The sequence below is a fragment of the Ricinus communis genome, chromosome 4 (genome assembly GCF_019578655.1).
Source record: "Ricinus communis isolate WT05 ecotype wild-type chromosome 4, ASM1957865v1, whole genome shotgun sequence".
Taxonomy (NCBI): domain Eukaryota; kingdom Viridiplantae; phylum Streptophyta; class Magnoliopsida; order Malpighiales; family Euphorbiaceae; genus Ricinus; species Ricinus communis.
In genome coordinates, this window is record NC_063259.1 from 23,211,173 (window position 1) to 23,346,850 (window position 135,678).

The window sequence follows — 135,678 nt, forward strand, 5'->3', positions numbered from 1 at the left end:
GATCTTGTTTTCTCTAGTTTGAATTAGTTCAGCTGTTCTTACATACTTTGAGTTAGATATTTTTGCTTATAGTCCTTGGGGATCTAATTCGATTTTTCGTTCAGGATATCGCTCTTGCTTTGGGGCAACCCTCAAGTGCTTAAATGCTTAAAAGACACCCAGGAGAAGGTACCTTGGTTTGTTTACTGGGAGCTCATTCACTCACAAACATACATGATATGATGTTTTCCTGAAAAAGACATGCACTTGTATAGAAATTTTGATCCTTCCCATTCGTTTGAGAAAATTTTCTCGATTCATTTTTTATTTGTTTGTGGCTTCTTTCTTTGAGAATAGTTTCTGGGAATTTTTGCATATTGAACATGTGTTTTCTATTGGCTATTATTATGCAATCTAGTTGTGCTTTAACAAGAAAATGTTCTAGCAAATTCACTCTAGGCTAAGCATTTGAAGTACCATCTCAACAATTGACCTTTCCCCTCTTCTAAACATGTGTGCATGGGCATGCGCTGCCATTTGGTTTTTGTTCAATTTGATCTTTTTGTAAAAAGTATCTAGTCTTGCATATATCCATCTTCTGATGATTTTCTATACATCTGATCCATGGACTATCATTCTGGTGGAAAATGCTCCTGAGATGTGCTGCTTCAACATTGAAGTGAAATCATGTGTTTGTAAGTATTCATTTTTTTCTTCCCAGTGGATTTCCCTTCTGTTTGAAGGCTAGAGAGAAGTGGGTGGCATTCTGTCGGAAGTACTAATGTATTAATGTCTTTTCTTGTCCTTTTAGGTAATTCTTGACATCTTCTTGCAATCTCTGTAAGTATCTCGAATCTTCTGGGTAAAAGAGCTTTGAGCTCTGATATGGTAATGGTTTTTTGTTAATTCTTTTGATGTCTTCTGTTGTTTTATTATAGTGTTTAAGTGGGAGTCAAAAAAGATCATAATGTCTATGCTATTTTGTGTTTCCTTGCCTAAAATATAAAATCGAGTGATGACACAGAACTCTATGCCATAAAGCATGAGCAAGGACCTGGGGAGCCCAGGGGGATGAAAAACCATTCTTTAGCATATAAGATGTACTTTAAGAACTTTATTAGAGCCGGTGCTTGAAGATGCATGGTTGTTGAGAAGCCTAATTTATCTATTTAAGCATCATTTGGTTAAGATTGTTTTGGGCTACTTTGATATTGTTGTTGCAAGCTGCTGAGGGTCTATTTACTGGGGAAGGGATACTTAAAGAATGAGCGGAGGATTATGAGTTCAGAGGTGGCAAGTTTGGCCTTGATCTCAATCTTTTAACAAAATTGGTTGAAAACCTATTAAGAACCTTGCATATCTTGAAAGTTGAGTGTCAACTCTATGTATGGTGAATGGAACATTAGGTTTTGAAGAACTTTAACTGGTGAAAACATTTTGCAAAACCTGACAACAATCATGCAATCATTCTTGTTTCATTCACATTTCACAAGCAGGTTTTTCATTTTATTTCTGTTTAGTTTGATTGTTTGTATCATTTAAAAAAAAAAAATATTGATCTCATACTGCAAAATAACTTCATGTTAAGCCAAATTACCAAATGTTTGAATCCGTTTTTCGTTTGAGCCTAGTAGAAGAAATTATATATGTTAACTTGATAGTTTTCACTTCCAGTTCTATAAACATTTCTGGAGAAGTTTGTTAGCTCGAGTGAGTGGCACTTGGTCATTGTGGCTGTCACATGGATGTTGTTAATCTTCATTCTTGTTCATTTTTTGTGACATTGTATAAAATATTATCTTGATAACACTAGCTAAGTGAATAACAAAATTACAATTACGAGCACCACAAGAATCAGAATGATATTTTTAAATGTAAGAACTGTTTGAGCTATTCCATGGCCTATCTGGTGAAGGCTTCTGGCAACATTATCTGAACCGGGTGTTTGAGCAATGCCCTTGTCTACTTTAAAGTTGTATTGAAGCTAGCCAGATTTCTCCCTCTGTTGGGATAGTTGTTGGTTTCATTTGTTATTTGTTTCTTTTAAATTTTGTATCTTATTGGATAAAGTACAATTGATTGCATGCCACAATAAGATATATTTGATTCGAAACAGTTTCCAGTACATGTCAGATCCGATAGATACTCGGTGGTGTTTGGCTCTAGGTCAATGTTTGCTAAACATTTGATGGATTTTGGGAACAAGGTCCAAGTATAGAGCTGTAGCTCTGTCAGGTTTTTCGCCAATGAATAAAAAGAGAGTTGGAAGCTTCTTCTTTGGTTTTACTGGTATTTGGGTCATGGCTTCCTGTTTAGGTTTCTTGTAAGATTCAAATTCAAATAGAGGAGCCATTCATTTTCTTGCTCAGATGATGACTTGAAGATTGGAAAAGAAAACTCCAGTGATAAAAATTGAAAAGATGTATGTAGATATGATTATTTGTTTAGGATGTGTCTATGAGGTCACCTTCTACTTAACTGTAATCATTTCAAACGTGATGAATAAAAAATGAAATCAAAAGTATTATCATTAGTGTGTATAGCCTGAGATTTGAAAATGTTCGATTAACAACATTGACACGTGTCTACTGAAATTTTAATTCTATTCTATTGATGTATGATCATTTTGCTGATGTGGTTGTAAAGATATTATTTGTTAATATATAATACTTAATTGATAAATATTTTTAAAAATATATTTAATAATATAGCAGTAATATATTCATGACTTTTTATTTGGTTATAAATTAAAGTCTTTAAATCTGAATTTGGAATGGCAGAATGATTAAAAATGAAACTGTGTATTGTATGAAATCAAGATTATTGACCTACACAGCGTCAGGGGCTGTGGTTGGAGTGGCGTGATCTATCGATCATAGAATGGAAACAAGGAATGTTCTGAATACGGTACCCTCTGCTGCAATTCTCACTTCAGCGCTAACTTATTTCCTCGAAATTGACTGAAAGAAAACTTCTCCCAAAACCGCGTTTTCAGAAGCCCAATTCTCGTAAGAGCCCCTCTTTCCCACCTTCAATACAAAGTCTTACCTACTAAGTAAACTCGAACACGCATCCAATCCTATACTGCCTCCAGAGTCGTCAAAAGGGCCCCAACAAACAGAAAACCCCTTCTGCTCTCTTTCGTCATCACATAAAAGCACCAAACGAGCTTTTGCTTGTTTGTTCTCTTCTGCTCCTCAAATCTCTCCCTCTCTTTTCTTTTCTTTTCTTTTCTTTTCTTCCTGTTAACGTGTGCTTACTTCCTGTTGCCCTTCTTCTTCCTTTTTTTCTTTAAATCACTAAAAGAAAGGAAAAAAGAGAAAGCGGGCATGGGAAAGAAGCTTGATGCTATTTTTGGAAGAACTTTCAAGGCCTCAAAATTCAAGGCACTTGCTAATCTTGCTATCTCTCGTCTTGCTGTTTTCAAGAACCAGCGTCAAGTCAGGTGTAATCAAGCTCACTCTGATGTTCTCCAGCTCCTTCAACAAGGTCACCATGAACGTGCTCTTCTTCGTGTATGTTTTTCTTTTCCTCTTCTTATAACTTCTTTAGTATTCATTTGATTTCTTCTGTGTATTACTGAACTTTTGTTATACTGATCTTTTTTATCATAAACTTCGCTTCTGCTCTATGAACAGGTCGATCAGGTTATCAAGGAACAGAATATGTTAGATACTTATGTAATGATGGAAGGATACTGCAATCTCGTGGTGGAAAGGGTCCACCTCATGGAGCAGGACAGGTTGGTTGGTTTGTTTTATTATTTTCCAATTACGATATGCTAACGTTAAGTTTCTTTCATGTTGCAATTTATAGCTTTTGTTAATGCTTTTGGCTTTATCATGATGGCTTTTTATTTTGGCTTCAGAATTTGTCCCGATGAACTGAAGGAGGCTGTGTCAAGTTTACTTTATGCGTCTTCTAGATGCGGGGATTTCCCTGAGCTTCAAGAAATTCGCACCGTTTTCACTTCTCGGTTCGGCAAGGAATTTGCTGCTCGTGCTATTGAATTGCGCAATCACTGTGGAGTGGATCCTAAGGTATATATATTTCCATCTCTAGAATCTGTAAATATAGTTCACTGACTTGGTCTTTGTCACGCGTTACAATTGACTTCCATACTTCCATTGGTTAATTTTCGTACGAACATGATTAAGATATATCTGAACCATCACAGGAATTGAATTTGCATTCTGTATTGAATATTTCTGTCCAAATAAAAAGGACGATGATGGCATAGATATATAAGATGTGTTTAGATCATGTTTTACTATTTTTCAAATTTATAGAATTTCCGCATAATCTAATTTTCTTGGTTTCATGCAGATGATACAGAAGCTGTCAACCAGGCAGCCGAGCTTGGATAGCAGAATGAAGCTGCTCAAAGAAATTGCTTCAGAGAACAACATCGTTTTGCAACTCGAAGTAACCTCTATTAAAACTGAGGTAAGTAGTGTTAATCAAGAATATTAAGAGCAGCGACATTATTATGTATAATATGCACTAAATGGGTGAACATTGCAGGAAAAACTGGACTCAAGCAAGAAGCACAACCAGCACCTGCCAGAGACATCAAATAATTCGGGTAGCCCAAAGCCTGTTGATAATCTCCTAATTTCACCTGAAGGGATAAAAAGTGATGGGTTCACTGATTCAGTAAAGGGAAGGAAAAAATATACGGATGTAGCTGATGCAGCCCAAGCTGCTTTTGAGTCGGCTGCCTATGCTGCAGCAGCTGCAAGAGCAGCTGTGGAACTCTCTCGATCCTATTCCCATGATCCTGACAATCAGAACAGTCCCAATAACAGAGGAATAACGGTTTCTGTTGAAGATGAGACTGTGAAACCTGAATCCGAGCCTTGCGATCATGAAAGTCGGAGTGAAAATAAAGCCACAGAATTAAACGATAACAATGCAGTGGAGCAGAAGAACTCGGTACCCACTTCTTCTACAAATTCCGATATAGAGGAAAGCGATTTGAGGGTGACATCAATGACCCTGGATCCGGAGGAATTACTCAGGCGCTTAGAGAAGGACATAGTTTTTTATGACAGTGACAACGAAAGTCATGGTTCTGGTTCTGAAATAAGGTCTAGCAACACTACAGAAGAGGTGCTGGAAGATGAGAAGAAAGTTCCTTCAGTCATTCAAGCTGGCCGAAAGGTAGATTCAGTTAATGGAAATTACACAGCTCATACTACAGAAGGACCTGGGATTCAAAGTTCACAGCATCTAAACAGAGGGAAGGAACCATTTTCGTTCAGGACAAGAGGGGTGCGTGGATACTGAGAAGCATGAACATATTAAGATTGAGTTTTGTGAGATTTGCCGATATAATACCTTGATTTCTTTACCGTAAAATTTGTTCATTGTAATCTTATCTTTTGCTTTTTTCCCTTTCTTTCCTTCCCTTTGTTAATGAAATTTTTGTGAGGTTAGAAAATGCAATACAAATTATTGAAGTGTGTTTGAGTTTGTATAACTATTTGAAAAACAGATGCTTAAAGTAAATAGATCAATACACAAATCCTCCATCTGCAGAAATATAAGATTCCCTAAAACCAACTCTATATATACTTCTAATATGACCAGCATTAATACTAAAAACAAGTGGGAAAATTCTGTCCTTAAAGATTTCGTGAGAAATGTGATTCCCAGATGCAAGAGAGACAAATGTGATCTACATATGCAAATAACGTTACACCGTTGCTAGAATCATGGCTAAAAGATTCTGGAAAGCTATTTAAATGTGATCTACATTACATATCTTGTCTTACTCTGAAATCCTTTAAGCTAAACAACTGTTAGAAAGCACATCGTTTGCAGAACAAAGATTTGGCAAGTAAAACTTGTGGCAACTGAATTAAAATTACCTAGACTAAGCTACCTGGGATTATAAGGCACAACTCTATTTCTTACAAGGATGCAGAATTTACATATTTAGCAACAAGTTTACATCCAGAAAAGTGGGAACTAGTATATATGCCTAAATACTTGATCGAACATGTAACCCATTTCTCCTCATAGAAAGTCGCTAGCCTCTAGCCCGCTTCTTACCACGTTGAAGCAAGTCACTGAATGACTGCAAACTCACACCAACATCTTCGTCGTACTCGATTCCAAGTTCCTCCTGCAGAAACATCAGCACTGGTTAAGGACAAGTTGATCAAGGCCAAAAGCAATGCTGCAAAAAATGACTTATATATCAATAACCTTAAATTCCTTTAGATCCTTGGGTGAGTTTTCAGTAATAGAGTCCCACAGATCCTTGAACATCCTTTTTCGTTTTCTCCACTGACTTATTAGCTCTGAGTACATTTTCTCAACAGCGTGTCGCTCTTCTGGGCTTACCAGGGTAACTCCCCCACGCAATTTTACCAATTTGTCCTCCAATTCCTTTACCTAGAAGAGAAACAGAAGGTCCTCAGCTTTGAAAATTCTTTGCAAAACATCTAAGAAAGATACATAGTTGTAAAAGGTGTAAGGTGTATTGAGGAACAGAGTGTGCGCACAAGTCCCAAGAGACTAAAGTGCAAGGAAATCAAATGCGCGTTCAGGATTTAGAAAAAGAGAAACCATTTACAAAGCATGGTTCAAACTTCAAATCACATACAAACCCATGCTTCTTCCTTTTCATCCATTTACCACAAAATAATCATTTCCTCAGGTATAAAAATTGTCAAAGATATTACAATCCAAAGCTTAGATGCAAATCACTGAGATATCAAGTGAAAAACATCCAACAAAACAAGCTAATAAAGAGTTCAATAAAGAAGCATACTCCCTCAGACCCCTAATGTGCAAGCCAGGCACATGCTTTAGGGACGGAGCATTGCCTGAGGCCACTAGAGGCGCTTGAACTTGAGCCTCAGAGATGCTGGAGGCTGGAGGCTAGGCATGCCATGGTGGGCCTTTGACAACTATATTTTGAACAGATATAATAATGAAATACTTGGAAAGCATCAAAATGATGTACCTCATTTCTCAATTTGGCTTCTTTTTCATGTATCTGTTCCAGAGTCAAATTTGATTGCAAAGCCTTAATTTCTGCAAAAATTTGCACATTGATCCTCAGGTTAGACAATTTATTGAACCAGTGACTATAGTCTTTTTCGCCTTTTTATTTTGTTGCATTTTGTGTGTGTGTGACCAATCACATGATTATGGAACTAACAGAACTTATTTTCACAATTCATATGTTGAATTACTCAACAGATCCAATATGAAAACGCTAATTTTAACTTACACGAAGCAGGCGCATATATAAAATTGTGTAGAAGAAATACCTCCCTCAACAGCATTAATTGCTTTCTTCTGATCTTGAAGCTGTTGTTGAAGTTTAGAATTTTCATCTTTCATACAATTAAGCTCTTCACTGTTGGGGATATCAAACTGATCTTGGCGAGCGAGATATATCTTTTGCTTCCCATACTCCTTGAACGAAATCTTGCCACCATCTGCGAGAGTGTCGAGTGCTTTTTGTATAGCTGTCTTTTTAAGATTGTACTTTTGCAATGAATCAGCCACACTTTGTGAATTCAGTGGTCTATTTTGCTGAACCAAAGGCAGATTATGAGAGAGAGGGCCAATATCACAAAATATAGAAACAAACACATGAAAGCTTGTCTACTCTATAACTGTTATGCTTTCCATTAATAGTACTCTTTTAACATACAGCGATATTTTCAAATTCTTTTTAAGAAAAGAAAATAATATATGAGTACTAAAAATATAATTTTCAAATTTAGTTTAGCTTAAATATAAACGACTAGATTAAACCTTGGAGCAAAGATTTTAAGCAAAATCGGGACTCAAGGAGCCGAGTCTTTACCTCGTTAACGAAGTTCAACACGATCGCTGCAAGAATACACCGGAAAAGAAAAGAGGATATTAATTAAGCACAATGAGACGAAGATTAATACCAATTAAAGAGCAAATTAGAACGATTTAAACCTAAATTAACGTAAAGAACCCACAAAATATTAGAGACGCATAAAACAAGCAATTAGTGAGATCGTATTGTAAAAGGAAAAGAGAGAGAGAGAGAGAGATTGAGTTGCGTTTGTGTTACCTTCGGCGCTATCAGATTTCGGAGCCATTTGCCGATCCTAAAGCAGAGGGAAAATGCGCGGGAAAACGCTCTGAAGTCTGCCAAATTGAGTGATGCTTGCTCGGATATAATAGCAGCGGCGAATTAAAATAAATATTAACATTAGTGAGTTTATTTTAGTTTCATACGCCGTCGTTTTGTTGTGTTGAAAATCTTACCTCTTTGTTGTTCAAAGCTGAGCCAAGTCTATAAACCTGCCCACTAGGCATTGGCTGGTGAAAACAGAAATGGCAGCAGCTCCTCAAGCTCTGCTCTGCTACTCCTCCTCCAATTCCAAATCCTTGTTTGCCTTTTACCCAAAACCATCAATCTCTCACCAACTCCACAACAAAAGTAAACCAAAAAATTGTTGGCTTGCACCAAGACCTCTTCTCTTAGATAAGAGAAATGCCTTGAATTTTAATTGCCACGCGGCTCGCCGCAAACGCAACATCTACAACACTGCCGTTTCCTCTGATATTAAGGGCAATGCAACAAAATTGCTTCAAATAATACTATGGTCTTTTGAAGGTGTTTACATTTTATGGCTCTTTCTGCTTCCTTATGCCCCTGTGAGTAATCATAATAATAATAAATAATGATATACTCCCATAATTTTGAAGGATGGTTTGGTTTTGTCAGTCATATTTGATAATCTTTTGTGTATGAACAGGGAGATCCAGTGTGGGCTATTAGTAATGACACTATTAATTCTCTCGTTGGACTTTCTCTCAATTTCTTCTTCATCTTGCCTTTCATCAATTCTGGTATTTTTGTATAAGCTACTTGTCATAACTTCGATATTATCTGTGCTTGTCATTTTTTACTATATTTATGATGATTTCACAATGGAACTTTCTGGCAGAGTAGTTGGCATACATGCTGTTGATGCCCCCGTACTTCATCCTGTAAGAATTTTGATTGGCTGTCCGTTTTTTTCCCAATCAATTTTTGCTTTTTAATAACTGACATGGCATGGGCAATGTTTCTTTCTTTGTTTCCTCAGATGTCTGAAGGATTATTCAACTTTGTTATTGGATGGACCTTCATGTTTGCCCCTTTGCTCTTCACTGATTCTAGGAAGGATAGGTACAAAGGGTCTCTAGACGTTTTATGGGGCCTCCAGATGTTCCTCACTAACAGTATGCTTCCTTCACTCTCTTGTGTTTAATATGTATTCAGCAGATAGGCTAGTTCCTGGTATGTATGTTAGCTAGTTTAGTAGGATTCCACTGGGAATTTTGTGGTAATTGAAATATCATTATTCTTTATGCAACACCAGCGTTTTTAATACCTTATATGGCTATCCGGCTAAATGAGGCTGATTCAGAGTCCGTTCCACAAAAACGCTCCCAACTCGGCACCGTGATGACAGATGGTGCACCCATTGTAGGACTGATTGGTGGATTTGCATGTCTGGTATCTATATTGTGGGCTCTTTATGGCAGAATGGATGGTAATTTTGGGAGCTTAACAGAAAGAGGGGAATTCTTGATTAGTTACCTTGGATCAGAGAGGCTCGCTTATGCTTTCATTTGGGATATATGTTTTTACATTCTCTTCCAGCCTTGGCTCATAGGTGATAATTTACACAACATTCAGAAAACTAAGATCAATATTGTGAACTATCTTAGATTTGTTCCGGTTGTTGGTTTGGTGTCCTATCTCCTCTGTTTGGATCTTGACGAGGTGCAATAGCTATCTATATATAGTTCTGTAATGTATGCAAGTACATTCTGCAGGCTTTGAGCCAGTTAAATAAAGATTTTCCATCTGTGTGTCTTTACTAGAAAGAAAATGTACTGAATTTTGTAGCATATTTGTTGTACTTGAACAAATGGTGCTGCTCCAGTTCTATGCATTAGTGACTTCTCTTTATGTTTACAGCATCTTACTTTTTCTGTTCTCTCAAACGTTAAATACAAAAATCATTGCCAGAAGTCTGGGATCTCAATCAGAAGGTTTGGGTTAAATCCTGCTAGTTGGGATGGGGAGTTGAAGAAAGGAGAGAGTTTACACTTAGTTTAGTGCTCATTTCAGTTTTGATCTATATACATATTAAAAAAAATAAATGTTTGGACTAAAGCTACCTTGATGGAAGAACACCTCTAGAATTGGATCAAATTAACAGGTTTAATCCAAGATAATGTTCTTCACTGGTTGACACTGGGTTTCTTGATACTTCGCCAGTTCTAACCGAACAGGCATGCCCAACCGTACCTCTGGCTATCAGTTTAACATCAGTTAAGGTGAAGAATGAGCACTGCTTCCTTTAAAAGTAAAACTCACAGTAGTTTCTTGATACTGACTCTTAAACCAATGATACCTGTCTGAATATTCGAGCATATGATCAATCTATGGAACATTAATGTTGCAGAAAAAGGCACAGATTCATAAGGCGGATTTCCAGTAAAAACTTTGATTTAAAAGATTTAAAGGGAAAGTTGACAGTTTTCCAAGAATTAATGCTTCGTGAATTCAAGTGGAAAAGAAGTTTTCATGAAGTTCTCTGTGTGCGTTGTTGTTCCTTTTACACTCTCTGTGGCTTTTCCTATTCATAGAGAAGTTAAAGCAAATGATAAGCCAATATTTCAGACAATGCTGAACTTCCATATAGACAGGACAAATTCCTTGATCAAGTTCAGAACATGAGACAGAATATCAATTGAGCATTTATAATGAAATGTGGCAGAATTACAGAAAAAGCAAGGCAAATACAAATAACATAGCCGTGAACATAATTCATCCTTCAACTATATTAGAACCAAAGATACAACAGGATGTAAGCAATTAGCCAACTCAACATCAAAATAATTGACAACAAAATAAACCTGAATGTATTACTTCATTTAAGTAGTAAGATTGCCACCACTTTGCTGCCACAAATTGATGATATCAGTAGCCTGATTAAGAAGTATAATCATCTTCTTCTGGGATATCCATGGCTTACTCTCTAGAGTAGTCTTGAGCTCTTCCCATGCATCTTTTCTTGGCCAAAAGAAGTAAGGACTCAAAGGAATAGTGCCATGTCCAGGGATTACCTGATCAAGGGCCAACCCAATGTTCTTTTCCATCCATATAAACTTCAACACCAGTCTTGGTTTCTCCACTTGCTTCACAGCCACTTCAACTTTCTGCAGAAATTTCAAGAAACACATTAACCTGAACAATCTACAAATACCTATGAGTACTAGCTAAAGAGGGAAAAGAAGAAGAAGAAGAAGAAGAAGAATTTGAACCTCAATTATGTCATCTGAAATGGGTTCTTCAGTTTCTGAGGTCTTGTCTTCTACAGTGAGAGCTTCTGGTGATGCAAAAGTAGTTAGTCTTTCGTTTCTCGAAATGGGTCTCATTTTTGGGTCAAGAATTGTTGATGAGTATAGAAGACTGATTTTCGGATTAGCAAAAATGCTTGTCTTGATTGATTTGCAGAAGGGTGTCCGATGAGGAACTGGTGAGTATGTCAAAATAGAACTTACACCAGATTGAATTGCCATAGATAACATTTTCTTTTGGGTATTTAGAAAGACAGAGAAAGACTTGTTAAGGATAGAGAAAGATAGCTATAATGTTACAATGAAGAAGAACATTAGACCATGGTGTCTCTCTCTTCTTCACTGATGAGAAGGACCTGGGTTTTGGATAAGGGATTTGGGGTTTGTTTTCAGAGAGATGCAATATTTTTCAGCAAAGAAGAGTGGGGTTTCGTTATGGGTAGGCTTGCATTAAGACCAAAATTTCTGTAGGGCCCAGGCCCATAAAATTAGATTCAACAGTTTTTTTTTCTTTTACTTTCATTTATTTATTTCTTCATTTGGCTTTATAAATATTGGCAGGACACACTCCATTATAGAGCTACTATGTCTGCAAAAAGAAGAAAAAGAAAAGCATGCATTGCTTCAGATGCCTGAGGAATACAAGAGTGAGTTGTTGCAAAAGGAAACATGCATTTTTACGAACTCTCAAAGATTCGCCATCTGTTACAAGGATTTGGAATGAGATGCTTGGTAAGCCTGATATTGTTGCACATGATACTTATGCTAGGAGGAGTAAGCAAAGGTCTGGTGCAATTGAGTTGTTTATGATAATGAAGGCCAAGGGCTCCTCACCTAGCTGGACAATTTAACGCGGTATTTATGCAAGTAATCAACGACGAAAGAGGCAGTAAAATATTTTGAGGAGATGGTTGATTCTGGGTGCAAGCCAGATGCTGCAGTTGATACGTGTTTGATCCAGGGTGAGATTCATTTCCATACATCATTGATCAATTAAAGGAATCTTGATTAGACTTTCCTAAATAGAAAATGGAAACAAGAATACAAATAAAGTTGCCTTCCTTATAGCAACACAAATATAATTTCTTCTTCTTGTTCTTCTTTTTTTTTTTTTTCATTAAATCGCTTTCGCTTCAGTTCTCTCATAGACAACAGAGAGAAATGTTTTCGTTTTTTCTTGACCTCTATAATTTTATATTCTTCTTTCACAGGTGAAGAAGAGTTTTTTATGTGTTAGTCTCTTATCATCACAACTAGAAGATCCAATGAAGCTCATCTCACTCGTAGTGTCACGGCCTCTTTTCATATTCTTCCTTTTGGTATTTTTATGTATTAAACATTTTCTGTTCTATATATGTATATTTTTTCTAATAGGTAATAACTGGTTCGTTTATTTTCATGTTTTTTTTTTTTGTTTTAACCCTTTTCACAAAATTCTTAATGTAGTCAATTGGAGTGTTGCTACTTCCAAGTGTAGTGGTCCCATGGTGGTACAAGATCATTCAACAAATGAAAAATGAGGTTGATTTGAACGCTCGCATGTTTGGCTCTGGAATGCTCTCTGAAATTGAAAACACTGCTAAATTGTTGCATCCAATAAACTCTACTGCAACAAATTTAGTAAGAATTCTGAGTTCGTCTCTGAATGGAAATAATCTCTCTCAATTTGAAATTGAGAGCAAGGTTAGCTTGCATTTATTTCTTTCATTACTACTACAGGTTAGATGAATGACTTAATTGCCATTACGCAAAGAACTCAGTTGTTGAGTAGTATTTATGGGTTCTAATCTATCAGATATATGCCTTTTAAGCATTTTGGACATTAGCAGAACAGGGAGTAATGTGCTTTTTTTTTTTGGTTCTCCGCTGTGCAGGTGGCTCCAATGTTATTTCAAACATTCTCAGTAACTCCTCTCATATCACAGATTTCATATTTTGGATTGGAAGGTCCCTTTTTCGCCTACTATCGTGATGGCAACAAGACTTATGCATTATACTCTAACTCATCTGCATATTCTTCAAGTTCAAGTGCCTTAAAGCTGCCAATAAAATACACCTGGTATAAGCAGGCTGTAGACCCTGACACAGGAAAATTATATGGTAATGCGAATGAATCCCAGGTTAGCTTTTTGGCTAATGCAAGTTGGATTCAAGAAGCCTTAGCTAGTGGTAATGGGTATGCCTCTATAGGAAATGGATGGAATAGTGCTCAAGATCTCATGTTTCTTAATTCTGTTACTATGCTTGGCCAAGGGGTTATCTCCTTATGGTTTCCAGTTAATGCATTGATTAATTTCTTCAATGCAATAGATCTTTATGGTGGATGCTTGTACTTGGCTACTTTAAGTGGAAATGTGCTTGCAAATGGGCTGCCTAACACTCAAATGGTGGTGACAGGAAAATCAGTTTCCTTCAGCTTGATGAATTTGAATGGTGATCAAATAGAGCATTTAGGAAGTTTTTCATGCATGCCTGATAATGGCATGCTAAGACCTTCAATTCTGAAGATTGGAGATACAGAGTATATGGCTTACTGTTCTCAACTAGAAATTGTGGGAGTGCAGTCGGTATGCTCTAATTCATTACAAATAACTTTTATTAATTCAACGAATTAACTATATCAGCAGTATTACCCCGAGGGAACAAAGTTTAAACATAAACTATCATGTTCTCATAATTCCATATACCAATTAAGAATTAGTAGCAATGATTAAAGCAAATCAAAGGAGAGATTGTTGAACAGGATTAGCATATGTCTCGGGTCTCTAACATGCATGTGAGAGAGTTGGTACATATATTGGTCCTATCTAATAATTTCTCAAACCTAAGCATACCATGGAAATTGTTGCATGTCTAATATTACTATATTTGGATTTCAGGTGTATGCGTTGGCTTTCCCATACCATAAACTAGTGAGTTCTGTTGATAGAAGTACCAAAGTGGCTCTCATTTTATTGATGGTAATGATAGCTGCAGTCTTTTTCTCAATTCTTAGTTTTGTATTATTAATGGTTAGGGCTGCAACTAGAGAGATACACCTATGTTCGGCATTAATAAAACAAATGGAAGCAACTCAACAAGCAGAAAGAAAGAGTATGAATAAGAGTCTTGCCTTTGCTAGTGCTACCCATGATATTCGTGCTGCCCTAGCTGGCATTACTGGGTTGATAGAGATAAGCTATGGAGAAGTGTCTCCTTATCAATTACAGACAAATTTACAACAAATGGATGATTGTGTAAAAGACCTAGTAGGTAATTACTATTATGCTTACTTAACAGCTTGATATGTGAATTCTTCTTTTTTTAACAATATTAAAAAACTTGTTCAGGTTTGCTGAATTCTGTTCTTGACACGAGCAAAATTGAAGCTGGAAAGATGCAGGTTGAATTAGAGGAATTTGATTTAGCCAACCTGCTTGAAGATGTTGTTGATTTGTTTCATGCTGTAGGTATGAAGAAAGGATTAGATATTATATTGGATCCTTGTGATGGATCTATTCTTAAATTCTCCAATGTAAAAGGCGACAGGGGAAAACTGAAACAAGTCCTCTGTAATTTACTGGGCAATGCTGTTAAATTTACTTCTGAGGGGCATGTATCAGTTCGAGTATGGGCACAAAAGGCCAGTATGGAGAACATGATTATTGCTTCCAATCCAAAGGAATTATGGAAACTTTGCTCGTGCTGGTTTATGAACCATAAAGAGGATCATGATGTAGAAATAATGAATTCAATGAAGCAAAATCCCAACTGTATAGAATTTATGTTTGAAGTGGATGATACAGGTATAGGAATTCCAAAAGAAAAGCAAAAATCAGTATTTGAAAATTTTGTTCAAGTCAAGGAGACAGCTTTTGGGCAAGGAGGCACTGGCTTAGGACTTGGAATTGTTCAATCTTTGGTATATAGCTATAACTTTGGCAGCATTTGTATTTTTAAGCTTATGGAATTTCTTTAGATAGATTTTTTCCTTCTTAATTTTTATTTTGCATATATTCAATACGAGATGCACGTTGATCTAACATCTCATTTTTCCTCAGGTACGTTTAATGGATGGAGAAATAGGTATTGTTGATAAAGAGCTTAGTGAGAAGGGAACATGCTTCAGGTTTAATATTTTCCTCATTACATCTGAGATTCCTTCAACTGGTACTAAGAGAGATGACATTGAAATGGGAAGAGATGCTGTATCCAATACACATCAATATCCAATGCTGACTGTTAGAGCTCCTACTCCTAGCCTTGGTAGCTGTACTGCCAGTCCCGGGTTGTCTATACTAGGTTCTAGTCTCAAGGTTGATGGATCCCATGTTGTTCTCTTGATTCAGAATATACAGCGGCAAAAGATTGTTCAGAAGTTTATAGAGAGATTGGGGATAAAAATATCAGTTGTGAGCAAATGGGAGCGCCTTTCTTCTACGCTAACAAAGATTATATCTAAGCAGAATGTTTCACCTTCCAGCTCTTCGGGAAAATCAGGTTTCAGTTCAAGGAATGAAATGTCTAGCAGTAGAGCAAATAAGGATGTCCCTTTTAAGTGCCTTGGATGGTACAGAACGAAAATCACCTTCTTACAGAAGTAGCAGCATTCTTAAAGGTGCTCCAGGCTTTATTTTGCTTGTGATTGATACTGGTACTGGACCGTTTGAAGAACTCTACGAAGCTGTAACTGAAATTAGAAAAAGCCTTCACCGTGCTTGTTGCAAGGTTATTTGGTTGGACAAACCAACATCCCATAGCATCATTCGTAGAGGCCTTGAAGATGACACAATTGGTTCAGATGACGAGATTTTGTTAAAACCATTTCATGGTTCTCGTTTGTATCATGTAATGAGATTTCTACCAGAACTTGGGGGTACCTTGCACCATGGAGTTTCATCATCCGAACCCAAGAAAGAAAGTACAGTTCAATCAATAAAAACGATTAAAGATCCTGGATCATCATCATCTGCAATTCATTTGCAAAGGGACTTGGGACTAAAAGGCACCTCAAGCAGGGAGCAACACAAGACAACTAGAGAATATTCAGCTAGAAGATACTCAGTTGGATCTTCAGAAGTACATGATAGAGAATGTAGTAATAAAAGCAATGAAAAACCCTTGAGCGGGATGAGATTCTTGGTTGCTGATGATAATCAAGCCTTGCAAATGGTAGCCAAAGCTAACCTTTCAAACCTCGGTGCATCTTCTGTTAAACTTTGCCCAAGTGGAGCGGAAGCTCTACAATTAGTTCGTTTTGGTCTACAAGAACAAAAGAAAAATGGAGGGTATATTGTGGCTCCTTATGATTACATTCTAATGGACTGTGAGGTAAAGACTTCCAACTTTTATCTCTTTTATGTCATCATAAATAATATTGCTGGCTAAAATGCTTAATTTACCTATGTACAAGAGTGCTGAAATCAAACAAAATAGTTATATGAAAAGAGAACAATACAAATCATGAAACTTGATTCAGTGTGGTTACTTTTACATGCACACAAGCGAGCGACACATGGAATAGATATTGCTTTATTGTTTGGAATCAAGAAATAAATATCTTAACAGCATAGATACATTGCATAAACTAGCTACACCATAGTTTCTTGTGAAGAATTCATTTTATAACCTCTTGTTTGCTATTCTAACAGATGCCAATTATGAATGGATATGAAGCAACAAGACTGATAAGAATAGAGGAGAGATCTTATGGCATTCACATACCCATTATAGCATTAACAGCAGATGATGATAAAGGCGAGGAGACGAAGGAGGCAGGAATGGATGACCATCTGTGCAAACCACTAAATAGAGATAAATTGCTGAAAGCCATCGGAATTGAATCCATGTAGTGCATCTTAGATCTCATTTGTCTTTTATAGTTTAGTAGCCTCTTTTTAGAAGTTCTACCTTGTGCTTTTGTTGAGTTGGTATGCTTAAGAGTTGTTTCTTTTGTTTGCTCAACATCCAAACATATCAGTTTTCTTCTTATTATTAAGTTTCAAGGGTTTACATATGATTTTATTATGCCTGTTTATGTTTATGTTCATGTGGCTTATTTATTTATCCTGTGATTCTTGTTTTGAATTTTTCATTATTGTTAGCTCCATGCATTCCAGATTTTAGATTCTGACCTAGAAATTCTTTGCCAATCTGCTAGAAAGTGGAATTGCAGTACACGAGGCAGTAACCTAATTAAAACCACATCTTGGTACAAAAAGTAAAAGCTAGAAGGGATATGTAGCAAATGATGAATCAAGGTAATGCCTATGGCTACAATAACAAAAACGCATAAAATAACAGGTAATTTCAGGAGCTATTGCATCCAGGAAAACTTTCAGGCACAACCACATTATAGGATACTATAAATAAGACTTTAGGTTGACCAATATGCGAAACAAAATTTGGGCAAAACTTCAACAGATTAACAAAAAAGAAAAGAACACTAAACCTCCAGTGATTAAGAGAAGTGAATGCCAGCCATATTGAATCGGGAGAGTAAATATAAGAACTCCTCTTGTGTGAATTTAGATGATCTCCTTTCATAAAAATTCCTCTCTTTTAACACTGCTAGAACTTTCTCTTTAAACTCAGACATCCCAGAATCCGCATCACCATCCTCAACCTCCATTTCATCACCGCTTCCATCATCCAATTCCATACTCTGATCCTCCTTACAATCTCCCAATCCCGAAATATCCATATCAGCAGCTTCGTAAGAAGCATTTTGAGAAGAATGCAACGCCTGCAGAGTCTTGTAGTTCTTTTCAAGCAAAGACAATACATTTTTAATCCTAAAAATAGAGCCAAGAGTCTTGTTCTTTCGAATGAAACATATTCTTATAAATCCATCCCATTCCTTAGCATTAACTTGCGGACGGGGTTTCCTGGGCTCAATTCGTACCACAGAAGAATCCACCTTAGGCGGAGGCCTGAAATTGTTCTTTCCAACTTTAAGGAGGTGGGAAACTCTGGCATAGAGTTGAGTGTTCACAGACAAACGACAATAGAGAGTATCACCTGGTTGGGCTACAAGTCTCATTGCAAATTCCCTCTGAAACATTATGATAGCACATCGGAAAGAAGGTTGGTGATTCAGTAATTTGAATGTGAGGGGGGAAGATATTTGATAAGGGATGTTGGCTACACATATATCGAAATAGGGAAGATCAGTCTTGAGAACATCACCCTGAATAACCTGTCAAGACAGAGAATATATATTAGTTTCAATATGATTTGAAAAAATCTTGGTATAATTATTACCTTCATGACAGTCTAAGCAGAAGTTGAAAAGAAACAGAGACATAACCAGTAATACTACAAAAATAAACAATTGCTAGAAACTATAAATGCCAAATGCAAGACTTTTCTTTTGCTTTTTCCTTTTTATGAATGGCACAAGATCCATATCACAAAAAGTAAGCAAATAAAAGCATAGAATTTGTACTGAACTTGATAAAGAGATTAAAAGGTAGGTTGCACCTTTAATCGATTGGACATAGGGGTTCCCTGAAAGCGGCGCTGGAGCTCAAGAACCATACGGGGATCGAGTTCAACAGCAATAACCATCTTTCCAGCTTCTAGAAGCTTCTTAGTGAGATTTCCGGTACCAGGACCAATCTCAAGAATAACATCAGTGCTCTTAATCCCTGACTTTTCGACTATGGTGTCAACTAGTAAGGGGTTTTTGAGGATGTGTTGTCCCTTTGATTTGTGGAAGGATATGCCTCCTTGGTAGTGGTTTGATGGTGCCCGTGACTGCTTCACCTTCTCTTTCTTGATCTTGCCGCCTGCCATTAATTTTTGGTTCTCACGATCCACAATATGAAGCAGTTGCTTTTAGTATTAAAAGTTTTATGTTCAGTTTCAGAAATGTTCTGTAATTCCTGAGGAATACAGAGTGTATGCAAAAGAGATATTAGTAATTTCAAGTAATATATTAGGAACACATATAAAATAACATCATGGAAACTAAAGCAACAGCTAAAGGAAATAAGCAACTACGCAACTAAAGCAACATGGCAGCAAAACTTGAGAAACAAAAAGATGAGAATGGTTAACAATAATTTACTCCCCCCTCACCGACTCCTCATTCCCAATAGAAGCATAAATAAGCAAAGCCATAAAAATAGAGAATAATAAAAGAAACCCGTATTGCCACTCTCCAAGCAGGAAAGACAGCATTAAAGTTTCCCAATACCAAATAAAAGGAAAGGATTGTAATATTCTGCGAATAGATGAACTAACAGCAACCAATTCTCATTAATTTCACAGGTTTTATGCTAGACTATAGCTTTTTTCACGGATAGCCTTTTCAAAGCCGGACCTAATTTGCTCTTTCAAGCTCAAAATTAAATTAAGAGATAGCGACTGAGAGAGAGAACATATAGAGAATACCTCGGCGAGTTCCTATCCTATCGTGTGGCGGCACCGGTGGTTCTTTGGCGGCGGCTGGCTCTAAGTGTCTAAAGAGACGAAGAAGAAGACACGAATAGGAGAAGGAAACGATTCGTTTTGAATTACTAGTGACATTTATTTCTAGGCCTTGTTGCTAATTAATTTCTGTGCTTTATATTTTTCAATAATTTTATTTTATAATTACATAAAAATTTGAAAATAAATATTTATATATTTTTAATTTTATTGTCAGAAAAACTTCTAAAAAAATAGTTTTTATAATTTTAGGAGTCTCCGAAGCTTAATGCTGAGTGATATTTCCTTAATGTATGAGTAGATTGAGAATTTTTCTAATACATTAATATTAAGTTTTTCTATAAGAGATGTGGAATAATGATACACATGGAAAAAGCACCAAACTGCCACTCAACTTATTTTATTTGTTTTAGTAATTATATTTTTAGTAAAATTTATTTATTTATGTATAAATATTTATATTAATTTATTAATATTTACTGCTCTGATCATTTTTATCAATTTATCTTTTAAGTGAATCTAATTTATTCCATAAGATTATAAATTGCATTACAATTATTAATCATGTATTATCTTTTTATTATATATTACTTTTATGTTATTTGATTTCTAATCATGGTTAGTCAATACGATTTACATATCAACTAATGTAAATACATGAAAACATGAGAAAGAATTGTCTGACCTCTTAAAAATTAAGAATATGAAACTAACTTAGAGAGAAAAGGAAAAGGGTAATAAAAAGAAAAAGGCATGGAAAAAGAGAGAAGCTATGTATGTTTAAACAGAAGTCTGTGTCTACACGAAATTGAAAGTCTTTTTAGAGTATTATTGTGGTATTCTGCCATCATAAAATTGATTATGATGGTTTATAGAGTTGAAGAGCTATGTTTTGTAGAAATCATGGAGAAATCGCTCGGAAATGAGAAAATTGTATTGATTAGGTTCACGAAAAAATAGAAGTAGCGGTAGTAAAGGAGGGATGGAAGTGGATTAATACCAAGAGCAAGAACAAGAAATCCAAAATGTGACATTTCATAGAATTTGACCATGGACCCATGAAAGCAAGCTAAACAGGAAGTATAGGGTTGGGAGCCAACTTAATTGATGGGAACAACACCCAGGAAGAGTAAGTGATTTGTTATTATTGTTCATAATGGAGGATAGATTCTAATATTATTGCAATCGTTTTGTTTTTGTAGACATGAATTGGGTCAACATTTTTATACGCTCTCGTTCACACTGGCCGAACTAAGGGGGCTGGTATCCGCCATTGTCCCTCTAGCAATATAGTTAATCAATTTGGCAATTGATTTCGTGTATCATGTGATCACTCGTATTATTTATATTTTAAACTATTAAATTTAGTTATAATTGTTGGATGATAGAATAATTGATTACTTTTTCAATGAATATATTTACTAAACTATTAATTAAAACACTGTCAAAATAATTATCAAATTCATTATTAGCTCAAATTTTATTATGTTGTCTCTCTATTTTTTAAATTATTCTATCCCCCTCTTTAAATTATTATCTCATATCAATTCAGATCTAATCGGAGAAATTTCAAATTTGAAACCCTCTCACTTCTTTCGGAGTTAATTCTTCGTGAAATAAAAATTAAAAAGAAATATAAGATTCATAATAGAAATATTTCAAATTCAAAACTTCTTTTCACTTTTGATGGAGTTAATTCTCCATAAAATAAAAATTAGAAAAATTATGACCTACTGAAATATCTTTTAATCCTTCTGACACTATTAATTAACATATACTAATTATATATTTCTGTTAAAAAAAATTATGGTGCCCCTAACTTCATTTTCTGAGTCCGCAATTGCTTGTTGATTTGGCAATTTACATACATGCGAATGATATGTCTAAATAGTTACCAGAAACAAACAAAGTGTTCCAATGGTCCGATACTCCTTGCACTAAAATGACAAAATAGCAACGGTTGTTGTTGATTTCGAAATTAACGTTCACCCGATAAGTATAGATACTGCCATAAATCGACGGATAGCTATAACAACAAATTGTACGTAGTAGCACTACTCTTTGCACTAAAATCTCAAAACAGTAGCGATACGCAGCAGTTAAGTGGGTAGCTCCCAGAATAGGGCAATATGAATTGACATGAACCTGAGGCGTGAGTAACAAAGCTGCCGATTACATTGAAGTAATTGCTATTTATCTTCTGATTTCTTTTGGTATTAAAACCAATTGTTATTTTCCAATTTCAAAATCAATAATGAAGTTCTGTCTTTATCAAAAAAATCAACAAAAATTAAATTAATAAATAAAATTATAATTTAATCTTTTTAAATTTCTTATAGCTATTATACTTGTCTAAAACTATTTTTTAACTAAATAAAACTCCGAAATAATTTCAATTTCGATCTTGCGTCTCGTGGTCTCATGGTCACCATTTTCTAATTTTGGGTTTATAACGTATGAATTGTGCTAAATACATGTGATAACCCATCCAAAATGTGTATTTCGATTATGTTTTCATTGTTTTGGTATTATTTGATATTAAAAATAGATACATGTTTTTTTAAATAAAAATATTTAATTTGAATGTTATATTATATAATTTAAACAATAGCAAAAGCAGTCCAATATATTAATATGTGTAAACATTTAGCCATCAAAACGTATTGTCTATTTTAGTTATTAAGACATTTTTAATGGTATTTTTTATTTTAAAAAATTTTATATCTAATAAAAAGTATTTTTATTTTTATTTAAATAAAATCAAAAAAATTATGAGCTTAATAGCTTTTGATTTTTATTTTATTTAATAAGTACTAATATTTTAGTATCTTTAAAAAAATATTATTTAAAAAGTTAAAAATAGTAAATATCAATTAATAAAATATAAAAAATTATAATTATTAATTAATAAAAATAAAAATAAATTATAAATCTAAGTATAGAGAATTAAATACATCATCTATTTTATATATAAGAAATAAAAAAATATTAAAATTTTAGAATTTAATTCTAGAGATGCTCTAAGCATGCGCCAACGTGTGTATCGTGATCTGAAAGTTATTGCAATTTCAAACGATTGGACAATCTTTCGGTATTCCTTGTTTTAATATGTTACGTAACTCTTGTAAATTATAATTTATTTTCTTAATTTTCTTTTGAACAATTTATTTTCTTAATTTAAAAAGTTAACAATTTATATTTGTTTAAAATTTTATATATATATAATATATAAGATTTTATTTTCTTAATTTAAAAAGTTAACAATTTATATTTGTTTAAAATTTTTATATATATAATATATAAGATCTTATTTAAATCTTATAAAAATTTGACTGTACAAATAATAAAAGTTTTAAAAATACAGTTTAAATATAATATTTTAAGATTCTTTTTAATATGTTTCTAGTAAAATAAGGATTTTTATTTTTAATACTATTAGTTAATATATTAATTATATTTATAAATTAGTAATCAAAATATAATTGATATATGATTTTTAGGATTGAAATTATTATTTAATTAAAAAATTAATTATTAATTTATATATAAATAATACTAGCATAGATTTATATTCAGAATATTATATAAAAATTACATATAGTATATTATGTCATAAATTTTTAAAATTCGACTCTTACATATACTAATCGTCTACTCAACTATTACATGGTCTTAGCTATTATTTTAATTATAAATCTCATTTCGATTTAAATATTTGAAAATATAACTTTTACATAAAAAAATTTATATGAATGATCTTTAACTAATAATAAATTAAATCCATATAACATACTAAAGGAGTAACATAATTGAAAATATAAGATTAATTCAATTTACATATTATTTAAATTTATAAATTAATAAGTAATTATACTATTTTTTAAATTTAGAATTATTGTCAAAATTATGTATCATGTTAATTAGAGGAAAAGTTTTTAAAATATGAGTTTAGTTTCACATATTTTTAATTTTAAATATGTAATTTTTTGTGATAAATTTTAATATATAAACTAATGCATGTTAATAAAATATAATATTTTAATAGAATACCGTAACATTCGGCTGACGTGGCTTCATTTATCAAACGTGACACTCATATTATAATTTAATAGAATTTAGACATTAATATTTATAAATTTTCATATTTAACTTTAAGTGTGTATTTTTAAATTATTGTAAATCAATTATATATTTTGTTCTTTTATTTCAATATATAACCAAATAGTACTAGTCTACGAGCGCCACATCAGATAATATAAATTACTTCAGCATATCATGAAAATATCACATCCTTGAAATTGAAAATACTAATATAGTGTAAAATTTCCAAGAAAGAAATGGTTGAAAGCCATAGCAGCTATTTGTCAATAGGTACTGTTACTCTCTTTTTTTGTTGGTAAGGCATGTTACTTGTTTTTGGAATTTGAACAGAGGGTTTGTATTTTGTGGCCGAAGTTTGACAAAATATTCGAGCTATGGAAGTGTATAATCTCTTCTTTTGATTGGAAGGAAATAAACTGAACGCGAAAGTTGTACCTGAAGCATTGTTTTCTTCTGCAATTCCAACTCAAACTATCAGTTTCTGCTGCTATACAAGAGTGTTGAAAATGGTGAACAGCAAAGAAAGGCAGCCTCTTCTGGGAAGTTTTATGGGAGATGTTGATGAAACAAGCATACCCACATGTCTCGTTTCAAGTGAAAAAGACAAGAAGTCTTTGAATAAGTGGAAATATTTTGCTGAGAAAGCGTGGGAGATGGGTTGGTCTGATCCTCGGAAGGTCATATTTGCAATCAAAATGGGACTGGCACTGTCAATAGTATATTTTCTCATTTTCAGCAAAGCAAACAGGGATATCTCTCAGTACTCTGTCTGGGCAATACTAATAGTCATTCTTATGTTCGAATACACCATAGGTATCATATAACCTTTAAACAACCCATCAGTATAAGCTGTTAGTCGTTTTAATATCTCTAACAGTAACAAGTATTCACCACTTTTGCAGGAGTAACGTTTATAAAAAGCTTTAATCAGCTATTGGGTACTCTATGTGCTGGAATACTTGCTTTTGGGTTCGCTGAGCTTTCTTTGATGGTCGGTAAAAGGGAAGAAATTGTAATTCTTTGCGGTATTTTCATTACAGGTTTGTATTTCTACGTGCTTTCAGGAGAGCTTTCTGCTTTCTGTTTCTGCTTCTTAATGTACTTTTTCCTTGTGTGAACCAGGATTATTTGCATCACATTTGAAGCTTTACCCGACCATGAAGCCTTACGAATATGGATTTCGAGTATTCGTGTTAACTTACTGCATCCTTATGGTAGCTGGGAACAGAACTAGTGAGTCCACTGAGAGAATTGTAACTAGACTGGTGCCAATTGCACTTGGTGCTTGTGTGTGTTTGGTTGTAAATGTGAGTGTATACATCATTTGGTCAGGTAACGTGTTACACAGTTTATTGGTGAAGCAACTTAAGGATGTAGCAAGTTCATTAGAAGGTTAGCTTCATTTACTTTATCCACTGCTAAACTACATCATGCGATTGAGAGATATATTGTAGGTTTTGATACACTTCTGCATATAAATTTCTAATCCTTTCTTCTTCAGGTTGTGTTAATGGGTACTTGAAATTTGTCGAATATGAGAAGTTTACCTCCAAGAATCTAACTTGCCAAGCTCATGATGATCCGCTTTACAATGGCTACCGTTCAGTAGTGGACCCTACAAGCAAAGAAGAAGATCTGGTATTCTTATACCAGATAATGCTTCTATTTAGCTCATTTAATTTACCAGATCTACTACTAATTGTATCTTTAATCTTCTTTGTTTGCAGTTAGGCTTTGCTAATTGGGAACCAGCATATGGTCGTTTCAAGATGTTTAATTATCCTTGGAGAAACTATGTTGAAGTATGTGATGCATTGAGGCACTGTGCGTTTATTGTCATGGCACTTCATGGGTGCATTCTCTCAGAAATACAGGTGATTTTTGACAGATTTTCATCTTTTTTGGTACATCGGAAGATTAAAGGAGCTACAGAATAGGGGTCTGGCGAAACTCTTCCCTTCCCACTTAGCTTGGTTTTATTTTAAGATTCAGGATATTCCGAGCTTCTACTTCCATTGCAAATACTATTGCATATCTTGGTCACAGTACTAGGTCCTTGTCCAAATGTATTTATGAAAATTCAAGTTTCACTTGTAGTTTCCTATAAACTGCACATAACCAGAACTTCTGAGATATCATACCAGGATCTGAATCATCAGAATTATTCTGAAAGTTATAACTTGTGCATGTAGGCCCCGGCAGCAACGCGGCAAGTGTTTCAAAGTGAGCTACATAGAGTTGGAGCAGAGGCTGCTAAAGTCTTGCGAGAGCTCGGATGCAAAGTAGAAAAAATGGAAAAATTAGGACCTGAAAATGTACTAAAAGAGGTGCATGAAGCAGCAGAGAAATTACAGAGAAAGATAGATGAAAGGTCATACCTGCTAACTGCAGGACAGCCTGTGGACCTGTATGGCCCTGATCAAAATCTTCATACTGCAAGAGAGAGTGAAGATAATGTGCAAATGGGACTCAAGTCCTCAAGTGAAACTGTGCTCGACTTAAGGCAAGTTGCTGCTTTGACACCTTCATCGCCTACAACATATTCCTCAAGCAATTTGTTCAAGAAACAAGTACCAAGGCCTTCGACTCTTGCTTCAAATGCGAGCGGAGGTGAGTGCAGAATATATGAAAGTGCAAGTGCCTTATCTCTAGCAACATTCGTTTCGCTTTTGATTGAATGTGTTGCAAGGCTTCAAAGTCTTGTTGAAGCCTTCCAAGAACTAAGTGAGAAAGCAGGATTTTTGGAGCCTAATCTAGTCTCTGCAATTGACAAAAGGAAGACCAGATTTAGATGCTTTAGGTTCTCAAAGTGAGATGTGGATTTTGCTTAGCAGACTTATCATGAATCGTTCGTAATAAAGATAATGTTGTAGACTCAACCTTGGCACCTACCCTTTATTCCTCATCGCTTAGGACTCTGCACATCCAAGGCTTCTTTCCACGATAGATATAAGCCTAGTTTGACAGAGAAGTGCATAAAACTAAAGTTCTTCCTTCCATAATCGTTGCATTTCTTATTTCTCCCATTTAAATATAATGAAAGTTGGCTTTTACTTTCTGGAAACATTTTCTCTTTTAACAAGAAATCATAATAAGAAGATCAAAATTCATTACTTTTTGAACAACAATTTGTAACAGCTAAAATATTTTATCAACTTTCAACTTTTTTTCTCAACTATATGTCCACTATATCTAGAATTTGATCTCTATTAAAGAGACAAAATGATGGAGGAATTTTTGTAGAAGAAAATAAATCTGATAGAGCAAAATCACAGCTAATAATTTGAAAAAATAAAGATAAAGAAAAATAAAATACACAATAGAACACATAGATTTACATGAAAAACTCCTAAATAAATTAGGGTAAAAACTACGGGCAAAGATAGAAGAATTTCACTATAAGAAAATAATAGGAGTTATAATCTCTCTATTTATAAAGGAAAAAACATTAAAATTCTCTCTTTATAACATGAGAAAAATAATTGCTTAACTCTCTAATATTTTTCTCTTATTTTTGGAATGAATGAATAACAAAGTGAGGCCTCTATTATATAGGCTTGGAAGGTACCTCAAGATTGTTAACTTAGCAATAAGGGAGAAATACTCCTCAAAATTAATAACTTAGCAATGTGGGCGAGATACAAACTTCTTAAATATCAACAATCTCCCACTTGAAGATTTGATTGAGGATCAGTCAGATCTTCACACCGTTCTTTCTTCCTTGCCTTTCCATGCTGCTTATGCTTTTGTCAGGCCACTAGAGGATTGACACCAAATAAATTTATCAGTGTTAACTGCCTTCGTCAAAAAATTTGCTAGATTGTCTTTAGTATGAATTTTTTGCATATCCACAGTGCCCTCTTCCACTTTTTCACGAACGAAGTGATACTGGACTCGTATGTGCTTTGACTTTGAATGAAAAGCTGGATTCCTTACGAGATGCAAGGCACTCTGACTGTCACAGAATAGAAGAATATGCTTCTGTTCGTGCCCGAGCTCCTCCATCATCATTTTCAACCATATTGCTTCCTTACTAGGTTGTATAGCTGCTATATATTCTGCTTTTATTGTTGATGTCGCCACAACTGACTGCAGTTTTGGTACCCAGCTCACAGCTCCGCCAGTAAGTGTGAATACATACCCTGTAGTAGATTTGCTTTTATTAAGATCACCTGCATAATCTGAGTCAACATATCCTCTGATAATAAAGTCTGATCCTCTATAACACAATGCAATATTTGAGGTTCCCCTGACATATCTTAGGATCCTCTTTATAGCATTCCAATGCTTTCTGCTAGGATTCGCCATGTACCGACTTACTACTCCCACTGCATGTGCAATGTCTGATCGTGTACAAATCATCGCGAAGATTAATCTCCCCACTACTGATGCATATGGTACTCGAGACATTTCTATCCTTTCTTCTTCACTACTAGGACTCATACTATAGGATAATTTGAAACTAAGAGGAAGTGGGGTAGAAATTGACTTACAATCTTGCATATTGAAGCGTTGTAAGACCTTTTTCAAATAATTTTTCTGAGAAAGCCAAATCTTCCTATTGTTTCAGTCTCGGTGAATTTGCATCCCTAGAATCTTGTTTGCTGGTCCCAAGTCCTTCATTTCAAATTCCCTAACCAACTGTGCCTTTAGTTCTTTAATATGATCTTTGTTGGGGCCTGCTACCAACATGTCATCTATATACAACAGTAAGATAATAAAATTACTTTTATCAAACCTCTTGAAATATGCACAAGGGTCTGCATTAAGTGTGTTATATCCAAGGCTCATGATGAAGGAATCAAATCTCTTATAGCAACACTTTGGTGCCTGCTTTAGACCTTATAGAGATTTGTTCAACCTATAAACCAAGTTCCACTTTCCTTTTTCTTCAAAACCTTCTAGCTGGAGCATATAAATTTCTTCCTCAAGATCTCCATGAAGAAAAGCTGTTTTCACATCTAGCTGCTCTAGATGTAAGTCAAATGTAGCACACATCACCAAGACTACTCGAACAGTTGTTAATTCAACCACAGGGGAAAATATTTCGTTGAAGTCAATCCCCTCCTTTTGAGCATATCCTTTCACTACCATTCTTGCACGAAACCGCTCCACTTGATCATCACTATTTCCTTTGATCTTAAAAACTCATTTGTTGCCAATGGCTTTTCTTCCTTGTGGTAGTGGCATAAGCTCCTAAGTCTTGTTCTTATGCAGAGCTTCCATCTCTTCTTGCATTGCTGCTATCTATTGAGATGCATCTGAACTGCTCATTGCTTCTTGGAGAGTTGATGGCTCCCCTTCCTCAGTTAGAAAACAGCGTGCAACATTGTTGCCTATATCATAATCTTTCTGCCAGATTGGTGTAAATTTTGTACGTTTTTCCTTTTCAAGTTCTAACTCTTCAGACTCGGCTGGCTCTTTAAACTCAACTGGTTCTTCCTCTTTGTGCTCTGGTGCTGCTTCAAAAGAATTTTCTTTTGTAGACTTTCTTTCCACCTGTACAGTTATAGTCTTTGAATTTTCTTTTGAAGTGCTAACATCTTCTCCCTTCAATTTATCTTCTAAGAAGATTACATCCCTGCTGATTATAACCTTGTGGGCAGTGGGATCCTACAGGCGATAGCCTTTCACACCATCAGCATATCCCAAGAACAAACATTTTCTGAATTTTGGATCCAGCTTTATAGTTTCTTAGGTATTATACATCACATACACAAGACTTCCAAATATATGGAGGTTTGAATAATCAATTGGTTTTCCAGTCCACATCTCCATCGATGTCTTTTGATCAATTGCTGTAGATGGAGACCGGTTAATCACATAACAGGCGGTGTTAACTGCCTCAGCCCAGAATGCCTTATTCAGGCTTGTAGCTCCCAACATTGCTCTAGTTCTTTCTAACAAAGTTCTGTTCATCCGCTCTGCCACTCCATTTTGTTAAGGAGTGTATGCCGTAGTGAACTGTCTCTTGATGTCTTTTTTCTTGCAAAAGCTATCAAGTTCATTACCTGTGTATTCTCCTCCATTATCTGTCCTCAAACACTTGATCTTATTGCCTGAATCAAGTTCAACCTGCGCTCTGTAAGTTTTGAAAACTACAAATACATCACCCTTGCTCTTGATAGGATACACCCAACATCTCCTGGAGTAGACATCGATTAAGGACACAAAGTACTTAGCTCCTCCTAGTGATGAAACCGGTGCTTGCCATACATCAGAGTGAACTAATTCTAGAACATTCTTGCTTCTAGAATTGGATGTATTGAACTGTAGTCGATGCTGCTTGCTTGTTATGCAATGCTCACAAAAGGGTAATGACACATTTGTGAGACTAGGAAGTAGATTTCTTCTCAGCAAGAACCTTCATGCCTTGTTCAGACATATGTCCAAGCTTCTGATGCCACACCATTGCAGATCTCTCGCTCGAACTACTTAAAGCAACATATGCTTCTGCTTCATGCATGGTCTCTCCCAAAAACATATATAAATTAACAGAAACTTTTTCTCTTTTCATAATTACAAGCGCTCCTCAGCTAATCTTCATTATTCCTTTCTAAACTTTGATGATGCAATTAAGATCATCCAGCTATCCTAGAGATAACAAATTCTTCTTCAGACCTTCCACATGTTGCACTCCTTGAATAGTGCGAACTGTACCGTCGTGCATCTTCAACCTGATGGTTCCAATGCCTATGCTCTTTAAGGCATTATCTTCACAACTATACACAGATCCTCCTAAGATAGGTTCATAATGATGGAACTATTCTCTTCGAGAGGTCATGTGATAAGTTGCTCCTATTTTAAGAAGCCATATATCAACAAATCTCTTCCTGCTCTCAGTTGATATTGCTGCTTCACAGCACAATACATTTCCATCATCCGAAGTGCATGCCACATTCCCTTGAGGATTGGAATTCTTCAGACTCCAACAATCCTTCTTCAGGTGACTTTTTTTACCATAATGGTAGTATTTATAATTCTTCTTACTTTTTGATTTTGATCTACCATGATTGTGACTCCCATTTGGGCCACGTTCTGTTGATCTCCCTCTCATCACTATCAAGGCTTCCACCTGTTGTGAACCTGCCTGCTTGTCTTCCTAAATTGTAAGTGTTCTTACTACTCCACACAAGCTCTTTTGTACCAAAGAAACCTAAAAATCCCTTTCTGATGTGAAAGATTAGACTGAGCTGCAACTACAGAATTTTAAAGAATTTATTGCCAACCAAGCTCTGATACCAATTGTAGAAGAAAATGAACCTGATAGAGTAAAATCACAGCTAATAATTTGAGAAAATAAAGATAAAGAAAAATAAAATACACAATAGAACACACAAATTTACGTGGAAAACTCCTAAATAAATTAGGATAAAAACCACGGGCAATGATAGAAGAATTTCAGTATAAGAAAATAATTGGAATTACAATCTCTCTATTTATAAAAGAGAAAACATTAAAATTCTCTCTTTATAATAGGAGAAAATAATTGCTTAACTCTCTAATATTTTTCTCTTATTTTTGGAATGAATGAATAACAAAGTGAGGCCTCTATTATATAGGCTTGGAAAGTACCTCAAGATTGTTAACTTAGTAATGTGGGAGAAATACTCCTCAAAATTAATAACTTAGCAATGTGAGAGAGATACAAACTCCTTAAAATCAACAACTTCGTCTGCCCACTTCGATCTAAACACTATGTAACATGGTCCTGCAATCTATCCAAAATACACCTAATCTTTTACAGGTTTTCAATATCTTTTTAATACATTTGGAAAATTGAATTTATGGAATTGAAAAAATTATGAGTCACCAAATTTTACACTTTATAATAAAAATGTACAAAGTTTTTGACTTACAACTAAATGGTTGCTAAATTTTAATTTTAATAATACCATTGAATTTTTCTAACATACTTAGAGGGTAAATTACATAGATAGTCACCAAATTTTATATTTTGTAATAAAAAGATACCAAACATCTAATTTATTATAAAAAAATATTGCGCATGTATTTTTTAAAATTTTAATTTTAATATTTTTTTATTATAAAGTATCAAGTTTAATGAACGCCTATATAATTTATCTTTACGTTTGCCAAAAAAATTCATGTGTTATTAAACTTAAAGTTCAGTGACCATTTAGTTACAAATTAAAAATTTTGTATGTTTTTATTATAAAATATAAAATTTGATGACGGCAAATGCAATTTACCCTCAACATTTAGATTTGAATTTAATAATATTTAGGGTATTCAAGCTTTTACCATTTGACAATATCGTTTTATTTTTTGGTCAGAATACTAGATCTTGTATCTAAATACAGTAGTATGCATGTAAGTTCTATCATGGTATTCAATGAAATGCACATAACTATTAATGTTTTCTTGGTTAACTAGAATCTGATTGAAATTCTTACTTGAATTTATACATCAGGAAGATGGTTCGGGTACCTTTACGTTGAAACTCATCAGGATATAGAATTATTAATTGGAATATTAGAGTTATTAATTGAAATATCACAGCAAGAAATGAAATATCAGAAACTTAAATTGTTGTTTGTGGTCAGGATAGTTGGATTAAAGACTGCAAAAAATCCACCATGAACTTTGGAAGTAGACCAAATGGAAAAATCAGGAACTCAAGACATACTAAACACTACAAGAGTGAGGTACTTTAGCCATGCTTGATTTTTTTTTTTTAATAAATATAGCATCCCTAATATGCGGGGTTAAAAAATGCCCAACACAAATAAAAATGTGGCCGTATGCGCGGCTAAATGTAGCATCGGGAGCAAAGCAGCCACACTTTTAACCTGCGTTGGGATCCCTTTTTATGACACTAACTGGCTACAATTTTTTTAACATGGCAACTATTTCCCTTTCCTACGCTAAACAGTGTGGAAACCAGATGAATCAAGTGAGGTAGACAGCATGTGCACTGAGTTTGCGAACAAAACAAAATTTACGTGACACATATTTCTAACCATGCTACTAGCTTCAACCCCATATTATCTACTTAACTAACCACACATGATAAAGATATATACGGAAGGGGATAACTAATAAATAATCAGAGGGTCGGGAAATTGCAAGACATCCTATGTAATTGCAAGACCATGGTCAAAATCTTGAATATGTAAAGGATCATGAAAACAATATGAACTGTAATCTTCTTGCCAAGCATTAGTCCAGTTAGAAGTTACAGTTGTGAATTGTTATCCTACCAGTAAAAGCCCTAAAATGCTCTTCACATAGCTTTGCATATCTGCAAATTCAAGTGATCTCCAAACTTCTTGCCAAGCATTAGTCCAGTTAGAAGTTACAGTTGTGAATTGTTATCCTACCAGTAAAAGCCCTAAAATGCTCTTCACATAGCTTTGCATATCTGCAAATTCAAGTGATTTCCAAATCTCAGCTTTAACTGGAGGCCCAATTCCAATTTCTAAAGGTGTTCCCAGTTTAGAAACAGAAGGGATGTAAATTTCATCAAAAATCAAGGGGGGTTACAGTAATTTGCTCTAAGGTGAATTGAGAAGCTCATCTAATTAGACAAGGACAAATAGTACGAGACTGTAAAAGAGATGCACTAGGAAATTTCCTTCAGAGAAGTTTCCGTGGGAGGCTGTAAGAACCTTTATTGATGCTGTGCAGAAAGAAGAAGGTTCCTAGAAATGATCTGTGCTTTTGGTTGATCGATCTAACTAGTCGAAAACAATCAAATTACTTGTATTATAACTATTCACATATAAAAAAAATTGCAAATTCTTTTTCTTTTTTTCTACAGAAAAAGTTGCGAAATTTTGAAAATGAACCCATTTATTAATCTGAATTTTGCTTGGGATAAACGAACTCCCAAGTTATCCAATTTACTGATGTAACATGGGATGGTTCCTTTGAAGATAGGACCCTCTTGGCTCTTGTATATTTGGCAACTTTTTAAGACCTTTGATACAATGATTACCTTTTCTGTATGTACAATTGTATACGATAACAAAGAAGTTGCAGACGAAGCATATATCCCCGTAGATATTTAACATACATCAACACTTCGCTATAACAGATAAGTGTACCAATAATCTTTGCACAACAAATGCAAAAAACAGCTGCCGTAAAAGAAGAGATGATTCTGGTGTAAGTATAATAGCTTGTTGTTATTCTAGAATTGGATGATAGTGACATCAAATTTGAAGCTGCGAGTTAAAGTTTTTATGATAATTAGTACTATTAACGCGTCGTCCAGGAAAGTAGCGAGAGGTGATGTAGAAGTTTAAAGAAAGGTGTTGCCTTTAGAAGCAAAGGCCACTAAATTTCCAAGAAGATAAATGGCATGAAAAATATAAGTGTCACTGTTGTCTGCCAATAGGTAATGTGACATGTTTTCAGGAATTTGGATAAAGAGTTTGCGTTGTGTGGACTTAGTTTTCCAAAATCTTGGAACTAAGTGCATGTCCTCTGTTATTGGAAAGAAAAAGTAAACTGCAAGCAACATTTTAACTGAAGCATTTGTTCTTCAATTCCAATTTTCGTATGGAGAAACATTTAATTTTAGCTAGCTACTTCTTTTCTTCTTACTTTTTTTGCATAGTAGTATCCGGTTTGTCACAAATTTTTCTGTTTATCTACATTTGTTTCCACAACTTCTTTATCTTTTCTATTTTCAGTGTAACTTACCACTGTTCAGTCAATTTTACAGTAAAGAAGGGAAGGCAGTGAAGAAGTGGTGAAAATGGACAATAGGCATTTTCTTCTGGGGAGTTTTAATGGAGAAGTTGATGAAACAAGTAAATCCACATGCCTTAGTTTGTTAAGTGGAAAAGTCAGGAGATCCTTGAATGAGTTGCAAGATTTTGCCAAGAAAGCATGGGATATGGGTCGGTCCGATCCTCGGAAGATCATATTTGCAATAAAAATGGGAATGGCATTGTCAATCGTATCATTGCTCATATTCTGTAAAGCAGTTGAGGATATTTCTCAGTACTCTATTTGGGCAATATTAACAGTCATTGTTATGTTCGAGTATACAATAGGTACTACTATATATCGAAAATGCTCTTTTAACTTTGTTGTAGAATTCCTGAGTATTCTTCTACATATCAGCATTAACCATTATTTGCAGGAGCAACCTTTATAAAAGGTTTTAATCGGCTACTGGGCACTCTGTGTGCTGGAATGCTTGCCTTTGGCTTTGCGGAGCTATCTTTGCTGGTTGGTAAATGGGAGGAAGTTGTAATTGTTATCAGTATTTTCATTACAGGTTTGTGTTTCTACAAATTTTTTGTCAAGCAAAGTTTCTGCTTTCCATTTTCTGCTTTTTGAAAGTACTGTTCCTTATGTATATTAGGATTTTTCGCATCCTATCTGAAGCTGTATCCAACCATGAAGCCTTATGAATATGGATTTCGGGTGTTCGTATTGACTTACTGTATCCTTATGGTAGCTGGGAATAGAACCAGGGAATACACCGAGGCAGTTGTAACTAGATTAGTGCTAATTGCACTTGGTGCTTGTGTGTGTTTGGTAGTAAATGTTTGTGTGTACCCCATCTGGTCAGGTGATGCTTTACACAGTATGGTGGTGAAAAATTTCAAGGATGTTGCGAATTCTGTAGAAGGTTAGCTTCAAGGGCTCTCTCAACTGTTAACCTACATCATGCGATTGAGAGATAATTTGTTGGTTGACTAATTCACTTCTGCATAAAAATTTCCAATTCCCTTCTGCAGGTTGTGTTAATGGGTACTTGAAATTTGTCGAATATGAGAGGTTCCCCTCGAGGATTCTAACTTACCAATCTTATGATGATCCACTTTACAATGGCTATCGATCAGTAGTGGAATCCACAAGCAAAGAAGAAAATTTGGTATTTGTATACCAACAGATAATGCTGCTACTTAACTCATCTAGTTTTTACCAAATGTACTACTAACAGTTAACATGAACTTCATTTATGCAGTTAGGATTTGCTATCTGGGAACCACCTCATGGTCGTTTCAAAATGTTTAATTATCCTTGGAGAAACTATGTTGAAGTATGTGGTGCACTGAGGCATTGTGCATTTATGGTGATGGCACTCCATGGGTGCATTCTCTCAGAAATACAGGTTATCTCCAATATCTTTTTATTGGTATATCAGAAGATTAAATGCTCTACACAGAATAGGGGTCTGTCGTCCTTTTCTGAAACTCTTTCTTCCCCATCCTGCAAGGTTAAGTTTCAGGATATCTCAACCTTTTACCATTTGATAATATTATACTGCATTTCTCTATCAGAGATTCACAATATTAGACATCATTTTTCACTTGGAACGTTTACTTGGAACTGAAAGTATTAAAAAGTTAGACTTTTGTGCATGTAGGCCCCGGCAGCAAGGCGGCAAGTTTTTCAAAGTGAGCTCCGGAGAGTTGGAGCAGAGACTGCTAAAGTTTTGCGTGAGCTTGGAAGCAAATTTGACAAAATGGAAAAATTATGCCATGAAGACATACTAAAAGAGGTGCATGAAGCAGCAGAGCAATTGCAGAGAAAGATAGATGAAAGGTCATACCTACTAATTGCAAGACAGCCTAGGGAACTGCATGATCCTGAACAAAATCCTGAAAATAAAAAGGAGAACAAAGATAATATGCAATTGGGATCTAAGTCCTTAAGTGAAACCGTGCTGGACTTAAGGTCAGTTGCTGTTTGGACACCTATCTCACCTACAAGATACTCCTCAGGTAACTTGTTCAGGAAACAAGCACCGTGGCCTTCAAGTCTTGCTTTGGATGCCGGCGAAAATGAGTGCAGAACATATGAAAGTGCAAGTGCCTTATCTTTAGCAACTTTTGCTTCCCTTTTGATTGAATGCGTTGCAAGGCTCCAAAGTCTTGTTGAAGCCTTTGAAGAACTAAGTGAGAAAGCAGAGTTTATGGAGCCCATTGTAGACTATGCAATTGCCAAAAAGAAGGCTAGATTTTGTGGCAGACTCTTTGGATGCTTAAAGTTCTCAAACTGAGATGTGAATTTTCTTTTAGCAGAATATCATGAACTTTCACTGTAAGCATATATGTTGTTGACTCAACCTTGACACTCTTCTTTCAAAAAATAACCATAATAATCATAATAATAATAAAAAAAAACCTTGCAGTTTAAACCTTTTTCCTTCATTTCTGAGAACCCTGCTCTTACAAATGGTTCTAAAGGCCTGTTTCATATCAGTGGGCTTGGATTATAGAAAAAGAACATACAGGAACCTTCCCTCGTCCCATCCTAGAGTAGATCCCCCTCTAGTTCTATGCCCGTTGTATTCCTAAATCAAGCACCGTTAGATCAAGTTTGAAAGCCAGGCTTTCTTATTATGTTTTCATCTTGATTTGGGCACCTAATCTCTTTCTCCTTTTGTTTCAAAGAAAAATATTCTGATCATGTTGAGTTTGGCAACGTATGGAATGAGGGCGCGGGAGTAAATTATATTTATAGCCTCTAAAATTTGCATTTTATAATAAAAATATCATAAATTTTCAATTTACAACTAAATAGTTACTGAATTTTATTTTTAATAACATTTATAAATTTTTCCGGCAAATATAAGAAAATATTACATTTTGTGACACAAAGATACTAAAATCTTAATTTTAAATGATATATAGGTAATAGGGTTACCTTTTTGTAACAAATCAAAAATTTTGATATTTTTTTATTATAAAGTAAAAATTTGGTGAACATATATATAATTTATCTTCTAAATATATTTAAAATATTCACCGTGTTGTTAAAATTAAAATTTAGTAATCATTTAATCATAAATTAAAAATTCGATACCTTTTTATTACAAATTAGAAAATTTAAACATCATCAATCTATTTTATCCGAAATCCTAGTTTAGACAATTTTTCTAAACATCACTTTATTAATCTCAGGAGAATGGATTTGTTTTATTCCCTAAAGATCTAGTTGTTACTTGAACGTGAACCTTGGGAAGTGTTCTTTGACTTTGTTGCTTTCCAGCCAATTCTCTTGCCTTATGATAATTATTATTCTTATTATTATTATGATGGTACCACATATCATTTTCTAGCACTAAATCTCTAACTTAATCATTGGATAAGCTTGAAACTATTTTTACCTTTATAAAAGCTTCCAAAAGGACTATCTGTTTCCTGCTGTCTCTCCCTCTCACATTTCCCTTGCTTTATTTCGAAGACAATGTACGCTCTCCTATTCAAGCCACACTGGACTTATTTTTCTCTGAAGTCTACTAAATGTTACTTCTAGTAGAACAGTGTGTCCGAGTCTCAACCTATGTTTGCATCCAAAATCTCTTGCAAGAAGTCAACAATTAGGAAAGACTGGATGTATTTTGGTCTGGCCGTGAAGATGTCACAGGAAAACTTTGAGAGAATAACAGGGGATATTCACGTAAAGTTTGTGAAAAGATCCCCAAAGCAGATTTCTCACTTGATGCCCTCGCCAACTAGTTAAGTTCGTGATTGATTGAGTTATCAGTTGTACCGATGGGGTTTGACTTGGTGCTATCAGGGTCATCTCCCAAGTTCAAGTTCCTCCAACCCCTAATTGGGGCCCCACAAAAGTAGTAGTTCCTTTTTTCTTTTTTGGACCTGTGCTTGCTACTCGATCGCTCACAGGGTCCACGGTGTTTCTTCATCACTAAAAAGCACGCTTTTGCAAGTAGTACTGCAGTCTGTAATCCATTTACTAGAATTTTATGATGAGCAATACATAGTTGACAACTTTTGTGCACTCAATAAACCTCGTAATGGTTAGAACATGCTGGGATTTATGACTAACACTAATTTTTTCGTAGCAAACGGGTAAAGGACCCCTTTGAGTGTGGAAACTTTTTAAAAGTAAAAATACGAGTTTATATGAGTAGATGGTACAGGGATTCGTCAGAACTGTATCGCTCAAGGTTCAATTTCTTTGGTCAGAGTATTTCCTGACAAAAGCATGGGTGCCTCTCTGGCTTCTCCAAGTAATTTTTTCATGTAAAAACTCGACACTGCTTTTCCTTTTTAAATAATAGAAACATTTGTAGGTGCAGAATATCCAGGAGTACACGTATGTGCTGATATGTCTGGCTGGCTATAATATGAGTGGTGCCAAAGTTAATCAGAGGAACTGATGTAATAGGATATGCGTCCAAACCCTGGACTATGCGTCACTCCATAAGGCGTAGACCTACCAATAAGTCCCTTTGACACTTTGCTACCAGTCTTTCCAACAAACTTTCAAAACTTGTCATGATCTTCATTACACATTAAAATACACCGGATGTTCTCTTCCCTTATAGACCACTTCTTCAAGCAAATAACTACGCTTGCATAACATAATCATCATTTAAATGATTATGGCTGTCAATAGCTACACCTGCTTGCCATTATCATTGATTGTTTTCCCTTTCTAATGTCATTCCTTATGTGCCTTTGAGTTTCACTTCTGTTAAAAAGAGATTCATGGCTGCAAAGACTGGTTCTTTTAGGCATAGTTTTGCTGAGAGGAGCAAGGAAAGGTTACTTTCGAGGAAAGGATATTCAGATTTTGATCTAAACAGCTCCTATGGTGGCGGTGAAGGAGGAGTAATCAAATGCAGGTGCTTTCGTCTGCTTTGCGATCAGATCAACAACTCTCGGAATGCTATACATGATGCTGTAGTTGAGTTATATAATATGGGTCGGACGGATCCAAGAAAAGTTTTTTTCGCTGTCAAGATGGGACTATCTCTTGCCCTTGTTTCTCTAGTCATTTTTTTGAAAGAACCTCTCAAGAATGTCAACCAGTACTCCATCTGGGCAATTCTCACTGTGGTCGTTGTTTTTGAGTTCAGTGTAGGTGTGTGTTGCTACGCTGAAAACGACAAGCTAGCTGCTTAAAAAAATAGTTTTTTTTTTGTTCATTTCTTGACAATCGTCGTTTCTTGTTTTCTAGGTGCAACACTTAATAAAGGATTTAATCGTGCTTTGGGAACACTGTCTGCTGGTGGGCTTGCTCTTGGCATTGCAGAGCTGTCCTTATTCGCTGGAAATTTTGTGGAAGTGTTTGTTGTAATAAGTATTTTCATAGCAGGTTATAGTTAAATACTTGCACATAAATTAATTTTGTATTAGATCAGAAAATTATGATTAAATTGTTGAATTATTGAACTGGTTATTTACTGTATTCAGGATTTTGTGCAAGTTACATAAAGCTACACCCCTCTATGAAGTCTTATGAATATGGATTTCGAGTTTTCTTATTGACATACTGTATAGTTATGGTATCTGGAAGCTCATCAACATTTGTGGAAACAACTTTCTATAGATTGTTGCTTATTGCAGTTGGTGCTGGAATAGGCTTGGTTATAAATATTTGTGTATTCCCTATATGGGCAGGGGAGGATCTGCATAAATTAGTGGTGAAAAATTTCAAAGGTGTTGCTGCTTCATTAGAAGGTTGGGATCATAACATTTAAGTTTCTTACTATTGCTGATATACTTTTCTTCTAGTGGATTTTTATCAGAGTTGGATGCTACTTTAGCTAATTTATCCTTCTAAATTTTGTTTAGGCTGTGTCAACGGGTATCTGCAATGCGTAGAGTATGAGAGAATTCCTTCGAAGATTCTTACATACCAAGCTTCTGATGATCCATTGTACAGTGGCTACAGATCAGCTGTACAATCTAGCAGTCAAGAAGAATCTCTGGTTTGTTTAGAGCAGAATTTATGCCATACCTGTTCTTTCAAGGAACACCTTGAATTTTAATATTCTTATTTTGTATGCAGTTAGACTTTGCAATATGGGAGCCACCCCATGGTCCTTATAAATCTTTCAATTATCCCTGGAAAAACTATTTAAAACTAAGTGGAGCCTTGAGGCATTGTGCATTTATGGTCATGGCAATGCATGGATGCATTCTTTCAGAAATTCAGGTGCTGACATTTTTTTTTCTTTTAGATGCTTGTAGTTCTAGCAGCAATTAATGTATATTCATGACTGAGCTATATTTAGAAGAAGAATCCTATTAGGATTTGGTCACGCTTGTCTCGTGGATTTGGCATAATGGTATAAGGAGTGATCAAGTTAGATAACAGAAAGTATCGAGTGAGTTAATCTGCGGGTAAAAAACTTAATTAATTAATCCTTACCTTTTGAGCCTCTTATATATGTTGGTATCCGACCTCTACTCATATTTGGAAAAATCCTTATACCATTATGCCAAATCCACAAGATAAACGGGACCGAATCCTAATAGGATTCTTCTTCTAAATATAGCTCAGTCATCATATATGGTAGCTTGACTTTGTTTGTTGTTGAAATTAAAAAATGTGTACGGTTATGAAAAATCTTTGATGGACAAGGAAAAAATGACTGAAGTGAATTGATGGAAAGAGTAGAAGAAGCAAAATATTGGACCTTGCTTAAGCATATAAAATGAAAGTGAAATTACTGCCATCTCAATTGTGTTGATCAAAGATGCAATTTAGCAGCATATGAGAGTTAGCATAGCTTGTGCAAGATTGGGCAGGATGTACCGTTGAATTAAGAAACAGCAGAACTGCTCTTGTATTGTCAGTTTGTCATATTTTATGTACTGGAAAATGTCAGAATGGAGATACAGCTTGTGAAATACAAAGCAGGGTTTATGACATTGACAGGTTATAACAAAATGCTTCTGCTGCTACCTGCCATGATATGCTCTTGTTTGAGCTGATTCTTTTTTCTCTTTTTTAATTCTATGTGTTCATCAATATCAAATTTTGTGAACTTGATTTGTTAGGCACCAGCAGAGAAGAGACAAGTCTTTTGCAGTGAGCTACAAAGAGTTGGCAATGAAGGAGCTAAAATTTTACGCGAGCTTGGAAACAGAGTTCAAAAGATGGAGAAGTTAATTCCAGGAGATGACATACTGCTGGAAGTGCAAGAAGCGGCAGAAGGATTGCAATTGAAAATAGACCAAAAATCTTACATTCTGGTGAATTCTGACAGCTGGGCAGCAGAACGAGTACAGCCAAAAGAACTTGAAGATCCTGGCAGCATTAATGAACTCGAGGACAATGAGGGTGAAGTGATTAATTGCATTAGTGAAACACTGGATGATCAGTATCCAAATACGAGCATGAATCCTTCTTCCACACAAGCAGAAAGGATGCAATCAGAGAATATGCTGAAAAGATCATGGCCATCGTTTATAGCTAGTTCCAGGCTAATTGAACAAGAATCAAGGGTATACGAGAGTGCAAGTTCCCTCTCTTTAGCAACATTTGCATCATTGTTGATAGAGTTTGTAGCAAGGCTCCAAAACCTTGTGGATGCATTTCAAGAACTTAGTGAGATGGCAAATTTCAAGAACCCTATTGACTTATTATCAAAAGAAAAAATGGAGGTCGGATTTTGGACAAGATTGAGAAGGTGGTATAATTTCAGTTCAATTAATTAAGGTTTCGGATCATGATTAATTATTCTTCTTGTGTTTATTGATATATTATCTGGGGGCAGCCTGTCTAATTTTGAGTGTATGGTCGAAGATTAACCGGTACACCGCAATACACCTCCGACAAATAAAAAAATGATATATATTTAAAAAATTTCAAAAGTAGAAAAATAAAAAACAAAATTAAGAACCTAATAAGATCTTATTTCTCTACTTCTCAGTTCTTAGCATTGTTATTACCAGCATCAGTTGTTGATTTTGTCCTTTACGATTTGTCTCTGCTAATCTATTATCAATTTCTCGACACACTCCCACTAAAATCATGGCTCGCAAACACAAGTTGAACAGTCCAGAGTAACCTAAAAGACATTTTCCTAACCTTGTAAAAAATCTACCAGCACCTTAACCCAACTTGTCCGAACTTATTTATTATTTATTTTGCTAAAAAGAATTCTATGAATAGTGAATATTCGAGAACAAAATAAATATTTTATTCAAACTCATTTTAAAATCTGTAAGCACTGTCTGTAATAATGTATTAGAGTTTTGATGAGATTTTGTAAACAAATTTTGATTAAATTTATAAAAAAAATCCGGTTAACTCCAGGCCGAATCTAATATGGCCCATTATTACTTGTAAATAAAAATGGGCTTCATTCATTACAAACTTTAATTTCAAATCACAATCTAAAAGTAGAAAAAGGCATTTCAAACTAAGTTCTCTCTCGGAGCATCGTCGCAGGAAGCCGGCGGGAACGCATTAAGATCGGTACGAGCACTCAACTCTTCTCAACTTTTCTTTTTAATCTATTCTTTTTCTAAAGGAACGATTTTTTTTTTTTAAAGCAATCGGATTCTTTTCTTTTTTGTTTTGCGCCAAGAGAACAATAAAATAGCATCGGAGATTTAATTTCTTTTTCTTTTTTGAAATTAATGATTTTTCATTTCTTGTAGCTGGTTTCAAAAATTTAACTGGACTTGTCATACCTAAGGAGTGCGGTTGCTTGGATTTTTTCATTGGTTTTTATTTGGTATTAATTATGTGTTAAATCATTTAATTTCGTTTTCATCTTCACCAACTGTGCGTAATTGTTAAAGTTTTAAGATTCGAGAACACTTTTTATTTTTTATTTTTTTGTTATGCTTTTATTATAGCTGAGCCTCCTGGTTTGAATTCTAGGGTTTGTTATAGATCTCAGAGCTTTGATTTGTGTTGCTTTAAAATTTTTTTGCGACTTTAAATTAATTATGATCATTGCGAATCAAAATTGAAATCTTAATTAGGTGCAAAGTAAATGTGTTTGTCCTTCATTATGATAATTATATATTTATATTGATTGGGTTTATGAATTTTGATGTGTTGTGTTGTGGTATTATGTTACAGTAACTTTTAAGATACAATGTCTACTGTCGATGAGCCTCTATATCCGATAGCTGTTCTTATAGATGAGCTAAAAAATGATGACATTCAGCTCCGATTGAATTCAATCCGTAGACTATCGACAATTGCACGAGCTCTCGGGGAGGAGCGGACGAGGAAGGAGTTGATTCCATTTTTGAGTGAAAACAATGATGATGATGATGAGGTTCTCCTTGCAATGGCTGAGGAGTTGGGTGTGTTCATTCCATATGTTGGAGGTGTGGAGCATGCCCATGTTTTGCTCCCACCATTGGAGACTCTTTGCACTGTTGAGGAAACATGTGTGAGAGATAAAGCTGTGGAGTCCTTGTGTAGGATCGGGTCCCAGATGAGGGAGAGTGACTTAGTTGACTGGTTTATTCCTCTAGTCAAGGTGAGGGGACTGTTTTTTTCTCAGTTGATTAGCGTTGTTTCTTTCTTTGTTGATTACAGATTTACTAGCAGCTGAATGAATGATTGTTCATCATTTAGGCCGTTTTAGGTACAAAACTTGCTCTTAGATATCTTGTATCCTACAATCATTAGATTGTTAAATTTTGTGGTTACTAGTTTTATGGCCAGTGTTATCACGTATGGTGTGTTTACATCTTGATATCAGTTCCTGCTTTTTCTTAAATAAATAAAAAATAAAAACTATTTTCTATATGTTTATTTTGAGTGGAAACTCTAAATTTGAATTGAAGTAATGGGTTTGAAAAGATTGAAATAATCATCCTACTCATATCATTATTTTGTTGTAATTTTGCTCTAAATGCTAGTCATGTGCACCATTTTGGCCCATTGAAGCATTAGCATGCATTTTATTTATATGTAAGGGTCAGATGTAGTAACTTTCTTTATCACTTACTTATGTATCTGTATGCTTATATGAGAGATTTTTTTTTCTTTTGGCCTTTACGATCCGAGGCTTGGTTGTTGAACTCATGATTCCCACCTGAGATTTCCTTTAGTGTGACCAAGTAATGCCTGCTTGGCAGAGAGAGAGGAATATGGTTTACTTTTATGTGTATCACTGGGTCCTAATTGTAAACCAGATATGCTTTATCTTTCTAATTTGCTATTACTGCCGCCATACCTTTATTTCATTCCTATGTTAAACTTCTTATTACTAGAGGCTGGCAGCTGGAGAATGGTTTACTGCTCGAGTTTCTGCATGTGGGCTATTTCATATTGCCTATCCAAGTGCCCCTGATGTGTTAAAGGCAGAATTGCGGTCAATATACAGCCAGCTTTGTCAAGATGACATGCCTATGGTTAGGAGGTCTGCTGCCTCGAATTTGGGGAAATTTGCTGCAACAGTCGAACCTGCTCATTTGAAAACTGACATCATGTCAATATTTGAGGATCTTACCCAGGATGGTAATTTGTTTTTTATTACATGGCATTTGTACATCTGTTTTACACGGGAATATGTCAAGACAAGTTCTATGACATGGCTCAGAAGATGAAAATAAGATAATGGTTATTGAATTACCTAGAACTGTATAAGTTGCCATGCACTTGGTGGATTGGCCTTCTTGTTTTTCCATTGTAATTTCTTATCCTTTCTGAGTTGATCAAAGAAGTTCTATAATCATTTTTTTTACCTCAGATCAGGATTCTGTTCGCTTGTTGGCTGTTGAGGGTTGTGCTGCTCTTGGAAAATTGTTAGAGCCCCAGGATTGTGTTGCTCATATTCTCCCAGTTATTGTTAACTTTTCCCAGGTAATAATGTTGCTTATAGGTCACAATTTAATTTACAGTTTCTTGGCATTTTATGTATATTAGTAGTACTATTCTATTTATTGCTATTCCTTCAGAAATCCTTAAGCTAGTTGGTGCCAACAGTGCTATAGTTGCCTTTATGGATACCTTAGGCACACACTGTTTGTAAACAACCAATTCCATATGGAGTAAGTTACTGTGGTACTCCAGGCTGCAGCCATAGTTGGCCACCTATTCCTAGTATTAATGTTCTTTCTTTATGGTTTAGGCAAATAATTGGGTTCATTACTTTAACTCTGTTAACTATTACCTACTTTTGCTAGAGTTTACTCTAAGTCAAAGGTTTAAGTTGTGATCAAAATGTGTTTAACATAGTTTTATTCCAAAAAGTCCATTAGCTTTAATAACTAGAATATATTTTGGGGTAAGTGGTAGTGGGAAGGAATCAACTTAAAAGGAAAAAGAAAAACAACAAAACCCACCTTTCCCTGTATTTTCCTTCTCTAATTAGAAAAACAAACAAACAGATTACAACATTTAAGCAGTTGAACAAATCAGTTACCATTCTCATTCTTCATCTATATTTTCGACAAAACTTATTGATAGAAAAGCTTGGGGAGGAATCTTTGGCATCAAACAAGCAGGCTTTTCTTCTTAAATGTGGCTTTTATAGAATTACCCAGATATGTTGTCGTCATGGATGACTTAACCATGGTTGGAGCCTACTTGAAGCAAAGAGAAGGTTAATTGCACCTGAGGGTCTTGGGTAAAAATTTAATTGGATATAATTTGAAGATAATGGTTGTCTTAGTGGTATGAGTCAAAGATGTTTCAATTTAATGGCTTTATAATGAGTGTGTAAACGCTTGCACTGTGATAAAAGAAAAAGAAAAGAAAAAAGAAAGGATTGTAAATGGGTATTAGTGATTCTTTGTCAGCAAAACTTCAAAAGTACTTTGTGATTTTTTGCATTCCCTGTTAAAGTATAAAAAGGAAAAAGAAAACAAAGAATTACGAGATGGAATTGATGAAATTTTGATGAGACTGTAAAGAAAGAGAGCAGAGAGTATTCGGGCTATTGGATAGTAGGAAATAGTGGGTTTTCCTTATGATGATAATAGTTATTCAAAGGAACTGAATGGAGAGGGTGCAATTTCTTCATGCGATTGTAGTAGAAAAAATTGATTTAAAAAATTACAGAAAGGGAGAAAGAAAGTTTTAGTATTGAGTGTAATTTTTATTTGGGGGAAAATGGTGACGAAGTTTAACATATTTTTTTCATTTTTTTTATTAGGATTGATGTAATTGCAATTGGTTTTAGATTTAAGAACATATTTAGGGCAAATTTGTCATGTATGTCATTTGATGGCTATTATTAACATTCATTTAGTGATGAAGTTAAAAGGGAGGGATGTTTAAATTAATCATGACAAACAGAGGGCTGTACTAATCTGTTATGTGAAACCTCAGGAGGGCTAAGGTATTTAAACTCAAATAATTTCTTGACCATATTTGTTGATAAGTTCCTTTTATCTTCACTGACTCTAAATAGGACAAGTCTTGGCGTGTGCGCTACATGGTTGCAAATCAGTTATATGAACTCTGTGAAGCTGTGGGGCCTGAGCCTACTAGGTAAATCTATAATTTGACCATTGCTTAAATATACATGTACTCTATATGTTTTTCTTTTCCTTCTCTTAATATCTGTTTCTGTGTTTTGAGTATTTACTGTTGATTTACCCCATAGTGCTTCAGTGTTATTTATTTGTGGTGATTTTTCTAAGGACGGATTTGGTTCCTGCATATGTGCGCTTACTTCGTGATAATGAGGCTGAAGTACGTATAGCAGCTGCTGGAAAAGTAACAAAGTTTTGCCGCATTTTAAATCCAGAACTTGCTATTCAACATATCCTCCCCTGTGTTAAAGTATGCTTGCACAATGTCACTTATTTTATCACTTGACAATCACATTACCTGTTGAAATCTTAATACCATATATTCTTAACTCTACAGGAATTGTCATCAGATTCTTCTCAGCATGTCCGTTCTGCTTTGGCTTCTGTTATAATGGGGATGGCTCCTGTTCTTGGGAAGGTAAGATGTAATGTAATAAGGCAGGCAAGAACTTTCTGATTTGATTTCTCATGTAATGCATCTGAGATCAGATGTATTATTCGTGGTTTTTGGTTATCATTTTGACTGAATTTTATGAAAAGACATAATTACAGGGGCATAGTTCTGTCAAAATATCATTTTGGACTGACTGGGCGGTGGAAATAATATTTGTGATATCTCCACTCTTGATGTCTGGATTGTGATATAGGTTTAGTCATTTTAATCCCTTATGGAAGGATTATATACATATTCAGTTTTGTGTGATTGTGTTCCCAAGTTTTTTGTGATAGTAGGCAGTTACCTGAATAGTAATGAGCTTAAGCAGTTTGTAGATTCACACTTGAGTCTATTAGGAGTGGCATAAGTTACGATAATTTTGCGAATTATGTTTCCGTGAATGCTACTTTGCAAGCATGTGGAGCTATTATAGATTTTTGAATTTCTCCTTAACTGTTCAATCTATTCTTTGATTTCGACTAAGTGTGCACTTGTCGCATTGGAATCACCTTGTATAGTTGTTATTGCAGGATGCAACAATTGAGCAACTTCTTCCAATTTTTCTTTCCCTTCTGAAGGATGAATTTCCTGATGTGCGCCTCAACATAATCAGCAAGCTGGATCAAGTGAATCAGGTTTGAAACAACCTAGCCCTACGTTATGTTTCATGTCTCTCCTTTAATTTCTTACCCATCTCAGTAACATTTTAACCCCATTTTGAGGTGAACTTTTCGCCTCTTAAATTTTCTTCCTTCACTTTGGTAAATGGAGTCAAATGTTCATCCTTGAACCTTCTCTTTACATCCTTTAATTTCTTACCCATCTCAGTGACATTTTAACCCCATTTTGAGAACTTTTCGCCTCTTAAATTTTCTTCCTTCACTTTGGTAAATGGAATCAAAAGTTCATCCTCGTACCTTTCATCCTCTTTACATGTATACCAAATAGACCCCAAAAGGTTTTGCCCTCCTTTCAATAGCAGTGGAAGTCCTGAGATAAGGAAAACAAAACAAATGATCTCAATTTCTGCATCGAGCTTCTTCTTGTACTGTCTTCTGCACTAAAATTATTTGGAAAGGAGCTTCATCTAAGAATATCTTAGTCTTGCTATCCACTGCCCAAATTTTCTGCTGATGGCTTCATGCTAGAGATATACTTGTCTTTCTTTATATCTTTCACAAATATTTTTTTATATCAATTTCTTGGACACACTAATATTATTAATAGTCTATGGCAGTCACTTCTGTTGACCGTATGATATTGTCTGCTCTTTCTTTTCTGCTCTTTCTTTTGATTTCATGGGTGGACAGGATGGTTTCAAATGATATATGTGTATTAAACGTATAACAGAAGAAAATTTTCTTTTTCTCCTTTTCTTTTCTTCCATTCGAGTAACTCCAGAGTAAGCTTTGCTTGCAGGTTATTGGAATTGATCTACTTTCTCAATCATTATTGCCAGCCATCGTTGAGCTTGCTGAGGATAGACATTGGAGGGTCCGGCTTGCAATCATAGAGTACATACCTTTATTGGCAAGTCAGTTGGGTGTTGGGTTCTTTGATGATAAACTTGGGGCTCTTTGCATGCAGTGGTTACAGGATAAGGTTTGTGTCTTCTTATCTTCTACTTGGTTTTACGTTTGTGTCACTCTGGACTTCATTGTTCAATGATCAGCTATTGATATGTCCTTATTCTTAATGAGAGATATTATATAACTAGAAACATGCATTTCGATGCTGGCTGCTGTTGATTGAGAAGAAGCTGGATGTATGGTATAGGTCATTATGGTGCTTATTTATTGGATAGAGCTGAAAGTGGGGCATAATTGAATTGGGTTTTCCACTGATTAAGATCAGTTTTGATGCTCAACTGGGAATTTGGTTTTAAGATTTCCCTTGGCAATTAAAGATGAATTTCTCTCCTGTAGGCTTGTTGGCCTTGGTTTACAGTTTTTAATTTATCAAAAAGCGAGAAGAAAGGAAAGAGTACTGAATTTTGACTTAGTGCACCCTATCTGCATAAATCAAACTATTTGCCTTTATCAACCTTTTTAAGGATAGTGGTCTATGCCTAATACTGATATTCTTCATTGGGATTTTTGCTGCAGGTTTACTCAATTCGTGATGCTGCTGCTAATAATTTAAAACGCCTTGCTGAAGAATTTGGTCCTGAGTGGGCAATGAGGCACATAATTCCACAGGTTTGCTTTCTGATTCTTCTGTGAGGATTCCACTTGTCTAGTCATTGACAAAGCATTATCTTTGTTTCTTTCTGGCAATTCGAACTTTAACTGTTATAAATTAATTGAGGTACTTGGTATTATGTACTTTGTGTTTGATACAAAGCAGTCAAAAGCAAAAGGTGCCCTCAAGGTGACATCTTCTCCTCACAATTTTTTAAATAATTTATTCATAAAACTAGAGGCAAAAAATTAGATCATGGAGAGAATAAAGAGAGTTCAATAGCAACTAGAATTCAGAGGGTGAATATGAATAAAGTAAACAAAAATAAATAAATGGAAATAAGGAACAGATAATAGACGAAAAAAGAGGGAGATGAGAAGTGATGTAATGCAGGAAAGAAGTGGAGTAAAGATGGGTGGAATATCTGGTGTAGTGGGATAAGATTATAACAATTAGAAAATGATTGGAAGTAGGACACCAACTAAATCAGAAGACTGAATTATCCAGGATTGACTACAACTATTTTGACAAAGCAAGCTGTTTATGCCTTGCCCTTCAAAAACCCTCCTTAAGCACTGAAAGCATGCGCTTACTTAAGGAGCCTCGTCCGAAGATGTTAAAAGGGTGGACCTAAGCGAGCACTTCTTGTGCTTTTAACTACTCTGGTTTGATATGCTTATTGCTGACATGTGTATTAATGCCCAAGGCTTTCTGGGTTTAAAATAATTTAAATATTTGGAGGTGTTATCCCTGTGGCTAGGTTTCTGCAAGTAAGAGCTGGGTGGCTGAGAATTTTTAGGGCTGTGTTTGTAGAAACGTAATTTTAATTTCTTATAGCCTGTCCTCTATCCTATTTGTCCATTTAGAACACAATTGAGTTGTCTTCATCTGAAATCTTTTTGGCATGCTGGAGAGTTTCCTCATTTCATTTTTGGTGTGGTTTTCCTTTTCCTGGTTCTTTGATATTTCCACGGCCTATTATTTTCTTGAAGTGGAAGTTGGAATTTAACCCTTGTAGGTTCTGGAGATGGTAACTAATCCTCACTATTTGTACCGGATGACCATTTTACGTGCTATCTCGCTCCTTGCTCCTGTAATGGGCTCAGAAATTACATGCTCTAAACTGCTTCCAGTAGTTGCCACTGCATCAAAAGACAGGTATATCAACACATGGAACTTGCTGCTAACTCAATGTAAAGGCATTTATCATAACCTGGTGATATCTGGGGCCTGAACTTGATTGCTTCCTGCAGAGTACCCAACATCAAGTTCAATGTGGCAAAGGTGTTGCAATCTCTCATTCCCATAGTCGATCAGTCTGTAAGTTCTTTCTAAAAGTTTTGTTATTCTTTCTTCACTTTTGTATAATAATATTATCATTCAATTACCATTAACAACTTCCCTGGTTGTAAATTGATCCCACAGGTTGTAGAGAAGACCATACGTCCCTGCTTGGCTGAACTAAGTGAGGATCCCGATGTGGATGTCCGTTTTTTCGCCAACCAAGCACTTCAGTCAATTGATAACGTCATGATGTCGAGCTAGAAAGTACACCGTTACACCGAGCTGAATTTTCTATTTAAGACCAACTTGCTGAAGGTGCCAGGTTAGTTCTCTTCCTCAGTGTTGGTGCAGTTATGCCCCTCGGTGAGGTGTGACCAACATCTAACTGCCAAATTTCTCTCTTTTTTTTTTTTTCCCTTCTCATTTCCATTTATGTGCTTTAGTATGTTGTATAAACTCATTTTGTATCATCTCATGACAATATGTAGTGTATTCTTTTTATCCTTTCCCATTATTCAGATTCAAAAGCTTTTTCTAAGAAAGTTTAGATGTAATATAGTGGCCGATTGCCATTTTTGCTGAACTGTAAACTTATTGCACTTTTTTCTTTTCGCATTTTAATTTTTTGTCAATTGTCCTGCACTATGATTAGATATTTGTGACTGCATGCTTGTATTTTATTAAAAGTTTTAAATATAAAAGGGGCAATTCAAAAGAGGTCTTATTTTGTTTTATAGTTGTCGTGAACTGAGACGCATAAAGAAATCAGTGTTTAACTCAAAATAAATTATATATTTTTACAACATTACGAATTTATTTAACTAATATAGTAGTTACATTTATATAGATTAATATTAAAAATATAACCAGTGTTACATTATAAAATAAAAAATCTTTGTTTTAATTATACAGGTAATGTCAGCTAATATATTATTTATATTTAATTTTTAAATAAAGTGTTATCTAATTAAAGAAAATAATATTTTACTTATTGAATCAACTGTATTTTAATATTTTTAATATGATAATATAAAATATACATATATGATATTTCAAACATAATTAAGATCCGTATATTGATATTATCTTTCATATGATCATTTATAACTTAGTCACCCTAAAATCCCTTTATTACTCTAAGATAGACTTACTTTTATTTTATAACTTAAAAAATTACTTTTAAGCAAAAAAATAGAAACCAATCTATGGTAATTAGATAAAACAATTTATGATGACATTAATGTGGTACTAGTTTTTTCTGTTTCAAACTGTCTCAATTATGTACTTTACCGTAATTTAATAAAAAAATCTAATTTTAGATTATTTTAATTATGCTAAAAGTTTAGAATCAATAAATTTTTTTCTTTTGAAATTGGCTATTTTTTCTTTTAGTGAGTTGATTTTTAACAAAAATGGACGAAAAGATAAAGGGATACAATATATAATATTAGAAAAACAGAATTACTAATATAATATGCCAAAGCACAATATTTGGTACTTACCTTACAGCTTCTAGCCAACGATGATAAATTTGCGTTTAAGCATTGGGCAGATTAATTATTATTTTGGATGAAAACAGCACAATAAATTAAGTTCATCGAATATTTATGATTGATAAATTGAGGTAGCAGGTATTTTTTTTTAATGTATAAGAATCTAGAGTTAATTTAGAGTACATCGAGTAAAACTGTATATTTAATGCTCGAACACAGAATTTTAATTAAATTAAATCTCTTTCAATTAAATATAAAACAATTAAAGTTATATATCATACAAATAGTATTTAAATATTAATTGAATAAATTTTTAATAATAAGTTTATCACTTTATTCACTTCTATTTTTATATTTTAAATATTTAATTAATTATTGCAATGTTAGTTCTATAAAAATTTGTTATGGTTATTATTTTCTATAAAGCAATCCGACAAATAGCTCAAGGCTCCAAGTAAGCATATCAATTCTTTGGCAGATGACAAATAGTACAATAAGCATTTACTTAATTAATCAAATTAGAGAATGAATTAGTATTAGTATTAGAGTTGGTTCCATGAAATTGCACGACGTCTTTATCAAGAAAATCAAATGTTTCTGTTGTGGCCCAAAGGCAAAATGGGTACCCGCCACGTGAAAATAAAGCAACCAGCGCTTCCAAAACTGTCGCTTTTTTAAAGCTTTTAATTCAGCGTAATAAATATAAAAATTATATTTTGATATTTTACAGAATATATTAATTATTATATGATTAATTTTAAATATTAAATAAAATAGTATACTAACATAACATTAAAAAGAATTTTGTATGTCTCATTCTGTTTTTTTTTTTTTTTTTTTTTTGTAGGAATATATTGATTATATTTTAGGAAATTTTTTAGTCGAATTAAAACTTATTTTTTTTCATCAAATTATGCAGTAATATTTTTATATTACTTTATAGAAGGTTCAGTAGTTGCAAACTATATAATTAGGATAGTTATTCTTTTAAATTCATCAATTATTTTTTTAACATACCTAATATAGGGAAAAATAAATAAATTCTGAGTTTTTAGAACAAAATTTCTCCGCTTTAAATTAAGCGTTAAATATATTAATTATTTCGAGTGGATATAAGAAGGATATAATTATGTCGACAGCAACTACATTTTGGTAAGAAAGGAACGGTTGGTCATTTCATTAAGTAAATGAAAACCTAAGTTAAAATATTATAAATGGAAGTGTTAACCTGATGATATTAAAGCCAATAAAAGAATGTGAAATGAGAAAACTCAAGATATTTTTATTAACAAAACCTTAAATAGTCATTAGATACATTAGTAAATTAGAAAAAATTAAAGAGCAAATTAATAATTGTTCATGAAGAAAATCTTAGATGGATTTAGTTTATCATACCATCCTTAAATATAATCAATTGATAGGGATATATAAATCTTGTTATGTATTCTTCTGCTCTAAAGGTGAAATCTCACTTAGTATAAAAGTGGGGCTTGAACTCAAGACCTACACCTCCCAATAGCAATCGCTCTTGCCATCATTTGAGTTAGGCTAAATGTAAAATTTAATTCTTTTTTTGTTAATATCATTAACTTTTATCATTTTTTCTAAAATTTCTTGATTAAATTTCTTTTATAAAAGTTAGAATTTTAAAAATAAAATATGATAACTAATTGTATAAAAATTAATTAAAAATAAAAAGTTAACTAAATTTTGGGATAGCAAAAAAAACTATTAATTTCGAATAGAAAAATTATTTATTATATTTGTATTAATTAGTTATAATTACAAATAAAAAATAATCAAACCAACACAAATACAAATACGAGCAACAAAATACATCATGCGTTAATTTTGGAGCAGTAATATTCATCATAATTGTTGCTACCCATGAAGTGCGTAGCTGGTGGTGGGGGTTGAAGCACTTCTACCTCGAACCGGTTGGTCACCTCCACAATTTTCCCACCCACCATCCTTCTCTCATTCTACTTCTCCTTAGCCTAATCTATGTCTTTGGTCTATTATAAATACAGCCTCTACGTCTCCCAACTAATTCACACCTTCATCTCCTTCCATTATTATTATTTCATCCTAAATATCCCACTTCATTTCTTCAATCTTCTCCATGAGAAGAAGATGCAGAGATAGCGATGAAGGAGAAGAAGAAGATGGCGAAAAGCATAGTTTCCTTCGGACTGATCAGGTACTTATGTATACATATGTATCATAGGGTAAATTACACTGAATATAACCTCGTTAATCTTTTAATTTTTTTTTATTTCTTTTGTTGGAAATAAAAAAGCCATTGTAAGATAATCAAATAGTTACAAATTATATATATATATGCACTTGTCGGTACAACTGATTATTTTAATTTAAATTAAGATTCAACCGTAATTTGTTTTGAAAACCAAGAGTTAGTATTAACGCTCGGTATATTATCAATTCTTGCAGGGAAAACAGATGCCACATATGTTCACTTTGGAACACTCATTTGAGCAAGAAATAATGAGCCTGTTGTATATATTAGGGCACCAGGGTCGAGCGTCATGAATAGCTTCGACCTCGAACCATCATGAAGGTTCTCTAATCAGGAGGCCTGAATGGGATGTTACTTTCAGAAAGCCTCGACCACCAACCTTCATGAAGGTCTGAAATGGTGTCCAATTATTTCCACAAGAAGGCTTATCAACCATTGCCACCCTGCATTAGGGCACATGCATAAATTATAGAAGAATTACTAGGGTAATAGTTTATTATATAACTAGTTGTAATAACTTATTAGAATATTCATAAAATAAAAATACAATTGAACAAATTAATATAATAATTTGTAAAAAAGTTAGTGGAAGATTGAAAATCTTGAATTCAAGTCTTCATCTTTAAATTAGATAAATTTTTTATTTTACGAGGAGCGTAAGAACATGGTTGCTCTATGTTAATTTTGACATTATTGATCTAAAAAGTCACGTTAAACTGAATGTTTTTTTTTTTTTTTTGGTCTTTGTTCCAGAATTATATATGTTTCTATCTATTAATAGAAGCCATGGACTATGTGAATGATAAAAAATGTTGTAAAATGTAAAAGAGCATATAGGCCATGGGCAAACAGATGTAGAATAAACTCACAATTCATTTTCATGTGTATTTGACCTATTGGTGATATATTTGTTTGGAAAGCAAGAAAGTCCAGGAATTCATGGAATTAAATTTTCTGTTTTTGCTAATTTTCATGTTTAGAATGATTATGAGTTGTTAAATAATTATAATATTTTGATATGAGAGAATCATGTTGAAATTATATTATTTTTCTCTTATGAGCCAATTTCATTTTCATGGGTACATAAAGTTTTGTGGAAACATTTGCTTGGATTTATGAGCTTGAAATGAAATATTGAATTTCGAATTCATTATAACTTTGTTTTTTTACAAGGGAAAAACAAGATTCATTTTTATTTTAATTCAAATACTAATGCATAAAACTAAAAATTCAAATGTTGCAATAAAATATTTAGAGAACAGCTTTAGTCAAAATTAATTTATTTTATTTCAGTTATTTAATATTAATTTTATTTTAATTTAATCACTTCATAAATAAAATATTAACATATAATAAAAATAACTAATAAGAAAATAGTAACTAAAAAGATGTTTACATATTAAATTTTTTATTGATAAAATGACTAAATTGTAATTAAAATTAAAATTAAATAATTGAAATAAAAAAATTTAAAAATTTAAAATTAAAATAAAATAAAATATAAAATTTAATAACTATTTATATTTTATCCGAATATTACCTGAAACAAAAATTAATTGAAGATTCTACATTATATCTTGCATTTCATGCATAGCTAGTGACTACATTACAATCTGAAAACTTATCCAAGATTAGAATTACTCTGTTTGGAAGAATTTCCTGCAATGATGAAAAAGTTGAGCACCGCCATATTTTAGCTGGCCACTTACTTTAACGGTGAAAAGATAATAAAGCTATATATAGTAAAACTAATAGTGCTACCCAATATATAATAATATTATTATAAGTTATAGACCGACCGGTTTAGAGCATTTTTAATAGTGCCTTTTATTTTAAAAAGTATTTTTTATTTAATAAAAAATATCTTTACTTATAAAGAGTAGAAATCTTTTTTTGAATTCAATGCTCTCTTTATTTTTATCTTTATTTTATTTTATCCAACAAATATTGATATTTTAAATTATTTTTTAAAAAAATAAAAAAATAATTTTTAAAGTAAAAAGCTAAAAAATACTATTTAATAAAATATATAGAAACTTATAATGTATTAATTACAATAAGAATAAATAGTGAATTTACCTCTCTAAATGTAGAGAATCAAATCCACTTTATTTTATATTTTAAGAACAGAAAGTGTGTTGGAGTCTTATTTTATTAAATAGCTCCTTATAATAAAGAGTTTAGTTTATATAAAGAGTTCTTTGGAGATGATCTTAATATAGTAAATTTTTATAAATAAAGTAGTAATTATTAATTTATTCCTTTTTTAATTAGTCAATTAAATAAAATCAATAGAATATCCAATATAATATTACAAATTATAAGAAAATTTTAGTATAATATTAAACAATGTGATCCTAATTAGTTTATAGTACAACTCAAAGGGGCAAATCGTAATTGTCGAAAAAGAAAAATTGATAAAGTGGGTATTACTAGAGAATATTCGGAATAGGTACATAAGTTCCCACTTGTCGCCAGGACAGTTCCAAAAGGGAAAGTAACGAACTTTACAAGACAATAATAAGAAATTTATGTTACAGAAATCACATTAAGTTGCATACGCGTAATGTACAAGCTCTGAACAGGCACCAAAGCCTGCCCCTGGGCACTATGTAATGTATAATGTATGTACTCGAGGAATCTAAGTATAATGTCAAAGCCTATAGTTTTTGCCTAGCAGTGGACATGACACACTAAAAGTTCATGTGCAAATCATCCCACTAATGAACCCTTTGATTTGAGACATCATTTCAGTGGTTCTAGTTTGTGAAAGTTGAGACTTACTTAGAACTTGAAAGGCATGCCCTACACCTTTATGCACCACTTGCTCCACTCTCTTATTACCTTTACTCAAAGCAGCGACTAACTCCAAGTTCCTGTCCTTCAGTATGTCCATCTCTGATATGCATACCATTGTTGGTAAATTTATCATTGATTTCTGCATTAATTTCACTGACCCTTTTGAAAGAGGGTTGCACCATGGATGATCACGGTTAGCACCACTTGGCAAACCTAGTCTCCAATATGTATCTGATGCCGCCAGGCTGAGTGCTGACCGAGGTGGTTGCACTAAATTTTTCTCTGAATTGGTTCTTGCTTCTCCTCCAAAAAAGGGTTGAATCAAGATCATTCCTTTAAGAGTTAAAGGCTTCATGGCTGCTGCATCATAATTGTCAGAACTAAGCATTGTAATAATGTTATAAGCTATGTTGGCACCAGCACTATCACCAGCCACGATAATGTTAGAGAAATTGCAGTGCTTGGACCACCAGTACTGATCACTAGCAGCTTTTAATAAAGCCTGTTGTCTTAACCACATTAGAGCCTTAATCCCATCTTCAAAAGCAGCAGGGAGAGGATTTTCAGGTGCTAAACGATAGTTAACAGACATGATTAAACAGCCCGCTTTGGCAGCTAATCTTGCTAAGAATTCATGATAGCAACTCCAAGCGGCTGAGCCAACACAAAAGCCACCTCCATGGAAATATACAATTAAAGGTAGCTGCTGCTTGGAATTGCCATGACAAGTTGTTGGAACATAAATACGTGCCCAAATGTTTGTAGATTTGTCAATGACTGTGTCTATTGAGCTCACTCCAAGCTCTGGAGCCAATTTGCTTGTGACACATGGAACAATTTGGGGTCTTTCTACATGCCCATCTTTGTAAACTTTAATTAGCCCTGTAATTTCTTCTGTTACAACACCATGTTGGTGACGATCTTTACCAAGTTGCAGGCTGCTTAAACCCGAATCTAGTGAAATGGCAACCATTCTTTTCCTTCCGATAAAAGGAAACAGACCAGAGAGAATGATGAACACAAATCTTTAAAACCTTTTCTTTTCCTTCCTGTTTGAGGATACTTACTAGTACTTGTCCAAGCACTACCTTATATATAAATGTACAAACATATACAGGAAGATCATAAGATAAGGCAAAGTTAACCTATAAATTCATGCCAAGTGGGCAATTGGGAATTGGCCACATGTCTTCACGTGATGCAGGTGTGGGGGGGGGGGTGGTGGTGGTGGTGGTGGTTGGCTGACTGGCTAGGGTTCTCATTTTCCAAGTTTCCCATCATCTGAAAAAAGTAAGAAACTTCCTATAATATTATATTGGACGCATTTTGTTATCCTGCGGCTTCCACATTGGTTCATTGTTTCTAACCTGCATGAGAAAGGATGTTTCGAAAAATATAAACAATAAACGACTATTTGTTGTGTTTTCTTTGATTTCATTATTATTATTTGAATTACTTGCAGCATATGAATATAACCAAAAGAAAAACAAACACATTTATCATATTGGTTTAGACGACGTTATTTTAACTAGAAAATTCAGTAACAAGGTTAAAGAAAAATACAATGGACCAAACACATTTGTCTTTAACGTTAATCATATGGGTAATAATAAATAATTAAGTTAAATAATAATTAATACCCACTAATAAACTATCAACTATTAGCGATTAGCAATAACATAAATAATAGATTAAGTAATTACTTCAAAAATTGATGATGAAAAGAAAGAATCATAAAGCAAACAATATCTCGTCATTGACCATTCAACATTAAAAACATTAATCCGATAATTTGAACATATATGAGAAATAAAATTGAGGTGGGAGGAATTGTCTTTGTTGGCATTTCTCTTTCAAGATATACTATAAAGTAAAGATAATGTTAGGACCATGTTGTTGGAATTGGAACCTAAAGGCTCCACGTAAAATCACTCTTCTTTGGCACGTGACAAACTGTAAAAGGAGCAATTAATTAATCAAGTTACAGGCATTTATATTAGCCATTAAAAATCGCTAATTAAACGTGGATTGTTACTCACTGGTCTGCCACCATCAAAACATAACACTCTCAATTTAGATTAGATTAATCATGGTTGGCTCAAATCTAAACATGGATTGTACTATCAAATTGGGATTCAAACACCATTCATATGATTTTACAACTTTTTATTTACTTATTTCCGAAATGAGCTTACAAATATGCATATATCTTTAAATTTTATTTTCTGAATACTTATCATAAAAAATGAAAATAAAATAATAAATACTAAGGAGATTTTATCTTATCTGGTTAACTATTTTTGCCATCACATTGATTTCTGGTTATTATTTCATTTAACGACCAACAACAGTTGCTATTTGTCTTTGATAACCACTTAGAAATTATTCTGGTAACAGTTAAATTCAATTTTTTTTTATTTGTGTTGTAAATAAACATAGATTGAACAGAGATGTAGCTAACAAACTCTAGTTATTGACTTGCTAACCCACTTGGATATATATCATTAGCACTAAGAAAAATATCCTTGAAGAATGTGTGGCATGTATAGCATTATTGACATTTTGAGCTGTAACAAAGGCATGTCACGTTAGCTAGTGGGGTCAAAAGTCAAAAACACCCATCTTACTAACCTATTATGTCCAACTTATAGGTTTTGCCTCCCATTAACATCATCTCAAAGCAACTGTATTGGGACCAAATTTCTCAAAGAAGAAGTCGAAGTGGTGGAGCCAGCAATTCTGGATTTTTCTTCCACTGAAAGAGGAGGATGAGTCATCTGAGTGAGGACTTGGGTAGGTCGTCTACTAAACTTGATTGCTTTTCTTAATAATCTAAACTTACTTTATGTATAGGATGGGTTCCCTGTTTTGAGGACTGCCGTTCAACATGCACTTCAGAATTCCTCCATGTCCAGTTGTTGTGGGCGCATGATAAGAGGTCAAAGGGTTTCGGATTGTCAAATGGTTTAATCATTTACGTTCATGCATAGTCTCAAATAACTGGCTAACTAGCTAGGTTCGGAGCATTTACGTTGACCCAATGCTAACACTGATGCAGATTGATCGAGCCAGGGCTTGTCTGTGATAAACTGAAGCAAAAAGATACCTCATCGCACTAATTACAACGCATTCTCTGTACTCTGAGAGAGAGAGCATAAATAGTAATATACTTTGGTAGTTTCTCAAAATTTGGTTCATGGACTTGCATAAAGAATATACTTCTCTTTTGAGTCTTGACATTCCTCTGCCTCCAGCATGGATTGTGTCAATAATTTTATTTGTATGCTTATGCTAAGAGGACCCGTGTGTTTTGAATTGGTATATATATGGTGAATGGTGGCATGTCAGAATAAGCTCACTAGCGCATTATAAAAGAAAAGAAAAAGGCTAAACTCCTCTGTTCAATGAATTTCATTCTCTTTGGCAAATACAAGAGAGCAGTTGGATAAGGTTCCCTATAAAAATATAAATCCTACTATCCTCTGGCATTCTTTGTGCCGATTCTATCTGTTGACCCGACCCAATATTACTGCATTGCACTAGCAGAAACCCTTTTGGTCATTCAAAAAGAATGTTCCCTTACAAAAATTGTCAGGAATTTTGCAACATGTAAACGAAGATAATCTTTATATGCTTCGAATGTCATGTTAATCCAACTAGCTAATAATACATTAAATATTAGAATAGAGAACATGGCATTGGGTCCACGGAATAACATTGTAACAGAGACGAACTTTCTCTACTTGCCCATCAACAAATTGGAACTTTCAAATTCTTGCCTAGCCATGTATATGCTAAGAGTATATAGGCCCAAATTAATATTTAAACTGCATCTATAAGGTATGTAAATTTTCATTTTTAACTACTCGATCAAAATAACACTATTTATAATAAATAAGTTTCATTGTTTGATTGCAGCATTATTCGATTCTAAATCAATACTGTAACAGCATTGTATTATTACTTGACTTGCAGTTCTATTCGATGCGGCAGCTGCAAAATTTAATAATGTAGATACATTCACGCGATAAAGTTTATCTATTAAATTCAATAATAATAGTTCCACAATCAGAAAAAGGAAAAAGAAAAAAAGAAGCCTAGTGGTCTGTTCCCACATACAATATGCACATAATGAACCTTACAAATATGTGTCTCAAGTCTCAACCTACATTATTATGGCAAACAAGAATAAATAGATAAGCTTAGAAACATGGAAAAAGCAATAAAAATGGCAGGAGCTCTATCTGATCATCCCTCCTTCAATTGCAGGAGCCATTGCAGCTAATCGTTTCTGCCTCTCCATGTTCCCGTGCCATCCTATTCCATTACAAAACAACAATATCTATGTCAAAAAAGTACAAATTTAAAGAACCCTTCTTTATCCAACAAAAATGGAAATTGTGTAGAGGAAGAGGAAGGACACCTATAGACATGTCAAAGCCACGATTATTCAGCTCTCTATACTCTTGGCACAAGGCACATTCCTCACAGAAACAATGAACACAGCAATCAGTACATGGACTTTCCTCCAAGAAAAATTGTCCCCTCAACTTCGATCTATAGAAGCATGAGTACAGGCATGAGCAACCCGTCAAACACAGTATCAATGTGTATAATGCTCCACTCACTCCACATGCTGCATGAGATTTATCACATTTCAAATTAATTAGTGTTCCACTTCCTAATTAAATTAGATCATAGCCAAAAGAAGTTTTTTTGACTAATTCCTAAAACCTAATTAGTTACCGGTTGATCCCCTGTCAGCCATTTCTGCAATTCGTCCGAATGTAATGCAAGGACACCAGCATGTCAAACAGCCTGCAACATAATGTTGTCTGCAATTTATATCCTTGATACGAAATAACATTCAATGAAAAACAAAATACGGAAAATATTGGAATTTATTGGGTCATTAAGCCTACAAAAGTTTACGTGTTGCTAAGCCTCGCCACATTTTCTTTTTTCATGTTTCGAGAAAAAAATACTTGCTTACAACAAGTAACAAAACTGCCATTAGCATTTACAGGAAAAATAGAGATTAACTTCTTTATTTCCTATTCTCAAACAAGATTAATCAAAACTCACAACTCCTAACATCCTCGAAACAACCACAGAGACCAGTGGACCAAGCAACTGGAGAATGTAAATTGTTAGAAGCATCAAGGGTACTTGGAGGTCGCGTAATTTGGGTTGGTAAACTGACAGGGATGCCAGTTGCTGTCATGGGTTCCTCTATCTTTGCGGAAAGTGGTGTTGGTGTTAGAAGAGCCGGATATGGTGGTGCAGATGGTGTTGAGTATGAAGATGATGACGATGGCTCCATCTGAAAGTCATTCGAAATTGAAGGATACATTGCTGTGTTTTGGTTACGATGGGAGAAGAGAAGGGCGGGCATATATGTCGCAGAGAAAATGGACGTGTCTCTTCACAATTAATCGTTGCCAACGGTTAATGGCCATGGCATCATGTACAATTTTCCTTTGTTTTTTGGGGATAATTTATCATGTCTTTAATTTCTTTTTAATCCCTCAGCGACACACAATTTGTGATTGTGACACTCGTTCTTTAATCCATTATCATATGTTACCTTCAAATAATTAATTGCTCATATAGAAAAGGTTAAAAAAGAAATTTAGAATAATTTTATGTGTCATATTTATAGTCTCTTGTTTTAGTACATCTTTAATTTCTTAGAGGTCACGATGCTTTAATTCTTGCTAGTTAAGTTTAGATGGAATAAAGTTCAAATAGGCTCCTGGACCTTTTAAGTGAGATCAAATAAATTTTATTTATCTTTTTAGATCATTTTAATTCAAGACTTAACAAATTCGGCTCATTTAGGTCCTTCTTTTATTAAAAAAAGAAGTGAATTGCACTTTCTGTGCGTGTGAATAGCAAAAAAACAAATAAAACCCCTTTTTAAAATTGATTCAATAAATAATTAATTATTAACATAACAAATAATTAAAAATAAAAATATCTTTCTATACCAACGTCACCGCTGTCATCATTCCCCAACAATCTTATTTCTCAAATTCACAACAATATGCAATATTAAGTCCACCCAACAAGGCGTCAAAACAACAACTATTCTCACCAAGAAGATGAAAAAAAATAAAAAAATGTCTTTGTGACTATTGCTAGTAATCAAATCAACTGAGACATTTTATCGAACACCTTGCTTGCATTATGAATGACAATGGTGGATGCAACTTTTCCCAAATCCATTCTCTTTCATTTCAAACAATCATAAACCACAAAAATTGGGTTGCACATGGTTTGTGAAAGAAAGCCCTTCAATCTGAGCATTTTTGCTCAAATGTTGCCGCCCAAATTTGGTGGCTGAAAGACTTATTTGGATTGTAATTTTAGTTATACTATGAATGAGATGTTTGTCCTTTGAAAAAAATAACATAGAAACATTATAAATTGCCTCCTTAAGTAATATATTTCGATCCTCTTATCATGTTCACTCATTCTTTAAGAAACTCGAAATCACCTCCTTGCTCGATCCTCCCCTTTTGGGTTGTTCCTTTATTCTTATATTGAAGACATTAAATTAATCATCTTTTTCTCTATTCTTTTCATTCAAAAAAAAAAACTATTTTAATTTTTGGAATAAGAAAACAAATACTAAAATGATTGCATTAATCTATAATATAATTATTTTCCTTCATTCCATTAAGTAAATAAATGGATAAAATTATTAATACAGTTTTTCAATACTATTTTAATTCTTAGAATTTGATATATTTTTCAAAAAATTACTATCTAATCGATTCCATTTAGTATTAGTGTTATTTGGGTTTAAATTCTAGCTTGGCGTTTGTGATGTTTTGATTTGTTATTAGTGTTATTTGTGATGTTTTGGTTTATAATACTAATTTTATAATATAATCTATAAGCAGAGGCAAGAGAGTTCATGCATATTTACTCTCAATAAAATTTAGTATTTTAAAATTTTTCATTAGTTGTTAACAAAATGTCGAATGTTGAAGAAAAATACTGTTCGAAAAAGATTGAATTATTTTATTCTATACTAAAATTTCAGTAATTTTAATTTGATTTAACTTGTTTCGAGCCAAACATCTTCCTCTCATTTCGGTTGAATAATATTCTTAATTTCTTAACATTTATACTTTTTATTTATAACGTAAATTCTTCAGATTTATTAACTATAATATCTATTTTTAAAATAAAATTATACAATATTTATTAAATTTTATAATATAAATTAAGTTATCTAATTTATAGAAATAATTAAATATGTAAAAGAAATAATTATTATCTTAATATATTAAAAAATGAAATTTTAAATTAATTAAGAATTTACTATTTTAATTATTTTTATATAATATATAAACCGAGATAGAATAATAAAATAAATTGGTATCAAAATGTACTATCACCCCATAAAACGGTATTGATCACCTCATTTAAGAGAAATTATATAAATCTTATTAATTTTAAAAATAAAATCGATATATAAAAATAGAACTAAATATTATTATTTTATTAGATAAACTTTTTGATGATGTGGCAGATCAAAATCATATAATAACTTTTTATTGTTTATAATAATAAGTAATAAAAGAGTTAAGAAGATAAAACAAGTTTAACAATTTGTCCAACTCCATGAATATTAAAATGAAGAAGCAACAAATCTAGTAGACTAGTACTTAATCAAAAGTTGATAGAAACTTTAAATTTAATAATTATTGGAGTATTACTACCAATTCAATGATATTTTTGTTTTTTGAGTTCAACATATACAACACTTATTCTGTAGTTTAAAGAAATAGAAATTCAAAACTTTGACATTGTTTTTCTATTTTTTATTTTTTATAAACAAGTTCAAGATACTAACATATAATAGCAATCAACTCTTCTTGCTTTATACGTAACTTCTTCCATCTATATATATGAAGAACTTGATGGGTGAGAAATGTGAATGGGTAATAAATTACTATGAAATGAAATAAAGAAAAAAAAATCAAGATAACACTAATAAACGCTCAATTTGATAATGCCAAAGAGATAAAAAGAGGAATATATTAATACTACATGATGCAAACTTATTGATTATTCAATTCCTTATTTTATAGAAAACTTATTTAAGGAAATTAATTAGTTGGGTCTTTAGTTTCATGTGTTGTATATAAAACAAACACTTAATTATATATTGGTCTATAATACTGATTAGTAATTAAATCATTATAATCTTATTTAATATCTTTGATTAGGACCCAACAATTATAAATTTTATTTAAGCTCAAATACGCATTGACCAAGATTTAACAAATAAATAATATAATAGATGTTACTTATCTGTTTCTCTTTCTTATATCAAAAATTTGAAGAAGACAAACATTGTAATAGACCGACTAATTAATAGATTCTTAACATTTGCATATGCTATCTTAGAAATGTCTTGTTGTCGATGATGTTAACCCAGTAGCCCTTGATCTAACGTGTCATGTTTTGAGCACTTTTACTTGCTACATCTTATGTCAGGAAATATCCAAGAAACAATAAAATTATTAAGGGATAATAAGTAATAAATTACAAACTTTTTTCTAGGAAATTAAGGCATGTAGTCAATATTTTTCTTGGTCAGACATATCGGGTTAAATATGTTGATTGAAACTTCTAAGCAAAATCCAGGTAAGATGATGATGACAGAGCCAAACTACTCCAGACGCATGCCCTATAAGAACCTATGCCACAACAGAAAAAACCAACACCATATCTGTAAATCTTATCTGTAATTCCTCTTAGCTAGCTGTAGTATCGGCAAAGCAAGAGCAATGAATTCAAGCAAGTTTCCTGCAGACGGGCAATGGACCAGTGGCTTATGCGACTGTTTGGATGATCCCTCTGTTTGTAAGTGCAATTTGCGTGCATGCTTGTTTCTGGAATTATGCCGTCTTATAATCTTTCTTTTTAATTAATCACTTACAATTTCCCTCTATCATTGCTTTCTTTCTTGAAGGTTTCTTCACTTGCTTCTGCCCCTGCATTACCTTCGGTCGGATAGCGGAGATCGTTGACAGAGGGAATACATGTAATCATTTTTTTTTACTGACAACCTTGATTTGAATATCTGCAACAAAGTATTTTTACCTCGAACCCTTAAAAAGTTTTGGGAACGACTTCAGTACAAACCAGAACTGTATTAGTCTTGATATTGATTTTCTTTTTCTCTTTTTTTTTTTTTTATGTGCATGAGCAAGCATGTCAGCATGCCTGTCTCATCTCGTATGCAATGGGCTTTTGTGCATGGCTTTATGCACGTACTTATCGATCCAAACTGAGGGGCCATTTTTCACTGCCGGAAGCTCCATGTTCCGATTCCCTGGTGCACTGTTTCTGTTGTGTATGTGCTTGCGCTCTCTGTCAGGAGTACAGGGAACTGAAGAATCGTGGCGCTGATCCCTCCATAGGTAACTATATCTTTTTAAATCTGTAGATGACAATTGCGGTGCTTCCTGGAGAGATATATACTTGCATGAATGAATATCCAATGATGCCATTTTTTACATAATAATAATATGATTTTGAAGGTTGGCAAGCAAATGTGGACAAGTGGAACCGAGAAGGACTCAATCCCCCTTTTGTTACACCAGGCATGGACCGTTAGAGCTCCGATCCTGTCTAAGCCATAAGCTGTCGCACCACCTCCTTTTCAACAATCCCTGATTTTGGGTTGCAGTTGGTCATTTAAAATAGAAACAAAAAAATATTCAATAGCTGATAGAAAGGAGAAAGGTATTCAGTCATTTGGGCTAGTGATTTAATAATCAAATGTATATTTCTGTAATACAAATAATTTTAAAGCACACATGTTTAATTCTTGATTTGTGGAAAGGGAATATGGTAAAGCCTCATTTGTTTTGTTTGGAAGTGTAGGAGTGTACAATTTGTCATAGCGGCTTAACTCTTATTATTTGTGCTATTTATCTTATCATATGTACATCTTTCCTATTGACCTATAGAAAAAGAACAATTATAAAATATCAAAAAATTTATCAGAATAAGAAAGAAAAAAAAATTATGTATCACGATAGATCCTCATATCGACAATTATACTATTTATTATATAATATTTTATTTATTATGATTTAAATTTTATATAATAAATATATATATTTTTCTAAAAAAGGTATAGTTTTTATTTTTTAAATTGAGAGAAATACTTATAATTAAAATGATACTGATAATCTATAAAATATGCAGATACAGAATTAATATTTTCTGGTTTTAATATTTTTTTATACACTAAGTTAATAGATAAATATTACATATTAATAATAGAAAAAAAAAACCCTTAAAAAATGGTGGATGGACAATAAATCTTATAAATTTTCGTTTACTATATCGAAAACGAAACTCTCCTTATTTAACCTGTTGTTTAGCTTTAGGAAAATATTTATTGTAATAATTAATTAAATATTTATAAACTAAAAATAAAAACAACTGAAGTAACAAATTTATTTGGAAAAATAAGACTTATTTAATTAAAATCATTATATAATTATTTATTTAACGAATCATTATATGTGGCATTACCTTAAGCGGTTCAGCAGCGGAAGGACACACTGTCTTTCATCAGTATTATGACGAAGGTGTAATTTGGCTCTAAAATTTATGGGTCATTTACATTTTAGTCTGACTTTCACATTTCAATCGGATTAGTACTTTATATTTTATTTTATGGCCAAGTAAGCCCAATTTTTTAATTCTGAATTTAATCATGTTTTTCAATTTTTTTTAAGAGGTTTTGTTTGGATGGTCTGACTTAAAAGTTTTAGATTTTTTATTTTATCATAGCTAATTTATCTTGAATCAAACAAATTAAAAAATAAGTAGATTTATTTTGAAAAAAAAAAATAATTTTTTTCTTTCCAATTGTAAGCTAAATATATGAGAAGATACATACCCATAAAAATGGATGTGTACACCAATCAGCATTATCTTAGCAATATTCTAGTGGTCTTTAAAAACTCTCAGGTCTCTAGTTGGAGTTACAGTTGTGTGATTTATTAAAAAGAAATTAAAAAAATCAAAAGTATTCTTTTTGTGTGCAAATAAAAACATACGTGAAGAAGGTAGAGCAAAAGGTGTTAAAAGAGAAAATCGAACGCCAAAAAGTTAGGTGTTGCTGGATGGTCCATAAATTTGACCATCCAAAAATTGGCATATAGTTTTATGATATAAAAGGTCCAACTACCACTACGCATACAATGGTAGTCGAGCAGCCGTTGATTCTTTCATCTGATGTTTACCCATCTTCACATCCATTTGATCAACTGAAAGCAACTTATTAAACATGATTTGTCAAAGGTTAAGATGGTTCAAGCTAGTAGTCACAAACTCCATATTCCAAACTCTATATTCATGGTATAATTATTAAGTACAAATGTACTAACGTACAAAGACAACATATATTCTATGGAACTGGACTTTGTAATTAATAAAATCAAGAACCATTTCTGCTCAGGTAGCATTGACCCCAAACAGAGAACCTTGTCTTGATGATTCACCTATTTAACTGCAGATATTCATTTCCATCCCAAATTAAGAATTCAAAACAACCCAAGTTTGCATTTCAAGAACTTTGCTATCTTCCTCATGGATTTCAAGAACCACAATCTTGAATGTGAAGGTATCTTCCGTGATGGTGACATTGTTGATGATGATGCTTTCTACGTCGAACTCAGAAGGCAGATTCTGCTTTTAACAGCAGACGATGAAGATGAAGATCCTCAGCCGACCAGACTTCCCATTTCAGTTGTTGATTCGAGACGAGGACCAAGCAGATTAACAAGCTTTTCCTCTTGTGTATTACAGCATGGAGATTATTTCCATTGGTGGGAGAGTGAGAATACTGATTCACCACCTACTTGGTTAGTGAACTTGTGGAAGAGAAATAGCAATGGAACTGGAGTTTTCATACCTCAATTAGTTAAATCCAGAAGAAGATATAGACATGCAGGTATATCTATATACTCTTTTATTTGGGCTGTGGGCAAAGTGAATTCAATTTCCAAGTGTTTCGTCTTTAAATGGTCACTAATGTTATCCATTGATGGTGGTTTGCAGGAAAGACAGGCAATGAGAATAGTAGGATATACAGGGCAAAAAAACAACTATGAATTTGCTGTAGCGTGGAGCTAGATATGTATATATATACTGCAACAAATTCTTGATAATGGTCATATGTTTCTAAGCATGATTAGGTATAATTAAGACAACACAAGTCTGTATGTTTTTCTTATTGTAACTCAGGATGATACTGTAATCATCTTTCCACACAGTAAACCAAAACAAATATGTAGCTCCATAACAATTGCAAATTGAAATTTACTAATCCAAATTATCTTGAATGTTTAATAATCAACATTGAGTTTCTTGCAAATTCTTTTTATTTTAGCTTTCATCTGTTGCTTAGTTGCAATGTATTGTTTACTTGATAAAATTTATGTACTTCTAACTTGTTGGGAGCCTTATTTATGTCTGAATTTTGTGTTCCTCCAATGCATTCTGTTGGAATTTCAACTCTTGCACTTCAAGAAGTAAAGTATTAAATTAAGAAAATAAAAAATCTATATTACCTTCTGTGCTCATTCCCCATATTGTCAAAGTTACTCTAATTCATCATCAAGGCCAAATTAATAATTATTAACATTGCATTTATGGTTTTACGATACAATGGAATAAGCACTCGACTGTTAAATTATCAGCCCTTGTGAATAATCGATATTGATTATTTTGGAAGAGTTTAGCATATGTGAATGGTTTTTGTTTTTGAATTAAATGAGGAAAACTATACCTCAAACTTATCGTCAGATTAAATTCATAAATAGATATAACACAGCCATGACCTCTGATTTTCACAATTCACGACCCAAATGGTGGCAAATGTCTGAAAAATAAAAACCTAACTCATAGGATTAAATAGTTGCTAATTATGATGGTCAACACTTATTTTTTATTCCATTCCATCAATTGAAGTTTTCATATTCTCAGGCAAAAGAAAACAAGTTCTATGAACCAAATTCCAAATCCATTGGACTCATCAGAATTGTAATTAAAGTAATCCTCTCTAGTCGTTTTCATTATATCTTAGGTTAAAAGCAGGGCCAAATTCATATATCAATGAAGCAAAACAAGAAGTAGACATATGGTGACGTACAAAAACAGAGATAACCCCCTTGAATTCTACATGTCTACATCCATTTGGAGACATTTAACAGAACCAGGGTTTTGTAACCCTGTGGGTTTGACCTCAAGGAAAGACATCACTTCGACTGCAGAAGGCATTTTCAGTGGACGACACTCTCTTGCTTTTACACCATCGATAAAGAAGTCTCCTTTACTGAAGGCTATCCTATATAAATCCCACTCATATATCTGTTCTTAAACCACATATTCTTTTTTTACCAACTTATAGGCAATTCTTGGGTACCCAGAAAAGCTTAACATGTTCTTCCCTTGCATCATCACTCCAACTCAATCCAACAGACAAAAGAGCAGGGACTCTTATATGGAGTTTGAGGGCGTTGAGGCTGAAGATGTTTTCTATGCAGAGCTTAGAAGGCAGATTTTGCTTCTGACAGCAGATAGCGATGATTTTGACAAAATTAGATGTGAAAAATCGCTTCCCTCCTGCAAACCAGGTTCGAACAGATTAACTGGCAGTTTTCCTGTGAGATTACAACCTGAAAGCTATTTCAACTGGTGGGAGAGACAGAACACAAATGATTCAGTACCAACTTGGCTCGTGAATTTATGGAGAAACGGCAATGGTACAGGAGTTTTCATCCCTCGAGCTGCTAAAGCTGGAAGAATATACAGCCGTGGCAAGTGCTTCAACTGTTTGACAAGTTCACCAGAGAGCGGGTATCCAATTTTTTTAACTCCTCCATTCACTAACGTCTTCATGTTATTTGCAGGCAAAATGACTAGTGGAAGAAGACAAGTGTACAAGCAAGTGGGGCAGAGAGAGCTATCAAACCGGCAGCCATTACACAGTTCGGCAGCCCATTTGTATTGTACCTCATAGCTCAAAAAGACCTTGAAAAGACGAGAAGTTGCTACAAATTACAGTATTATCTATACCAGCAACGAAACAGATTTCACAAGTCGAATAACATTGAAAATATGTATTACCAAAAACATACGCACATTGACAGCGTTTTTAACAACGATGCGTTGTGAATTTCATGACAAAACACCAGATTTTGAGAACAGCCAAAAGGTAAACCTTTAGATGCTTGTTAGTACACTGTAAAATGTAAAGACAAGTATCCCAACATGAGATTTGGCAATTATGTCCATCCAAGGGTAGGAGGACATACCTTAAATACATATAAGTGAGATAATAAACTATCTCAGCTACCCTCAATTTCCTACTCCCTATAGAATATTCTTCTCGACGTATCATTTCCGTAAAATGCAGGACCTCAGGTTTAACTATTCAGAAGCTAGATAAAAAATGGGGCTGTCCGAGAACAGTTCCAATAATGCTAACCCATTTCCATGACCTCAGCATTTTACAAATTTACCACTGGAGATTAAATAGCTTAATCTTTTCCCCAGTGCTTTCACAGCATTGGAAATTCCAATGGAAGATCTGTCCCAGTAATATGTCAATCTCTAGGGCGTGCGAGCCATAGAGAGCTGAGTGCCCGGAGACGTGATGTGTAATCATTAATAACAAGAAGGGCTCGAGCAGCCTGACGTGTTGTTAGAATCCGATGCATTTGTTGCAGAGTTTGCTGCCTTAAAAGATCAGCCTAGCAAAAGAAACAGCACCCTTGGTCACTTCATAACTGTAATGAGGATGCCAGGACAATTAAGATGCACAAAAGAAACAATTCAATCATGATATTACTTGGTGAAGAAAGTTCTCTAGTGTTGCAAGCTTGCCCATTGCAATTGCCATTTGGCCCATATAGTCAGCAACATTTCCAGAACCAGCAGGACCAAGAGTGGTAGATGAAAGTGTGTCCACAAGTGATTGTTGCAAAGCTTCCATTCCTTGAGACAAGGCATCTTCAGCCTGTTGGGAAGACTGCTGCAGATTGCATATGCCCATTAACTGTTGATCTGTCAATGGTTCAAGATGGTTCCCAAGTATCTAATTACGACAAGAGAAAACCTGAAGATAAGTCAACTAAAGCATTTTGCCACTAAAAGAGTACCATGAACATAAACAAAGGCCTCAAGTGGTCAATTACCTTAAGCAGCTCAGAAGATCTAAATCCACCCAACCACATGAAACATCTCTCAGCAGGTGTCTTCCACATGCCTGAAAGCATGTGAAATACATCAACCTTTGTGCCAATGCTTTTTAGCCGGAAAATTTCATCATAATGTGCCATTACAGCATCAACAAGAAGGCATAATTCATTGTCAGTCATATGAGAGTTAACTGCTGATCTTAAATCATTGATCAATCGCTGTTGTTCCTCGAGCCAACGAGTGTAGTCCATGTCAAATGCAACAGCCCCTAGAAATATGATCAATCACAAAAAGCAATTTGATCAGGACATAAAATCCCCAAGAACCCAAACAATGGCTTGCAGAATTTCAAAATGTATCAGCAAAAATTATAGCACACCAACAATTAAATATCTAAATTCACATGCATGTCAATGTACAAAATCTAATGAATCACAATTAACAACTAGACCAGTTGTATGGTCTAGAAATGACGTTTTTGGTCTTTCATCAATTTCATGAATCTATGTCCAGAACTCATTTTCCAGTCAAAAAACTGCTTCTATGATACTAAAAGACCGCAACGATACTGTTTTGCTCAACAGCAGCCCTGGCTATCAGATCAAGAGAAGAAAGAGAATTTGATATTATTAAATCTCCATGTTATCACATGTTACAAGACTGGCATGTCGTAGCATTCACTAATCTCTACAGTAGTGAACTTATGTATTTAAGAAAAGGCAATTTTACTTTAATTTACAGGATTAATATCCTGCAACAGTTGTCTGTCCAACTATTTGAGAATTTCAAGGATGAAAGATGCTGTGAAACAGACTCCAACACAAACTGATATTCATTAATCAGTCAATAATTGAATAAAACAGCATCTATTCTTGGTTCTATTAAACAGAAGGACCTGAACCCAGCCTTCACCATCCAAATCCCTTACCATTTCCAGCCCCATGATCTCCTGAAAATCCGGTTGCAACAAACATTCCCTGCATCAGCTCGTGAAAGTCAGGGATGGAATAGATGTTAGTCAACAGAATGAGTCTTCAGCACTAGAATCATTTAAGATAAAACAGAAGATACTTCTTACACCTGTTGCCGAGCTCTTTGAAGCTCTTGCTCTAGCTGTGCAAGCTTGAGTCGACTATTCTCGAGCTGCTGGACATAAGCCTATCCAAAACCAAAACCTATAAATGTTCCAAATATGCCTCATTCATTAACTTAAAACATTAGATTTGGCAGATAACGAGATCGATGACAACACCAATTAGTTTAGTCACAACAAAATCAATTAGCGTATAATATAAGATGTGATTCTGGAAGAAGTTCAATGTCCAATGCAATTTAACAATTTTAGCTGTAAATTCAGATGATATTACAGTTGAAATTATTCACCGTTCTCTTCAATATGGTAGAAATAATCTCTCTCTACCTCTCTCTCTCTACCTCTCTCTCTCTCTCTCTCTATATATATATATATATATATATATATATGTGTGTGTGCAAGGGCGTGTCAATGTGCACTCACATGCACAAAGACGCATGTGTCAACATAAATGACCTTTGAAACCAATATTCTCCCTCATTTATTGCTCAACTATGTTGCAAAACCTTTAAAATATTACTTGAAATATATATCCACAAAAATCAACTTCCATAAAACAAAGAACAGATTTTCAAAGAAGCCATACTATATATTGTCTATTTAACCATGATTAAAGCAAAAGATTCAATTAAGGGCCAGACATATTACTTTCTTCCTAAGTCGACTCTTCCTTGCAGCCTCACGATTCTGAGCGAGTCTTCGAAGAGTCTGCACAGAAAGCAAGAATTAACAACCAAAAGCTCAACTTTCATAACACATAGTTTAACTTGCTACAACCACAAAATGAAGAAGCATCCTGTCGATATAACCTTTTGATCACCAGCTTTTGCCTTGGATTGATCCATGGAATCTACAACCACCATTGTACCATGTTGCAGGCCATGGAGCTACATAATCAATACAAAAGTAAAAATAGGAAGCTCATAAACAGTAGCTTAAACTTTTAATGGCGGGAAAAGAATAGTACAATTATAAATTAATTTTCACAAGGTTAAAATATCGTCTTATCTCTCTTTAGATAAATAATTAAGTTCATTTCCTTGTACATTTCTTTGGCCTTAGTGGCTATAAAAGTCCGAATGGTCATTACCGAACTAAAAGCAGATTATTCTGCAAAATCTAGCATAAATTTTCATATACGATTCAAAATACAATACAAATTACAAAGGATTATATTCTCAATTCCAAAGCTGACCCACGATTACTCCAACAAAAGAGAAAAAAGATTCCAATTAGAGAAAACAAATAAGAGAACAGAACATATATACAACAAAAAGAAACATAGCATATTTGCAGCAGTAGAGAAAAAGACTCCCAAAAAGAGAAATGAAATTTATATATAAAAAGAAACCTGATTTCTTTCATCAGTGTCAACGTCTGTTGAAGTATCCGTTTGTTGGCTATTATCTGCGACTCCTGAATCCCCCCAGTTCTCAATGCCATTATTATTATTATTGTTGTTGTTGTTATGGTGCCCGTTTCCCAATGAGGAACCAATTGTTGTCCCTTTATGATACATGTATTGCCCTGTGTCCAAACACCCTGCTCCTGTTGTTGCTATCTCTGCTGCAGAACCAATACTCTTAAAAAAACAGAGAAGCCAACAAGCACATACAGTATTAGTAATGGTTTTTGTTTTCCCAGTTGATGTAGAAGTATGAACAGGAGGAAGAGAAGGAGAAAGGTTTGGTAGAGAAGATAGATAGCCAAGTTAAGGTACCGTGTTCAAGGCGGCAGCAGCATGAGCGTAGTGCAAGTTATTGGACAAAACAGTAACATTGCCCGATTTTAAGCTGAACATGGAGCCTACAATTGGGCCGTGAGAAATTTAACCATTATAAGTAGTTAGAAACACGAACTTTCTACACATAGAAAAAGAAACAAAAGAAAGAAAGAAAGAGAAAAAAAAAAAAAAAAAAGGTGCACCATATGTTTATAATATAATATAGAAAAAAAAAAGAAAGCAAGAAAGAAGTATACTTGGGCTTAAATCAACAGCATCATGTTGATTAAAAGGAGGTTGATCATCAAGCTCTCCAAGATCCGCAAAACGTGTCTGGTTTCTGCTACTATTATCTTCTCTGTTTCCAAACCAACAAATGATATTAAACTTCGCGCAAGAATAACAACAACCACTACCAACTAACATATATACATATAGAAAACCAAATAAAAAGAAGTAGAAAACAAGAAATAACAGAAAGAAAGAAAGAAAGAAAGCTCAGAAAACAAAGGAGAGAGCGAATACTATACCGGAGAAAGAAGGAATTAGAGTGGCAGTACATTAGTTCAGGGTGAGGAATTGTAGGAGGTGCTGCTTTGAAGCTGCTTTGCATATCTATCTCTGTGTTTCCTTTTCTTTTGTGTATGTTTTTTCTTTTCTTTCTGTGTAATAATATACTCGAACAAAAAAGAGTGTTGCTTTTTTTCTTTGTTTCTTCCTCCGAGGAAACCAAAACAGAGAGAAAGAAAGCGCTAAAAAGAGGGATTATAAATGAGAAACAGTGACGTTCCAATATAGAAAAAGAAAAATCTTCTGTGTAATCTTAATGAAGAGGATAGCGTATCAGTACGGCTCTTCTCTCTTTTTCCTTTCTTTGGTTTCTTTTTTTATTTTATCTAAACTAATTTCAGTAGTGTTATACAAAAGAGAGATAAAAATTAATAGAAGATTACAAGCTTTTTATTATTGCCTTCTGACTTGGGATTTTAGTTTCCCAATAACCTCTTCCCACATTTCTATATTCTCTTTTATGCTTTTGTCTTAGAGCGTTCCTTTCACTCTCCTTAGTTTCCTGCCTGTACATATGGCTACGACACAGCTTAGCCGTACAGGAGACTCTATCAATGAATTATCATATTTTACTATAAATTCTCTATATACATGCAATTCATATATAAAGAATTCCAACAGAATTAGTTCTCAATTTTATATTTAATATATTAAAATTTTTATTTTATCTAAAAATATAAAAATAATAAAAATAAAATATTTTAATATTATAATATATATTGATAAACTAATATAAAATTTATTTAAAAATTTAACTAACTAATGTAGTATGAAATATGATATATATATGTATTAAATATTTAAAATTTAATTATTCGATGATGTCATTAATCAAAATAAATTAGCATACTTATCTTATTACATTAAAAAATTAACATATCAAATTAATCAAAATTCAAACCCCTAAAAATGCATTAACCTAATACATTATACTACAGTTTAAAGTGTGGAGACGTTTATCAAATCAAAGAAAATAGTTTTGGTGGGGTGGGGTTGGGTTGCACGTTGAGTAGAGGCGGGTGGAGCTATTGAGTCCACTCCCCAAGACAAAACAACACTTCTCTCTCTGTCTGAGTCTGAGTCTGAGTCTGTGTCTGAGTCTGTGTCTGTCTGTGTAGTATAGTGTAGGATAAATCTGTGAGCTTTTTTAGATGAATATTGAATGTGATTTATTTGTAGCCTCTGAAGCTAACCCAAACTGTTGATACCTTTCTCTCTCTAGAACTGCTGTGTACTATATAGTCTATACTAATATAAACCCAGAATCCAATCTTATTCAGTTTTTTTATTTTAAAAAAAAACAATTAAAATATAAACATGGGAAAGAGAGTCCTGCTTCCCCAGATGATGTGATGGTGATGAGATGTGATGAATGAAATCTACATAGCCTAAATATAATAATAATATGCTATTTACTACTATAAAACAAATTTACTTTACTAAATATTAACGTAAAATGTCAGTTGCATACATATTTTTAATAATATTACAAAATCTATCCTTTTTCTATTGTTATATCAAATATGATATCTCATTTATAAATTAATTTAAATATCTTTATTTTACATAATACATTATCTTCTTCTCTTTTCTAATTTGATAGGAGGAAAAGAAAGAAAAAAATAAATAAATAAATATTACAAATATTTAAGTTATTTTAATATATAAAACATGTTTAGTTATTATTTAAATTGATAAAAAGTCAATTTAAATATTTGGTCGTAAAGAGATATTTAGATGTTAAATTAAAAAAAAAAAGGGTTTTTCAGAAATATAGTAAAAAAGAAAAAGTCTTTGTTTTCTTTATGATCAGATAAAAAGAAAAAGTTAAAAGAGCTGAGAATTGCAAAAGTTGCTGGTTAAATTTGGGGGTTTAATGAGAGGTGGGATTTAAATAAGACATTGCTTGAAAGAAACAACTTGGGATGTTTGCAAGGAACCTAAGCTAAGCTACTGCTGCTACTCCTGCGATTTGCTTTCTCTTTGGAGCTGCGTGTAGCAGTGGCCTTATATTTATTATCACTACCTACAGTATGCCCGTACAAAGATGTAAACTTTTCTTTTTAAGTATTTACATTTTCTTTTTTCAGTGGTTCGTTGTTAGTGAATTTATAGGAACGTGAGCGAGAAGAAGAAAAAGAGTAACTTCCTAACTTAATATGAAGTTTTAACAAAACTATGTACTAAATAATCTTAGATTAGGAAATAACTCATATACTTATGGATAATATATAATTTCATCAAAAACATGGGTAAAAGAAAAAAGTAAAATATTTATATATATCTGTCACTAAATTTCTTATTAATCTCTCTACTCGCTCCAAGAATAAAATGCCATACTCTAGTAAAAGTGTAGGAGACAAGTGCGACATCTGAGAAGGATGTAAGTCATAAGGATGGGAAGTCCACATATCTACTAGTGGTAGTCCTAAGCATGGCAAGTCCAACGGTGACAACTGCGATTCTATGCAGCCATTCAAGCAGCAAAAGTGTGTTTCATCTGCAATAATTTGCATTGGACGCGACATTGTCCAAGTAAGCAAGCTATCATTGTACTGGTTGCAAAAGTCCAGAAGCATCAAGAGGGCGCTACGAGTAAGAATACCCTTAATGCTAATGATAATGAGAACCATAAGCATCAAGAAGAATCACAAGCTAGAGTTGGAGCTATTTGATATCTAGACATCCGGAGCACCATTTTGTCTCATCTAAGTCGAGCAATAATGAATTGATGTTCATCGACGCTACTTTTAATAGTAAACGTGTCAATACAAATGTTTAATATGGATGCATCTCACAACCGATAGAAATCCGACTTCACGCTCTACTTTCTTTTAACAAATAAAATTTAATTCAAAGCATTCATTTAAATAGATTAAATAACTTAGATAATATTTTAACATAATGGCTGAGATTATGTAATCTACCACTTCATTTTTTTTTTTTTTATGAGTAAACAAAATCTCTAAAGAGACATAAAAGTTCAATAAATCTTTATAGAAATCCAAAATTTACGATACAATCTAATATATTAATTAAAAAATAAATTTAATTGCATTGATTTATAATCATAAGAATTTCTCTTATTTGAAAAGTATATTCCCATATTCAATAATAGGGAATAAATAATAGGGGTGGTCCCGTTGAGGATGAGCTAACCTAACCATGTCGGACCAGTAAATGAATAATATAAAACTTATCAGAGATTTTAATTTAAATTGGTGAGCATACCATTGGCATTGAAATTGGAGCAACATAAAATGTACAATAACCTAAACAAATGTAATCAGCTATTATTGTACAATTAACAATCATATATACTTACGTGACGCTTCTTATACGGCAGTCGTACAATTTAGTTAATGACGTGTCGCTTTCTCTCTGGTCAGTCTCTTCCTAGGGTGTGTCTACTGGGGGGTTATTACTTATTACGGTTTCTTTTTTTCCTTTTTCTTTTTCTATGTTTTGTTTGATGATGTCACGTGACCCATTTCGTATTAGGGTATGTCTTAGAGTGACAGACCCATTTCGTATTTTTTGTCAAGGATACCAACACAAGACGAGTTTCTTCTTCTTCTTCCTGGTGGTTGCATATTCCTTATTGTGATAATAGACACAGAAAATAACGTCTTGAAAAGGAAAAAGAAAATGAGCCACGTAAAATTGCATCTCTTTATTTCTTTCCCCGCATTATAAATCTATGGCTATTCTTTTCTCTTTCCTTTTCGGTGTCCATGGTCAGGTCTTTTTATTATTAAAGGGTTAATTACTATTCCCCTCCTGAGTTTAGGTCCAAATTATGTTCTGGTTCTTGCTCCTTTGTGGAGTGACTTAAAACACCTCATGTGTTTGATTTTATATTAATGCAAGTATCATCCAGTTAGAATTTGACCTTATTTTCTGGGGGTAAAAAAAACAAAGCCAATGATGTTAATACATCATATAAGAAATAATATAATAAAGTTCATTATTTTTAAAGACAATAACAGTATTTCACCTTGAATCTAATACCACAAGCTCAATATTGTGAAAAAAAAAAAGATTATAGATAAAATTGCCGCAAAAACCGTGGCAATTAATCTATATTATCTTATTGCTTTTCTTTTATCTTTTCTTTTTTCTATCCTGCGTGATAGACCAATGAAAATAGTAACAATTGCAACAGCAAATATTGATATGCCCACATAAAAAGAAAAAGGATATAAAAACATACAATCTAAAGAAAATATGGGTAATAATATTTACCAGAAGGCGAAGAAAAGATTTTATGAATTCAATATCTAATCTTTCTTTCTCACTTTTGCTTGTAAGATTTTATGAAAAGATTTGAGTCATTTCGGTCGTCACTAACTGTTTAAAAGTTAAAGTTTGAAGGCTTCTTAGTTTAAATAGGTTAAAACCCACAAGGGTGTTTTAACTCGCCCTCCAAAACAGAGATTGTAATTTGGACCTGAGATCAAGGGGCAGACGGTAATTCACCCTATTATCACTATTTTCAGAGATAATGTCAAAGAATTTTAAGATTTTCCATCTTTTTATAATTGAGTCTTATTCTGGATAAATTTGTCTTTTATTATGTTGAATTATGGAGCTTTTTTCTTTGGCTGTATCGACTTGAATTCCGACATATTCTAGAACAAGAAGAAAAACAAAGGATAAGAGCCGAAAGGCAAAACAAGACAACTAATTTCTGGTGCTGGAATCTGAACAGGTCAATGGAGATTAATGAGCAGTCCCAATACCAAAATTAGAAAGCATGTTTAGTTACTACTAATTAACAATTAACACTGGCTGTCTTAATCGACATTCTCTTAATTACTAATGAAAACAGTCGCAGCTGTTTTGCCTTCAGAAGTTGGAACGTTGCAGCTCATGAGCACCTCAGGTCAGGCTTCACCCATGTGGAATTGGCTACATAAACTGCTTTCTGCCATTGGCTATGCTAAATCAGAGGAAGAACAAAAAAGAGATTTCACCATCTACCATTTTTCATTTCTGTGTATTAAAAGTCCAAAAGAAAAAAATAAAAAACAAACTAAATACAAGATTCAGGTACTTGGATCAATAACTTGATGTTCAGTAAATTATACAGTGCGTATACTCTAAACCACAAATGAGTTTTCAGACAGGGACATTTTTCTTGTATGTGAATATGATTTCTTCTCAGACGGGGATACTTTCTCGTATGTGAATATCAAATCGATTGCTCGACACTACTTCCCGTGCACGGGCGCTCCTGTGCTGTAGACGCTGGTGCAGAGTCTCAGATAATTGATTGAAGAATTCAGCATCCCATCTGTGAATCAATAAGGGATCTTCCGCATAGCAGATATATATAGATGTAACAGCACTCTCGACCACAACCATTGCCACTCCAACCTGAAGCAGACATGTCTCTCTTACTATTAGTATGTCTACGGTCTCTCACAAAAACTATAGTTTTGGTTGAGATGGATGTGGGAGGTGAGAGTAGCGAGTGAAGAAGAAAAAAGAAGCAAAGAGACAGGCATGCAATAGTGCATTAAAATTACATAAATGATATGGCGGGATGTGGGCTTGATTTATTATTCAAGTTTAAAATATATTCATTGATAGTTGATGATCAGTATCCTGAAAAAAGAACAATCAGCTGCAGGACCTCGCATGCAGCTGAAATTTTCAGAACTAGTAAATCATATAAAGATGTGTAATTTTTTGCAAGTAAAGTGTTGAACAAGATAAAATTTTATACTGGTAAATGGAAAATAAAGCAAGTTCGGCAACCCAGTTCTAGTACCAGCTCTTAAGCAACCAGGAAAAAGAACTTTCAAGTGCATATTCATTAAATAGTGCAAATCTAGAGCACAAGGACCACCAAGAGCAAATATGGAACTCTTACTAGACCTTTCCAAATGCATCAACATCCTAAGAAGCAAAAAGATAACACCGTGCAGAAAAGCACACTTACCAACACCATTCCCATCAACATTGCAGTGGATCCCACCATGATTACTCTGTCATTCCATTTGATACGAGTCCAAACACCTGAGCAAGTTCCAGTGATTAGTCCACTCAAAACTGTTCCCATCAGCAGAACAGCACCTGAACAATCATAGGCAACAAGTGCTTCAACTCCAGTTGATTGGAATAATTCCCAGGCATCCCGAGCTGAATGGTTAAAACTTTTTCCATAAACAGCTATCTGAAGGGAACAGAGGAAACTATGCAATTATTAAATAATATGCAGGAAGCGGCACTTATGCCAACTGGGCTTTGCTTTCACAAGCCACAAGGCAAAATTCATAATAAACACTTGTATTAACTCAATAGCAGCTGGAAAACTAGAAATATTCTTCATCAAGAAATCTCAGCATTAAATTTAAGGGCAGGCCTGATGGAAATGTAATGCATGAAAAACTCTATAGACTACGATTGCGAATGAGGTTGTCTGCAGCTTATCATACGCCCTCGAAAGACTAGTCATCTAATATGCATAGGAAGTTCAGATGAGATAGGGGCTCTGATACAGCAGCCCTGTAGAAAGTTCGGAAACCCAAATTGTATGACTCATTGCCTTCCCACATCACTGCAAAAAGATAAAACAATTTCTTGAGGTTGCTATGTGCACGGCATTTAGTAAGATCCTTATTTCTTTATGTGCTTTGTTCTCTCCAAACTTTCTCATTTTCAAATTCTTCAACATCTGAATGTTACCAATTCCCACAAAGCGTATTACCAGTTCTGACAACTAACAAGCCATCTCAGTGCTACTCACTTGAGTGAAATCCTAAAAGATGTTATTAACTACTTTTCATATTAGTGGTCATTCTCCAACTCAACGCTGCAGATTTGCCTTGGCCGACTGTGACTGCACTGCATTATAAAGGACCACTCTTTTTCTCTTTTTTTCATTTCCAGATTTTTTTAGCTAAACTTGGAACTTTAACTGAAACTGAGTCAACATATTTTATTTGTTTTCTACAATGCATTTCCAACCATTTAAAGATCCAGTATGTAAGATCGAATTTTATCATTCTATTTAGTCGAAATCCCTTCTCAGTGACATAAGACTCTGCTCACTTGTTATTTCTAGCCTTCTTTGGTTGTTGCCTGCTAAGTCTAGATACAAACAATAACATTTATCACTTTCCTAGTCTACCCAATCAATGACTTCAACATCTTTATTCCACTAGAATAATATCATCAAAATTACTACCAGTTAGCTTAATATTCTGCTCCAAAATGCACTTGTCTTCATGATTGCTTGATTTTCTGATCCAAATGCATTTCTGTCCTTAATTGCGTAATGTTCTGCTCCAAAATGCACTTCTGTTCATAACCATAACCTTTTTTCACTTTACTACAAGTAACTGAGTTAATTTAAGCCCTCACACCAATAAATAGGGAAACTTAATTAATCCAAAATTGAATTCCAAATGTGGGGAGTTAGTTTCTACAGTATAGAGAAGATGCATAAATGTTGAGCATTTTCATTCAGACAATATTTAGTTCCTCAAGGAAATAAGGCACATTTCAGAAATAAAAACCACCATAAGGATTTTTAAAAGCCCTAGATGCAAATCTTAAACAAAAGTCACAAAAGCAATGGTAATAAATCCCAAAAGCATAAATATTAAAAAAAATTGGGACAATTGCAGATACCATTTTCTAGATATAAAATAGATGGTAAAGATGGAGGAGGAAAAAAGAGGAGAATGCTAGACTTCTTATAAGAAATTCTATGTCGTTTCTGGACCAAGTGGCAATCAAATATAGCAAGTTATGAAGGCCTTATAAATTATTTCATATCCCAAATTTGCACAAGGTGGAGAAAGTACCTGAACGTATGCATACTTGTTGAAAAAACGGACAAGAGTCTCCACAAGATGAAACAGAAAATCAACACAACAAAGCAAGCACTCATTCTTGCCTATCTTTGACCGCAATCCCCTGATCTAAAATATACTTTTTAAGTTAAAAGATGAAGAAACCAAAATAATTAGAAGCAAGTTAGTAACCCAGTTAGAGGAAAGCAAATGCTGGTAAGGCCTACCTCCCATCGCAATGTCCTAATTGCAGCTGTGAAGAGTGATCCATAGCAGATGCTGCCAAAAGATGTTGTGACAGCATATCTTAGAGACTTCAGCAATGGGTTAGGAGGCATTGATGCTGCTTCACGGCCATCATGAATAAGAACAAGGAACACCATCCCAGACACTATAACATGTACAGTATTACAGAGAACTGCACCTGTCCAAAATAAGCTTACTGAGAGAACCTGGGTATAAATTAACAACATTAGAAGGTTATCTACACTGCAGATTACAGTTGAGGGATGTTGAGATTCTCATCCCAGAGACAGGAGATGGAATAAAGAGCAAAACTTGCCAGCTCACCACAAGAAGCCACCAGCGCCCACCATTTTCCATGCTTGAAGCCACAACACCAGCTGCTCCAAAAGACCATATTGCCATCCACAAAAGCATAACCAGCATGAACGCATATGCAACTCTCATAACTTCAGGAAGACTCCATACCATCTTCACTGCTTTTTGCAGCACCAACATGGTAAATGGAAGTCTGTGAATTAACAGCAAATGGTCAAAGATGGGTTTTATAATCCAAATATCTAACTTGTTAACTTAACTGAGGCAATGGTGTGAAAGACAAAGAGAGAGGTCTAGATACAATAAGTTCCACATTTTTAACAAATAATCGTCACAACAGCATAGTAAATCCTCCTCAACTGTACAAAAACAAAAGAAAGGCTTCACTCTAGGTACTAAGCAGCAACCGCACATTGCTTATGCATAACATGTATAATCTTTGAAACTACAAAACAATGTTAGATGAAATTAACATTTCTCAATAGAAAGTTAACTATAACATTGCAGATGTCCAAGCGATCTCCATTTCCGGTAAGAGCAATACGTTTTAGCTTTCCCAAGGAAAAAATAACTACAGTGCACTAGGCTTATTATCCTTTATGTATATATCCAATACAAGCCTCATAGTTAAGATGATTTAACAAGTTAGCAATTTACGATACGTCAGTACCGACAAAAAAATTTCAGCTAGATTATGTTGAAAATAAGAAAATATGATAAATAGTGGAACTCCTAAAGTCGTTATTTCTTTCCTATAATAGGGGCATACTAAGTTTCTGAATCTTGTGTATTGTAAGAGTCCAACAAAATTAAATAATTTCAAATCAATCTTAAGTCCTCGGATCATTAGAGATATTTGAACAATAAAATGAACAAATAAAAAATTCATATTAAAAAATAATAATTTTACAGTAAGATCGATAGCTTCTTAACTTTTTATATTTAATCATGGGCATTAGAAATTATGTAACAGCTTCTAGTTTGAAAGCAATAGGTAAGTCATTTAATTTTCATTGCCGTTTTCCATTTAAATCACTGGAAAGCTGGCTTACATAATTATTATATGCACAATGCACAGGACAAAGAAGCTAGTCCAAAAATACTAATACGATAATAGGAAGTGATAAGTAATTAAAAAAAAGTTAAAGCAACAGCACAATAAGGAACACCAACAAATTCAAATGCAACTGCTCAATCAGCAAAATGTTCATATCCCTCTTGCTAATTTCTGAATTTTCTTTTCGGTGTGCAGAACTCAGAGAACAAAGTTTGAAGTTGCATGTCAGATTACACCCATGATTAATCCAAAAAACTAAACAAAGTGAAGATTTAAATTCGACAAGTAGGAGATCAGATACTCATACCTTTCTATGACAGAAATGACATACAAAAACTGCAATGCAGCGCCAATTGCAAATGCAACACCCCAAAAAAACTGCTCGCACCAGAAACACAAAACACTAATAACAGCAAGATAAGTAGTCAAAATATGAACAGAGATCTTCATCATCTGATTGGCACGAGAACCAAGCAATAACAACCAAGTCCATCCAAGTACAGTCCCAACACCACCAGCAAGAGCATACATTGGCCAATAATCCTCAGTTAATCCCCTATTACTCCCTGAAGATCCAGTAGTGAATCTATCAATTTTAAACCTATCTGATTTCTTAAACCTATTAAGTCCAAGAATTGCAAGGGCAATCCCCAAACCGATCAAGTGAAGCAAGAAAATCCCTAACCAGAAAACATCATGCCAGCGTCGCGGTAAGTCAGGAGCCAGCGCTTGACCTGCAGTGTCACTTCTTTGACTCCTTCTTACATTCTAAAAGACCAATAAACAAACATAGAAATCATATGCCAGCGTATGTGGAAACTCTAAATATGTAAGAATTCAATTGAATTCTATATAGTCGATTCTCACGTCTGGAAAGAAATGAAATCACGCAAAAAAAAAAAATTCAAAATGACACGTTTTTGCAAGAACTCAAATCCAATTGAACTTTTGCAAATTTGTTAGCATCACAAACAAGGCGGATATCAAGAAAAATTGAAATCTGATTGAGGAAATTGGATAACTTGAAATAGTATCAAAAGCATTAAAGTAAAGGAAGGTCTAGTGATCACAAAAAAAAAATTAAAAATGGAGGTACTGCTTAATATTAGTATAGAAGTTAATAAAGGTTATGCATATAGTATTAGAAAACAAACAGCAAGAGGAAATACAAATTCATGGAAATGTTATGACTAGAATCACTATTTTAAGTAATTAAGAAAAGACCTGATCAACGGCTGCGATGGAATCGGAGTCGGAGGTAGAGCTTTGAGAACCACTCATGGTTAATGTATAAATTAAACAGAAATCAGCGAATTAATTGATCAAAGCACTCTCATTTTTCATTTGGACTGGCGCACGAGAACATATTTGTCAAAGTAAACAGAGAGAGAAAGAACGCTTATTATGCGTGTAAACTTGAGTTTTGAATGTGAAGACAGAGAGAGAGACAGAGAATGGTCAATGGAAGTTGTTAGGGTTTTTCTTAAAGAAAAGAAAAGGATATAATTTTGAAGAAGGTTTGACAGAAAAATGGAGGGGAAACTAAAACTGAAACTGAAAACGGCCACCAGAGGAAGAGTTGTGTTGTGGGCGCGTTTGATTCGACAATAGGGTTGCTGGTTTGGGCTGTCATGACCCGTTTGCTTTTTGATTCTAGTAATGATGTCATGTTCCAATGCATATCTACAGCATTATACTGCAAGTAATCATGATCCATTCCACCATTTTTGCGTTGACATGAGTTCAGGTTTTTAGTAAAAAGGATTTACCATCACAAGATTCAAAAGAAAAAAAGTCAATTTATTATGCTATTGTTTGCTTAAAATAAATTTTGTAAATTGAAGAAATTATTTTAATTTTTTGCGGGAATATGAATCATATAACATATTTTAATTTCAGTTTTATTACTTCAATTCTTTGATTAATATTTGAACAGTGTTTTTAAACTTTTTAATATAAAAAGTCTAATAAGATATTGACCACAGAAATAGTTTTATTAAAACAAAATCTGATTTTAATAATAAAAGCAGGCTGATAAACCAATGCATGAATACATGTTATCCGGCGACTAACATTCTGGTAATAAAAATATTTTATGTTTATTATCCTTATCCGTGTTTGTTCATATGATCCAGTCTTGCTGGCAAGCTTTTAGCAAAAGTAGACATTTGTTCAAAAAGGGGATCGCCAGTATTAAATGTCATGCAACCGCATGAAAATTATAGAAAACTAAACTCTATTTGCTTAGCTGTCGACTCTGCAGAGCTTGCTTAGTGTCATGAACTGGTCGATAATGGCTGCCCACAATATCCACTGCTTTTTGAAATTGCTCTGTGTCATTCTACGCTTTCTTTTCTTTTAGGCCAAAAGAAAACATTTCCAGTAAATTAATTGAAGTTAATATATATACATATATATAAACTAGATTATAAGGAATATTTTTTATAAATTTTTTATTTAATCGAGTTGTATTTTTTTATTTATTATTAATTTTAAATAATAAAATATATATTAATAATATAATATTAAAATATAAAATACTCATAAATATATTTATTTTTTTATTTACTGTAGTGTATATGTAATTTTTTAAATTGTCTTTTTTCATTGGCGTTTTTATTTTTAGAACATGAGATGAATAAGTTCATATCCAACAAATACACCCCACAAAAGAAAAACAAAAGAATACATTCTCGAGGAGCCAATCAATTGGTGTTATTTGCCTCTCTAAAAACGTAGCTTAACAAAAGAAAAAGAAAAAGAAATAGACATATCTAACTCTCCATTATTTGCTTGAATATCCCAGAGAGTTTAGTTGTTGCTTGTGGTCATCACAGCTTCATTGCTTAGTTTTTTAACTAAAGAAGATCAAGTAATAAAATAAGTCTTGATTCTATAAAGGAAAATGTGAAATTCTAGGAGGGGATATTCCCCTGCAACTTGTTCTCAATTTTGTTATTTCCTGGGAACTTTTAGGTGCTTTAAGTACATCCTTTTTGTCCATTTGCTCCTTAATACAATATCTCTGCCTGCTCTAGTAACTGTCAAACTTCTTCACAACTAAATTAAATATTTCATTAAGCTAGCTGGCCGCAGATTCTGAATTTTATCTCATGTTCACGGGGTGGTTTGATGAATTAATAATGTCTCTGCATAACTTCATCGATAATTCAGATAAACTTTTTCTCATGTTCATGGTGCATTGTCAATTACTTTTGTAAAACTGTAAGATGTTAATGCAGTAGCCCTATTCCTGGGGTGACTTGATTTGATAAAGATATTTGCTAACTCACCAATGACAGAGTTGGGTTTTTGTATCTCAAACTCAAAATGGAAAGGGACATTCCCACAAAACTGCAGAATAGGGCCTAGCCCAGGGGACCAAAATCCTTAACTTTTGACGTGAAAGAAGACTAGACTACGTGTAGAAATAGAATAGACCGGTGAACTCGTGCCCCTCTTCCCGTGGCAACCACACAACAAAACGCAATGCAGTACAACGATTGGGCACAAAAAAGGTTTTGTGAGGTCAAAAATACCCTTAGCCAACCGACACAAAAAGCCGTTGAAATGCACGTGAACTATTCGTTCCCCGAGAGCCCAGCCAGAATAAATCTAAATTGAAGAGCATCAGCATATATATATATGCTTCCGTTATATAACAGCAACGACTAGAACGTAACGGCTATATCGACAACATCCTTTTCTTTTCTTTTTTACTTTTTTTTATATAGAATCATTCCTACCTTTCCTTCTACTATACATCACCTTTAAGAGATGTAAAATTAAATAAACAAAAGCATTAGTCAGACATTTTATATTTATTTTCATCAATCTCTAGCATTGACGAGGCTCAAACCCGACAAGTGAATTTGCCAAATCGAAACCGACACGTGTCCCTTGCTGCTGCACGTTCCCAATAATTGACAGAGCCGATGACGTTGGGGCAAATGCAAAACAAAACGTTCCGTCCGAGTCGACCGGTATCAAGTAATTCGTAGCCGGTAACGGCAACACCTTCCCACCAGCGAGATGAAACGTCACCGTGGGCACCTCAACACTAGTCTTCCTGGACAAATCATAACACGTGTCAAACAACGCCACCTCACTCGTTACAGGCAAATCCTTGGTCCCCTTAACAAATGCATCGCGCAAGGCGTTGTACGCCGCCGTTTGCAGCCGAGTAACCGCCGTCCCCGAGTCGATAATAATCCCTCCATTTCCTGACTCGTCCATTTCAAACATTGACTCGGGAATCGATAACAACTCACCTCCAACGCTTAACCCCGTCATCCCTACATAATAAAACGTATCAAGCTCACGATTACGCAGTAAAGGAGCAGTAATGGCGTGAGGAAGCAGAGCCGAGTTGAACTCAAGAGTAGAAGCCGAGTCAGAGTCACGATCGACAAGACAATACGAAAACGAGGAAGCATTAATCTGAGACGGAAATGAAAGTTTGCCACCGCCAAGTCCAAGCAAACCAGCAGCTCCAATAAACAAACCTTCATTATTATGACCACACCCAATGGCTACATTATCAACCGAAGCCGAGCCGAGAGTTATGGTCTCTGTAACAAAATCGCCGACGGTATATGATCCATCGCCGTATGATACTTCGTAGAGACACGTGTTGTTACGGCATTCAGACACGTCAAGAGACTGGCATTGTTTGGTGTCACAAGAGAGAGGAGAATATGAAGTTGAAGAAGCCGGCTCGAAAATCGGGTCTGCTTGATGGTAGCAATCGGCGCAGGGTGCGCACTGTATCCAGTTCACGTCACTACCGGTGTCGAGTACCATATAAACGGGACTTGACGGTTTGCCGATTCCAACTCGAGAGAAATACTCACCGCTTCCTTGACTCGTTCCCGAAATAATCGGGCCTTGAAGGTCTTCAGCTCTAAATTGTGAATCAGTATCTAATGGTTTAAGATCTGACGTGGAGAGGCCGTGAATTGCTAGATCTAAACGAGTATTGATAGATTTGACTCGGGCTGAGTCACGCTCGAGTCGTGATAAGGTAAGTGATCTGTAATCTGGGTGTTTAGTTTTTTGAACTGAAGTTCTAGAGTGTAGCTCCATTGTAAGCTGAGATGAGGAAGTTACTATCTCTTGCTGGTTAAAGGGTGTCATTTTAGTGGCAGAAGAAGTGAATATAGCTTCGGCTTTTTGAATGGAGGCTTCGACATCAAGAAGTGTAGTTTTGGAGGGGTGTAGTAAGGTTCTAGAGCACACAAATGGAGAAGTGAAAAGAAGGAGAGTGAAGAGAAGTTGAACGAGAAGCCTTGTTCCAGCCATTGTAGAGATGAAAATAAACAATACAGAGAGTGAGTGGGTAGTGAAGTGTGAGAGTGTATATATATGAAATTGGAATGGCTCACGCTAAGCTTGTTACAGATAAAAGAATTACAAGATTAGATTTTATGTGACCTGGGCTTTCTTTGAGATGTGGTGTTTGGGGGACACACTGTCTTTGCATGTTTGGTGATTTTTATGTTGAAGACTAATTTGCAAGATTTTCATTGTTTAATCAAAGGCTAATTTGCAGTTGTGCTGTGCTTTTGCTTTCTTTCCTTTTCTCTTTTTTCTTTTTTTCCTTATTTGGTTGGGTTGTGGGGGTCTTCTCCATTACTCTTTTGACTACTGATGGGCTGATTGATTTTGGTCTGTTGGAGTTTGGACCACTCTTTAAAGAGGAAAAGAATGAGCTGGAGTTTGCTGAAAGCAAGATTTATTGGGCCTACCCTGGGATTATAGTGGGTCAAAAAGTTTAGCTTTAGCCTTTCTTTCTCGAAGTTTGTACTCATCATATAATTTATCAGCAAGTATCATGATTCACATCAATTGACCAAAAGGCCAAAAAGAATTAATTATTACAAGGAGAACCATGTGGCTTTGATTCAATAATTTTATCAGCTGGTAAATCATTTTTCTGATGCGCTAGGTGGTTGTTGTTGTTGTTATCTGCTCTACTTTTAAGACTCAAAAGAAACACAGAAAAATTGCCATATGACTTGTGTCTCAAAGTTGTAGGCCCTTGAACTGCTGCACAAAGCCATTTTACACAGAACCTTGTGAAACATTAATTTATATGGCCGTTTTAACACATATAATTCTAAATATGTTTTATGGGATTGACAGTGCTGTTATTAGAGTCCTAAATTTGTGTAACCAAATGGTTCTCCTAAATTCAGGTTAGGGCTGCTTAGTGGACTGTGCCCTCCCCCCTGAGTCAATTGGGCCTTTAAGCACCTTTTTGAAGCTAGTCACCTTATTTGAGAATTACTAGATTAGCCACTTACCTTTCCCGAGTCAAATGGCAATTGAGGATCAGGAATTTGACAACTTGGAAAGTCAGGAATTTGTTTCCATCAAGAAAATCACAGCTCGAACAGTAGTTGGGGCATCATATTTCTGATGCCTTACGTCTTTGTGATTGTTATAGCAACTAAGGTCAATTATCCTGCTGTAATTTTATTTTAGTCCCTGAAACAGCGAAGAAAATTTGCAATAATTCTGCAGACCCTTGAAGCTTAAACTGCTGTGCACAGCCCTTTTCTTTTTCTTCTTTCTTTCTACTGAATAAAGCAACCTCAGATTGTGATGACCCTCTACATCAAAATCTCACTTGATTATAAAATAAAAAATTTACAGCCTCAGATACATCCATGTTTATAGTTCTGACTTGTTAGTGGCTCTCATATGTTATTGCTTTTTATATTCCTTAACATTATTCCTGGCTCTCAACTGTCAATGAATTTTAGATATTTCAACAACATAATGAATACGACAAAATGACTTGCTTTTATATAGATCTAAATCCAAGCGATTAAGATAGATAAAATTAACAAATCCAAATTATGGTACCTTTGTTCCCATTAAAGAAAAAAATACATTAATTTAAGATAATGCAAGAAGAATTCAACGAATTCTATATATATGCTGATTCTGATTCATTTTCTCTCACAACAAATAATTAGGAAATATTCTGTATCGATAAGCAGTGGCAGGCCCATGATTTAGAGTGGAGAAATTAGATTTAATTATGAAAATTAGTAATTGGAATTAATAAGGAAATTTGCAATCTTTTTCACAACGTAAAATGTCATAATTTTATTTTTCTTCCTGTATACAGTTTCTTATGTATTTAAATAATATATGATAAATTTTGTTGTTTTCAATAATTTATCAGCGGTTGATTCGGGTCAGATTGGCGGTTTAAAAGGCAAGGCCAGTGGGACTGTGCCATAAACCAAAGGAAACTTCGTCCAAGCAAATCAAGGTTTTGGACTGACTGGCGAACGTAGCTAAAAGATAAGGCAAGAGCCAAACAAGCAATCAATCAAGAAATCTGTGTCGTTTTTTGATGTATCATATTAATACCGCCGTTCGGAAATTTCAGGTTCTACTTCCCTTCATACACAGATGGCCACACACGCACACATAAATGTCATTTTTCTAGAATAGTAATTCAATAATTACTTATATGACATCTTCTTTTTTATTTTTTAAGTATTTTGGTGACCAGTGGCGGAGGTTGACTTTAATTTTTACAGGTACTAAATTAGAAAATTACAACAAAATTTTTAAATCTTATGGAATACCACAAATAACTAATTTAATACTTTTATTTGAGTTTGGGGGGGCCCATGGTCCCCGTGTCTCCGAAAAGCTCCGCCTCTGTTGGTGACATTGTAGTCGGGACCCTTTATTATTATTATTTTCTTAATGATAAGTTAAAGTATGCTCTTTTATATATATAGACGTCACATCGATGTACAAATTTTATATTTTTCATAATAAAAATATAATTTATATATTTAATTAATTCTAAGAGATACCCTATAATTGATATGTTAATCAATAGAGTTTTTTTACTTAAAAGGATGGACTAATTATTAAGAAATAATTCATCAATTATATTTTTAATATTAATTAATATTTATATTATATTAATTAAATAATTAATAAATATTTTATTTGTATCATAAATTAAATTTTTATATAAAAATATAGTTCAAATATTCAGAAACAAAAATATTACAGTTAAAATAAAAATAGCTTTTAATGTGCAGACAGTTAATTAATTTATTTTTCAATTTAAAATATATTTTTTTTGTTGTGAATAAGCTTGTTCGCTGTTAAATAAATATCAATTTTTTTATTTAATAAGAAAATTTAAAATATATTATTTATAATTTTATTATTTTTAATGAAAATAGCTGCTTTTATTTTTATTGAATTTAAAATTTGTCCTGAGAATAAAATTTAGTATAGGAACTTATAAAAATAGGTTTAGGGAGAAGAAAATTGGATGGTAAAAGATATTCCCTCTCATGTTTATTATAGGGAGAGATTGTCTCTCAATTATTGTTTGATTTTTCTGGCTAATTTGATATTGTAGCCAGACACTATTCTTTATAATGTATACTTTCTATTCATATTATTTATATTTTTTAAATTTATTTTCTAAAAGAATACAATTTATTCTGTTCTATTAAAATCTTATAATTAAAAAATTCAAAATTAACTAAATATTGAAAAGACTTGAAATAAATTCAACGTATGACATATATATATATATATTGGAAGTATTCAATTCAAATTTTAATATGTACATCTTATTCTATAGAAATATTATATTTTTATAAAAATATTAAAATTAATCTCATTCTTGTATATAATATTTTAATAAAACTCTAAAATATTTTTTATTTAGAGAAAATAAGAAAAACAAACGAAAGATTTAATTATTTTTAAAAATATAACAAGTAATTCTATATATAGAGTACAAGTTTTATTAAGTGGCATATTACTACCAATTTTAAAATATCAACATTTTTTTATGATATTAATTAGTTAATATTATTACCTTATAAGTATTTGATAAAAGAAAAAATAGAGGCGAAGGATTTTTACGGGCCAAATTGGATAGGTTGTTCACGCCATCACACGACGCAAGAGCCAATCACAACAGTACCCGGTCCTTCTCTCTCCCTTATTTTCTTTTCTTTTGTTTTTTCTTTTTCTTAAGACTTAGTCCTAAAACGCATCTATTATTGCTCTAATTATTTATGTTATATATAAATAAAATATAATTCTCTAAGCCCGCCCGCCTCTCGTTCTCTAATTACACAGAGACTCAGTGAGCGAGGAGGGGTCAACAACATCCGGAAAACCCCTCTCTGCACTGAAATTGAATTACACAAACACCTCTTCTGTTCGCCTCTTAACAATCAAATATGAGCTCACTTGTGCAGGTAATTACTTCATTAATCACCATAAGTAGGCTCGTTTTTCTGTTTTCTTCTAATTTTGATTTTTAATTACATTTCTTTAAGTTTTTATTTTTATTTCCCGTGATCAAGGGGTTCACTAAGTCCCTCGCCATGACTGTGCTATCTGAGATCGGCGACAAGACCTTTTTCGCCGCTGCGGTTAGTATTTATTTATTTTCGTGGTGTAATGCTTCGGTTGGTCAGTGTTTAAGTTGGATATAATTGCAGGCTTGCACTTTGCATTCTATTTATGTATTTATTTTTTATTTTTTGGATAGACATTTATGCACGATATACATTAGCTAAACTTTCCATGGTTAGCTGATAATTGTCTGAGATATTGACCTTTGTGGTTGAGTTTTAGTGTTGTTTGATTGTATATAATTGTTTGAATTATTTTTCTTTTTCTTTTGTAAATTCACGGTGAGACATAGCAAAACTTTCCGAGTGTTTATTATAATTGAATAGGAAAAGTTTGTACCAAAAGAAAGTGTTAATTGATATGTTAGGTTACAAAAGGGCCCACTAGCATATTCTTATTGTGTAGTTTAAAATTGTGTTTCTGATCTCATAGGATCAGTTACTTTTGATTTATTAGGTGTTATTCCCTAGTTGCTACCTGCCTGGCTGCTCTTGTTGGAGAGTATTGTGTTAATGCAATGAATTTCAGACCCCTGTTTTCATTGCTGATAGTTTTGGATTTCAACCTGCTCTAATTTTTGGTCTTTAATCTGCTCCCCTGAACTTTTAGACAAGCATGACTAGTCTCTCCAAATTAAAAAAGTCAACCTTCAGTTCACCAACCACTTGGGAATAATTTACAGTTACAGCTATTCTTCTGATAGGCAACGATTCTAGATTCATCCAAGATATCCTCATTAGAATCATTAATGGTTGTGTGCTGTTGGTTCTGCATTTTTCAGGGATCAAAATGTGTAATCCTTAGGTTTCAAAGCTTTTGAGCTAATTGAACAGTTTTCCTCTAATTAGTACTATAAAAAGTTGTCTCCTTTTCATATGAGCTGATTGTGCTTCTCTGTTTATTTTATTGGTGTCAAGATCTTGGCAATGCGTCATCCAAGAAGACTTGTTTTGTCAGGTTGCCTAGCAGCTTTGATTGTAAGTTCTCTATTAATTAATTAATTTATATTATTTCGGGTGCTTGATTGAATCCCCTGTTTGTGATGACCAAACTATTAATGGAAGTGTATGCTCTTTTCAAGGTGATGACTATCCTTTCTGCTGTTGTTGGCTGGGCTGCACCAAATCTGGTAAGCTGTCTACTTGCTCCCTGAAAGTGTTTTATTATGCAAGTTAATAATTTTTTGGATGAATTACATCTCTGTTATGTGTTACTGTTACAACTTGTACTTAAGCTGTTAATAGGCATGTGAAACTTATCATGAGAGAATAAATAAAGAACTTGTGCAGTACTCTTAGTGAATGCCTTTCAACTATTGGTACAGCTGTCTAGTCATTATATATTAGTTTTTCTCAATGAAATGATCATATTTATAATTGAAATGCTCAATTAGTCCTGCATTATGTTTTCGAGATTGTGTATGAATTTGAACTTGTTAAGACATGCTCCTCTGGATGCTTCTTTTTCATTTGTTTATTGAATTTGTGATAATGTCATATGATGCAGCTCTCTCGCACGTGGACTCATCACATAACAACATTACTATTTTTTGGATTTGGAATTTGGTCCTTGTGGGATGGTTTTACTGACAAAGGGTGCGATTTTTTATTAGCATCTGTTTTTGTTTAGTTTATTATGCATTCAGTTTATGTTTTGGTATTTTTTTAATTAGAGGTGAATCTATTTATCCAACAGGGAGGCTGAGGAATTGGCTGAAGTTGAAGCAAAATTGGTTTGTTTTTATGCTGTAATGATTTTTACATTTAAGGGGAATAGTATTTTACTTTTCCTTTTCTTGTCTTATTAGGATGCTGATTGGAAAGCTAACAAAGGAACAACCAAAGACGGTGCCAAGGTAGAATTCTGATGCTGCATTGCAAGCTTGCGTCATTTGATCCTCTAGATGTTAGTTTTGTTATTTGCTCTTCTGGTTGAATGTTCTTGATATTTCTGTTTTGGTTGTTTCTACTCCAAAAAAGCTTTTCCGATCATGCTTTTAGATAAGTTGTGCTTAATAGGAAGTAATTGGCATATGTAGGAGATGTCTGGACATGGACTACATGGCTGTTTCTTTTCAAAAGCTAGTATACCGGTGTCCTTGGCTACATGTTGTTAGGCTTTATGCAAGACTCAATTTATGTTTTGGGATTCGATGATAGGACGGAATTAGTTGCTTGTTTCCAAAAGTCATGTTCTTGCTCCTTATCTTCCACATGGCACAATGTTGTAATTGGAAGCATAGTCAGCTCTTCCATTCAAAAGTTGATTCTTTCTTTGTTTTTATTTTTTCTCCATGGATATGCTTCATATATTTAAGAATTTCAACTACTTGTCCCAGGCTGATGATGAATTGAAGAAGCAGAGACGGCCATTTCTCTCTCAGTTCTTCTCGCCTATACTCCTGAAGGTAAATATTAATTGTAATCCATTAGATTTAAACTCTATGATGGTAACAGTTTTCTTTATGCCTGTTGTGCAGGCCTTTTCCATCACGTTCTTTGGTGAATGGGGTGACAAGAGCCAGGTAAGAGCCATCACTGGATTGCATACTTACGAATATTTAATTATATTCACTTTTTTGCGGAATTCTTATCTTGCACGGTTAATGGCTGCCATTTCAGATAGCTACCATTGGTCTGGCTGCAGATGAAAACCCATTCGGTGTTGTTCTTGGTGGAATTGTGTAAGTTATAGTACCTTCATGTTTTGGAGCTGCTAATTGCGTGGTTAAGATTACTCTGTATTTTAAATTTTTTGTGTTTTCTTTTGTTCTACAGAGGCCAAGCATTGTGTACGACTGCTGCTGTTGTTGGTGGAAAGAGCTTGGCATCTCAGATATCTGAGAAAATAGTAATCACAGTTGCTTGCTTTTAGCTTTTTGGCATGTTAAGATTTCCTTTATACAATGGGGGGAGTTTATCCTTGCTTTATCACTAATTGTTAACAATTAAGAGAAATTAGTCTTATATATGATCATTAAGTGCTTTATGCATAGATACTATGTTTCACAAATTGTTATTTGATATTTGAGGAGAAAAAAGAAAAAAAATGAGTTTCCATATCTAGGTTTGAATATTATTCATGAAGTGTTGTATGACATAAAAAGTGACAATTGCCATGGTGCAGGTTGCCTTGTCAGGTGGAGTTCTCTTTATAATTTTTGGGATCCAATCTTTCCTGTCAACTGTTGAGTGATGAGGCTCCTAAATTTGGCAATGGTTAGTACTTCAAAAACACTCAAAATCTCCGATAATATCTTATGAGTTTTTGGGCAATATCAGACTAAATGTTGTCCTCATTTTTCTTGTTTAGGGGCAGATCTAATTACTAATCTATGTATGATAAAACTTGTGGCAAAACCACAACCCAACTAAGTATTCCAAATTGTTTTGAGCGGTAGTATTTTTGGTGGTGTGAACAACATCTGCACTTCTTTCTTACTAGAAAGTTACTACTGCTGTCTCTGTGTCTTTTTAATGCATGTGTAGACATGAAGAAATAATGCACCAATATGGTGTGCTGAATTTGCATTTTGTAGCAGGACTTAAGAACTGGTTTGACAAAGTAAAGTTTGAACTAGGACGGCTTCCCTACTGTAGGACTTCTCCTAGCAATAACTGTTCACTGCCCTGCACATGCATTATGCTATAAGTGAAGCAAGTGTACATGCTTTTACACTTACTGCTAGCTGAAACTAACATTTACCATTTGTGGCTGCATCTGTTCAGGAGTTGAAAGCTGGTTGGGTGGGATGGAAAAAGTTGAGACATTGAGAATATTGCCATGGGCCAAGTCCACAGCATTATGATTATTTATGAGAGCAATTGTATGATCACTAAGGAACTAAATCAAAGATTTGATTGACGAGATCAAGCAAAATATTAGTACTATTTGCACATGTGGCATGGCTGTTGATTTGTTGCTCTTACATCTGTTCTGATGTAAGACAATAAAATTAGGACTTTATAGGATCTTAAAATTTCACTTGATGAATTTGAGGCACTTTTAATTTTTTTTCCTTATAATTTTCTTATTCGCAATGTTACTATAAAGTTTGTAATCAGAAGCTTCTTTATTCAATGGGACCAATTCAAAATTTAAATTAAATATATTTTCAATATTTTACTAACTAGGTAAATTTAATAAATTTATGCATCCAAATAAAAAAGATTTTAGTTCACAATAGTTTATTGAAGCAAAATACATCAAAAAGTTTATATATATATGTATATATCTCATGAATGGAGCAAAAAATACTCAAGTTTAGGACAAGAAAATTTATCCAACAGATAATTTTAAAATTTTAAAATAATCCAATATATGTAAAATAAATAGTCAAAAGTTAATATTAAAAAACCTGTATGAAAAAAGAAAATCATCAATGATAAGAAGATTAAATTTAAATAATGTTCGTAATTTACTCATTGTGTGTAAAATAAATGTTTATTTTAGGAGTAAAATAATTTGTATTTAGAAAGTTTAGTTAGTTTGTTTAATACTTTTAACCTTAAAAGAGGAACAATACCAATTCAATTGGAAAAAGAAGCATTAGTATAAATATAATGCATGGAAAAATTGCATTGATAACTAAGTAACTTAGTGAAAAGAGGCAGGGGATCTGATCCCATTGAATTTAATAAGGATAATGTGCCAACCAGTTTAAACATTAAACCCCAAATACTTTGTGGCAAGACTGGAAGAGGTAAAAATGTCAAGCCAAGGGAAAATTTGGTGTCTTATTCAAGCTAAGTAAATTGGAATGAAAATATAAATTACTCTTATTTCTAAAATTGATATTGTGCTAACTTGTTTAACTATTTAACCCGACTGATATGATTTTTAATTTTTTTTAATATAACTAAGTAAATTTCAGCCATTTCGAATTTTGAATTTTTCGATCCGAATGACCAATATGCTTGAAAACAATACTAAAAGATGTAGTACAGATGGAAGAATTTCAGGCCAAAGTAAAACTGAAATGAAACTATGCATTGGGATTCTAAGTTCTAAGAATGAATAAAGAGGATGAGAAAACTATGATAATCTAAAGCGATGCAAATGTCTCACAAATTGCACATTTTCAAAACCTAGAGGGTTAAATTATACTCGGATTTAACTCAGCAACATGGCGATGAATTTTCGGATTACTTGCTTAGAGAAAATCTGAAGTTCAATTAGACGATTTTCCTGCCCACACTCCACAATTACAAGCCTCTCCTGCTCACTCTCCAGAAAAACTAAAAAAAACTGCTGTCATTCATTTTGTAAGATAGGGTTTTGAGTAACATCTTTGAATAAAAAGTGAGATAGATTGTAGTCAGAATTCAAAAGAAGAAAAGATTAGAGGCTATCATCAAAAGAAACCACAACACAGGAACCTGGCGGATAAAATCTTGTTGGGAGAGCCATAATATGGTAACACCTTGCAGTTCATGTAATAGCTGTAAAAGTAAAGTCTCTTTTATTCAAAAATACTAGCATCCCAATGTTTGCATTTGTGCATGGATGGCAAAAGATTTCATACAAACACTGACTCTGCTAACTTATATACACAGTCTAATATTCTGATGTACTGATGAAGAAGATAATTTATCACGAAACCAGGGTGCTTTCCTTAGGCCCATCTTCAGCATCCACCGCTTGCAGGTTCAATGGAGCTCAGAAGTCCATTACCCCTCAACTGCATGCAATGGTCTTCCGCATCCGCCTGAGCGCAAATAATCACAACTGACAAGCCATTGTAGTGTGCTTCTTGCATTATATTAACTGCATTATCAAGAGTCATCCCAGGGATAACCTTCATCAGTACTTGGACGACATATTCCCTTTTGTTGTAGTTGTCGTTGTGCAGTATCACACGATAAGGTGGTGCTGTTTTTCTTGATTTCCTGAATAATGAAAATAGAAAAGAACAACTATTATTATATCTTCAGCAAATCGTTCAACATTTTCTTTTCTACTTTCAACGAAGAAAACAAATATATCATATCAAGAAATAGAGAAGTAGAAGGTTGAAAGAAGGCAAGTTTAGCAGGTAAAGTCACTCGGTGTTATTTCAAGTGGCATGGCACTGAATTTTGATGGCATGGAATTAAATTTTTTACAGGCACTTTGAGGGGCATTGAAGGTGGGAATGTTATCCCATTTGAGTTGTCAGTCAATAAATTGGTAGGGAAAGACAACTAAACTATCATGATTGCCCTAAAGAAGATGAAAATCTAATAGAAGGAGAACATGGCAATTAGTCAGTTGAGTGATTCTACTTGAGATGATAAAAACACAAAAAACCAAATACCCCAAAGTATTTTTCATCTGAAGCTGCTTTTCAAAACAAGAAAGCACCTCTCACTTTGGGTCTCAAATGCCCCACTACTATGCTCATATGTTCACACAATACCTGTAGCTCCTTAAGGCGGATATCACAAATGCAATGCAGGATAGGTTTATGATAATAATGCAGTCTCATCCCGAAAGAAAAGCACTTAAAAGATATAACAACAATTAAAAAGACAAGTTAAACATCAAGAAAATTCAGTCAGACCCACAGAAAGGATTGTGCATATACCTCAAATCAAACTCAGATTCACGGCCAGGAGTTGTTTTTTCTATAACTGGTTTCTCCAATAACCCACCTCCTTTACCTGCCCCTGTTGCTGATAAAGCCATGAGAATTCCGCGGTTGACCCATGGTCCTCTACAAGGAGAATATTTGTCTCCTGGAACAACAAAAGCAGCAAATCACAAACATCAACATAAAAGAATCATCCAAAAGAATATATATATAAATAACTAGAATCTGTAACTGACCTCCACATATAATCACCAGTTAATACAAAGTTACTAACAGATATAACATATATAAAAAGGAATGCACTAAAACAGAATAAAAGAAAAAAAAAAGTTAATTAATTCAGCAGGACCAAAAAGAAAAAGAAAAAATAAGAGATTCCATTATCTTCCAATTAATTTCCACATAGTACAAACCGGAAAAATATCATAACCAAGCCAACTATAAGGAATTCTTTTATTAAAATAAATAATGGATTGAGCTAAAAGTAAATAATTAAGCTTCTTTGCTTACAAATTCTTAAACTTTTGCACAGACGGACCAATAAAATAATAAATGAAACGTAAAAGAAGGGAAATTGGAAACTGGAAATGCCAATGAAGTAATTGAACAGAGGTTAAATGTTCAGCAAAACTAATTACCAGATTACACCAAAATCGAAGCTTTGAAATTTGAATTCTTGCCAAAAACAGTGGTTAAATATTCTATGAACTCTCAAAACAAAGAGTGTATTAATAAAATCAGTAGAGGGAAGCCAGTTACAGCAAGAACCAAAACTCATTTTTATAAGTAATTTGAAGTTAAACAAAAAAAGAAAAATAAAATAAAGAGAGTGAAATCAAAGAAAAGAAGAGGGTAGGAACCTGATTTAGGGTTAAAGACGTGATTAGGTGAGAGAGTAATTCTCCCACAAATCGCAGTCTCCATCTCTCCCTTCTTTTCTCTCTGTCCCAAACAAGAAATGGCTACTATTATTATTTTTTAATTTTTTAAAATTATTAATTTAAATTGCTTCTCTTTTCTAAAATATATATAATATTTTTAACAAATAATTTTAAGGGCAATAAGAACTGGTGGTTGAGTGGTGGTGCTGGTGAGACGTAGAGCTAAAAAAGACGTTTTCTTCTTCTTTTTCTCCTTTCACCCGTCAATACGAAAATATCTTAAACGGAGCGTTTTGCTTTGTTCATTGTCATCTTCTTTTGCCATGCCTTGTTTAAATTTCGTAAAGAATAATTTGATATTATTAATTATATTTATGTAAATCAATATTTAAATATATAATAGATATATACTACTATTTAAAATTATGTTATAAATAAATGGAATGCACGTGAATAAAATAAATTAAATATTTTAATTTTTAATTTATTTAATACAACTTGTAATAAATAAATAAATTTAGAGTACGTCTAATAAATAAATATTAATATTATTATAAAAATAAATTTTTCTTCTAAATTTCATTGGTCATGTTGATGGAATAATTTTATACAACACCTTGATTATATTTGATGCATCGACAAGGAATATGTTTTGCTTCGTAATTATATCGAGTCACAGATAGATTTAATTTCCATTTAAATAATTTTTAAATGAGTTTAATATTTTGAATGTCATATTCAAACTCATCCTAAAAATTTATAATATTTCATCAACAAACTTAACAAATAACTAAAGAAAGTAAATTTAATATAAATTTTAATTCAATTTCTAATAAAATCATCTTTGTTGTTGAAAGGTTTTGATTTATCTCTAAATGTTGAATCTTAATACTTCATGGTGTTTTTTTCTATATATTTTCTATTTACCATTTGTTTTCTCAAATTCATTATTAAAAAAATATTTACTATTAAAATCTATAAATTTCGACCAATTCATATAAATAAAATAAAAATGATTATTTGTTATAACTGAAAAAAGTTACTAATAAAAAAGTAAATAAATAATTAAAATTAGCTATATTCGATGGTAAAGAAAAACCGTAACGAACGAGTAGAGTTTTTTTTCTTCCTTAAAATCTTAGTTGAATATGTTTAATATATATGAAGAACTTTCTAATGGGATCAATTTATATATATATATATAGAGTGTATTTACTAAAATGAAAAAGATGAAAGAGTAGCATTAACGAGAAAACTAGTTTAACAATATAGAACGATTAATCTGATATCAATAGAATGCAATTTTTTTTAACTCATTTCTAAGGATTTAGATAATTTACATATTAATTTACGCCGAGAGAAAAAAGAAAAGCAATTTTTTTTTTTACTAAAATAATTTATTGACAGCTTGATTGTACACTTTGTTTAATGGTATCTATATATTATGCTTCAGTATATAGGTTCAAATTCAAGAAGCGAAGAGTTGTGCTTTGATCCTTCCAGAGACAGTTTGGCAGAAAAGAAGAAGAAAAAGAAGATCCATCCAGAGACAACCTTAACCTTTTATTTCAGAAAAATAGAATATGAAAATCTGGGGTGAAGACAGGCTGAGCTAAAACAAAAAAGAAAAGAAGAAACCATACATTTCAAATGCTGCTTCTGCTAAAGCATATCGGAAAACATTATAATATCTTTAGCAGTTTTTCTTTTTTAAAAAGAAATCCAGCAAAAGGCTACTTTTGTTCTGTTTTGTTTTGTTTTGTTTTTGTTTTTGTTTTTCTAAAACAGAAAGAAGAGAAAGAACAAAAGGATACTTTTGTTCTAATACCTGTAACCAGCAACAATTCTAATATATATATATATATATATAATGGTTGCCTTTATTTGAGAGATGCTGCAGCTACCACCATGATGGATTATCTTATGATATTTTAAAATTAACTGCGCTAATATATTGTTTTTTGTTCTTAAATTCTGATATGTCTAAACTAATTCACTACATTGAATGCACTGAATTTAATGTATCAAGTGTTGGATAGATATTAACTTGTAATTCATAGAGTTACATTATTAGAGCAACATTATGTATATAACTAGTTAAATCCCTTAATAACTTATAATACACGAAAGATATTCGTTTCCAACTACTCTTTTTGATCTTCATTTAAAGAATTACGATAGGGGAACAAACACAAGATTGATATTATTTGATGATAATAGAATACAACTGATCATCACGACACACCTAATGCTCAAATATGCAATCTATGTAATACCAGTTCTTGTCGCGTTCTTCTACTGTCAACATGTTTGCTTTGGAAATGGTTGCTTGCTTAACATTAATAGGAAAAAGACCATCTCAAATTATCATCATTATTAAGAAACTAAAATGAGTCTTGCAACTCAGTTACACGTTTTGTCATAATTTATTATGTATAGAACCTATATGTGGAGGCATCGGTGACTATATTCCGGAACCCACCAATTGTAGATGCTATCATAATGAACACTCCAACTAATATTGAAGCCTGAACAAGAATTTACAAACAGGAAAGTTAGTATAAGAAATTTTCATGGGCATATGTAGTTAGAATACTTATTTGTCTAGCTGTGATCAGTTACCCAGTTGATAAACCATTTGGCGCTGAATCTCTTAGGTTTCTTGATTATCAGCCACATTATGCTAGGTAGCTGCAAGAAGGAACAGTAGAGGTCAACACATATATTTGCAGTAATTGATATATAGATTTAATTCCTTGGAGAATGCATCCGTCTATACATTTAATGACAAAAGTAAATTTCAGAAGAGAGAGAGACTTACAAAATATGAAGTGGGAGCAAAACCAAATCCACCAAAGAAGCCAAGAAGGTCCCCAAAAAATGGGAAGGTGACTCCAACGAACAGTGTAAATGCTGCAAGAAAGTTCGGCACATGAAGCTATGATTATTCCACTTAATGTGCCATCATCTCTTTTGTAATAAAATTATACTTATAGATTAGTATAGCAAGTGTATACATATAATGTTTGTAGGGATAATCATATAAATATTCACTAGATTTTATATTTAATTTCATTTTAGTTATCAGTTATCTAAATTTTATTTATTTTTAATTTAATTATTTTGGAAATAAAAAATTGATACATGACAATATTAAAATTCGATATGTAAATTTTTTATGGAAAAAGTGATTAAATTGTAACCAATATTAAAATTGGATGATTGAGTGCAAATGACCATGTTATTATTATCGTTATATTTGTGTTACTTGAGAAAATACAAAGATACGATATTATTAAAAATAATAATATAAATAGCATTTTTCTAGATAATCATCGGTGAAACTCACCAACATAAGCAGATCGAACTAAAAGTCTAAGTGCAAGTCCTGGTGGGAAGTTCAATCGTTTCATCATCATATTCTCTAGCATTGCAAAAACAGGCATCGCATAGACCTACAAGTTATTAATCTCCATTGTCATGCCAAGCAGAAGTGAGCCAAAATATTAATTAATATATCTATCTATCCATATATATCTATATGTATGTATATGTATACAGATACCTGGTAGCTGCCTATGACATGAACTACCACCATTAGATTAGCAGAGGCAATGAGCCATGCAGGTTTCTTAAGTGCCATAAGCACATTATCGTCAACATCTTGTCCAAATGCCCAGTAACCTATAAGAGCTACAGGGAAATAGCAAATCGCATTGATGAAATAAGCACCTAATGCACCTTTCCACATTGGTACTTTTGAAGGCTTTTCAGGAGTTGATGGAATTGTAGCTTGGATTTCTAGCACGACTGCATGCCCTGCAAATGCAAATGATATTTGCCCCAGTGCATTGAACACCCGAAACATGTGGTCTGCTCCACTGGTTTCCTTGTATGCATAGCTCACATTATCGACCCGACCATGTGCCAAGCTACCTACCCATGCTATAGTTGAATAACTGTAAAATCAGAAACATAAAATTGGTGTAATGAGATTGTGTAGACAGATAATGATATGAATTGGTTAACTAGCTAGCATGAACTTTTCCATTCTTTTTGGAAAACTCGCTACCCAATATAGAAATATTTGATTTAAATTATGTCAAGATCTTCATATATTTGGGGTGATTAGGGGTTTTTTCTTGTCTTTCATTTAAAAAATAATAATTTTATGAGAATCTACACATGATATGTGCACATTCTTGTGAAAAATACTGATGGCTGAATATGTGGAGGTGCAAAATGTACATATAATCTTTCTTTTCTCCTTGAATCAACATACTCTTTTGGTTTTCCAAAACAATTTTGAATTTACCTAATGTCTAGATGTAAGATTGATGGGTGGGTCTTGTTTCATCTTTGAGTTCTTATTCTAAGTAACTAAAGTTTTTACCAGATACAGTATTTAGTAAAAGAAATATTCTGCCTCAAAATTGGAATGCAGTAACCCTACTGTAAAAGCAATGGCCTGTATTCGTGTCCCAGTGAGTGCTAAGGTTGGGAATCTTAATTATAACTTTCTGCTGTAGTAATCAAAATAAACAAAAATATTGGTCCCTCGACTTGACTATGGTAAATCATTGAGGTTCATCGCAATAAGAATTTATAGTAACACTACTCACTACTGTGGAGAGATTAAAGTGATTAAATAACAACATTGAAACATTCAATTCGTAATTTCAGAGAATTTGATTTTCAGAAACAAAATATAACTTGTTAAGAGAACATAAAAATACGAACCTGAGGGACATGACTGCTGCTGCTAAAGAAACACCAGCTACAGAATTGAAATTAGGAAGCTGAGACAAGAAGAAATGAATTCCACCAAATATCAATATCCAGTAAGACTGCCTGATCGGTGTGCAAGTAGCGCAAGTCATCTCCATGAATTTCTTCAGACACTTCCCCCCAGTGACCATGTACACGATATCACAACCAACTTGAACGATCAATTGCTGAGGTAGAACAATCCATGGCCCTAGTTTTGGGCCAAAAGCATGTCTACCAAGGTCTAGATATCGATCAAAACGAGTCCCAGGAACACATTCATGGAGTTGTATCATTTGCCACATTGTGTTTAAGGTCAAGCACCATGATAATGCTAGAACCATTGTCCCTGGACCCCTGACAGTGGAAGAATTAAAAAGAAGAAAGAAATTTAGTTTCTTGGGTTTCAAGAATACCTACAAATTGATTCTTTAGTGGTAAGTCAATTTACCAGCCTAAGTAAGCCATAGCATAAGGCAGACTGAGAACACCTGCACCTATCATGGCTGTGACGGTATGGAAGGTTGAGTACCACCATTTGGCTCGGCGAGAGGGATCGCCTTCCGTCCATTTCTCTATGGACTGATGTTCCTGTTTCAGAATTCAAGAAAAGTTATAACAATGGCTGATAAATTCTGTGAAAAAAATAACAAATTGTGAGGATTAGTACTGAAGCCAAACTTGTTATGCCATGCTTACCTTAGAAGGAGAAGTTGACACCATTTTTCTAGCTTGGCAACCAAAAGATGCAAGACCCCTTCAATGTTGGAGAGTTAAATGATCATAACCCCTGTATATGTAGTGGTCTCTTTGCTCTTTTTATTTTATTTTTTTAAAAAAAAAATTTCTTTTCAGTAGTATCTAAGAAGCATGCTCTTCACTACTTGCAGTAATAAAATGGAAATGGGAAATCTTTTTTGCAAATATAAAAGTGACGTTAGAGCCCACCACCAACATGGGTTTGTGCCCTTTGAAAGACTTTAATTACTTAAATAATTAAACATTTTAAGCTTCATTAGCATGAAGGGATTACTCTTAAACTAATACGCAAGTGAAGTTAATAATTCCAAAACACTTTACCACTTGAATCAAAAGTACCTTCTCGTATTAGGATTGCGGAATTTCCAGACTTGGAGCCAATGATGGTTAGTTTTGTTGGTTGGCGATTTGCATCCATCCGAAAATGATTACATTGATAACATTTTTTTTATTTGTTTTGCTTTGCTAAAGAGGGCCAGAGCTCCAACTATAATGATTAAAGGAAGAAGGAAGGGCAATTGCTTGTCATTTAAAGTTGGTGCGGGTCATATTCTGCTCCTGTAATCAAAACTGTCCCCATTAACTTTGAAGGCCGAAAGATGACTTCACACCACAAATTATAAGATGAAAGCACTACTATTCTTTTCTCTTGCACTAAAAACTAAAATCAATCGTCACTCGTACATCATTAAGATTAAAATCTCTTACAGGAAAACTTCAAAAGTTATGGACTCGTGATGATACATCTGATCGCTAAATGTCTGAACCGGTCCATCTATTTTGGTTGGTCTGAAGCTGAGTAACTTTTTGGCAAAAGCCATAATTGGGTGCTGAACTTGTCCGTATTTTGGTTCTAGCCTCCCTCATGTTTAAATCAGTGTAAATAGACTCTCGTACTGTTCTACTTTGATGTCACGAAGCTCCTAATGAAATAAACGTTAGCGCCTATAGTATATTTTTTACGTGATACTACGTGAATGAAATTATTTAATAATAAAATAATATTTTTAGAAGTTAATTTGTTAAAAAGACAATTTTGCACCAATTTTTATTCTTTAAAGCAAAATCGCGCTTCCCTTTACCATTAAAGGCTTCAACTCAAGCTCGTAAGTACCATGACGAGAAGCTAAAAGCAGTTTTCACTCTATACCTAGATGAAGAATTTCAGTATTAAGCTTGATAAGTTTATTTTTCTGTTCTTGCTTAAATGGAGGAACATGGGTTTTGTTTTCATGGAAAGGTTCTGAAATATGGGTTTCAATAAAAATTATATGTGAGAAATATACCCTTGTTCATCATCATTGCCAAATGCAGGGACTTAAGGATAGCTAGAGTGAGTTTGATGATTGGACGAAAAAGGCTATTGTTGCTTGGTTTGCTTTAGTTTATAGGCATGCAAGGCTAGGGGAATTATGCATGGTAAGATGGTTGTTTGATGAAATGCCAGTGAAAGATTTGATTGCTTGAAATGTGATGATTACAACTTTGTGTTAAGAGAGGGAAGATGGGTTGTGCAAAGAAATTACTACCTTCTGCTACATATATGCTCTGAATGCCAATAACCTTTTTGGTTGAGACACTATTAAGCAATTTCTTCTTTTTTAAAACAATTTTAATGAGAATCCTTTTCTTCCCAAAATGAATAGAGAGAAATACAACTCTAACCCTAAATTCTCTGATTTATACCTTAACGGCGTCAAAGTAAAATCTTATTTTTATTTGAATATTAATTTAGGAACCCGTGACACCAACGCTAGTATATAATTGGAAAGTTCAATTGCACCGATTTGAACACAGGCTCTAAAAGATGTGCAAGTTTAGGGTCCAATAATGGTTTTTGCTTAACTTTTTTTCTATTACAGGGGTTTCACATTACGTTCTGATTTTGGTTGTATCATGGTATATCTTATAGAAGCATGAGTGTCGCTGTTTTGCCTCCCAAAATCCTTATATCACAGCCAGCATATGCAGTGATAAATTGCGTATGTTGCAATTGAATTCGAAAGAAACCCAACGTTAAATCATTGAGACAATAAAAAAAGGCACAGGAAAATCATGTGAATTTAGTTAATAGACCATATGGCTGAACATGAGAGATAAACCATGTTTATAACTTGAGGACAGACATTCTAAAAAGAATATGAGAAATACCATTTCATCAAAGAGGGGAGATTTCATATTTGTGTAGTTCTCATGTACACAATTGACAAACCATTTAAGGCTGAATGGGTTAAATTTCTTGATTCAGCAAGATGGCCGGTGCAATGTAAGAGCAATGGCCAGCATAGATGAATTCATGCAAACATTATAAGATTATACGGGCACAACATTGGATGTCATAAGAGAGGCTTACAAAATATGAAGAGGAAGCAAAACCAAAGCCACTAAAGAAAGCAAGAAAACCTCCGAGAATGGGAAGGTGAGTTCAATTGGTAGCGTGAATGCTTTTAAAGAACACGGAGAATTCTTAAAGGGATAGCGCTACTAAATTTCAAGTATGCCCTTTTATGCTACCAAGACAGATCGATACTCAATTATTAAGCTGTTAAATAAGAATTAATACGGAAAACACGTATCATGAAGTTACTTAATCACCTTGAATAACAAGGCAGGAATTAAGAACAAAGGAAGAAGAAATCCGAATTAGCAGCCAGTATTTATCTCACCAATATGAGCAAATCTAGTTAAAAGTCCTCAATCTCTTAACCATCATCCTATCTAGCATGTCTGAAACAGGTACAGGATAGACATAAGGAAATAAATCTTTCTTATGTACATATCCACCTAGCGGAATTAGTCAATCTAGTTAATAATTAAACACTAATTTCATAACTACAAATGTCATGAACTGGTATCATTAAATTAGCAGGGACAAGTAGCGTTGGTCATTTCCATGAATTTCTTTATCCATTCCCTCCAGTGACCACATAAACAATGTTACATCCAAGTAGAACAACTAAATTGCTGAGATAGAAGAATCCATGAGCCTAGTTTTGGGCCAAAAGCATGCCCACTAAGGTCGAGTATCGATCAAAGCGAGTCCCAGGAGCACATTCATGAGGTTTGCCGCATGGCGTTCAATGTCATGCACCCAGATAATATAGTACCATCGCGGCTGGAACCCTGACAAGAAAATTAAGAGGCGCTATGCAATTTCATTCTTAGTCGAGTTGAATGGTCTGCAGTAAGCATGCCAGCGCCATGGCATGGCATAAGTCAGACTCAGAACACCTGCACGCTGTGATAATGTGGAAAGTTGAGCACCACCATTTGGATTGGCGAGACATTGTTTTCCAAACATTTATCAATGGACTGATCTTCCTGTTAAGGATTTCAAGGAATAGTGATGAAGATTATCTTGTTAAACATTTTAATAGACTCGTGGGTACTAGTGATGCTGATCCCTTCAAATTTGTGGGATCCTTGATCATCATAATGTGTACAAATGATTATTAATCTGCTGACTTCGAAGGTTTAACGGAGTGATAAAGGTAACAGTAAGGTGGCTATTATATTTTTCGTGCTTCACATGCTCCTTTTCAAGTAAAGAAAAACTGAAAAATTACCAAGTGTAGTAGAAAGGAATAGTCTTTATTACAGAGTTGCAATTAATAATAATTGCTTCAGGGAATAAAATCTAGTTCTCATGACCACTGGGGTTAACTTTCATTTTTCTAAAGATTCCTGGTTGGGAATGTGCGGTGTTCCAACCCACTTGGAGCCAGCGAAAGGATGTGCAATTGGGTCGGATCTAGCTTAATCCCTTAGGGCTATCAATATCCACATTGCCGAACAGAGCTCTGTTTCAAGAGATGGTAATGCATCCTCTGATGCTAATATATTTCTTCTGTGACACTTGACATATTCACGCCTGCATTGCAATGAAGATCTTATTTAACTCATAAATCCGCCTCCAGGCATGTTACTCGGCCCTTGTGATGAAACTTGTCCCTGAGGAACTAACTGTGACCGCCCTGGACCTTGAACATATGTTTGACCCATTCCTGCTCCAACCATTTGCTGTTGCTGTGGAAGCTGTTGCTGCTGCAATTGCGGAAGCTGCTGCTGTTGCTGCAACTGCGGAAGCTGCTGCTGCTGCTGCATCTGTGGCAGTTGCTGCTGCTGCTGTTGAAGCTGTTGCTGTTGTTGAAGTTGTGATAGTTGCTGCTGCTGCTGCAACTGGGCATGCTGCTGCTGATGTTGCAGCTGAGGAATCTGCTGCTGCTGTTGCAGCTGTGGGAGTTGTTGCTGTTGTAGCTGTGGATGCTGCTGTTGTTGCAACTGCTGGTGATGCTGCTGCTGCATTTGTTGCTGCTGTTGCTGCTGACTGGATATTTGTGGCTTAAACACGACCATATCCTGGTTCCACAGAAAGCTCAAGTAACTTATAATGCCTTAGTAATTAGCAAAATCCTGCACGTCCTATTCCCTGTAGGCTTAACTACATGCAAAAAAATAAAGCAGATACCTTTCCGATGTACCCCAAAGAAAAAAGGATGAAGCAGATTGAAAAAGCAATATTCAGAACAAAAGTAAACAATACATCCTGCTATTATATGCTGCAAACCTCTGTAACTTGTGATCCTAGAAAAACTTCTCAATGGTGAAGAAATGGAACAAGGTGCAAGAAATTTTACCCCGGGAAAAAGCATCCCTATTAAGCGGCAGGCTTTGTCTGAAACTGAAAGCAGTAATGTCTGTGACGGCAACTGGATGACTGCACACTAGGGAAATTAAGAAGGACATCAGAGAAACTAATCAAATAATGTAACAAGCCCAGGTTTTCACACTTGGGAAACAGTATCACTTTAACTAAATTAAGAAAGAATGATGTATGTACCCATGTAAGTGGATACGCATAGGCTAAAATTAGAACGCTAAACTTCTGACTCCAATCATAAAAATAATACAACTAAAGTTGATAATGATGGTAGAATGGAGAAATAAATGACACTAAAAAAAATACAGAAAACATGATAGGCCAGAACATTAGGCTACTTATATCCCAGGAGGTGAAAAAGAATTTGAAAAATTTGGAAAACTTACAAGCTTCTTTTCTTGCAATTGACCAAGAAAACCATGCTGATTCATTGCTCGAAATACTAGAAAATCAGCCTTCCCAACATATTGTCTATATATCAAATAAAAAGGAAATTTGGAGAGCTCAGAAATATTACAAATGGAAAAAAAAAAAAAAAAAAAACAACTCAAGATAGACAACAGAAAATTTTCCACCAAACAGGGATTACTTGTTATTCATGTGGTCCTGAGATATAAGCCGAACTATTTGCATTGTTGATGGCCAGTTTGCTGCAAGCCTGAGAAGGGAACCACAGAACTAATCAACCAGTTGAATCCATCTTGACAACATATCTAATTTTCTAGGCGTTCATGTGGTTCTGTTTTGCATGCAGTTGTCACAACGAGAGACAAAACAGTTTAACCAAACAGAAATCAAGGGATATAAAAACATTTCGTGAATCGAACAAAGAATGAACCTTTTTACTTGTTCGACTATGACACTAGAGAAGATGATGTATGGTAGGTTCACAAGGATTCGATCATACAATAAGTTAAGCATATTAGTTCTTAAATTTCTCTAGCGTTTAACAATGGTATTTATAATAACAATCCTGCCCAAAAGGAATGAACTATCATAATAGATATGAAAAAGGTGTATTTCAGGCTATAAATTGGTCAAAATAGATTCTACACACCTTATATGATTCAGTTCATCTAGAATCACAAACATTAAGAAATTTTACGTTATTTACTTCCCCGTAAGTTTTACAGCAATGAAAATTAGTTTATAGCTTCAATTCAACCCGTACGTGCTTCAACCTTAACTTTGAGTCAGGTAAACGAATCAGTTTCCTGAGTTCTATTAGGTTTATTGTTGCATTCTAAATCCCTTTTGACTACTTCACCCACATCCTCCTTGATCCACTTCATATCTTCTTCCCCATTCACATGAAAGCAAAGAAGGCAAGTGTAAACTCAATTCAGCATGTATGTCTTTCTAGCCAATGGAGGAAACTAAATATCGATTACATCATTGAAATCCGAATAATCGAAGCAGCTTTATGAAAAGACATCTCCACATAGGTAATTTTCAGTGTATTGTATTTCATAATCATAAACTTACGTCTCAGAAGCTGAACCACTCCGATAACCCTGTAAAAGATATATAAGGTGTGAGGTTCATGCTTATAGCTGAAAAGAAACTCTTTAAGTATATAGAATAGTAACAATGAAGAAGTAGATGAAGCAACATGCAATAACTATAATCATTAAGAAGCATATTTGTCTGAATACATCTGGTGTCTCAAACATACTTCCAATCTGGTGATAAACACGGGTTGTCCTTGACGCTGCCCGGACAAATTTCCCTGCATGCATTTCCACAGTGCAAATGAATTACTTCACAAGTTCACCCCACGCATTGATGCAGAGCAATCAGTTTCAAAATGTACACCAATAACTGATGAAAGTTTTTTTTTTTTTCTGATTCATGAGAGGCCCAATGGACCATGGGCTACTTAGCAGGGGGTAGCCATCCCTTTACACTTGCCATAAAGGTAAAAACTCATCTAATGCAAAGGTGAGGACTTGAACTCAAGACCTCCACCTTCCAAGAGCAAACGTTCTTGCCACTTGAACTAGGTCTCATGTGTACTAATGAAAGTTTTCAATAGCATGTATATTAACAATAATTACCAACACGAGATCAGCAATAAACAATTAATTTCTTTCCAATCAATAGAAGACATCTGTTAGATAGTAGATACAGTTTAACAAGGTTAATGGTTTGCTGCATTTAGTTTTACCTTAACCTAAACCAGCACTTTTAAAGCAAAATTATCATAGAAAAGGATATACTGACCGTTTTTTACTTGACAATAAATGGGGACTACCATTAATCAGAAATTAAAAATGCCTCTATAATTTTAATCAGGAGATCTTTTGAGGAAAGGAGAAAGCTAAGGTTGTCTATGTGTGCTCTCAACATGATGAGAGAGGTTATCATATGTGGAGCATTGTCAGCTTTTTCCTATTAGCTCAGGGAATCAATGTTAAGAGTGTCCTGATATTTCTAATAGTAAATAATGCAAGTTAGCATAAAAAGGAAGGCAAAAGAGAGTTCACATCTTAAAGAATATATGGTTTGATCTTCCTCACATGGAACAAAATAGGACCGAGGGCTATAAGATTTTTACTTTTTCTTTTAAAACATATAAGTTAGAGATTAGTCTTTCTTTTGGGTGGTTGAAAGGAGCTTTGTAAGTTAAAATATAAATCATTTCTTGATTTGAGGATCAAAATTTGAAAAACTGCTATACACAGTGAGCAAATCTTTAACTAAAACGCGTCCAGGCTTACCTCCCAGACTTTCACATATTTGGATTGCGCTGATTGCAGAGCACTTGCCGTCTGCTGTGACAATGGCATATTAGCTGCTGAATTATTATTCACACCAAGCGACTGAATCCCAGTTTGTGCTGGTTGACCCATTCCTGGAGTTGGAATCATAGTGCTTGCTCCAGATGAGACAACTGATGGACCAAGACCACTCATCATGTTCTGACTCATGCCAATACCACTTTGCACCATTTGTGCTCCTGAAAGGTTTCCCTGGCTCATGCCAGGTACTGATTGGCCCATGCTAACACCTGCTTGAAGGTTACCCATTGGTTGTGACATCCCAAGATTTGAATTTCCAGATACATTAGTAGTTGTGGAAGTGAAGGAACCAAGCCCAGAGTTTGGTGCAATTTGTGTTGTTCCTGTAAGAGTTCCTGATCCCGTTATAGAAGTAATACCGGTTTGCCCTGATGAAAATACAGTTTGAGCAGCAGGCACAGAAGATGCCATTCCACTGGATATCATATTTGACATATGCATGGCCACTGGAGTTTGATTTATTGATGGAAGACCAATAGAAGTTCCCCCAGTTAGGGCAGCAGAGTTCATCACCTGGCGTGCTTGGGAGAGATTATTTAGTATGCTAACATTTGCAGCACCAGGAGGTACAGGGCGTACAGAATGTGGCATCCCACTGACAGTAGGCTTAATTTCTGATACATTTTCACTACTTGTAATTATCTCTTGTGTAGATGTAGGTGGTGAAGAAGTCTGCAAGCTTGGAACTGATTGAGAGGCAGGACGAGTAGATGGAATATGTGGAAAAGCAGGTCCAGGTGCCATGGAAGTTACGGTGGTTGGCTCCTGAACATAAGGAGTAATAATTGATAACTATGTTGATTTCAATGATAGTAATAACATTATAAACAGAAAAACTTATTTCTCAGTAATAAGACGAGAAAAATAGAATAAGAGATCATGATACTCACAACTTTTACAGTTGCGGTGGGGACATTTCCAATCGATGGCCGGCTCATAATCGATCCATTAACTGAAGTTAAGAAGAAAGTAAGACTTCAAGCAGGAAGAATGGATAAACAACAATTTAACATGGTAGTTATTGAATGAACCTATGTATAATGGCTGTCACTTATATTCCTAAGACAAATACTTGTCCGCGTATTTCAAGGTTCATATCAAATATTCAAACACAATACACATTAGAGTTAATGAGATATAACCTTATCTAAATGTTTTAAAATTGCAACTATGATAGTACGCTCAACAGTCATACAAAAATCAAGATAGATGATGTACCTCGGAGAAGAAAAGAAAAAAGAAAAAAGAAAAAGCAAGTGAATAAACAAAACACATTTAAAATCTAAGCAGCAGAAACAGTTGCACAAACAACCTGATGGTATTGAAGGTGGAGTTGGCCCTGCAACAGAAGTAACTGAAGCAACATCCATTTTTACAGGACTCTGGTTAGAAGGCAGATTTGCAACTCCAGGACGACTTAAAGCAGCACGAGCCTCCATGAAGTTTTCAGAGATTAGAACAAGAAAATGAGGATTCTTAACATTGTCAACTGTTGGATCAGCTGCTCTGCTGTTGCGCTTTCCCTGTATTGACAAAAATGATGCATCATCAGACTGCCCTGTCTACATATTAATACTAGCATCATATGTAATATTAGGATATAAATATGTTGGTTCCTCATTTATTTCCTCCTTGGTATGTGGCCATAATATAATGGCAGAGTTATGAGCATTATCCATTACCATAGGGCCATGGAATTATCACATCTAAACCTCAAGTCTACAGTCACATCACACATTGACCAAGCTAAATGTGTAATGGTTGAACAAAGAGAAGTCGCCATTGAGATGCTGACTGCACTGGAAAAAGCCACACAATGCAAATTAACAAAATAAATAGTTGACGTCAAGCGATTTTTACATTCTTACCGCGTTATAGATTGCTCTAAGTTTCGGGAGCTGTTTTGGACAAATAACAGATAGGGAAACAGAGCACTGCAAAACGAACTACAGGTTACTGACCAAATAGTGAGGTTCTTATTTGCAAAATAGAGAGAGAGAGAGAGAGAGAGAGAGAGAGAGAGAGAGAGAGAGAGAGAGAGAGACTAGACAATGCTAGTGGATTACTATGGAAAACAATGTAAAAATACCTGAGGAAATGATTTAGCAATCGTCTCTGCATCAGATAGACGACTTTCTGTTTGTGGATCAATATTTTCGTTCTGCTCCAAGTTTTGTATTTGCTGTCGATAGACAGGTGTGGGTAAGGGGTGAGGGTTACTTGCAGCAATAAGAATACAATGCCTTTGCCCATCTATATTCTGTTGAGCTTGGCTTCCATTTGGAACAAAAGGAAACATCTGTGCCAAGCAAAAAAAAGAAAAAAAGAAGAGGAAAAAGCTGAGGCATGTCCTTTGCAATTGAATAATCAAGCCATGCAATTTGACTCCTCGTCTGCTGCTTAATTATTCTTTTTACAGACCAACTTTTGTGCAAATTTACAGTCAATGACGATAGCAGTAAGGTTAACAACCAAAGAACTTTCATAACCACTTCCCAAAATATGTACTAAATTAAGTCTAACACAACATACAAGACAATGACAAGCGAGAAGAAAAAAGGAAGTTTGAACATCTTGTTCTCAAATCCATAAGAGAAACTCTGATAAATTCTCTTTACACTTGAAAAAAATTCAATAAACTGTGTATACCATGAGCCTTCAGTGAGTAACAGTATAGAGAAACATGAAAGTAACTGCTCCTCGAAAAAGTTAAGAACCCTAACTAAGTTAGAACCATCTAGAAGTCTTAAGAAGAAACAATAGAGGTCTAGCATCTTAATTAAGTGAAATATGTGATTCAATTTGACCTTGCAGGGTGTGGCACCAACCACCTTGCAAACCTCAAATCTAGCATTTTGAGCTCAAGAGATGGGTGGGGAAAACTTATGGGAGGAGGAGCTTTCCAGCCCCTGCTCCCCAAATTATATAACACTAGCCAGGCCTAAAAGCAAAAAGACTACTCGTCAGGCCAAAATAAGAAATATATGTACTATCCATTGGGCCAAAAAGACAAAGAGAAGAAGAAAACATGTAGTATATTGTATGGCCCCAAGGAAAGGAAAATATTTTATACAACTGGGAGACTGAGATCTATCAGTTCACCAACTCCCTCAAATAATCACAGAAGTAGCCTTAACTGATGAGAATGAAAGAAAAGGATCCGTAAAACTATTCTTAACTAGACTGAGATCAAAAGACTTAGTTGATTTGTCCTCCTTATAAGAAAGAAATGATGAAGCAAAGAAATTGTATTAGCTACTGTTGTGAGGATTAATATGCACATAACTCTTAGTAGGAGACAGAATCATTTAAAACATAAAACACAATTTCAAAGCTGAGGACTGTGTACCATCATTAAAGCTTCAGAAAGCCCTTCTGCAATAGCAGCATCACTGAAGCCACCCCCAGCAAAGGGAATGGCTGCCAACCATTGTAAAAAGATGTCAACATCTCTCGTCCAGCCACTTCTTTGCACAAGGCAAGCTAAACAAAGAATAGTACATGAGATTTTGGTACTTTTGCCAGTTCGCAAAGTACAGCATAAACAGAGTGGAATGGAATCATTATTCAAATTTTATACTACTATGGCACAATGAATATATGATCACCTAGCATATTGCACTGTTGGTGCAATTCAAGCTTAGAGTATTGTTAAATTAATCAAGTAATAGTAACTTAGCATTTTTTTTCTATTTTACTACAAGATTTTCAGTTTAATGGGAGATTAAGAAATATGCATATCAAACTCCATGTCTTTTCAAATTATTGAGACTATGCACCAATAAAGTTTAAAACTTACAGGAAATCCGATATATAAGTGAATGCACATAAAGTTCTCCAGAATTTCAACTTCAATTATAAGTCCAAATTTACAAATGAAGATTCAACCAGCAAACCCAAATTCAACTCTACAAACTCTTATATAACCTTGTGCTGATAAAAAAAACACTTAAGGTGAAGTTAGAAGAGGAATGCAAGAAGAAACGTAACATCTGCACAAATCTAGGTAAGCTTTGCAAGCGAAAAACAACCTAGCATTATCAACCAAGAAATCATTTTCACAAAATGAGGATAAAGCAAAAAGTATACCAGAGTATGATCCATGTGCATAAAATGTGACCAGCGAGAGCTCAACATTAGAAGTCAGGGGCTTCTGTATTCCATAAAAGAAAATCAAACACACAAACAAAGATATATGATCATACAATAGGAAATAATAAGCAAGCCATCGAATATAAAAGAAAGTGACAGAAAAGAAATTGATGGAAAAATCTCCAATAAAAAATAACATTACTGAAGCACCAAAAGTAAACAGAAGTTCAGAAAAACAAATATTCCATCCAAGTAATTGCATGCATGTCATGATTAACATAAAGACCTTTATATATAAACGTTATTTCCATCCAGCAGCCTACTGGTTCAAACCAAATATTGCTAAAACGAGGAAGGAAGGAAACTAGGAAAAAGCCAACAAGAAGAGAGAAGCATGACGTAAAGCATATGCTCCTTGACATGGTAATGTCACATTGCCTGCAGAACATAAAAGTTTATAGCAATAGGACGTAAAATGAAAGGACTCATCTAAGCATTTTGCAGCCAAAGTGTAATGACCAGGCCTAAATCAAGGAGCATTTTGCTTCGCATGATTAGGTCACAATTCACTGCCACATCACAACAAAATAGACTATCCCATTATAAGCTAGCCTAATTCATGCAAGATACCGTCCACTTTGGCCAATTTGACATCACTACTTTGCCTTTCGATCACCTCCAACCTTGGGCTCCAATTGCACTTAGAGCCAAGATATTTCAAGTACACAATGATAAGGCAAAAAGAAGAAGCAGTTATATGGACTAAAATAGCTTACCCTAAACAGAGAGACACCAAATTATTCATAAATCTATTTAGATCACTCAATAGGAATTGTATTTACACATTTGGCCACTTGTATTTCCCATATAGCTTAATTAAATTAAATTTCATTCAGTAACAAGATCAAGATTGTTATGACTTAATCAAGGTGAAAATTTGGACTTACCTGCCCTGTCAAGTCACCACTGCAAAAAGACCTGCACAAAGTGAACAAATGGGTCGTTACAATGCATATATGCATAAGAACACAGATACTGAACAGCAATACAAATAACCGTGCTTTACTGATATCAAATAAAAACCAACAGTAGCTAATTATCTAGAGTCAACTTCATAATGTAGATGTAATATGAGCTAAAATTATTTTACAAGACAATTATACCCAATTCAGATAACTCTACATACTAATAAACAAGGAAACACCAGTAGCTAAAATCAATGAATTGAGCTGATTACTTAAAAAAAAGACCCCTAATTGCAGAAATGGTAAACTCAAAGGTCAATTCTTAATATGGTAAGCAAGCAAGTAGAAAGTACCTGATGATCTTTTCAAGGTAATCAGAAAGTACAGTTTGCCAAAAAGGACCCATTGCCGCGGAGCCTTCAACGGCCACGATCAGCTGCTTCTCCGCCATCTGCGGCGATTTTAACAAAGCTAAAGATCAAAACCTCTCCCTTTTTTTCTTTTTTTTTCCTTTTGCTCTGGCGTTGATATACTCGTCTCAAATTGGCTTGTATTGGCTCAATCAAATTTAATTATTTTTCTTTTTTCCAATTTATTTTTTCTTTCCCACCATGACATCAATATGATTTACAGGGCTCTTGTACTTGAATTATTAGCTGGTAAAATAGTTTTGTCCTTTTCTTGTTGGAAAAAAAAAGAAAGTTTTGTCCTTTGGAAAATAGGAACTGGGAAACGGTTGGGTTTTATCTCCCAACCGAACCGAACCGACCCGGATAGTAAAGAATTAACAATTTAGCGGGAGCCCAGGTGGCCCACAATGGCCAGAATCTTCTTCACAGCCACTTCTTGTAATCTTGGTAGAGAAGGAAACCAGAAACCATAATTAATTAAACTATTGATCTTTGAAAAGGACTCTCCATATTTTTTATATCTCTTCCTTCACCACCCAAAAAGTCGTGGAATGGTTTTTTATGTGATGGACTGATGGTTGTATCAAAAATTAGGATCTAATATTGTTTTCTGTTTGTGGGATTTTGGCAAATAATAATATTATAATATATATAGTTTTGTGAAAGCCAACTGTGGTTTCTTTGGGTCTTTGCTCCTTGCTATTATTTCGTGTATTTGAGTTTGGGCAAAGATGATGCTGAGATATGGAGACCTGGCTAAGCTTAAAACAAAGAAGGTTTTTCTTTCTTAATTTACTTTTGTATTGGCATTTGGCATTGGCTCTTCATTTTTCTCCTTCCTTTTATTTGGGTCTTTTTATGGAATTGAGTTTGGGAATGATGCGCTTCTGTGTTTTTTATTTGATTATATGGATTTGCTATATCTTGTTGCATAAATTTTGCTCACAATTTGCGGTATTTTATTGTCGTTTTTCTCTGTGTGTGTGTATTTGTTTGTTTGATTTTTTTTTTTCTTTAAACAATTTGTTTGCTGGTTGATGTCTTGCCATTGAGCTATCGCATTGAAACCAGTAAACTTGGGTTTCACTCTATGATTTAATATACGTTAGCAATTTTAACAGATTGTGTTTGAGGATGTATTTGCTGCACGTGATTCTGTAACTTTGGAGCATCTGAAGGAGTTGAGCTCCAAACGTAGAGTGATTGAGGATTCCATTAATCAAACAAGCTTCATCACGGAAGCTATTGCAAGGGAAATGTCTGGTGGATCCACTTCTCGTGTTCAGCAGGTCAAATTTCCATAGCTGAAATCTGATTCTTCTTTCAAGTATTTGATTGGAGCTGACCTCTGTTCTACATATTAACTAGTGGTTGTTAAATTTCCAGAACCAAATGACTGATAACTTCTCTTCTTGATTTTGATGGATGAATTCATACACAAGTAATTTTCTTGTCTTTTAGTAATAGTGGTACTGGCGTAATCTTAGACATTGAAATAGTCTATGTGAAGGTAATATGCAAGTTGGTTGTGATGGCAAATGCAATTATTGGTGTGATTTCTCTTCCTTTTGGCTCTCATTTAGTTTATAAAGCAGTTTGCATGACTAAAGTTACAATATTGTCCAAACTAGGTGATTTGTTTTCTACCTAGTAACCACTTTCCACATTCTGCCAGTGTTTAGCTGGTATTTTCTGATGTGATCTTTTGTTTATTTGCCTCAGGAACGTCTCAGACTGGAACAGTATCTACCATTACTGGAAAATTTCATTTCTCATGCTGATTTGGTTGGCAACAACAGTCGGATGGTTCAGTGGATCTCGCAACTCAGGATACAGTGGAGCAGTGTTCTTGGCTCGCCATCTTTTTTTAACCTTACAGGTCCAAAGTTTATCCAAATTGATAATTTGCGGTTTGAGCTTGGTATGGCCCTTTTCCTTTATGGAGCAACACTTAGGGAGAGGGCTTTGGAGTTTCTGCCAGTAGGTGGGTCTTTGTTAGCAATTTATGTCCATGGCATCATTTTGTTGATTATTGTTTATTTACTGCCTTTGTATTGTTGTAGACTTGAAGCAATCAGCCTTCATCTTCAGAGAAGCTGCTGGAGTTTTTCATTATCTGGCTCATGAAGTTCTTCCCTCTATGCAAGCTGCAGGGTCTACAGAACGGGCACCAGAAGCTACCTCATCTGTGGCTGCTGCTATAAGTCTTATTTGTTTGGCTGATGCTCAGGTTAGCCCTTTGGCTGTCAGCTTGTCAATTGTAGTTTTTAGTCACAGAAACTACCTACAGTTTCATAGTTCCCTTTTATACTTTATTTTATTGTTTCTAAAAATTTTGTTAGTTGATAGGAGTTTTGCACATTGTTCTCTATGTTAATATAATATTACATTGTGATAGGCTGTATGCATAACAAAGGCTGAAGAAACAGGAAATACTGGTTTTATCGTTTTGGCAAAGCTGCACTATGGCATTACTGAACTTCTCAGTGAGGCCACTGTTACTTTAAATTCAGGAACTGGAGACTATAAGGCTATTTCATCACACTTTTGGGTACGTACACAGTGCATGGCTGTTTATCTTGACAGTATTTGTTTATATTGTTGACTGCTAATAAGTTAATTATGTTGCATCTAGGAACTATGTCATTGAACCTCCTTGAACACTTGAAAGGATTATTTATGGTAGTTGTTGTCTTAGTTGCATCATACTCTAGAATTTATTATATGTTTTACCCTTCTTGATGACGATCCAAATTGAATTGCTCATGTGTAATATGCTATTTATTATTTCTTTGTTGTGCTTCCCCCCTGCTTAAGAAAGAAAAGTATATTCCATTAAACTCAAACAAGCTCACATGCGTGCATTCATACAGAAAAGGGAAGAAAATAGCTACTATTTATGTGTTTGACTGCTTGCCTGATTGGCATGGTTTCTTCCTCATGTATTTACTAAATGTTTATGAATTCTTTTTATGTCCTGTGCAGGAGTTTATATCATCTTGCAAAGCTTTATATGAATTACGCGGTAAGAAATACTTCGCAGGAGGCTTAAAGAGTGAAGGCCAAATTGGAGTTGCCATTTCAGTTCTTCGTGATGCACTAATAAATGCAAAAAGGAAAATGCCAGGGGAGGATTCATGGAAATCCATTTTTGGAAAAGAAGTTGAAAATATTGCAGCTATCCTCAAGAAGTTTGAATATGAGAATGAATTTGTATGGCACGAGAAAATTGCCTCTGGTGATGAGTTGCCGGTGCTTCAGGGTAGCAAAATTGTGAAGGTAGAACCTTATCAGCCCAAAAAATGGGAGAGAGAACTTGCTTTCAAGTTATAGTCAAATATATTTAAGTGTACAGAATGGAGAACTCTTGTACAGAATCTGTGGCTTCATTTTGAGGAAGCAAGGGCAATCAAGTCACATGTTTTCCTCTCCTTTTAGATGTGCAGAGTCATTTTCTTTTCCCTGATTGGCAATGCCAAGGTGTTGCAGGTCAGATTTGAGCTAAAGGTGTAGCTGTTTGATTGATTATAACATTGCGTGTAGGAGGCCCTTTTCTAAAGTAGAACTATGAACTGCCAGTGACTTTGTTTGCTGCTTAAGAATTGAGATGAAGTGGGTTTTATTACCATTTTTGATACTACATAAAAAGGCTACTAAAACATGTTTATGGCCTGAAAACGACTCTTTGCTGCAGGGGACGAAGAGTCTTCTAAACAATAAAATGTTTTCTCCCTTTTTTTTTTTTATCTTTCTTCTCAATTTCCATCAAACCTGTATAAATAGCTGATCCTGGAATTAGGGAACACAGCATGGTTGCAAGAGTGTTATAGGAGCTTTTTAAGACGGCTTCTTTGAGGGCGGATTATGGCCTTTGGTGATATTTAACCCGCCACCATGCTGCTCAATTTCAAACTAATACTGATATAATTTTATTATTAGACTAAAATATGAGATAAACATCCCAATTTGTAAACCAATTGAAACAAATATCTACGTTGTATAAGAGGTTCTGAGGTAATATTAAATATTGTATTGAACTCATGTAATTTCAATATGGTATTAATAAACTTTTATTTATCCTTTTCTTTTATAATTTATGGATTTTAGATTTAGTGTCACTCTGGCTTTATTTATCACTTTGCCAAGGGCCAGTTATCCTAATTTTTAATCACAAGTAGCTAATTATAAAGGTACTCTGTATAAAAATAATCTATGTATAAAAATAATCTATGTATAAAAATAAAAAATTATGATTCTAATTCAAATCAGTTATAAATAGGAACAAGCCTTTTATTATAATAATTTATAAATTTTATCTTAAAAAAATATTTTTTTATATAATAATATTTATATTTATAATTTTAAAAAATATATTATATTATATTTTATCTTATTCTAGTATAATTTTTTTTCACCAATTATATTCGTATAATATATAAAATATCTTATTTCTAGTTTATATCATTTTACCTATAACACTAAGTATTAAATTTTAGAAAAAAATTAATACTAAAATTTTTATTAAATTATAATCATAAATTTTATATAATGCCAAAACAAAAAATCCCAGTTATTTTCTTCTTTTCCTGTTCAGCCTGTTGGTCTAACCGAGGAAGCTCAAACTTGCTCCAGAAATGGCGGGTCATCATTTTCCACGTGGCATAATGTAAACCATTTGAGTGAATGATTTAATGTTCACAATCACAATATGGTTTAGAATTCGCGGGAAGGAAAATTGTTCGGATTAGGAGAAAAATAAAAAACCGAAACTCTACCATTAGAATATAAAAAAAAAAATGGCTCTTCACTGCAATTATCTTCCTTCTAATCCTTTTAGGACCAGACCCTTTTCTCATTTCACCCTATTCTCACCTACCCATCTTTCCTCATGTTGCAAGGGTCCAATCTGCATCAGTTCCAGTTCATTGAAGCTACCTAAGAAAAGGTCTCCTTTTATTTTCTCTTTCTTGGTATTTTCATGAAGTTTATTATTGTTGCCATGAGTTACATTCATTTTCAGGTTGCATAAGGGTGTTTCTGCTGTGGTATCTGAAGAAACTGCAGTTGGATCGAGTTCTGGTACTAATGATGCGATCAAACTCACTTACTTAGAGGTAGTGTTCTACGTTTCTTGATTTGTGTCTTAGCAAAGTTTGATTGATTTTTCTGTTCTTGCTATATGTATTTATTTAATTGGTACCAGGGGAATAGTTGGTTGTGGGAGGTGAGTGGAATTAACCTTTTGGTTGACCCAATCTTGGTGGGTAACTTGGATTTTGGTATTCCTTGGCTATATGATGCTGCCAAGAAGCTCATAAAGAATTTCCAGGTACTTTCTATTGTTTGAATTATTTTATTAATTCTAAACAATAATTGCCATATGTTTGCACTATATTATCAATTTTGTGATATTAGTATTCATCTGTAATGAAGTATATAGTGATTTAGTATTTGGATTACCCCTCCAAGCTTATCTGGGTGGTACTAGTCTTCTATAATGATTTCATATAAATATCTGTGCTGATGGTTGATCAAATTAGTAATGCAAATTGTAATGCAGCTTAATGATCTTCCTGAAGTGGATAGCTTGCTGATTACTCAAAGCCTCGACGATCATTGCCACTTAAAAACCTTGAAGCCACTTTCTGAAAAATTGCCAAACATTAGAATTATTGCAACCCCTAATGCCCAACCTTTGTTGGATCCCCTTTTTTGCAACGTAAGTTCTTCACAGCTTTGGAATTTGTCTGCTCCTTTATGCTGCAGTTACCTATGCATCTTATTCCTTGAAATTGGCATCCATTTAAATGGTTTCGAATTATATAATTTTCTAATATTTACAGGTTGTAGCTTTTTGCCCCAATTTTCTACAATGTCTCTTTCATTTGGTTTGTTTTAAGTAGTTCTTGTCCTTGCCTCATTTCTTGAGGAAGGAATATGATACTTTAGTGCATGAATTAGTGTGAAGTTTGGAGTTGAGGACCAAAAATGCAGTCCCCAAAACTAGTAGTGGGGCTTGCTGCAGTAGCCTCAGTGCTTGCTGAGATATTGAGTTGTTTGTTGTAGAGTTTTGTGGAATGATTTTGTGTTCTTAAATTTGGCCAAAGCCATGAATTTATACAAAGCTATTCTATCATTGCTTGTACACTAAGAATATTTACATAAATAGGAAAGCTAATCTAGGAAACAAATAAGTTAATATAGGAAAGGATATCAAGGAGACAACTCATCTGGAGATGTTGTAGCCTAGTAAATATTTACAGAGTAATTACAAAGATATTCCACTAATACTCCCCTTCAAGTTGGAGCATGGAGATTGCAAATGCCCAACTTGCGAAGAAGTAAAGAAAACTGTGATTTACCAAGGGCTTTGGTCAAAATATCCACGATCTGTGCACCAGTTCGAATATGAGACGTAGAAATCAATCCATCTTGCAAGGCATCACGAATAAAGTGATAGTCCATTTCGATATGTTTCGTTCGTTCATGGAAAACCGGATTAGCCGCTATATAAAGAGCAGCTTGACTATCACAAAACAATCGCATGGGACGCACGTGTTGTATCCCAAAACAAGCCAAAAGGGATTTCAACCATTTTAACTCACATGAAGTAGTGGCCATAGATCTATACTCGGCCTCCGCAGAAGATCGGGAAACAGTTGGCTGTTTTTTCGTTTTCCAAGAGACAAGAGAAGAACCTAATAAAACAAAATAACCCGTCAATAATTTCCAAGTCAGAGGGCAACTTGCCCAATCACTATCACAGAAGGCAGAGAGTTGAAAATTGCTCTCCCCGTGCAGCAGAATACCCTATCGAGGACAACCTTTTAAATACCGCAAAACTCTCAAAGCTGCATCCCAATGTTCAACACGAGAATCACCCATGAACTGAGCTAATATATGTACAGAGTAATACAATTCAGGTCGGGTAATCGTCAAGTAGATTAGGCGCCCTCCAAGCCTCCGGTACTTCTCTGGATCATCAAAGGCGACACCATTGATGGTGGCAAGATGGTGGTTCTGTTCCATGGGTGTAGAAACAGGGCGTGCGCCAAGTAAGCCAGCCTTACTTATAATGTCAAGAACATATTTGCGTTGCGAAAGAAACAAACCATCCTTCCCACATGCTACTTCAATGCCAAGAAAATACTTGAGAATGCCCAAGTCTTTCATATGAAATCTCTCGCTGAGTTGTTGCTTGAATTTTCTAATTGCCAAAGAAGAAGAACCAGTAATGATAAGGTCATCAACATATACAAGAACATGTAAACCAACATCACCCTTAAAATAACTAAACAATGAGTAATCAGCATAAGATTGCTTGAAACCAATGTCCTTCAGAGCAGTCCAGAGCTTAGCAAACCAATTCCGAGGCGCCTGCCGGAGTCCATACAATGACTTGGGTAATCGAGACACCTTACCCGAAGCAGCAGAGTTAAAACCAGGAGGGAGTTGCATATATACCTCCTCATCAAGATGTCCATGTAGAAAGGCATTATGCACATCCATTTGGTGGAGTTCCCACTTTCTGGCTACCGCTATAGCCAAAAATGTGCGAACCGTGACCATTTTTGCTACAGGGAAAATGTCTCATTAAAGTCAAGTCCGGCAATTTTTCGATTTTCGTACACCACTAGGCGCCCCTTTAATCATTCAATCGTACCATCAGATCGATACTTGACTTTATAGACCCACTTACAACCGATCGCTTTCTTTCCAGGTGGAAGGTCCTCTAAAGTCCAAGTCCTGTTTCTCTCAAGTGCATCTATTTCGTCTTGCATAGCTTTTCGCCAACCAGGATCCGTTACAGCTCCTTTAAAAGATGTGGGTTCAATTCCTGTAGTAATTGCTGCTAAAAAACGGGTGTGTCTCACAGAAAACTTATCACACTTTACATAATAAGTAATGGGAAAAGGAGTACCTGAGAACTTTGACAGAGTAGAGACAGGTGATGTGATGGGATTTGTAACACGAACGGTGTTAGCGATGAAACCCTTAAGTTTACTAGAAGGTTTCTTTATTCGATGACCTCGACCAGTTTCATGCAAAACATTTTCTTCATTAATCACAACCTTTCTAATATCTGAAGTGATAACAAGTTGTTGAATAACGTCCAAGTCGCCACCCGCAGGTGGTGTGATGTGTAGTATAATCCTGCTATCGATTTCTCCTGCCATACCTAAGTGCTCCTCACTCCCCTTTGCTAAGGGAGTATCCTCAAAATAAGTCACAATATCATAATACTTCTTATTTTCAAACACATCATCAGTAGCAGGCGTATAGACTTTACTAGAAAAAGGAAACTGTTGTTCACAAAAAACATCTCGAGATATAAAGAAAACTTTTTCCTCTAAGTCATACAAACACCACCCTTTTTTACCAAATGAATACCACAAACACACATCGACAAGAGCGAGAACCAAACTTATCCTTCACACGAGATTGATTTTTGGCAAAACAGAGACAACCGAATACACGAAGGACATCATACTTAGGAGGTGAACCAAAAAGAATTTCATGTGGTGTTTTATTATTTAGCAATGGGGTAGGAGTTTGGTTGATGACATAGGCAGCCGTCATTATACTTTCCCCCCAAAAAGAAATGGAAAGATTAGCTTGAAAAAGTAATGCCCGAACCACATTAAGAATATGCCGATGTTTACGTTCTACCCTTCCATTTTGTTGTGAAGTATCAACACAAGAGGTTTGATGAATAATACCATTGTCAGCATAAAACCAATGAAGACATGTAAATTCATTTCCATTATCACTATGTAGAATTTTAACATGCTTATCAAATTGAGTTTGAACTATTCTACAAAAATCCTTAATAAGTTGAGGCACCTCAAATTTGGCAGTCATCAAATAAACCCACACGGCTCGAGAACAATCATCAATAATAGTTAAAAAATAATGAGCACCACAACTAACAGGCAAGGTATACGCATCCCAGATATCACAATGGATTAAATCAAAAACATCTTTTGCTTTATTATTACTCAAAGAAAACATGCTTTTAGTTTGGTTGGCTCTTAAACGAATATCACAAGGTTCATGGATAATATTAACATCCTTATTTCCACTATCTCTAATAATATTAGGCAAAAGAAATTCTACTTTCCGAGAAGGGTGTCCCAGTCGTTGATGCCACAAGTCTCTTTTATTTCCCACAGTTGCTTGATAAGCTTGAAGTTGTCGCAAAGGCCGAAACCAATAAACCCCATCACATTGCTCACCCGCTCCAATTAGAGTCCTTAAAGCACGGTCCTGTATGATGCAAAGCTTATCAGTAAAAGTGACAGAATAAGATAGATCGGAAAACAAGTGAAACACTGACAGCAAATTACAAGTAAGATCTGGAACATATAATACATTATGGAGTACTCTATGCTTGTTTAAAGTTATCGTGCCTTCCTTAGTGGCAATAGTTTGTTTACCAGTAGGCAGCCTAACAGAAGTAGGAGAAACATCAAATAGTTGGCTAAATAATCTAGCATTACCAATCATGTGATTCGAGCATCCGATATCAATGATCCATTCAGCAGAAGAACCAAATTTACCGCTCAACTTTTCGGTTGAGGAAGACAACCCTTTTGAAGTGTTAAGTAGGTGCACAAGCATAGTCCACTGATCATCTGAAACACCCAGGAATGCCACGATGATCTGAATCTTGGATGGGTGCCTGAGCAACAGGCTTCGAGGTGGTTGCGGCGTTTGCTACCTACCCACGGCCTCCTTTGCCAGCACCCTTTCCTCCCCCCCGTCTAGACTTGCCTCCGCCTCTACTGTGCCCTCCATTGGTACAGTTCTCTAAATACCAGTTCGGGTACCCAATCAGTTGAAAACAATTTTCTTGTTCATGTCCAGGCTTGGCGCAATGAGAGCAAACGTTGTTGGTTCGAGGCCGTTCATTCTGCCCCCCAACAGCCCCTTGTGCTGTGAAACCGACAACATCATAATTGGTTTCATGGGTACGAGCAACAGTTTGGTGACGTTCTTCAGTCACGATTTTAGCAAAAACCGTGTTTAAGCTCGGCAAAGGATCCAACATCAAAATGTTTGAAACAGCAGCTCCATAAAGAGTGGAATCCAAACCAATAAGAAAATCATGTACCTTTTCATTCTCCTTCTATTGAGCAAAGGAAGTAGCAGTGGCACAAGTGCACGTCGAAATAGTAGAATATCCCGCAAGTTCATTCCATATCTTCTGTAGTTCGTTGTAGTAATTCATTACCGGCTGCTTGCAAGAACCCAAAAGAGTTTTTAACTCGTGAATTCTCGGACCGTATCGAGAAACGTTGTCAAATATCGTCCCACATGTCTTTCACATCGTCGGGTTGCAAGATGGAGGAGCGTAAAACTGGATCAAGAGTATTATGAATCCATCCCACAAGTGTGGAATTAACCGTCACCCATAAGGATGCTTCTGGAGTTCCTTCCTTTGGCTTGGTTATGGTTCCATCGAGGAAGCCTAGTTTGTTCTTTGCACGGAAGTTATTGCGCATCGAACGAACCCATTCATTATAGTTATCACCACATAACACAATAGGACAAATTGTAATGTGTGGGCCGTTAGAGGGATGGAGGTAGTAGGGTGATGTGAAGTCGAGAGGTTTGGTGGTCTGGTCGTCACCCATGATGAGATAACGATAGTCATATTTCGTGGTGGAAAAGCAAAGGTTTCAGTCGCTGGAGAATGATTGAGAAAATGGTCATTGTCTCCTGTCTTGAAATGGCTCTGATACCATTTAAAGTTTTGTGGAATGATTCTGTGTTCTTAAATTTGGCCAAAGCTATTCTATCGTTGCTTGTACACTAAGAATATTTACATAAATAGGAAAGCTAATCTAGGAAACAAATAAGCTAAAATAGGAAAGGATATCAAGGAGACGACTCATCTGGAGATGTTGTAGCCTAGAAAATATTTACAGAGTAATTACAAAGATATTCCACTAATATTTGTGACTGCATTATTAAATGGAGTTAAGGACACGCATTTCATTTATGCACTTATTCTTGAGTTTCTAATATGGTCTATTACAGTGAAGTAATTCTTAAAGCAGTTAAGTTTTGATACTAGATACCCAATTGCTGACGTTCAAACCAACATATCTGTTGTAATCATTATCGTTGATTTAAGCCGTTCCGTATTCAAACCAAACATAGATTCAGATTCTTTCAGGTCACATATCTAGAACCTGGTGAGAATGCTGAAATTGAAGGTAAAAATGGTTCTAAAGTCAGAGTTCAAGCTACTGCAGGGCCAGTCTTGGGTCCTCCTTGGCAACGCCCTGAGAATGGGTAAGACATTTTGTGCTTGAAGTGGAACAACCTATTCTATGAGCATGTGTCTGGCTGAATATGTAGTCATCGAGTGAATTACAAATATGGTCTTTGTCTTGCTATTTGCTTCAGATACCTTGTCAGTTCTCCTCAAGGCCAAATGACTCTTTACTATGAACCCCACTGTGTATATGACAAGAATTTTCTGGAGAAGGAACATGCTGATATTGTTATCACCCCAGTAATAAAGCAGCTTCTGCCTAAATTTACTTTGGTTTATGGACAAGAAGATGCAGTTAAACTTGCAAAATTACTGCATGCCAAGTACACAGCCTGTACCATGTTCTTTGTAGTTGTATGACAAAAACAGTTTTCTTTTCTTTTTGACTTGCTTCCTTTCTTTCCCAGGTTCATTGTGCCAATGAAAAACGGAGACCTTGATGCCAAAGGGTTGCTTGCCAGTATCATCCGGTCAGAGGGAACAATAGAATCATTCAAGGTCTGTTTTCTTTCTATTTTTTTCCAGTTAAGTTCTTTTTTTTCCTCCTTTTATGAAAATTCAATAATAAAGATTTGGATAATGAGAATAACAGTGTGGATGTAACTATTTCGTCTTACCTGTAACATATTCTGTAAGATGATGTGCAAGTTAGTAGCACTCGTAGACTGTACTTGTTGTACGATATAAGGAAGGGACTGGGTGAAAAACAGGTGAACCATTCAAGTTAATGCTACTAAATTATCGGTTTCAATTTTACCTCTTGGGCCTTGACTATTCATAAAATGGGTAAAGAAAGCATTCTGGGACCTCTTAAATGTGTTCTGAGGTTAACTAGATCCAGCTGAAATGTTTCATATCCTTTTACCCTGTTAGCTAGAATATATAGTTACCATTTAGATGACTTCCAAATCCCGATTGCATCAAACATTCATTCTCCCTTCAAATTATACCTGTGTTTTTACAATTGCTGCTGAACCTTCAGAAAGTATGCTATAATTCAAGTGATTTGTGCTTGATTTGGATTTAAGTTTTGACAACAATACTTGGTAATTGATATTCTGCAAGATCTTTTTCCTTAAAAAGAAAGGCATAGTCTGTAAACAGTGCATTGACAAGTCAAATCATAAAGAGTATATTGATTCTGGCTTCTTTAATTCCTTTTTCTTTTCTTTTTTCATTTAGTTGATAAGAGGAAACTATCATATTCTATCTTTGTAATAATTCAGATCTGCTGCATAACTGATGAGGCATTAAAACTTTTAATTCATGTAGGAGCTTTTGGCAAAGGAACTACCAGATTCTCGGGTACTAGAGCCTACACCTGGTGTTCCACTACAAATTTCAGCACCTTGAAATTTATCCATCACGAACTACCTTCTCGTGGTGTTCGATAACAGGGAAATTTTACAGTAACTTGTCCTGCCATTCCTCCTGTGATCTCTGCAGCACTACAGTAAATAGACTATATGTACATATATGCATTTAATTATTGAGTTTTAGAATGGTCGCCCTCTTGGTTTCGCGAAAGGTACTTCTTTTGAGAAAATTGTTGTTGGGTTACACAATTTATAAACAATAGAAGATGAAAATGAGTTTTGTAAATTACATTGATCTAAGTTATAGTCATCTTCTTCTCTGAGTATGCTTGTAAAGAAATGCACGCTTCAGTTGTGCAATTGTATTGTGATTATTATGCGGTTGCATTCCATGCAAAACACCAATTAAATTGTAATCTTCTCAACCTTGGAAGTTTGCCGCCATGCTATTATAAACTTAACAATTTTAACAGTGAGCCGCACGCTAGAATCATACTATTTTCTGAATAATTATAAACAGCAGCAAAAAGATATCATCTTTTAATCCGCCCCGGTTAAATGATGCATAAAATTAACACGGATAATTAATAAATGGGTCGATAAGAACATGAGAACCCATCTTTTATGTTGGTTGGGTTACACTAAATGTGGATAGTATCCAGTAAACAATTACAAGCCCATTTCCAATTTTCAATTTTTTTGTCTCTCTGTCGAACAATATTCCCACCCACAACCCAGTCTCAGTTGACACCATCTCATTCTCTCAAGTATGTACCGTTAATTTAGCTCATTTTTTCTTTCTTCAATCTTTCATTCAATACTTTTTTAATTCTCCTTTTTATGTTTTTTTTCTTCTCTTCAAAGTTTTTTTTGGTGTAATCGTAAATGATTTTGCTTTTATATTAACGCTAAAGAGTGAATCATTTGTCCATGTTAAGCAGCTGGTTCATTTTGTTATCTTCAAATATGTTAAAACATAGGAATCTGTAGGATTCTAAAGCACTATTCAAGGGTTATCATTTTGGCACCAGGCTTTGTTCATGCATTTAATCAGTTTCACATTTGATCATGAATCATTTACTCAATTTTCTTTCTTGAAAATATTATGGATGAAAATACTGTTATCATCTGGTGTGTGTTTCTTGAGAATCTTGGCGTTTCTTCCGGAACTAAACATAGTATTCTGTATACTAAGGCTACGCCTGCAATGATGGAAGAAAATCCTGATAATGCACCTGATGTGATTTGGGAAGTGTGTAAAGCCCTTCCAGCTGATTTTATGGTGAACCATGTAGCTTCTTACCTTATGGGTTCTTGTAACAGGAATAACAGTTTCTAGCCTGTCAAGAGTGAATGGATGAAAGTAATGATATCTAGCCTGTCAACTCCGTTCTAGTTGTGCATAGCTGAACTAATTTTCTAAGAATATGTTTAGTTCAGGTGATTAATGGGGCTAATAGCTAATGGCTGATAGTTGGTAGTTAGTGCCTGATAAATTAAACCGTTTGATAAAATTTTATTAAAAATTATTTTTAATATGTTAAATGATCATTAAAAGTATAATTTATTTTTAAATATATTTTATTTTATTATATTATATTTAATAATATAAATTAATAAAAATAATTTATAATAATTAAAAAATTTATAGTTAATTTTCTTTAGCTTAATTGTAATTATTATTAAAAATATTTATAAAATTTATTTTAAAAGTAAAAATTTACATTTAAATTCTACTAATAAAAATTTCTAATTTTAAATATTTTAATTATTTAACTATTAAAAATAATTTCAATTTAAAATAAGTTATTGTTAATAAGTTTTAATACGGATAATACCATAATGAATATTTTAATATGATTGATTAAAGATTAGATACATACAAAAAAGTTAATATTTATATTTCTATTATGTTTAGGTGGAAGAATATAATAAAATAAATTTTAAAAAATAAAAAGATAATGTTTAATTTCTCAATTTTTTTATTTGGAATTGGATTTCATAATTATTTTTATTTAATTTCTTGATAATGAATATGTGCACTTTAACATGTAAAACCAACTGGAGATTTTATATTTAGCACTTTTTTCAATTAGTTCAAATACTTAATTAAAAATAGAAAAATTAATTAGACACTAAAATAATAAAAATAGAAAAGTTAAAATGCTAAGTTTCTAATGTTTTCTA

The 135,678-nt window shown here is 34.2% G+C and overlaps 24 protein-coding genes across 34 annotated transcripts; 13 read left to right on the forward strand and 11 right to left on the reverse strand.

The window, feature by feature from the left end:
• The first annotated feature begins 2,822 nt into the window (after positions 1–2,822).
• LOC8269696 lies at positions 2,823–5,458 on the forward strand. The gene is made up of 5 exons (XM_025159123.2): positions 2,823–3,494; positions 3,618–3,721; positions 3,848–4,019; positions 4,306–4,425; positions 4,504–5,458. Exons 1-5 carry the CDS (start codon positions 3,309–3,311, stop codon positions 5,266–5,268), a joined length of 1,347 nt encoding a protein of 448 aa, XP_025014891.2. The 5' UTR covers positions 2,823–3,308; the 3' UTR covers positions 5,269–5,458.
• A 261-nt stretch (positions 5,459–5,719) lies between these two features.
• Positions 5,720–8,385, reverse strand: LOC8269697 (homologous-pairing protein 2 homolog). Its single transcript, XM_015725367.2, has 7 exons — positions 8,248–8,385; positions 8,051–8,127; positions 7,811–7,836; positions 7,266–7,533; positions 6,956–7,026; positions 6,193–6,381; positions 5,720–6,109 (listed from the first exon to the last, which is right to left on the reverse strand). Exons 2-7 carry the CDS (start codon positions 8,076–8,078, stop codon positions 6,014–6,016), a joined length of 678 nt encoding a protein of 225 aa, XP_015580853.1. The 5' UTR covers positions 8,079–8,127; positions 8,248–8,385; the 3' UTR covers positions 5,720–6,013.
• On the forward strand, positions 8,317–9,957 carry LOC8269698. The gene is made up of 5 exons (XM_002529083.4): positions 8,317–8,640; positions 8,742–8,835; positions 8,939–8,976; positions 9,075–9,210; positions 9,351–9,957. Exons 1-5 carry the CDS (start codon positions 8,317–8,319, stop codon positions 9,764–9,766), a joined length of 1,008 nt encoding a protein of 335 aa, XP_002529129.1. The 3' UTR covers positions 9,767–9,957.
• Positions 9,958–10,717: 760 nt separating this feature from the next.
• Positions 10,718–11,751, reverse strand: LOC8269699 (30S ribosomal protein 3-1, chloroplastic). The gene is made up of 2 exons (XM_002529084.4): positions 11,308–11,751; positions 10,718–11,202 (listed from the first exon to the last, which is right to left on the reverse strand). Exons 1-2 carry the CDS (start codon positions 11,572–11,574, stop codon positions 10,918–10,920), a joined length of 552 nt encoding a protein of 183 aa, XP_002529130.2. The 5' UTR covers positions 11,575–11,751; the 3' UTR covers positions 10,718–10,917.
• A 29-nt stretch (positions 11,752–11,780) lies between these two features.
• Positions 11,781–17,349, forward strand: LOC8269701 (histidine kinase CKI1-like). The gene is given in 8 exon segments (XM_048373330.1): positions 11,781–12,662; positions 12,790–13,026; positions 13,218–13,910; positions 14,223–14,595; positions 14,673–15,244; positions 15,384–15,875; positions 15,877–16,653; positions 16,974–17,349. Coding segments are annotated over 8 exon segments (3,399 nt in total). The 5' UTR covers positions 11,781–12,608; the 3' UTR covers positions 17,175–17,349.
• Positions 17,350–17,614: 265 nt separating this feature from the next.
• Positions 17,615–19,871, reverse strand: LOC8269703 (ribosomal RNA small subunit methyltransferase). The gene is made up of 3 exons (XM_002529088.4): positions 19,720–19,871; positions 18,805–19,208; positions 17,615–18,520 (listed from the first exon to the last, which is right to left on the reverse strand). Exons 2-3 carry the CDS (start codon positions 19,117–19,119, stop codon positions 17,783–17,785), a joined length of 1,053 nt encoding a protein of 350 aa, XP_002529134.2. The 5' UTR covers positions 19,120–19,208; positions 19,720–19,871; the 3' UTR covers positions 17,615–17,782.
• Positions 19,872–24,070: 4,199 nt separating this feature from the next.
• LOC8269704 (aluminum-activated malate transporter 9) lies at positions 24,071–26,920 on the forward strand. The gene is made up of 6 exons (XM_002529089.4): positions 24,071–24,669; positions 24,759–24,896; positions 24,979–25,248; positions 25,358–25,494; positions 25,584–25,730; positions 26,049–26,920. The coding sequence occupies exons 1-6, from the start codon at positions 24,363–24,365 to the stop codon at positions 26,667–26,669; spliced, it is 1,620 nt and encodes a 539-aa protein (XP_002529135.2). The 5' UTR covers positions 24,071–24,362; the 3' UTR covers positions 26,670–26,920.
• Positions 26,921–33,844: 6,924 nt separating this feature from the next.
• LOC8269705 (aluminum-activated malate transporter 9) lies at positions 33,845–36,982 on the forward strand. 7 transcript variants are annotated; one of them, XM_048372507.1, is made up of 7 exons: positions 33,845–33,987; positions 34,550–34,883; positions 34,973–35,110; positions 35,198–35,467; positions 35,577–35,713; positions 35,807–36,058; positions 36,209–36,982. In XM_048372507.1, the coding sequence occupies exons 2-7, from the start codon at positions 34,583–34,585 to the stop codon at positions 36,842–36,844; spliced, it is 1,734 nt and encodes a 577-aa protein (XP_048228464.1). In that variant the 5' UTR covers positions 33,845–33,987; positions 34,550–34,582; the 3' UTR covers positions 36,845–36,982. The 7 variants fall into 7 exon arrangements, with proteins under 7 accessions (XP_048228464.1, XP_048228463.1, XP_048228462.1 ...); XM_048372506.1 differs by lacking the exon at positions 33,845–33,987 and adding an exon at positions 34,079–34,219; XM_048372505.1 differs by lacking the exon at positions 33,845–33,987 and adding an exon at positions 34,184–34,327.
• Positions 36,983–38,813: 1,831 nt separating this feature from the next.
• On the forward strand, positions 38,814–42,285 carry LOC8269706 (aluminum-activated malate transporter 4). Of its 2 annotated transcripts, none has more exons than XM_002529091.4 (6): positions 38,814–39,678; positions 39,775–39,912; positions 40,011–40,277; positions 40,392–40,528; positions 40,609–40,755; positions 41,604–42,285. In XM_002529091.4, exons 1-6 carry the CDS (start codon positions 39,303–39,305, stop codon positions 42,261–42,263), a joined length of 1,725 nt encoding a protein of 574 aa, XP_002529137.2. In that variant the 5' UTR covers positions 38,814–39,302; the 3' UTR covers positions 42,264–42,285. The 2 variants fall into 2 exon arrangements, with proteins under 2 accessions (XP_002529137.2, XP_048228685.1); XM_048372728.1 differs by having other exon boundaries at positions 38,816–39,678; positions 40,218–40,277.
• A 588-nt stretch (positions 42,286–42,873) lies between these two features.
• LOC8269707 (serine/threonine-protein phosphatase 2A 65 kDa regulatory subunit A beta isoform) lies at positions 42,874–51,541 on the forward strand. Its single transcript, XM_002529092.4, has 13 exons — positions 42,874–43,026; positions 43,642–44,050; positions 44,790–45,036; positions 45,269–45,381; positions 46,934–47,013; positions 47,166–47,307; positions 47,395–47,475; positions 48,024–48,128; positions 48,913–49,095; positions 49,599–49,691; positions 50,693–50,832; positions 50,928–50,994; positions 51,100–51,541. The coding sequence occupies exons 2-13, from the start codon at positions 43,658–43,660 to the stop codon at positions 51,217–51,219; spliced, it is 1,764 nt and encodes a 587-aa protein (XP_002529138.2). The 5' UTR covers positions 42,874–43,026; positions 43,642–43,657; the 3' UTR covers positions 51,220–51,541.
• Positions 51,542–57,105: 5,564 nt separating this feature from the next.
• LOC8269709 (probable carboxylesterase 6) lies at positions 57,106–58,593 on the reverse strand. The gene has a single exon (XM_002529094.4). It carries the CDS (start codon positions 58,478–58,480, stop codon positions 57,410–57,412), a length of 1,071 nt encoding a protein of 356 aa, XP_002529140.1. The 5' UTR covers positions 58,481–58,593; the 3' UTR covers positions 57,106–57,409.
• A 2,933-nt stretch (positions 58,594–61,526) lies between these two features.
• Positions 61,527–62,999, reverse strand: LOC8269710 (protein PLANT CADMIUM RESISTANCE 11). 2 transcript variants are annotated; one of them, XM_002529095.4, is made up of 4 exons: positions 62,593–62,999; positions 62,254–62,325; positions 61,931–62,143; positions 61,527–61,824 (listed from the first exon to the last, which is right to left on the reverse strand). In XM_002529095.4, exons 1-4 carry the CDS (start codon positions 62,900–62,902, stop codon positions 61,748–61,750), a joined length of 672 nt encoding a protein of 223 aa, XP_002529141.4. In that variant the 5' UTR covers positions 62,903–62,999; the 3' UTR covers positions 61,527–61,747. The 2 variants fall into 2 exon arrangements, with proteins under 2 accessions (XP_002529141.4, XP_048229136.1); XM_048373179.1 differs by having other exon boundaries at positions 61,527–62,143.
• A 3,230-nt stretch (positions 63,000–66,229) lies between these two features.
• On the forward strand, positions 66,230–67,410 carry LOC8269711 (protein PLANT CADMIUM RESISTANCE 12). Its single transcript, XM_025159124.2, has 4 exons — positions 66,230–66,390; positions 66,500–66,571; positions 66,741–66,950; positions 67,071–67,410. The coding sequence occupies exons 1-4, from the start codon at positions 66,315–66,317 to the stop codon at positions 67,145–67,147; spliced, it is 435 nt and encodes a 144-aa protein (XP_025014892.1). The 5' UTR covers positions 66,230–66,314; the 3' UTR covers positions 67,148–67,410.
• A 1,511-nt stretch (positions 67,411–68,921) lies between these two features.
• LOC8269712 lies at positions 68,922–69,832 on the forward strand. The gene is made up of 2 exons (XM_002529097.3): positions 68,922–69,502; positions 69,610–69,832. The coding sequence occupies exons 1-2, from the start codon at positions 69,139–69,141 to the stop codon at positions 69,660–69,662; spliced, it is 417 nt and encodes a 138-aa protein (XP_002529143.1). The 5' UTR covers positions 68,922–69,138; the 3' UTR covers positions 69,663–69,832.
• Positions 69,833–70,743: 911 nt separating this feature from the next.
• Positions 70,744–71,594, forward strand: LOC8269713. Its single transcript, XM_025159122.2, has 2 exons — positions 70,744–71,369; positions 71,463–71,594. Exons 1-2 carry the CDS (start codon positions 70,991–70,993, stop codon positions 71,570–71,572), a joined length of 489 nt encoding a protein of 162 aa, XP_025014890.2. The 5' UTR covers positions 70,744–70,990; the 3' UTR covers positions 71,573–71,594.
• Positions 71,595–71,643: 49 nt separating this feature from the next.
• Positions 71,644–76,550, reverse strand: LOC8260395 (transcription factor TGA2.2). The gene is made up of 11 exons (XM_002529099.4): positions 76,100–76,550; positions 75,827–75,927; positions 75,567–75,652; positions 75,198–75,428; positions 74,656–74,733; positions 74,495–74,554; positions 73,834–73,911; positions 73,682–73,730; positions 72,750–73,021; positions 72,404–72,649; positions 71,644–72,305 (listed from the first exon to the last, which is right to left on the reverse strand). The coding sequence occupies exons 1-11, from the start codon at positions 76,180–76,182 to the stop codon at positions 72,159–72,161; spliced, it is 1,431 nt and encodes a 476-aa protein (XP_002529145.1). The 5' UTR covers positions 76,183–76,550; the 3' UTR covers positions 71,644–72,158.
• Positions 76,551–81,094: 4,544 nt separating this feature from the next.
• LOC8260396 (CTL-like protein DDB_G0274487) lies at positions 81,095–87,349 on the reverse strand. Of its 2 annotated transcripts, XM_025159121.2 has the most exons (8): positions 86,787–87,345; positions 86,248–86,330; positions 85,870–86,128; positions 84,515–84,698; positions 84,172–84,396; positions 83,957–84,073; positions 82,087–82,320; positions 81,095–81,518 (listed from the first exon to the last, which is right to left on the reverse strand). In XM_025159121.2, exons 2-8 carry the CDS (start codon positions 86,258–86,260, stop codon positions 81,303–81,305), a joined length of 1,248 nt encoding a protein of 415 aa, XP_025014889.1. In that variant the 5' UTR covers positions 86,261–86,330; positions 86,787–87,345; the 3' UTR covers positions 81,095–81,302. The 2 variants fall into 2 exon arrangements, with proteins under 2 accessions (XP_025014889.1, XP_002529146.1); XM_002529100.4 differs by having other exon boundaries at positions 85,870–86,330; positions 86,787–87,349.
• A 1,901-nt stretch (positions 87,350–89,250) lies between these two features.
• LOC8260397 (protein ASPARTIC PROTEASE IN GUARD CELL 1) lies at positions 89,251–91,218 on the reverse strand. Its single transcript, XM_015725373.3, has one exon. It carries the CDS (start codon positions 90,861–90,863, stop codon positions 89,400–89,402), a length of 1,464 nt encoding a protein of 487 aa, XP_015580859.2. The 5' UTR covers positions 90,864–91,218; the 3' UTR covers positions 89,251–89,399.
• A 3,404-nt stretch (positions 91,219–94,622) lies between these two features.
• LOC8260398 (GDT1-like protein 4) lies at positions 94,623–99,065 on the forward strand. Its single transcript, XM_002529102.4, has 13 exons — positions 94,623–94,825; positions 94,934–95,002; positions 95,903–95,962; positions 96,067–96,114; positions 96,492–96,580; positions 96,681–96,717; positions 96,793–96,840; positions 97,324–97,392; positions 97,465–97,509; positions 97,607–97,668; positions 97,763–97,835; positions 98,112–98,203; positions 98,714–99,065. The coding sequence occupies exons 1-12, from the start codon at positions 94,808–94,810 to the stop codon at positions 98,178–98,180; spliced, it is 687 nt and encodes a 228-aa protein (XP_002529148.1). The 5' UTR covers positions 94,623–94,807; the 3' UTR covers positions 98,181–98,203; positions 98,714–99,065.
• Positions 99,066–100,414: 1,349 nt separating this feature from the next.
• Positions 100,415–102,638, reverse strand: LOC8260399 (ATP-dependent Clp protease adapter protein CLPS1, chloroplastic). The gene is made up of 3 exons (XM_048373465.1): positions 102,417–102,638; positions 101,551–101,701; positions 100,415–100,873 (listed from the first exon to the last, which is right to left on the reverse strand). Exons 1-3 carry the CDS (start codon positions 102,478–102,480, stop codon positions 100,612–100,614), a joined length of 477 nt encoding a protein of 158 aa, XP_048229422.1. The 5' UTR covers positions 102,481–102,638; the 3' UTR covers positions 100,415–100,611.
• A 1,977-nt stretch (positions 102,639–104,615) lies between these two features.
• Positions 104,616–108,068, reverse strand: LOC8260400 (lysine histidine transporter-like 6). Its single transcript, XM_015725360.3, has 8 exons — positions 107,904–108,068; positions 107,656–107,795; positions 107,178–107,561; positions 106,003–106,396; positions 105,787–105,892; positions 105,259–105,350; positions 105,060–105,128; positions 104,616–104,965 (listed from the first exon to the last, which is right to left on the reverse strand). Exons 1-8 carry the CDS (start codon positions 107,925–107,927, stop codon positions 104,867–104,869), a joined length of 1,308 nt encoding a protein of 435 aa, XP_015580846.2. The 5' UTR covers positions 107,928–108,068; the 3' UTR covers positions 104,616–104,866.
• Positions 108,069–111,507: 3,439 nt separating this feature from the next.
• LOC8260402 (mediator of RNA polymerase II transcription subunit 25) lies at positions 111,508–121,119 on the reverse strand. 2 transcript variants are annotated; one of them, XM_002529106.4, is made up of 15 exons: positions 120,835–121,119; positions 120,464–120,494; positions 119,514–119,577; positions 118,774–118,907; positions 117,514–117,723; positions 117,293–117,358; positions 116,737–116,947; positions 116,315–116,376; positions 115,344–116,189; positions 114,299–114,352; positions 114,109–114,137; positions 113,213–113,281; positions 113,010–113,094; positions 112,601–112,687; positions 111,508–112,322 (listed from the first exon to the last, which is right to left on the reverse strand). In XM_002529106.4, exons 1-15 carry the CDS (start codon positions 120,930–120,932, stop codon positions 111,858–111,860), a joined length of 2,511 nt encoding a protein of 836 aa, XP_002529152.3. In that variant the 5' UTR covers positions 120,933–121,119; the 3' UTR covers positions 111,508–111,857. The 2 variants fall into 2 exon arrangements, with proteins under 2 accessions (XP_002529152.3, XP_048228621.1); XM_048372664.1 differs by lacking the exon at positions 114,299–114,352.
• Positions 121,120–121,356: 237 nt separating this feature from the next.
• LOC8260403 (pH-response regulator protein palA/RIM20) lies at positions 121,357–124,519 on the forward strand. The gene is made up of 6 exons (XM_002529107.4): positions 121,357–121,667; positions 122,013–122,180; positions 122,614–122,875; positions 122,955–123,121; positions 123,290–123,442; positions 123,877–124,519. The coding sequence occupies exons 1-6, from the start codon at positions 121,623–121,625 to the stop codon at positions 124,222–124,224; spliced, it is 1,143 nt and encodes a 380-aa protein (XP_002529153.2). The 5' UTR covers positions 121,357–121,622; the 3' UTR covers positions 124,225–124,519.
• Positions 124,520–125,478: 959 nt separating this feature from the next.
• LOC8260404 lies at positions 125,479–133,814 on the forward strand. Its single transcript, XM_002529108.4, has 8 exons — positions 125,479–125,836; positions 125,912–126,005; positions 126,095–126,220; positions 126,452–126,610; positions 132,074–132,192; positions 132,307–132,498; positions 132,583–132,673; positions 133,448–133,814. The coding sequence occupies exons 1-8, from the start codon at positions 125,688–125,690 to the stop codon at positions 133,526–133,528; spliced, it is 1,011 nt and encodes a 336-aa protein (XP_002529154.1). The 5' UTR covers positions 125,479–125,687; the 3' UTR covers positions 133,529–133,814.
• Positions 133,815–135,678: the final 1,864 nt, after the last annotated feature.

Bases quoted from the DNA above. Each gene is read 5' to 3' on its own strand.
- LOC8269696 (XM_025159123.2), top strand. From the start codon at position 3,309: ATGGGAAAGAAGCTTGATGCTATTTTTGGAAGAACTTTCAAGGCCTCA. The intron at 4,020-4,305 runs GTATATATATTT...GGTTTCATGCAG, and splicing joins ACTGTGGAGTGGATCCTAAG to ATGATACAGAAGCTGTCAAC. The intron at 4,426-4,503 runs GTAAGTAGTGTT...TGAACATTGCAG, and splicing joins TAACCTCTATTAAAACTGAG to GAAAAACTGGACTCAAGCAA.
- LOC8269697 (XM_015725367.2), bottom strand. From the start codon at position 8,078: ATGGCTCCGAAATCTGATAGCGCCGAAG. The intron at 7,027-7,265 runs GTATTTCTTCTA...AAATTTTTGCAG, and splicing joins AATTAATGCTGTTGAGGGAG to AAATTAAGGCTTTGCAATCA. The intron at 6,110-6,192 runs GTTATTGATATA...ATGTTTCTGCAG, and splicing joins AGGATCTAAAGGAATTTAAG to GAGGAACTTGGAATCGAGTA.
- LOC8269698 (XM_002529083.4), top strand. From the start codon at position 8,317: ATGGCAGCAGCTCCTCAAGCTCTGCTCTGCTACTCCTCCTCCAATTCC. The intron at 8,641-8,741 runs GTGAGTAATCAT...GTGTATGAACAG, and splicing joins TTCTGCTTCCTTATGCCCCT to GGAGATCCAGTGTGGGCTAT. The intron at 9,211-9,350 runs GTATGCTTCCTT...ATGCAACACCAG, and splicing joins CCAGATGTTCCTCACTAACA to CGTTTTTAATACCTTATATG.
- LOC8269699 (XM_002529084.4), bottom strand. From the start codon at position 11,574: ATGTTATCTATGGCAATTCAATCTGGTGTAAGTTCTATTTTGACATAC. The intron at 11,203-11,307 runs GTTCAAATTCTT...AAATTTCTGCAG, and splicing joins TTTCAGATGACATAATTGAG to AAAGTTGAAGTGGCTGTGAA.
- LOC8269703 (XM_002529088.4), bottom strand. From the start codon at position 19,119: ATGGCAGGCGGCAAGATCAAGAAAGAGAAGGTGAAGCAGTCACGGGCA. The intron at 18,521-18,804 runs GTGCAACCTACC...CTGTCTTGACAG, and splicing joins CTATGTCCAATCGATTAAAG to GTTATTCAGGGTGATGTTCT.
- LOC8269704 (XM_002529089.4), top strand. From the start codon at position 24,363: ATGGTGAACAGCAAAGAAAGGCAGCCTCTTCTGGGAAGTTTTATGGGA. The intron at 25,495-25,583 runs GTATTCTTATAC...CTTTGTTTGCAG, and splicing joins CAAGCAAAGAAGAAGATCTG to TTAGGCTTTGCTAATTGGGA. The intron at 25,731-26,048 runs GTGATTTTTGAC...TTGTGCATGTAG, and splicing joins GCATTCTCTCAGAAATACAG to GCCCCGGCAGCAACGCGGCA.
- LOC8269705 (XM_048372507.1), top strand. From the start codon at position 34,583: ATGGACAATAGGCATTTTCTTCTGGGGAGTTTTAATGGAGAAGTTGAT. The intron at 35,468-35,576 runs GTTAGCTTCAAG...TCCCTTCTGCAG, and splicing joins TGTTGCGAATTCTGTAGAAG to GTTGTGTTAATGGGTACTTG. The intron at 35,714-35,806 runs GTATTTGTATAC...TCATTTATGCAG, and splicing joins CAAGCAAAGAAGAAAATTTG to TTAGGATTTGCTATCTGGGA.
- LOC8269706 (XM_002529091.4), top strand. From the start codon at position 39,303: ATGGCTGCAAAGACTGGTTCTTTTAGGCATAGTTTTGCTGAGAGGAGC. The intron at 40,529-40,608 runs GTTTGTTTAGAG...TTTTGTATGCAG, and splicing joins GCAGTCAAGAAGAATCTCTG to TTAGACTTTGCAATATGGGA. The intron at 40,756-41,603 runs GTGCTGACATTT...TTGATTTGTTAG, and splicing joins GCATTCTTTCAGAAATTCAG to GCACCAGCAGAGAAGAGACA.
- LOC8269707 (XM_002529092.4), top strand. From the start codon at position 43,658: ATGTCTACTGTCGATGAGCCTCTATATCCGATAGCTGTTCTTATAGAT. The intron at 45,037-45,268 runs GTAATTTGTTTT...TTTTTACCTCAG, and splicing joins TGAGGATCTTACCCAGGATG to ATCAGGATTCTGTTCGCTTG. The intron at 47,308-47,394 runs GTATGCTTGCAC...TTAACTCTACAG, and splicing joins ATATCCTCCCCTGTGTTAAA to GAATTGTCATCAGATTCTTC.
- LOC8269709 (XM_002529094.4), bottom strand. From the start codon at position 58,480: ATGGTTGCCATTTCACTAGATTCGGGTTTAAGCAGCCTGCAACTTGGT.
- LOC8269710 (XM_048373179.1), bottom strand. From the start codon at position 62,902: ATGCCCGCCCTTCTCTTCTCCCATCGTAACCAAAACACAGCAATGTAT. The intron at 62,326-62,592 runs GTGAGTTTTGAT...ATTATGTTGCAG, and splicing joins TTTCGAGGATGTTAGGAGTT to GCTGTTTGACATGCTGGTGT. The intron at 62,144-62,253 runs GTAACTAATTAG...AATCTCATGCAG, and splicing joins GGCTGACAGGGGATCAACCG to CATGTGGAGTGAGTGGAGCA.
- LOC8269711 (XM_025159124.2), top strand. From the start codon at position 66,315: ATGAATTCAAGCAAGTTTCCTGCAGACGGGCAATGGACCAGTGGCTTA. The intron at 66,391-66,499 runs GTAAGTGCAATT...TCTTTCTTGAAG, and splicing joins TTTGGATGATCCCTCTGTTT to GTTTCTTCACTTGCTTCTGC. The intron at 66,572-66,740 runs GTAATCATTTTT...TGCATGAGCAAG, and splicing joins CGTTGACAGAGGGAATACAT to CATGTCAGCATGCCTGTCTC.
- LOC8269712 (XM_002529097.3), top strand. From the start codon at position 69,139: ATGGATTTCAAGAACCACAATCTTGAATGTGAAGGTATCTTCCGTGAT. The intron at 69,503-69,609 runs GTATATCTATAT...GGTGGTTTGCAG, and splicing joins AAGAAGATATAGACATGCAG to GAAAGACAGGCAATGAGAAT.
- LOC8269713 (XM_025159122.2), top strand. From the start codon at position 70,991: ATGTTCTTCCCTTGCATCATCACTCCAACTCAATCCAACAGACAAAAG. The intron at 71,370-71,462 runs GCAAGTGCTTCA...TGTTATTTGCAG, and splicing joins TGGAAGAATATACAGCCGTG to GCAAAATGACTAGTGGAAGA.
- LOC8260395 (XM_002529099.4), bottom strand. From the start codon at position 76,182: ATGCAAAGCAGCTTCAAAGCAGCACCTCCTACAATTCCTCACCCTGAA. The intron at 74,734-75,197 runs GTTTCTTTTTAT...TTGATTATGTAG, and splicing joins ACACTGATGAAAGAAATCAG to CTCCATGGCCTGCAACATGG. The intron at 74,555-74,655 runs GTTATATCGACA...CTTTCTGTGCAG, and splicing joins CAAAAGCTGGTGATCAAAAG to ACTCTTCGAAGACTCGCTCA.
- LOC8260396 (XM_002529100.4), bottom strand. From the start codon at position 86,843: ATGAGTGGTTCTCAAAGCTCTACCTCCGACTCCGATTCCATCGCAGCC. The intron at 82,321-83,956 runs GTACTTTCTCCA...TGTTCCCTTCAG, and splicing joins ACAAGTATGCATACGTTCAG to ATAGCTGTTTATGGAAAAAG. The intron at 81,519-82,086 runs GTAAGTGTGCTT...TGTCTGCTTCAG, and splicing joins TGTTGATGGGAATGGTGTTG to GTTGGAGTGGCAATGGTTGT.
- LOC8260397 (XM_015725373.3), bottom strand. From the start codon at position 90,863: ATGGCTGGAACAAGGCTTCTCGTTCAACTTCTCTTCACTCTCCTTCTT.
- LOC8260398 (XM_002529102.4), top strand. The intron at 95,963-96,066 runs GTAAGTTCTCTA...GCTCTTTTCAAG, and splicing joins GTTGCCTAGCAGCTTTGATT to GTGATGACTATCCTTTCTGC. The intron at 97,510-97,606 runs GTAAGAGCCATC...CTGCCATTTCAG, and splicing joins AATGGGGTGACAAGAGCCAG to ATAGCTACCATTGGTCTGGC.
- LOC8260399 (XM_048373465.1), bottom strand. From the start codon at position 102,480: ATGGAGACTGCGATTTGTGGGAGAATTACTCTCTCACCTAATCACGTC. The intron at 101,702-102,416 runs GTTCCTACCCTC...TTGTTGTTCCAG, and splicing joins CGTCTTTAACCCTAAATCAG to GAGACAAATATTCTCCTTGT. The intron at 100,874-101,550 runs GTATATGCACAA...TTCATTATTCAG, and splicing joins GAATCTGAGTTTGATTTGAG to GAAATCAAGAAAAACAGCAC.
- LOC8260400 (XM_015725360.3), bottom strand. From the start codon at position 107,927: ATGGTGTCAACTTCTCCTTCTAAG. The intron at 105,129-105,258 runs GTAAGTCTCTCT...TCCTTCTTGCAG, and splicing joins TTGCTCCCACTTCATATTTT to CTACCTAGCATAATGTGGCT. The intron at 104,966-105,059 runs GTAACTGATCAC...ATTCTTGTTCAG, and splicing joins CCAAATGGTTTATCAACTGG to GCTTCAATATTAGTTGGAGT.
- LOC8260402 (XM_002529106.4), bottom strand. From the start codon at position 120,932: ATGGCGGAGAAGCAGCTGATCGTGGCCGTTGAAGGCTCCGCGGCAATG. The intron at 116,377-116,736 runs GTTGTTTGTGCA...TCTTAACTTCAG, and splicing joins TCCACCTTCAATACCATCAG to TTAATGGATCGATTATGAGC. The intron at 114,353-115,343 runs GTAAGCCTGGAC...AAATGCATGCAG, and splicing joins AATATGTGAAAGTCTGGGAG to GGAAATTTGTCCGGGCAGCG.
- LOC8260403 (XM_002529107.4), top strand. From the start codon at position 121,623: ATGATGCTGAGATATGGAGACCTGGCTAAGCTTAAAACAAAGAAG. The intron at 121,668-122,012 runs GTTTTTCTTTCT...CAATTTTAACAG, and splicing joins CTAAGCTTAAAACAAAGAAG to ATTGTGTTTGAGGATGTATT. The intron at 123,122-123,289 runs GTTAGCCCTTTG...ACATTGTGATAG, and splicing joins TTTGTTTGGCTGATGCTCAG to GCTGTATGCATAACAAAGGC.
- LOC8260404 (XM_002529108.4), top strand. From the start codon at position 125,688: ATGGCTCTTCACTGCAATTATCTTCCTTCTAATCCTTTTAGGACCAGA. The intron at 126,221-126,451 runs GTACTTTCTATT...ATTGTAATGCAG, and splicing joins AGCTCATAAAGAATTTCCAG to CTTAATGATCTTCCTGAAGT. The intron at 126,611-132,073 runs GTAAGTTCTTCA...AGATTCTTTCAG, and splicing joins TGGATCCCCTTTTTTGCAAC to GTCACATATCTAGAACCTGG.